The 144,179-nt window shown below is 46.1% G+C and overlaps 1 protein-coding gene across 1 annotated transcript; it reads right to left on the reverse strand.

The window, feature by feature from the left end:
- Positions 1–50,113: 50,113 nt before the first annotated feature.
- LOC125547019 lies at positions 50,114–118,081 on the reverse strand. Its single transcript, XM_048711069.1, has 6 exons — positions 117,518–118,081; positions 117,059–117,292; positions 115,132–115,311; positions 114,716–114,943; positions 51,891–52,718; positions 50,114–50,983 (listed from the first exon to the last, which is right to left on the reverse strand). Exons 1-6 carry the CDS (start codon positions 118,079–118,081, stop codon positions 50,552–50,554), a joined length of 2,466 nt encoding a protein of 821 aa, XP_048567026.1. The 3' UTR covers positions 50,114–50,551.
- Positions 118,082–144,179: the final 26,098 nt, after the last annotated feature.

A 144,179-nucleotide genomic window follows, 5' to 3' on the forward strand; every position in this document is an offset into this window, starting at 1 on the left:
TTCTTTTTGTTTTTTCTTTGTTCCTTTTTTATTCTTATATTTTTTCATTATTCTCTCTTTTTTTAATTTAAGAAAAATGGTCTCAATTTTCAAGAGTGGTTAAAATTTTCATAAATTTTTTCAGTTTTTTTGTTTAGATTTTTATTTATGATATAAAACTAAAAACAAAAGTAAACAAAGAAAATGAACTGAAAAAGGAAAACAAATGGTTAAACGCTACCTCGCGCCGCTCGGTAAAGACAATAGCGACAAAGCAAACTAGGCCGACGCCCATATATGGTTCATGTGTCACCATCCTCCTGCATAATGCACAAAGTGACATGGAATTCTTATTTGGTGCCTATAACGCTAGCAAATTCTATTTGACACAATTTGCATTAAATAGTCGGACTTTCGCACGGCAAAAGCGAAGCGGGCGCTTGAATGGGCGTCCCATTTAGCTAGCATACAAACTAGATGTTTCGGACCATGTAGACTTCCCTTCGCATCGGTTTTAGGAAGCTTCCAAACATATTTTCATATTTTTCTTTTCTTTTCCTCTTCTTTTATGTGTTTGTTTCCATTTTTCATATCCTATTTCTAAAGTTTCCTTCTTTCAGTCCCTTTTTCATTTTTTTGTTTAAAATTTCCAAATTCCTGAACATTTTTTTCAAAACCGTAAAGATTTTTCAAGTTTGTGAACTTTTTCAGATCTGTGGACCTTTTTCAAATCTATGAACATTTTATCAAATTCAATAAACTTTGTGTTAAATTCCTGAAAAAAAATCAGATTTGTGAACTTTTTTAAAATTCACGAACATTTTTTGAGTTCGTGATCATTTAAAAAAATACTCGAATAATTTTAGTATTCGCAAACTTTTTTTGATACCTTGTACATTTTTTAGACATTTGCAAATCAATTCTTGAACATGTTTCCATATTCACGAACATTTGTAAAATGTTTGAGAACAAACTGTAACCGACTGGTTTTGTACAAAGATAGCAGACCAACAAAAGCAAAAAACGAGCGTAAAAACACAGCGAGTGGGCGGGCGGGCGAGCGAGCGCATTCACAAAATAAAGCGAGCGGGTGAGCGAGCCTGACAAAGGGAGCCGTCGGGTAGATTACTAGGTTGGCCCCTTTCATCGGCGCGTGAGCATGATGATTTGCAAGTGCACGGAGCTATTGCAATCGTGATAAATAAGTGTCGAGCCTAAGAAACCAAATGTAAAGACACTACCAATTCTACAACTACGTTCACACCCAAAACATACTTTGAAAACTATTTGTTCCATCGGTTGCTAGGAAAGCAACAATAAAAATGAGTTTTGATGAGACTACAAACTAAGACGTAAAATAAACTAAACTAGAACAGAAATAAAGTAAAAGGGGTTGTAAGTGTATGATTGAATATAGCGAAAGACGGTGTCTAGGCTTTTAGTCTCCCTAAAACTAGTGGGGCAACTAAGTGGTGCCAACATACTAGTATTATAGACAGTATTCCTGAGATGACTAGACAATCTTCTTTGATTTTCATCCTTGAAGTGTCATTTTCTAAGTGTACTAGACATAACCTCACACCAAGGTCATATATGAGTGTCAATAATACACAACAGACCTAGGGATCACATAAATTTATCAATCCACTTGTGTGTATGTGCAAGTCCTCACAAGATCATATGTACAACACGAATAGAGTAATACTAGATGATGCCACAAAGACTAGTAGTGCGCACTAGATCATACCTCAACCTAGAACCAAATTGGTTACTCAAACATAAATGAATATAGACACACATATGAATGCTTAATTAATGTCATGAACATGTTCAAAGTTACAAATTACAGGAGCAAGTAGGGAGATGGAGACGATGGCCGACGCCGGTAACGGTGGTGGCGGCTACGCCTCCTTCTACTCTTGCGTGGCCTGTGTGGTGGTGGAGATGGAGATTAAGCTATGTAGGATAGGCTTCTGTCTGGATGAGAGGGAAAGCCTTCTGACAGCTGCCTGGAGTACTTCAAGATGAATCGCAACGACCAGGGTTGAAGGTGAATATATAGGAGGCCTCCTCGCGTCTTCTTCATAGATACCTATGTAACGCCCCGAGACCGATGTGCCAGTTGTCTTCCAGTTATTCGCCGTCGTTGCCATGTCTTTTGCTTGCGTGTTGCATCTTGTCATGTCATCATGTGCATTGCATCATCATGTTTTCGAAACTTGCATTAGTCCGGGTTCCCCCAGTTCCGTCCGTTGTCCGTTCTGAGCCCAGACACACTTGCACGCGCCCGCAGCATGTCTGAAATAGTATTTTATAAGTGGCCGGAAAATGTTCTCGGAATGGGTTGAAAGTTGGCATGTGGTGTAGTTATGTTGTAGGTAGGCCGCCTGCCAAGTTTCATCGCATTCGGAGTTCGTTTGATAGCCCAACGGATAACTATAGCGACATTATAGTCGGTCTAACGTCGGACGTTTTCGGTCTCCGGAAACAGTTGCCGGGATGCATCTCTCTTCTCTTCTCTCAACCCAAAGCTTTCTGCACAGTCCGCTGCCAACCGCCAGGCCAGCCTACCCTTCTTTGCACAGGGCATCGACCCCTCGCCCGCGTCCGAAAGTTGTCCCGAACCCGACCCGGACTGTCGCCACCGTTGTGTCCGGATCATCCCCAAACATCTACAAAACGTCTCCGTTTCTTATTTAGACTTTCCTAGCCTATATATTTTCGACCGGCGGATTTTGATCGGATGATCCAACTCCCTTCTTTTCCATATATATATAGTCCTACCCCTACCCAAATCAGACAAATCCCTAATTTCTAGGGATCCTCCCGAGCGCCGCCACTCTTCCTGTCTCCTCCTCATCGGGATCCTCCCCGATCCAAAATCCCTCCTCTGTTTCCGTGCCTGTCCAACCCCGCTCCTCCTCCCGATCCCCATGAATCCTTCTTCCTCGCCTTCGTGCTCCCGGAGACGGTCAGCACTCGCAGGCCCTCGCGTCCGCGCGGCCGCAAAGCAGCAGCAGCAGTCGAGCGCCCGTTCCCCTTCCTGCTCCTCGATCCAGAAAGCCGCCGGCGGCATCTACCACCACGACGCCGCCCTGGACCAGCAGGTCCCCTGCCTCGTTGTCCGGCCGACGCCGGCGATTGGAACCCCGCCGAAGATGAGCAGCAGCCGCCCTGTATCCTCTCCTCCCGCCTCTGTTTCTCCCTCTTCTTCCCCCCTCATGTTCTCTCTCTCTTCTGCAGGCTCCAGCCGCCGCCATGGGGCGTCGCCTCCCCGAGCTCCGTCCATCGCCGGGAATGGGATCCCCGGGGCCGGATCCGCCCAGCTCCAGCATGGATCCGTCGTCCCCTGACCTCCGCTCGCTCCGGTCGCCGTTCGTCCGAGTCCGGCGAGCTCCTGCCGCGTCGCCTTCATCTCTGCTTCGCCGCTGCAACCACCATGGCGCTCGTACTCGTGGAGCTTCAGGGCCAGCGCCGCCGCCTAGAGTTTCTCCGCCCGGAGTCCCCTTCGTCTCGTCCGCGTTGCTGGCGCCCCGCCAAGTCCTTCAAGCCGCCGTGCCATGCCCGAATCGAGCGCGAGCTCGAGGTCGAGCCGCTGAACGCGCCCATCCTGTAGCTGCATCCTCACTGTTTTCCGCACCCCCGCCGTTAGCCTGTGGTCGCGACGGTCGCCGTCTTGCTCGCCGGCATCGTCACCCAGTTCCTTGGTGAGAAGAAGGCCTAGTCTCTGGTTTTGTTCAAGTAGAGAGACGCCCTTGGTTTGCACAACTTGCAGCAGCAGCGCAGTGGTAAACACCCTGCTCCTCTATCCAGGAGGTCGTGGGATGAAGTCCCAGCCGGCCCCATTTTTTGCTCTGTTTTTCCTGTACTGTTTGCACGCACACATCCACTTCGGGCCAAATCTGCTACCGGGCTTGCACAGTGTGTTGAATCCGGCCCGTGCATATTTTTTTTTTCAGTATGTGCATTTTACCATTTCCCAATGCATTCTTATTTACAGTAATGCCATGTATTGTTTGCACGCACACATCCACTTCGGGCCAAATCTGCTACCGGGCTTGCACAGTGCGTTGAATCCGGCCCGTGCATATTTTTTTTTCAGTATGTGCATTTTACCATTTCCCAATGCATTCTTATTTACAGTAATGCCATCAGTTTAAAATGCTCATAACTAAATATCCATGCATCCAAATGATACATGTCATATATGCATCTTGCTCAGTTTTTCATGTTCTTTAACAATATGCAACTTTTATCCCCGTTAAAACTGATTAAAATTGTTGTTTGCATTGTTTTGCACAAATGACATGTTAAAATAGTTTATTTCATAACTTAATAACCGTAGCTCGGTTTCAAATAATCTTTATATGTAAATGGGGTAGCAAAGTGCCTAGTTTAACATGATGCACTCATCTAGCATGTTTAACAACTCTAAAATTATGTTTAGGGCAGAATAGTACCAAACCTTAATATATGCATATGAGGAGTTTTCGGACTTGTTGGTTGTTGTTCCGGCCTCATTTAAACTTGCCTAGGTAGTTAGTTTTCCTATGCTCCACCTCTTGCCATGTTTAACAATATTTAATATTGATGGGTACATAAACGAGATCGAACTAAATAACTTGTGTGGTGTTTCGTCAATATGCAACTCTTTGCATATTGAGCTCCACTTAATTTATAGGATTGTTTGTGCATTTTGCCATGCCATGCTTCATTAAACCGGACATGCATCATAATTGTTTGTACATCATGCCATGCTTATGTGGTGGTTGTTTACCATGATTGTTTGTGTTGCTTCTTCGGGTTGGTTCCGATAACGTCGTGTTTGTGAGGATCCGTTCGACTACGTCCGTTTGTCTTCTTCATGGACTCGTTCTTCTTCCTTGCGGGATTTCAGGCAAGATGGCCATACCCTCGAAATCACTTCTATCTTTGCTTGCTAGTTGCTCGCTCTTTTGCTATGCCTATGTTGCGATACCGACCACTTGCTTATCATGCCTCCCATATTGTTGAACCAAGCCTCTAACCCACCTTGTCCTAGCAAACCGTTGTTTGGCTATGTTACCGCTTTGCTCAGCCCCTCTTGTAGCGTTGTCAGTTGCAGGTGAAGATTGAAGTTTGTTCCTTGTTGGAACATGGAGATGTTGTTCCTTGTTGGAACATGTTTACTTGTTGGGATATCACAATATATCTTATTTAATTAATGCATCTATATACTTGGTAAAGGGTGGAAGGCTCGGCCTTATGCCTGGTGTTTTGTTCCACTCTTGCCGCCCTAGTTTCTGTCATATCGGTATTATGTTTCCGGATTTTGCGTTCCTTACGCGGTTGGGTTATAATGGGGACTCCTTGACAGTTCGCTTTGAATAAAACTCCTCCAGCAAGGCCCAACATTGTTTTTACCATTTGCCACCTAGCCTCTTTTTCCCTTGGGTTAGGCCAGCCCAAGGGTCATCTTTATTTTAAACCCCCGGGCCAGTGCTCCTCTGAGTGTTGGTCCAACCCAGAGCACCGTGCAGGGCCATCCCTTGGCAACTTGGGTTACGTCGGCTCCTGTATGCTTAGCTTATCCGGTGTGCACTGAGAACGAGATATGTGCAGCTCCTATCGGGATTTGTCGGCACAGCGGGTGGTCTTGCTGGACTTGTTTTACCATTGTCGAGGATGTCTTGTAGAACCGGGATACCGAGTCTGATCGGAATGTCTCGGGAGGAGGTCTATTCCTTCGTTGACCGTGAGAGCTTGTGATGGGCTAAGTTGGGACACCCCTGCAGGGATTTGAACTTTCGAAAGCCATGCCCGCAGTTATGGGCAGATGGGAATTTGTTAATGTCCGGTTGTAGAAAACCTGAAGTTGACCTTAATTAAAATACATCAACCGCGTGTGTTACCGTGATGGTCTCTTTCCGGCGGAGTCCGGGAAGTGAACACGGTGTTGGAATTATGCTTGACGTAGGTTGTTTTTGTAACACCCCGCATATAACTTTCCCTATTTGTACTCCAACTCTTGTCGTTTCCGGCGTTAAGTTATATTTATTTCCTCGGGTTCGGGTTTTGTCTCCGTGTGTTGTTATCGTTGTCATGCATCTCATATCATGTCATCATGTGCATTGCATTTGCATACGTGCTCGTCTCAGGCATTCGAGCATTTTTTCCCGTTGTCCGTTTTGCATTCCGGCGCTTCATTCTCCTCCGGTGGTCATTTCTAGCCTTCTTTCGTGTGTGGGGATTAAACATTTCCAGATTGGACCGAGACTTGCCAAGCGGCCTTAGTTTACTACCGGTAGACCGCCTGTCAAGTTTCGTATCATTTGGACTTCATTTGATACTCCAACGGTTAACCGAGGGACCAAAAAGGCCTCGTGTGTGTTGCAGCCCAACACCCCTCCAATTTGTCCCAAAACCCACCTAACTCTGCTCCATCATCTAGATCGTTCGATCACGATCGCGTGGCCGAAAACCGCACCTCATTTGGACTCTCCTAGCTCCCTCTATGCCTATATATAGACCCTCTCCTTCAAATTCGCAGTTCCACTCTTCCCCCTAACCCTAGATCCATTCACCGCCGCCGCCGGACATGTCCGGGACGGACCGGACACGTCCGCTCCGCCGCGCCCAGCCTCTCCCGCGCCGCCATGTGGCCACAGCCGCCGTCCCCGCCGCCGCGGCCCGCAAGGCCCAGGGAGGGCCCCCGCGGCCCGAGCCGCCGCGCCGCCACCTCCCGGCCCGCGCGCCGCCGCCTCCCGGCCGCCGCCTCGCGCCGCCGCCGCTGCCCCGCGCCGCCGCCTCGCGCCTCGCGTCGCCGCCTCGCCCGGCCGCCGCCTCCGGCCGCCACCGTCGGCCCCGGCCTGGCCTCTCCTCTCCACTCCGGCGACGTCGGCGACGAACTCCGGCGTGAACAGTGCGCGCCGGCCCCGCCTCGGATTCCGCAACGGTCAAACCCTAGATCTGGGGTTGTTTTTTACTAAGTCCATATGCACATGTTCGTAGCCCCGTAACTTTGCATCCGTAGCTCCAATTCATGCATATAGCATATCAAAATGTTCACCTCAGAGAGTATATCATTTCATTCATTGCATCATTTTCATTTGAGCTCATCTTGATGCCCGAAATGCTGTTAGAAGAGGGCTACTTGAGTTAATTGTCAGATCTGCTACTCCGTTTAGCACTTTTGTCATTTTTGCCATGATTAATGTGTGCATGCTATGCCCATGAGTTCTACATATATTTTGTTAAGGGTTTTGCCATCTTTCCAGAGGTGCAACCCATGTATTTTTGTGATGTGTGTAGTGACTTGTGCAAGCTTGCAAAGTGGTGCACTTGATAATTCTGTTTTCAGGGACTTAGTGATTTCACTAAGTCCTGGAGCTGTTTATCTCATGATGCCATATGTTCTTGTTGTTTCCTAGTGATCCGTGCCTCTTTTGAGGATGATCAGTAAGGATGTTTTGTTAATATTGTAGTGCTCTATCCATCCATGTCTTTGTTTGCATTTATGGAGCACCCTAGCTTGAGTCAATCGAGCTCTACTTTTGCTACTTCGTGAATCTGGGCAGATTGTCAACTTGTTTGGAATTTTGCCGATGTTGTTGTAGTTGATCCGTGCTTGCTATGCCATTTTTCTTGCCATGTCTAGCTTGAATTTTGTGCCTTCTTGATGGGTGTATGCTTGTCTTGCCATGACTTGCACTGTAGTGAGTGCATCGAGCTCGTAAACATGCCTACTTGGGTTATATTTCAGCATGTGCCAGTTTTCACTAAGTCTGAAAACTGATTAAGTTTTTGCTATGTTCACGTGCTTGCAATTTTATTTTCTGATCCCTTTTGGCTCAAGGTCACTAAGGGACTTTTGTTAAGCTCTTTGAGTAGCTCCATGCCATGCTTTACTTTGCCATGTTCAGGTCCTGTAGCATGTAGTTTTCATGCTCCAAAGAGGGCTACCTGATCTGAAATTCCAGACAAGTGTTAATTTCACCAAGTCTGAGATCTGTTTGTCATATGCATTTTTGCCATGCTTGTTTGAACCTGTTAATGGATGAATTGGCCATAGCTCAGTGCTAGACTTTTGTTAAGAATCTTAAGTGCATCCCTGCCATGTATTTTGTTGTCATGTTTGGGTGCTGTAGCATGTTCATCTCATTGCATTTAGATGCCTACTTGCTGTAAATCGCAGACCGGTGTCATTTTTGAATCGCTTGCCATTTCCAAACCGTAACTCCGATTCCGGCGTTCTTTATATAGTTTTCAAGCGATTTCATCTCATATTTCTAGTGGGTCACTTGGATTTCCAAGTTGAGGCCAGGTTCATGTATTTCCTGTCATATCTTGCATTTTGCATCCCGCATCGCATTCCGCATAGCATACCATCTTTGCATTGCGTTGTTTGAGTTTGCACGTGGTTGATTGTATCCTTGTTGCTTGTTTGTCTTGTTTGAGTAGAGCCGGGAGACGAGTTCGCTAATGAGGAGCCCGTTGAGTTTGCTTTTGAGGATCCAGTCAACTCTAACAACTGTGCAGGCAAGATGATCATACCCTCGAAATCACTACTATCTTTGCTATGATAGTTTGCTCGCTCTTTTGCTATGCCAATGCTACGATGCCTACCCCTTGCTTGCAAGCCTCCCATTTTGCCATGTCAAACCTCTAACCACCTTGTCCTAGCAAACCGTTGATTGGCTATGTTACCGCTTTGCTTAGCCCCTCTTATAGCGTTGCTAGTTGCAGGTGAAGATTGGAGGCTGTTCCTTGTTGGAACATCTTTTATTTACTTGTTGGGATATCATTATACTATATTGTTATCTTAATGCATCTATATACTTGGTAAATGGTGGAAGGCTCGGCCTCTCGCCTAGTGTTTTGTTCCACTCTTGCCGCCCTAGTTTCCGTCATATCGGTGTTATGTTCCCGGATTTTGCGTTCCTTACGCGGTTGGGTTATAATGGGAACCCCTTGATAGTTCGCCTTGATTAAAGCTTTTCCAGCAATGCCCAACCTTGGTTTTACCATTTGCCACCTAGCCTTTTCTTTCCCTTGGGTTCTGCAGACTCAAGGGTCATCATTATTTTAACCCCCCCGGGATAGTGCTCCTCTGAGTGCTGGTCCACCTGTCAGCTACCGGTGGCCACCAGGGGCAACTCTGGGCTGGCCTACCCGTACCTAGGACAATCTGAGTGTGCCCTGAGAAAGAGATATGTGCAGCTCCTATCGGGATTTGTCGGCACATTCGGGCGGTGTTGCTGGTCTTGTTTTAACCTGTCAAAGTGTCTTGAATTACCGAGATACCGAGTCTGATCGGAATGTCTTGGGAGGAGCTCTATTCCTTCGTTGACCGTGAGAGCTTGTCATGGGCTGAGTTGGGACTCCCCTGCAGGGATTTGAACTTTCGAAAGCCGTGCCCGTGGTTATGGGCACATGGGAATTTGTTAATGTCCGGTTGTAGATAACTTGAACCTTAACTTAATTAAAATGAATCAACTGAGTGTGTTACCGTGATGGCCTCTTCTCGGCGGAGTCCGGGAAGTGGACACGGTGTTGGAGTAATGTTTGCGCAGGTTGTTCTCTAGTTTCTCGCTTGCGCTTTGCCTCCTCTTCTCGCTCTCTTTTGCGAATAAGTTAGCCACCATATATGCTAGTCACTTGCTACAGCTCCACCTATATTTACCTTGCCTTACCTATAAGCTTAAATAGTCTTGATCGCGAGGGTGCGAGATTGCTGAGTCCCTGTGGCTCACAGATTACTATTACACCAGATGCAGGGCTTGATGATTCCGCTCCAGGAGACGCGTACGAGCTCAAGTGGGAGTTCGACGAAGACTCTCAATGTTACTATGTTTCCTTTCCCGATGATCAGTAGTGGTGCCCAGTTGGGGGTGAACGGGACCGTTGTTGCATGTTGGGTTATCTTTTATTTTGGCGCCGTAGTTGGGCCATGAGTGTTTGGATGATGTAATGTTATTTATGTCCTTGATTGATGTGGCGAGTGTAAGCCAACTATGTTATCTCCCCTTTATTATATATTACATGGGATGTTGTGAAGATTGCCTAACTTGCGACATATGCCTTCAATGCGATTATGTCTCTAAGTCGTGCCTCGACACGTGGGAGCTATAGTCGCATCGAGGGTGTTATAGTTTTAGGATCACTTTTGGATCATACTTATATCGACCGTGCTTTGCCTTCTCTTCTCGCTCTCATTTGCGTATGTTAGCCACCATATATGCTAGCCGCTTGCTGCAGCTCCACCTCATACCTTTACTTTACCCATAAGCTTAAATAGTCTTGATCGCGAGGGTGCGAGATTGCTGAGTCCCTGTGGCTCACAGATACTTCCAAAACCAGCTTGCAGGTGCCGATGATGCCATTCCAGGTGACGCAACCAAGCTCAGGAGCTCGATGGAGATCTTGTCCTTTGTGTTGTTTTCGTTCTAGTTGATCAGTAGTGGAGCCCAGTTGGGGTCGATCGGGGACTTTGTCGCATTTGGGGTTCTTCTTTTATTTTGGTTCCATAGTCGGACCTTGATTGTATTTGGATGTTGTAATGTTTTATTCATGTAATTGTGTGAAGTGGCGATTGTAAGCCAACTATGTATCTCTTTCCCTTATGTATTACATGGGTTGTGTGAAGATTACCTCACTTGCGAAATTGCTTTCAATGCGGCTATGCCTCTAAGTCGTGCTTCGACACGTGGGAGATATAGCCGCATCGAGGGCGTTACAAGTTGGTAATCAGAGCCTTCCCCGACCTTAGGAGCCCCCATTGCTTGATCGTTTTTAGCAGCCGTTGTTGAGTCTAGAAAAATGTTTTGAGTCATTTAGGAATTATATATCGGAGAGTTTAGGAATTCTTTTTACTTCCCAGTCTCCTCATCGCTCTGGTAAGGCATCCTGGCATAGAGTTTTGACTCTTCTCTTCTCAAATTTCACTAAATTTTTTTTAGGATCACGCGGGTATCTTGGAATCGTTCCGATGGCTTTGTGACGAGAACATTGTCTTGGTGCCTCCCGTCAGGGGTTTTGTGGCAGTGTCCCGGGGAGTTGAGCTCCAAGGTGTTGTCGTCATAATTTTATCGTTACAGTTCTGGAATACCTGAGTTTAGTTTCGCCGACATCGAAAATCTCTTTTATGCAGTTCGTTGGTGAGATAACCTCGACGCCACCCAGTACTGGGGCGGGAGTTCGGGAGTATCGCCATAACTTTTATAACGGATGCTTTTCGAAGGTTGAGGTAGATGATTTCCGAAGGTTTCTTGGTTATGTGTTGAAGGATGGATACAGCTGGATGTAGGATTTGCTAGTTTTGGGTGAGATATTATGCTTCCCCTGTATCCCCAACACCTGATTGCATAACTGGGAAAGTTTCGGGAGTTTTTAAGTGGGAAATAAAGTAGCTCTTAGGATATCTTTCCGACAGATGTATGATATGAAATTGGGGTTCGACGTCTAGTGGTCTGCCTACCCACGGTCGGTTTTACTGTGGTCTCGTTGTGTCTTAAAGAGTCCTTGGCTATGCCGACTCGGGGACACTTCGTATGTCATGTGCACTGCCTTGTACATGATGGTGCTGTACGATCGAGCCCGTGTAGGCCCCACCACGAAAACTTCGGACGAAATCTCTATCATATGTTTGTTCCGGCTTATTCCGCAAGCCAATCCTTTGTTTTTGTTTTGAGTTGTGGTATTCGAGTTGCTTCGAAGTCAAATGTTGATTCCATACCTTCCCCAAATGGTGTTCTCATATTCCTATGTGAATACTAATCCTTTTCGTTTATTGAGATTGTCATGTCAATTCTTCTCACCGGCGTGTCTCTCTTCAAGTGGATCCGTTCATTTTCAACATCCGCAAGATTCAATCTCAGTTTTCTCAACAGTGTTCATTTCTTCCGTCTCCAAGTTGCCTTTGTTTTTCCCACCCTCCCTCCCTTTGTTTTCTTCAAGGACTCAGATTTCTTAATCAAGTATCTTTTTATTCGTGTGAAGTCTCTCCATTCTTTTCGTCAATGTTCTTATCCGGTGATTCTCAAGAAGATACTAACGGAGCTTCAAGTTATCGTTATTCGTTCTTTTTCTTCTCCGGTGGAACCAATTCAAGCCTTGTTGATCATATCATTTCCTCGTTTCAATACCTTCTCTTGCCGGTGCACCTCATATCTAGTCATCTCTCGCTATTCAACTGTTCTGGAGTGCTCAAGATATCTCGAAGATTCATGTTTCCCACTTTACATTCGTTCAAGCTCTTTCGAGGATGTTATCTCATTCAAGTCATCTAATTCAACCGGTGCTTTCTCCTTTTCAAGACACCTTTTCAAAGGTGTTTCTTTTGAGTGGGCCCTAACCCACATGTCTTTTCCCAGGATCTTACCTGACTCTTCTTATTTTCCCGGAGCAATCCTCAAATTCTTTTCTAAAGTTTGACGTAAGAATGAATTATCATTAGTCTTATGTTTTTCTCCAAGATCTGTCGAATTCTTTTCATCATTGGCTCAACCTCTTTGTTTTGATTCTTCCGGAGTGTCTAAACAATTCATGGTGGTGTTTCTTGTTGTAATTCTCAGATTTTGAAGACCGAAGAAGAATTTTCTCTCAATCTTGCTCCATTCTCTTCAAGATTCGTGGTTCTAGTTAGAGGCCATCCTCTCATAATTGTTTTTCGATTGTCAAAATTCTTTTCACCTATCCGGGGCAATTCAAGATTCTTTTCAGTTTGTTTCTCCGGATTCGATCAGTTCATGTTTATTCATTCTCAGCTTTCAGTTATCATTCTCCAACCTTACCGGTGCATCATTCAAATATCCTCTAATCAGCTCGTGATCTCTTCGTTCTCATGTATCTAAATCCCCTCAAGTATCATCATTCGTTCTATAATTCTTCCCGGTGTTTCTTTTTCTTTTCTTCAATCGTTTTCAATTCTTACGGTGGTTCGTTCAAGATTTCTATTTCTTATTTATCATATCAATGCATTCGTTGTTTCTATCCTACCGGTGGTTCGTTGAAGATTTTCTTGAGTTTATGCGATATCTCTCTTAATCCTTTCTATGAGAATAATTAATATGCCAAATCCGTTGCTTGTCATCAATTTAAATTGGTGAAGGATAAGCATAATGTAATCCTTAATCTTATTTCATCGAAGTGCTTAATTTCCTATTCCGGAGGCTCATCAAAGTCCCGATTTCAATTGTTTCATCTTCTCTTTTTCCCGGAGCTCCAACAATTTTCAATTACATCTCCACGGAGATTCATTTAAATCATTGCAAGGCTTCAATCTTATTATTTTCATCATTCAATTATTTTGGATCATTCTTTTATTACCGGAGTTCTTCTTGAAGGTTCTACTTGATGGATTCATCAAGGATTTAATTCCTTCTCGAAGTGTTCATTGAAAGTCTTTGCTAAGAAGCTCAAGTTTTCTTCTTCTTGCAATCCGGAGTGCAATTCTTTCTACCGTATCTTTGGAGGTGGTATTATGTCATTCTTGATAATTTGAGTTCATGTTTCATGAATCACATGTTGTTAAGAATGAGGTATTTTAAATCCAGCTATCTCGTCATTGGAGTTATCTTGGGTTAAAATTTCACCTGAAGCCTTCCCTAAGGATTGTTGCTATTTATGGTACTCTTAAAGGACCCAAGTTCTTCTTTATCCTTCCGATGAACAAGTACCTCGTCTTCTTGTTCTTATCAATCTAATCTTGTTTTCGTTAGTGGCAGAATTTCACCTTAAGTTTTGAGATGTTCTCCATAAGCCCACTACAAGCTTATCTTTTCATTGTTGGTTTTCCAACAACTCCATTCGAACCTTCTCCTAAATATGCTTTTGCAAACTCATTTAAGGTAGAAGATATTGTTTTCTCCTCCGTTCTTTCCATTCCATTTCTCTCTTTTCTTCCGGTGGCATTGTGTTGTTGCTCTCTTCAACCCTTCTTCTTGTTCTCGTCAGGACCTTGTTCTTTTCATGCTTATCCTTTTAACCGGAGTGTCGTGTCCTCTTTTCAAGTATCCTCTCATCTTGTCAAGATCATGTTCAATTCCTTCCATTTCCAACCGGAGTGTTGTCGTATTTGATCTCTATCGTTCCGTGTGGTTCTTCTTTCAACCAGAATGCTTACATGTGCTTCTTGTTCATTGCAACCTTTATTCTTATGTCTTTCAACCTACAAGGTTCTAGTATTGATCCTTGTTTTCTCTTTTCTAATGGAGTGTTTTCAACTTCGTCATCTCCGTGGTATTCCTTTCTCAAAATTGGTTCACCTCTCAAGGTTCTTTGGTTTCACTCATTCGTCAAAGAAGCAACTTAGTTTTACCTCTTCTCTTTCTCTTCCGTTTTCCCTCCGGTGCCATTCTAGATCTCGGGACGAGATCCTCTCGTAGTGGTGGAGTGTTGTAACGCCCCGAGACCGATGTGCCAGTTGTCTCCCAGTTATTCGCCGTTGTTGCCATGTCTTTTGCTTGCGTGTTGCATCTTGTCATGTCATCATGTGCATTGCATCATCATGTTTTCGAAACTTGCATTAGTCCGGGTTCCCCCAGTTCCGTCCGTTGTCCGTTCTGAGCCCAGACACACTTGCACGCGCCCGCAGCATGTCCTAAATAGTATTTTATAAGTGGCCAGAAAATGTTCTCGGAATGGGTTGAAAGTTGGCATGTGGTGTTGTTATGTTGTAGGTAGGCCGCCTGCCAAGTTTCATCGCATTTGGAGTTCGTTTGATAGCCCAACGGATAACTATAGCGACATTATAGTCGGTCTAACGTCGCACGTTTTCGGTCTCCGGAAACAGTTGCCGGGATGCATCTCTCTTCTCTTCTCTCAACCCAAAGCTTTCTGTACAGTCCGCTGCCAACCGCCAGGCCAGCCTACCCCTCTTTGCACAGGGCATCGACCCCTCGCCCGTGCCCGAAAGTTGTCCCGAACCCGACCCGGACTGTCGCCACCGTTGTGTCCGGATCATCCCCAAACATCTACAAAACATCTCTGTTTCTTATTTAGACTTTCCTAGCCTATATATTTTCGCCCGTCGGATTTTGATTGGATGATCCAACTCCCTTCTTTTCCATATATATATAGTCCTACCCCTACCCAAATCAGACAAATCCCTAATTTCTGGGGATCCTCCCGAGCGCCGCCACTCTTCCTGTCTCCTCCTCATCGGGATCCTCCCCGATCCAAAATCCCTCCTCTGTTTCCGTGCCTGTCCAACCCCGCTCCTCCTCTCGATCCCTATGAATCCTTCTTCCTCGCCTTCGTGCTCCCGGAGACGGTCATCACTTGCAGGCCCTCGCGTCCGCGCGGCCGCAAAGCAGCAGCAGCAGTCGAGCGCCCCGTTCCCCTTCCTGCTCCTCGATCCAGAACGCCGCCGGCGGCATCTACCACCACGACGCCGCCGCTGGACCAGCAAGTCCCCTGCCTCGTTGTCCGGCTGACGCCGGCGATTGGAACCCCGCCGAAGATGAGCAGCAGCCGCCCTGTATCCTCTCCTCCCGCCTCTGTTTCTCCCTCTTCTTCCCCCCTCATGTTCTCTCTCTCTCTTCTGCAGGCTCCAGCCGCCGCCATGGGGCGTCGCCTCCCCGAGCTCCGTCCATCGCCGGGAATGGGATCCCCGGGGCCGGATCCGCCCAGCTCCAGCATGGATCCGTCGTCCCCTGACCTCCGCTCGCTCCGGTCGCCGTTCGTCCGAGTCCGGCGAGCTCCTGCCGCGTCGCCTTCATCTCTGCTTCGCCGTTGCAACCACCATGGCGCTCGTACTCGTGGAGCTTCGGGGCCAGCGCCGCCGCCTAGAGTTTCTCCGCTCGGAGTCCCCTTCGTCTCGTCCGCGTTGCTAGCGCCCCTCCAAGTCCTTCAAGCCGCCGTGCCATGCCCGAATCGAGCGCGAGCTCGAGGTCGAGCCGCTGAACGCGCCCATCCTGTAGCTGCATCCTCACTGTTTTCCGCCCCCCCGCCGTTAGCCTGTGGTCGCGACGGTCGCCATCTTGCTCGCCGGCATCGTCACCCAGTTCCTTGGTGATCGACAAAGAAGAAGACCTGGTCTCTGGGTTTGTTCAAGTAAAGAGACGCCCTTGGTTTGCACAACTTGCAGCAGCAGCGCAGTGGTAAACACCCTCCTCCTCTATCCAGGAGGTCGTGGGATCAAGTCCTAGCCGGCCCCATTTTTTGCTCTGTTTGCACGCACACATCCACTTCGGGCCAAATCTGCTACCGGGCTTGCACAGTGCGTTGAATCCGACTGTGCATATTTTTTTCAGTATGTGCATTTTACCATTTCCCAATGCATTCTTATTTACAGTAATGCCATCAGTTTAAAATGCTCATAACTAAATATCCATGCATCCAAATGATACATGCTTGCTCAGTTTTTCATGTTCTTTAACAATATGCAACTTTTATCCCTGTTAAAACTGATTAAAATTGTTGTTTGAATTGTTTTGCACAAATGACATGTTAAAATAGTTTATTTCATAACTTAATAACCGTAGCTTGGTTTTAAATAATCTTTATATGTAAATGAGGTAGAAAAATGCCTAGTTTAACATGATGCACTCATCTAGCATGTTTAACAACTCTAAAATTATGTTTAGGGCAGAACAGTACCAAACCTTAATATATGCATATGAGGAGTTTCCGGACTTGTTGGTTGTTGTTCCGGCCTCATTTAAACTTGCCTAGGTAGGTAGTTTTCCTATGCTCCACCTCTTGCCATGTTTAACAACATTTAATATTGATGGATACATAAACGAGATCGAACTAAATAACTTGTGTGGTGTTTCGTCAATATGCAACTCTTTGCATATTGAGCTCCACTTAATTTATAGGATTGTTTGTGCATTTTGCCATGCCATGCTTCATTAAACCGGACATGCATCATAATTGTTTGTGCATCATGCCATGCTTATGTGGTGGTTGTTTACCATGATTGTTTGTGTTGCTTCTTCGGGTTGGTTCCGATAACGTCGTGTTTGTGAGGATCCGTTCGACTACGTCCGTTTGTCTTCTTCATGGACTCGTTCTTCTTTCTTGCGGGATTTCAGGCAAGATGGCCATATCCTCGAAATCACTTCTATCTTTGCTTGCTAGTTGCTCGCTCTTTTGCTATGCCTATGCTGCGATACCGACCACTTGCTTATCATGCCTCCCATATTGTTGAACCAAACCTCTAACCCACCTTGTCCTAGCAAACCGTTGTTTGGCTATGTTACCGCTTTGCTCAGCCCCTCTTATAGCATTGTTAGTTGCAGGTGAATATTGAAGTTTGTTCCTTGTTGGAACATGGAGATGTTGTTCCTTGTTGGAACATGTTTACTTGTTGGGATATCACAATATATCTTATTTAATTAATGCATCTATATACTTGGTAAAGGGTGGAAGGCTCGGCCTTATTCCTGGTGTTTTGTTCCACTCTTGCCGCCCTAGTTTCCTCATATCGGTGTTATGTTCCCGGATTTTGCGTTCCTTACGCGGTTGGGTTATAATGGGAACCCCTTGATAGTTCGCTTTAAATAAAACTCCTCCAGCAAGGCCCAACATTGTTTTTACCATTTGCCACCTAGCCTCTTTTTCCCTTGGGTTAGGCCAGCCCAAGGGTCATCTTTATTTTAAACCCTCGGGCCAGTGCTCCTCTGAGTGTTGGTCCAACCCAGAGCACCGTGCAGGGCCATCCCTTGGCAACTTGGGTTACGTCGGCTCTTGTACGCTTAGCTTATCCGGTGTGCCCTGAAAACGAGATATGTGCAGCTCCTATCGGGATTTGTCGGCACAACGGGTGGTCTTGCTGGACTTGTTTTACCATTGTCGAGGATGTCTTGTAGAACCGGGATACCGAGTCTGATCGGAATGTCTCGGGAGGAGGTCTATTCCTTCGTTGACCGTGAGAGCTTGTGATGGGCTAAGTTGGGACACCCCTGCAGGGATTTGAACTTTCAAAAGCCGTGCCCGCGGTTATGGGCAGATGGGAATTTGTTAATGTTCGGTTGTAGAAAACCTGAAGTTAACCTTAATTAAAATACATCAACCGCGTGTGTTACCGTGATGGTCTCTTTCCGGCGGAGTCCGGGAAGTGAACACGGTGTTGGAATTATGCTTGACGTAGGTTGTTTTAGGATCACTTCTTGATCATACTTGTATCGACCGTGCTTTGCCTTCTCTTCTCGCTCTCATTTGCGTATGTTAGCCACCATATATGCTAGCCACTTGCTGCAGCTCCACCTCATACCTTTATTTACCCATAAGCTTAAATAGTCTTGATCGCGAGGGTGCGAGATTGCTGAGTCCCTGTGGCTCACAGATACTTCCAAAACCAGCTTGCAGGTGCCAATGATGCCATTTCAGGTGACGCAACCTAGCTCAGGAGGAGCTCGATGGAGATCTTGTCCTTTGTGTTGTTTTCGTTCTAGTTGATCAGTAGTGAAGCCCAGTTGGGGTTGATCGGGGACTTTGTCGCATTTGGGGTTCTTCTTTTATTTTGGTTCCGTAGTCGGACCTTGATTGTATTTGGATGTTGTAATGTTTTATTCATGTAATGGTGTGAAGTGGCGATTGTAAGCCAACTATGTATCTCTTTACCTTATGTATTACATGGGTTGTGTGAAGATTACCTCACTTGCGACATTGCTTTCAATGCGGCTATGTCTCTAAGTCGTGCTTCGACACGTGGGAGATATAGCCGCATCGAGGGCGTTACAACCTAACCCTTCATCTAAGGGCTTTAGGGGAGCCTTATCCTCTCTCAATACCCCCATTGGTCGCCAAGGATAGCATAGGAACAAGCCAACACAATAATCGGTGAAGAATCATGGAAGTTATGGCTGATTTCGCATCCTCTGAAGGCTAGTGCGAGTGCTGGTACAACCATCCATGGTCATACCACACGCCATCTTCTTCTCTGGAGTCTGTGTAGGTGTTTTGTATTTTGATCGCCATTGCTTCATACGGACTCCAATTTGGGTGTTCTTGGCCTCATAGATTTGTCTCAAAAAGTTCGATACATCCATGGTATAGGATCTTCAATTTGGGCACTTTGAAAAATGTCATAATATCGAACTCTCCATAGGGCCCGAATCTGGTGTCTGTAACTTCTCTGGTTTAGCCCCAATTTGGTCCTTCTTATGTGTCAAGCCCATGAACATGTCAATACACTACAGAAACCACAAAACAAAGGAAAACTAATAAAAAAAATAAAAATCTGATATATGCTTTTGATAGATCCAACTTGTATCAGAACGTTTCTTGTTCCTTATTACGTACGTTGCTCAATAGTATATGAAAGCACTCTAGTTCGGATGGATTTCCAGCATGTTTTTTTCAAAGAAATTAGGCCATCATGAAGGAACATGTGATTTTTGGAGTAAAGGAATTTTTCAAGACCGGAGTTATGCCAGTAGGGGTGAACGATACTACCACTGTCCTTATCCCCAAGGTAGATAACCCAGAGAAGCTTACCGAATTCAGACCCATCATCCTCTGTAATGTGATCTATAAGGTGGTTGCAAAGTGCTTAGTAAATCGGCTTCGCCCCGTACTTGATGAAATTATCTCACCAGCTCAGAGTGCCTTTGTCCCTGGGCGAATGATCACTGACAATGGTCTTTTGGCATTTGAGTGCATCCACCATATTCAACAGGAAAAAGATCCACAGAAGAGTTTTTGTGCATATAAACTAGATCTTTCGAAGGCGTACAATATGGTTGACTGGATCTTCTTGAAGCGAATGATGCAAAAGTTGGGTTTCGCTCGCCGATGGGTGGACTGGATAATAACATGTGTCACCTCGGTGAGATATACAGTGAAATTTAATGGAACCCTCTTGGATTCATCCGCACCACCGGGCGGGCTTCGGCAAGGTGATCCTCTCTCCCCATTTTTGTTCCTCCTCGTGGCTGATGGGCTCTTTGCTTTTTTGAAGGATGGTGAGGAAAAAGGTGACTTCACACCCCTCAAGATATGTCGTCGGGCTCCCGGAGTGTCTCATCTATTGTTCGCAGATGACACCATGTTGTTCCTTAAGGCGGAAGAAGGCCAAGCAAGGAAGGTCCGTGAGGTGCTTTTAAATTATGAGAAGGCCACTGGACAGTTTATAAATCCTCAAAAATGCAGCGTCATGTTTGGAAAGTCATGTCCAGAGAACAACCAAGAGGTTGTTGTACTGTGTTGCAAGTGAATCTGCTAACCTTTGAAGAAAAGTACTTAGGACTTCCCACACCGGAGGGTAGGATGTCAAAAGGTAAATTTCAGAGTCTCCAGGCAAGACTTTGGAAACGTATAATTGCATGGGGTGACACGCTATCTCAAGCTGGTAAAGAGCTGATGATCAAAGCCGTTGCGCAAGCGATCCAAACGTACATAATGGGTGTGTTCAAATTACCCAGGTCAGTATGTGACGATCTGAACAGAATGGTTCAGAATTTCTGGTGGGGCTCTAAGAAAGGAAAAAGGAAAACGCACTGGATGGCTTGGCCAAATATACTGATGCACAAGACGAAGGGTGGTCTAGGCTTCAAAGATTTCAGGGTGTTGAACCAAGTGCTGCTTGCTCGGCAGGCATGGCGTCTTTTAACTAATCCAAATAGTCTTTGTGCGCAGGTTCTGAAAGCTTGATATTATCTGGATGGCCGATTGGAGGATACAGTTTTCTCCGGAAATGCATCGGCGACTTGGCAGGGGATCCAACATGGCTTGGAGCTCTTGAAAAAGGGGCTTGTGTGGCGCGTGGGCAACGGACACAGTATCCGCATCTGGCGTGACCGATGGCTGCCGAGAGAGCCCTATGGTCAACCCATCACTACCCAGGGTACCTGCAGACTTCGTCGGGTTGCTGAGCTCCTGGACGACTCCGGGGCATGGCGGCTGGACCTCATCCGACAGCATTTTATCCCGATGGATACTAACACCATTGTACACATTCGCACGTCCCCCCGTGTGCCGGAGGACACACTTGCATGGGCACAGGAGAAATCTGGCATCTTCTTTGTACGTTCTGCATATAGCCTTGCCATGGATGAGTGCGAGCGTCCATCGGCGAGCGCTTCGAGCAGGGCACCGGATGGTCGTCGTGCCATCTAGAAGATCATATAGAGGTGCCCTGCTCCCCCAAAGGTACGCGTCTTTGCATGGTGGCTTGTGTCAAACTCCCTAGCTACATGGGCAAATAAATTCTCTCGTCATATTGAGCTCACAGATGTTTGCCCTATCTGTGGTGTGGAACGAGAGGACGGGTTCGACGCAATGTGCAGGTGCCCACTAGCGAAGAACCTCTGGCATGCAATGGCGAGGGATTGGCCACTTCCGAAGATCAAGAGGATCAGAAACACAGGGCCGGAATGGCTCTTTTCTCTGCTGGAACCACTCTCGGACATGATCCGCATGGTCGTCTTGATGACTATGTGGCGCGCTTGGCACGTCCGCAACGAGCTCACGCATGGAAAAGAAGCACCACCAACGGAAGTGTCACGACGTTTTCTCCATGGCTATATCAGCTCGCTGGTGTGCATCCAGCAACACCCGCATGGCAATCTTGAAAAAGGAAAGATGGTGCTGCACGTACCAGCTACAAAGTCTGAAGGGGTTGTTCCCAACAAAACAACAGGAACGTGAGGGGTTGAGCTGGGCACGGCCGCCTGCTGGCTGGGCAAAATTGAATACGGATGGAAGCTTTGTGATGGAGACAGGAGCAGCTGGGGGAGGAATGGTCCTTCGGGACGACACCGGCGCTATAATTTACACAGCATGCAGGGAGATTTTCGCATGTGATAATGGCTTGGAGGCAGAGCTCCTGGCATGCAGAGAAGGTGTCGAGCTCGCGTTGCACAGAACCCAGCTCCCCTTTGTTGTTGAGCTTGACTGTGTAGAGGCGGTAATGATAATCAAGAGTCCCATGCAGAATCGCTCGAAGTATACGGCACTGATACAAGATATCAAAGGAATGATTGCTGAGAGTATGAGGGAGATAGTGTTCGCTCACATTAGTCGCTCACAGAATAAGGTCGCTCATGGCCTTACTGCCTAGAGTGGTGTGGTTTGGGTCGGGGACAAATGAAATTGTACGCCTGAGTATGGCAGACTCTCCTCCTTAAGAAATAAAGTCTTCTTTTCCCTCGCCAAAAAAAGCACTCGAAAACATACCACTGACCGATGCCTACTCTATGTTTTTTTAGGAATGACGTCTACTCCTATCCTTTTCATCTCGGTGCATACGATTTTCCTCTTCAACTAATCTTAGATGTACATCATGCTGCTCCAAATGTGACGAACATCTTATGCAACCGTTGCAACCACGATCCGTCATTTTAGACTATCCACAGTGAGAGTAATATATGTAGTAACATCACACATATCTAGATTAAATAGGTGATGTGGCATGCAATAAATGAAGAAAGAGATGAAAGTAGTAACATAGCTAGTTACTATTAGTATGAGTAACATCACACATATCAAAGAAAAATGTGTCTATAGCCTAATAAATGAAGGGCTCCATGTTACCACAAATATATTACTCCCCACTATAGAGGTAGTAACATAGACTAATAACATGGACATGTTACTAGTCTATATTACTACCCATTGTGACTAGTCTTAGAAGCACACGCTTCTCGAAATGTGACATGGACGTAATTGGTCACGGAAAACTCGGACAAAATTACTGTTATGACCTAAAAGGCTAACAAAATCCTGATTTGACCTCGTTTCAAAAAAAATAATTCAATTTTGACCTCTTTGGGAGACGCCAACATCCCTGGCGTCTGGGTTGCGAACCAGACGCCAGGAACCCTGGCGTCTGGCCCCTGGCCCACACTGCCCGCCTGCCCGTTGACCTGCTGACGTGGCAAAGGGGCTAGACGCCAAGGACCCTGACGTCTGGCCCTGGTATGTGGATAACCCACGGGAGAGTGTGTGGGACCCACCCCACACACTTTCCCCAATCCACAACCCGAGCTTGAAGAACACTTGGAGCTCCCACACTCTCTCCCACCCCTCAAGCTCCCCCTCAAATCCTCTCCAAAAGGTGCATCCCTTAGGTGGATCTTTCCATCACTTTGTTGCTCTTGGTAATCTCCCCCAAATCATCCAATTATTTTTTGTTAAATCTTGTTATTTTGGTTGCATTTTATACATGTTGGTGGAACCCTAGTTTTTGTTTTCTCCCTTATGGTAGTGTGAATGGCTTGGTTAACTTTGATAATATAGTGATATGCATGGTGTGTAGTAGGAATATATGCTTGTTGAGTAGAAAGATTGGGATTAGGGTTAGTTAGTGATTAGGGTTAACTTTGCTTAGTGTGTGTTAATTAGTGATACTTTTGTGGACATCACCAATAATTTAGTGTTGATATGATTTGGATATAATGAGATGTATTTGGATAAACACCAATTCTCATTGAAGTCTTAAATGCATTCATGTTATTTTTAGATGGAGAGACTTGTTAATGTTCATTACATGGACAAGGAGGCATTCTTGAGTAACAATGCCGACACGGGTGAGGAACCATTGGTTTTTGATACAAGCCCTAGCTATGAGGATGTTGTTGCAAAAGTGAGACAAGTCTTAAAGTGGATGGACACCAATGTTGATGTTAAGTTAATAGGAAGGTATGATGTTGGAGTTGGAGCCAAATCTCGCTTGAAAAGTATGCCTATCACCTCAGATTTGCATTGGGATGTATACAAGGAAAAAGTTTCCCAATCGGAAGACAAGTCACTTGAATTGTTTGCCACCAAGGTTGAATCTCCTTGGTTTACCTTTGATTTGAACCGGCATGTCTCTTCCCCAATGGATGACATGAGCGAGAGGACAATGGTGCCACTTGTTGAGCATAGGGTTGTGGTTGATGCCCCCAATGCTTATCGCCAACCACGTCCCCGTGTACCATCTATTAAAGCAAATAAGGTTGAGTTGTATGCCCCCAATGCTTCTAGCCAACCACCAACTAGCCAAGCAAATGAAGTTGAGGTGATTGCTAGTGACGAAGTAATTCAAGAGGATGAAGATGCTTATGATGACGACGAAGAGCAAGAGGAAGGGTTTCATGGTAATGATGTTGGGTGACTTGGATGCGTACATAGCGCAAAAGGACATGGATCGTGACAAGGCGTCAATATGCTTATGACTCGGATGACGAGGGTCCAGTTGAACAGTTGGATGAGGATGGATTCACAAAGGAGGAAAACCAAATCCACTTTGAGCTAACGGGCTTAGAAAAAAGAACTCACTTATTTAAAGATCTCAGCCTTGCCCATAAAGCTGTTGTTGACGGTGGAATGAGAATGACGGTGATTGAACCAATGATACGTCCATTTTGCATCATGCTTTTATATCGATATTTATTGCATTATGGACTGTTATTTCACTTTATATCACAATACTTATGGCTATTCTCTCTTATTTTACAAGGTTTACATAAGGAGGGAGAATGCCGACAGCTGGGATTCTGGGCTGGAAAAGGAGCAAATATTAGAGACCTATTCTGCGCAACTCCAAAAGTCCTGAAACTCCACGGAACGTCTTAAAATAAATAAATAAAAATCATCGCCAAAGATGAAGGCCAGGGGGCCCACACCCTGCTCACGAGGGTGGGGGGCGCCCCCCTAGGGCGCGCCCCTACCTCGTGGGCCCCCTGGTGGCTCTCCGACGCCCATCTTCTCCTATATGAAGTCTTTCAATGAGAAAAAATAGAAAAAATAGGGAGGAACTTTTCGGACGAGACTCCGCCGCCACGAGGCGACCTTGGCGATCCAATCTAGAGCTCAGCAGCTGTTCTGCCGGGGATACTTCCCTCCCGGAGGGGGAAATCATCACCATCGTCATCACCAACGCTCCTCTCATCGGGAGAGGGCAATCTCCATCAACATATTCACCAGCACCATCTCATCTCCAAACCCTAGTTCATCTCTTGTATCCAATTCTTGTCTCAAAGTCCGGGATTGGTGCTAGTAGGTTGCTAGTAGTGTTGATTACTCCTTGTAGTTGATGCTAGTTGGTTTATTGGTGGAAGATCATATGTTCAGATCCTATATGCATATTATTACCCCTCTGATTATGAACATGAATATGCTTTGTGAGTAATTACGTTCGTTCCTGAGGACAAGGGAGAAGTCTTGCTATGAGTAGTCATGTGAATTTGGTATTCGTTTGATATTTTGATAAGATGTATGTTGTCTAGCCTTCTAGCCTCTAGTGGTGTTATGTGAACGTCGACTACATAACACTTCACCATTATTTGGGCCTAGAGGAAGGCATTGGGAAGTAATAAGTAGATGATGGGTTGCTAGAGTGGCAGAAGCTTAAACCCTAGTTTATGCGTTGCTTTGTAAGGGGCTGATTTGGATCCATATGTTTCATGCTATGGTTAGGTTTACCTTAATACTTTTGTTGTAGTTGCGGATGCTTGTAATAGAGGTTAATCATAAGTGGGATGCTTGTTCAAGTAAGAACAATACCCAAGCACCGGTCCACCCACATATCAAATTATCAAAGTATCGAACGCGAATCATATGAACGTGATGAAAACTAGCTTGACGATATTCCAATGTGTCCTCGGGAGCGCTTTTCCTATTATAAGAGTTTGTTCCGGCTTGTCCTTTGCTACAAAAAGGATTGTGCCACCTTGCTGCACTTTATTTACTTTTGTTACTTGTTTCTCGTTACAATTTATCCTATCACAAAACTATCTGTTACCACTTATTTCAGTACTTGCAGAGAATACCTTGCTGAAAACCGCTTATCATTTCCTTCTGCTCCTTGTTGGGTTCGACACTCTTACTTATCGAAAGGACTACGATAGATCCCCTATACTTGTGGGTCATCAAGACTCTTTTCTGGCGCCGTTGCTGGGGAGTGTAGCGCCTTTGGTAGGTGGAATTTGGTAAGGAAAAATTTATATAGTGTGCTGAAATTTACTGTCACTTGTTACTATGGAAAGTAATTCTCTGAGGGGCTTGTTCGGGGTATCTTCACCCCGTCCAGTAGAGCAAAGAGTTGCTCCTCAACCTACTGAACCTATTGAAAATGAAACTCCTTTTGAATTTCCTTCGAGTATGATGGAAAAACTGCTAGATAACCCTTTTACAGGAGATGGAACAAAGCATCCTGATGAGCACTTAATATATGTGGATGAAGTTTGTGGATTATTTAAGCTTGCAGGTATACCCGATGATGTTGCTAAGAAGAAGGTCTTCCCTTTATCTTTGAAGGGAGACGCATTGATATGGTATATGCTATGTGATGATATGAGATCATGGGACTATAAAAGATTGAGGCTGGAATTTCATCAAAAGTATTACCCTATGCATCTTGTTCATCGTGATCGCAATTATATATATAATTTCTGGCCTCGTGAAGGAGAAAGCATCGCTCAAGCTTGGGGGAGGCTTAAATCAATGTTATATTCATGCCCCAATCATGAGCTCCCGAGAGAAATAATTATGCAAAGTTTTTATGCTCGGCTTTCTCATAATAATCAAACCATGCTCGATACTTCTTGTGCTGGCTCTTTTATGATGAAGACTATTGAATTCAGATGGAATTTATTGGATAGAATTAAACGCAACTCTGAAGATTGTGACCTCGACGAAGGTAAGGAGTCAGGTATGACACCTAAGTTTGATTGTGTTAAATCTTTTATGGATATCGATATTTTCCGTAAGTTTAGCACTAAATATGGACTTGACTCTGAGATAGTAGCTTCTTTCTGTGAATCTTTTGCTACTTATGTTGATCTCCCTAAGGAGAAGTGGTTTAAATATCATCCTCCCATAGAAGTAAAAGTAGCTGCACCTATTAAAGTTGAAGAAAAGACTGTCACTTATAATGATCCTGTTGTTCCTACTTCTTATATTGAGAAACCACCTTTCCCTGTTAGAATAAAGGATCATGCTAAAGCTTCAACTGTTGTTCGTAAAAGCAATATTATAACTTATACACCTCCTGAGCAAGTTAAAGTAGAACCTAATATTGCTATTGTTAAAGATCTCTTGTGTGATAATATTGATGGACATGTTATTCAGTTCGAAGGTGAAACTGCTAGAATTGCTAAACCTTGTGATAAAGATAAACATAGACCTGTGGTAGGCGTGCCTGTTATTTCTGTTAAAATAGGAGATCATTGTTATCATGGCTTATGTGATATGGGTGCTGGTGCTAGTGTTATACCGCATACTTTATACGAAGAAATTAAGAATGAAATTGCACCTGCTGAGTTAGAAGGTATTGATGTCACAATTAAACTTGCCAATAGAGATACTATTTCACCAATTGGAATTGTTAGAGATGTTGAAGTCTTGTGTGGGAAAACTAAATATCCCGCTGATTTTCTTGTTCTTACTTCTCCGCAAGATAGCTTTTGTCCCATTATATTTGGTAGACCCTTCTTAAATACTGTCAATGCTACCATAGATTGCAAAAAGAATGTTGTTACTGTTGGCTTGGATGATATGGTTCATGAGTTTAATTTCTCTAAATTTAGTAAACAACATCGTGAGGAAGAATTACCTAGTAAGGATGAAATTATTGGTCTTGCTTCTATTGTCGTACCTCCTAATGATCCTTTAGAACACTATTTGCTAGACCATGAAAATGGTATGTTCATGAATGAAAGAAGGGAAATAGATGAAGTATTCTTTAAACAGGAACCTATTCTGCATCACAACTTGCCTGTTGAAATCTTAGGGGATCCTCCTCCACCCAAGGGTGATCCCGTGTTTGAGCTTAAACCTTTGCCTGATAATCTTAAATATGCTTATCTTGATGATAAGAAGATATATCCTGTTATTATTAGTGCTAACCTTTCAGAGCATGAAGAAGAAAGATTATTGAAAACTCTGAAGAAGCATCGTGCTGCTATTGGATATACTCTTGATGATCTTAAGGGCATTAGTCCCACTCTATGTCAACATAAAATAAATCTGGAAGCAGATGCCAAACCAGTTCGTGATCCTCAACAACGTCTGAATCCTAAAATGAAAGAAGTGGTAAGAAAAGAAATACTAAAGCTTCTGGAGGCAGGTATAATCTATCTCGTTGCTGATAGTGAGTGGGTAAGTCCTGTCCATTGTGTCCCTAAGAAGGGAGGTATTACTGTTGTCCCTAATGATAAAGATGAATTGATTTTATAAAGAATTATCACATGTTATAGGATGGTAATTGATTTCCGCAAATTAAATAAAGCTACTAAAAAGATCATTACCCCTTACCTTTTATTGATCAAATGCTAGAAAGATTATGCAAACATACACACTATTGCTTTCTACATGGTTATTCTGGTTTCTCTCAAATACCTGTGTTGGCTAGAGATCAATCAAATACTACTTTTACATGCCCTTTTGATACTTTTGCTTATAGACGTATGCCTTTTGGTTTATGTAATGCACCTGCTACCTTTCAAAGATGCATGATGGCTATATTCCCTGACTTTTGTGAAAAGATTTGTGAGGTTTTCATGGACGACTTTTCCATCTGTGGTTCCTCTTTTGATGATTGCTTGAGCAATCTTGATCGAGTTTTGCAGAGATGTGAAGAAACTAATCTTGTCTTGAATTGGGAAAAGTGCCACTTTATGGTTAATAAAGGTATTGTCTTGGGGCACAAAGTTTTTGAAAGAGGTATTGAACTTGATAAAGCCAAGGTTGATGCTATTGAAAAGATGCCATATCCCAATGATATCAAAGGTATAAGAAGTTTCCTTGGTCACGCTGGATTTTATAGGAGGTTCATTAAGGACTTCTCAAAAATTTCTCGGCCTCTCACTAATTTATTGCAAAAAGATATACCATTTTTCTTTGATGATGATTGTGTAGAAGCATTTGAAATACTTAAGAAAGCATTAGTCACTGCACCTATTGTTCAGCCACCTAATTGGAACCTACCCTTTGAATTATGTGTGATGCTAGTGATTATGTTGTAGGTGTTGTTCTAGGGCAAAGAGTTGATAAGAAATTTAATGTTATCCATTATGCTAGTAAGACTCTAGACAATGCTCAAAGAAATTATGCTACTACTGAAAAAGAACTCTTAGCAGTTGTATTTGCTTGTGATAAGTTCAGATCTTATATTGTTGATTCTAAAGTAACTATTCAAACTGATCATGCTGCTATTAAATATTTTATGGAAAAGAAAGATACTAAACCTAGACTTATTAGATGGGTTCTCTTGCTACAAGAATTTGATTTGCATATTGTTTATAGAAAGGGAGCTGAGAACCCCGTTGCAGACAACTTGTCTAGGTTAAAAAATATTCTTGATGACCCACTACCTATTAATGATAGTTTTCCTGATGAACAATTAAATGTTATAAGTCTTCTCATAGTACTCCATGGTATGCTGATTATGCTAATTATATTGTTGCTAAGTTTATACCACCTAGCTTCACATACCAACAAAAGAAAAAGTTCTTCTATGATTTGAGACATTACTTTTGGGATGACCCACATCTTTATAAAGAAGGAGTAGATGGTGTTATTAGACATTGTGTACCTGAGCATGAACAGGAACAGATCCTTCGCAAGTGTCATTCCGAGTCTTATGGAGGACACCACGCTGGAGATAGAACTGCACATAAGGTATTGCAATCTGGTTTTTATTGGCCTACTCTCTTTAAGGATGCCCGTAAGTTTGTCTTGTCTTGTGATGAATGTCAAAGAATTGGTAATATTAGTAGACGTCAAGAAATGCCTATGAATTATTCTCTTGTTATTGAACCGTTTGATGTTTGGGGCTTTGATTATATGGGACCTTTTCCTGCCTCTAATGGATACACACATATTCTAGTTGCTATTGATTACGTTACTAAGTGGGTAGAAGCTATTCCAACTAGTAGTGTTGATCATAACACTTCTATTAAAATGCTTAAAGAAGTTATTTTTCCGAGGTTTGGAGTCCCTAGATATTTAATGACTGATGGTGGTTCACACTTTATTCACGGTGCTTTCCGTAAAATGCTTGCTAAATATGATGTTAATCATAGAATTGCATCTCCTTATCACCCACAGTCTAGTGGTCAAGTAGAGTTGAGTAATAGAGAGATCAAATTAATTTTGCAAAAGATTGTTAATAGGTCTATAAAGAATTGGTTCAAGAAACTTGATGATGCATTATGGGCTTATAGAACTGCATATAAAAATCCTATGGGTATGTCTCCGTATAAAATGGTTTATGGAAAAGCATGTCACTTACCTCTCGAACTAGAACATAAGGCATATTGGGCTATTAAAGAGCTCAACTATGATTTTAAACTTGCCGGTGACAAGAGGTTATTTGATATTAGCTCACTTGATGAATGGAGAACCCAAGCTTATGAAAATGCCAAGTTGTTTAAAGAAAAAGTTAAAAGATGGCATGACAAAAGGATACAAAAGCATGAGTTTAATGTAGGTGATTATGTATTGCTATAAAACTCTCGTTTAAGATTTTTTCCAGGAAAACTTCTCTCTAAATGGGAGGGCCCCTATGTTATCGAAGAGGTCTATCATTCCGGTGCCATAAAGATCAACAACTTCGAGGGCGCAAATCCGAAGGTGGTAAATGGTCAAAGAATTAAACATTATATCTCAGGTAATCCCATAAATGTTGAAACCAATATTATTGAAACTGTAACCCCGGAGGAATACATAAGGGACACTTTCCGGAATGTTTCAGACTCCAAAAAGGAATAGGTATGTGGTACGGTAAGTAAACTGACTCCAAAACAATTTTAAGGCAATATTTCTTTGTTTTGAAATATTTAGAAAAATAGAAAAATAATTAGCAGTCTGGGAAGGACACGAGGGCCCCACGAGGGTGGTGGGCGCGCCCTACCCCCCTGGGCCCGCCCCCTACCTCGTGTGCCTTCCGGACTACGTTTTCTTGCACGTTACGTATTTTGGTCGGTAAAATTTCGTTATATAATCTCCCATGGGTTTTGACTCCCGTATCACGCAAATTTTCTTTTTTTTTTCGAGCTGTTGCTGCTGCAGATTAGAGCAAGATGTCTTCTCAAGAGTCAATCGGGGAGAGCTGGGTATCTAATCCGGCACCGGAACCAAGGGCAAACAGCGACGCTGACCACTTCGGGCCAGCAATGGAGGAGGAGATGGAGGCTAACTTGATGAGAGTAGATGCTATGGAGGATCAAGAAGTCACCTCTCGCCTCCGAGCTGGGTTCACGATGGGGGAACTACAGAGCTCAGCTATTCCAAACTCGGTTATCCCTTCTAATGTTAGATTTCTTACCTATGAAAATATGAAGAGGAGTGTCAATTGTTCTCCCGCAGCTATGCAACACCCTTGGGTGCAAGGAGCTTTAGATGTCATAGGAAAGCTTCGTAAGGAAATAATGGACCTCAAGCATCAAGTCAATAAGCTCGAGGAGGAGAACCGTATCCTGAGAGGAATAATCGCCAAGAATATTACACCAACAACAAAGAAGGAGACATGATCACTTGGGTATGGGCACTCCCCTTGGCAACTACCAAGCTTGGGGGAGGTGTCCCTGTATCGTATCACAATCACAACTCCTATCTTTACTGTTTTTCTTAGTTCGATCCTATTAGTAGTATCTTGATCTAGTAGAATAAAGTTTATGGCATGATCTAGTTTTGAGTTTTGCTTTATGATCTCTCTATGTAATCGAGTCAGTGAGCTATATATAATAAAGATTAGTGTTGAGTCAAGGGCTTGATTATTTTTCCATGATCTTGGGTGAATAAAAGAAAAGAGAAAAAGAATAAAAAGAAACAAAGAGTTAATATTGATCTTATTGAGAGTAATGACTTCACATAAAAAGAGTATGATGATTAAAAGTTGTTGGGAGTTGGCAAACATAGCTTTGGTCATTGTTGCAATTAATAGGAAGTAATAAGAAAATAGAGGTTTTCACATATAGATATATTATCATTGACATCTTTTATGATTGAGAGCACTCATTAAAATATGACATGCTAAAGAGTTGATGTTGGACAAGGAAGACAACGTAATGAGTTATGTCTTTCTTATATCTGAGATAAAGTATGTTGTCATGGATCCTCTAACTTGTTGAGCTTGCCTTTCCCCCTCATGCTAGCCAAATTCTCAGCACTAAGTAGAAATACTACTTGTGCTTCCAAAATCCCTAAACCAGTTTTGCCATGAGAGTCCACCATATCTACCTATGGATTGAGTAAGATTCTTCAAGTAAGTTGTCATCGGTGCAAAGCAATAAAAATTTCTCTAAATATGTATGATTGATTGGTGTGGGAGAAATAAGCTTTATACGATCTTGTGATGTGGAAGTAATAAAAGCGACAGACTGCATAATAAAGGTTCATATCACAAAGGGCAATATAAAGTGACGTTCTTTCGCATTGAGATTTTATGCATCCAACCATAAAAGCGCATGGCAACCTCTGCTTCCCTCTGCGAAGGGCCTATCCTTTATTATTATCTTCTACCTTATGCAAGAGTCATGGTGATCTTCACCTTTTCTTTTTCATTTTATCCTTTGACAAGCTCAGCATGTTGGAAAGAACATGATATATATATATATATAATTGGATGTAGGGGAGCATGAACCATTATTGTTGACATTACCCTTGAGGTAAAAAGTTGTGGGGCAAAACTATAAGTCCCTATCTTTCTCTGTGTCCGATTAAAACTCCGTAACCACAAGTATCGCGTGAGTGTTAGCAATTATGGAGGACTAAATGATAGTTGAGTATGTGGACTTGCTTTTTAGCTCTGACATAGACTCTTTCCGATGTTATAATAAATTGCAATTGCTTCAATGACTGAGATTATAGTTTGTCGGAGCCCAATAAGGTTTATGATTTATACTTTTGCATTGTGAATAGATCATCACTTGAACATAAGTAATCATATGACAAAAATCTATATATGTTGCTGTTATGAGAATAATCATGATGCCTTCATGTCCGTATTTTATTTTTATCGACGCCTCTACCTCTATACATGAGGGCATATTTATTGTTATCGGCTTTTCGCTTGAGGACAAGCGAGGCCTAAGCTTGGGGGAATTGATACGTCCATTTTGCATCATGCTTTTATATCGATATTTATTGCATTATGGACTATTATTTCACTTTATATCACAATACTTATGGCTATTCTCTCTTATTTTGCAAGGTTTACATAAGGAGGGAGAATGCCGGCAGCTGGGATTCTGGGTTAGAAAAGGAGCAAATATTAGAGACCTATTCTACGCAACTCCAAAAGTCATGAAACTCCACGGAACGTCTTAAAATAAACAAAGAAAAATCCTCGCCAAAGATGAAGGCCAGGGGGCCCACACCTTGCTCACGAGGGTGGGGGGCACGCCCCCTACCTCGTGGGCCCCCTGGTGGCTCTCCGACGCCCATCTTCTCCTATATGAAGTCTTTCGATGAGAAAAAAATAGGAAGGAACTTTTCGGGACGAGACTCCGCCGCCACGAGGCGGAACCTTGGCGGATCCAATCTAGAGCTCCGGCAGAGCTGTTCTACCGGGGATACTTTCCTCCGGGAGGGGGAAATCATCACCATCGTCATCACCAACGCTCCTCTCATTGGGAGAGGACAATCTCCATCAACATCTTCACCAGCACCATCTCATCTCCAAACCCTAGTTCATCTCTTGTATCCAATTCTTGTCTCAAAGTCCGGGATTGGTGCTAGTAGGTTGCTAGTAGTGTTGATTACTCCTTGTAGTTGATGCTAGTTGGTTTAATTGGTGGAAGATCATATGTTCAGATCCTATATGCATATTATTACCCCTCTGATTATGAACATGAATATGCTTTGTGAGTAATTACGTTCGTTCCTGAGGACAAGGGAGAAGTCTTGCTATGAGTAGTCATGTGAATTTGGTATTCGTTTGATATTTTGGTAAGATGTATGTTGTCTAGCCTCTAGTGGTGTTATGTGAACGTCGACTACATAACACTTCACCATTATTTGGGCCTAGAGGAAGGCATTGGGAAGTAATCTCGCTTGAAAAGTATGCCTATCACCTCAGATTTGCATTGGGATGTATACAAGGAAAAAGTTTCCCAATCGGAAGACAAGTCACTTGAATTGTTTGCCACCAAGGTTGAATCTCCTTGGTTTACCTTTGATTTGAACCGGCATGTCTCTTCCCCAATGGATGACATGAGCGAGAGGACAATGGTGCCACTTGTTGAGCATAGGGTTGTGGTTGATGCCCCCAATGCTTATCGCCAACCACGTCCCCGTGTACCATCTATTAAAGCAAATAAGGTTGAGTTGTATGCCCCCAATGCTTCTAGCCAACCACCAACTAGCCAAGCAAATGAAGTTGAGGTGATTGCTAGTGACGAAGTAATTCAAGAGGATGAAGATGCTTATGATGACGACGAAGAGCAAGAGGAAGGGTTTCATGGTAATGATGTTGGGTGACTTGGATGCGTACATAGCGCAAAAGGACATGGATCGTGACAAGGCGTCAATATGCTTATGACTCGGATGACGAGGGTCCAGTTGAACAGTTGGATGAGGATGGATTCACAAAGGAGGAAAACCAAATCCACTTTGAGCTAACGGGCTTAGAAAAAAGAACTCACTTATTTAAAGATCTCAGCCTTGCCCATAAAGCTGTTGTTGACGGTGGAATGAGAATGACGGTGATTGAACCAATGATACGTCCATTTTGCATCATGCTTTTATATCGATATTTATTGCATTATGGACTGTTATTTCACTTTATATCACAATACTTATGGCTATTCTCTCTTATTTTGCAAGGTTTACATAAGGAGGGAGAATGCCGACAGCTGGGATTCTGGGCTGGAAAAGGAGCAAATATTAGAGACCTATTCTGCGCAACTCCAAAAGTCCTGAAACTCCACGGAACGTCTTAAAATAAATAAATAAAAATCATCGCCAAAGATGAAGGCCAGGGGGCCCACACCCTGCTCACGAGGGTGGGGGGCGCCCCCCTAGGGCGCGCCCCTACCTCGTGGGCCCCCTGGTGGCTCTCCGACGCCCATCTTCTCCTATATGAAGTCTTTCAATGAGAAAAAATAGGGAGGAACTTTTCAGGACGAGACTCCGCCGCCACGAGGCGGAACCTTGGCGGATCCAATCTAGAGCTCCGGCAGAGCTGTTCTGCCGGGGATACTTCCCTCCGGGAGGGGGAAATCATCACCATCGTCATCACCAATGCTCCTCTCATCGGGAGAGGGCAATCTCCATCAACATCTTCACCAGCACCATCTCATCTCCAAACCCTAGTTCATCTCTTGTATCCAATTCTTGTCTCAAAGTCCGGGATTGGTGCTAGTAGGTTGCTAGTAGTGTTGATTACTCCTTGTAGTTGATGCTAGTTGGTTTAATTGGTGGAAGATCATATGTTCAGATCCTATATGCATATTATTACCCCTCTGATTATGAACATGAATATGCTTTGTGAGTAATTACGTTCGTTCCTGAGGACAAGGGAGAAGTCTTGCTATGAGTAGTCATGTGAATTTGGTATTCGTTTGATATTTTTGGTAAGATGTATGTTGTCTAGCCTCTAGTGGTGTTATGTGAACGTCGACTACATAACACTTCACCATTATTTGGGCCTAGAGGAAGGCATTGGGAAGTAATAAGTAGATGATGGGTTGCTAGAGTGGCAGAAGCTTAAACCCTAGTTTATGCGTTGCTTTGTAAGGGGCTGATTTGGATCCATATGTTTCATGCTATGGTTAGGTTTACCTTAATACTTTTGTTGTAGTTGCGGATGCTTGTAATAGAGGTTAATCATAAGTGGGATGCTTGTTCAAGTAAGAACAATACCCAAGCACCGGTCCACCCACATATCAAATTATCAAAGTATCGAACGCGAATCATATGAACGTGATGAAAACTAGCTTGACGATATTCCAATGTGTCCTCGGGAGCGCTTTTCCTATTATAAGAGTTTGTTCCGGCTTGTCCTTTGCTACAAAAAGGATTGGACCACCTTGCTGCACTTTATTTAGTTTTGTTACTTGTTGCTTGTTACAATTTATCCTATCACAAAACTATCTGTTACCACTTATTTCAGTACTTGCAGAGAATACCTTGCTGAAAACCGCTTATCATTTCCTTCTGCTCCTCATTGGATTCGACACTCTTACTTATCGAAAGGACTACGATAGATCCCCTATACTTGTGGGTCATCAGCCAACACCATGCCCGGATCCAGAAGAACCAAGGGTGGAGAATGAGGACGAGAATGCTTATTTGGAGAAAGGAGTGAAATTTCTGAGCTTGCCTATGCTGAAGTTTTGGTTGACTGACTATGCCATTCGGAACCATAGGCCAATTTATGTTAAGCACTCCGACATGAAGTTACGTTACACCGTGAAGTGTGAGCATGAAAGATGCCCATGGAAGGTTCGTGCAAGAAAGCTTAAAGAAACCGAAGAATGTGTGTTAACAAGTTGTGTTGCCACTTATAGATGCAAACCGTCATGGCCAGGGCCAGACGCCAGGGTCCACTTACCAGGGCCAGATGCCAGGGTCCTTGGCGTCTGGCCCCTTTGCCACGTCAGCAGGTCAACGGGCAGGCGGGCAGTGCGGGCCAGGGGCCAGACGCCAGGGTTCCTGGCGTCTGGTTCGCAACCCAGACGCCAGGGATGTTGGCGTCACCCAAAGAGGTCAAAATCAATTTTTTTTAAACGTGGTCAAATCGGGATTTTGTTAGCCTTTTAGGTTATAACAGCAATTTTGTCCGGAAAACTCAACCATCCAGACTTAATCTGATTTTTTCTATCAATCATGTATTAAAAATCTTATTAATTCTTATACTAGTTGGATTTCATTGAAACACATCTAATTTTAACATCTTCTTTGTCCATACGGCAATCTAAAGCTAGAATTTGGGTCGACCCGAAATATTCATTGGACCAACACTGCCCCTGACTATTCTTTATACGTGTCGACCGGTGGCCTCTCAAATTGGTCTTGGGGCCAAAGGGGCCGGCTCCAAGGCCGGGCCTAGGTCGGTCCATTCTCATCTGGAATTCCCTAATGTTAAGGTCTCACAATTAATTGAGGTCTTTAATTTAAAATTGGGTCGTCCGATTTTGATCAGGTCAACTATATTCTTCTTCTCACGGAGCAAGTTCTTTTAATCCACTATGCTCCCTAATTTTGAAGCCCCCGATTAGATTGAGTTATCAAATTTTGGATTTGGTTCATGATTTTGACTGGGTTAACAACTTTTTGAATCAATCGACAACCTAAAACATCGGCATCTACAACACTAAATAAATAAAATTATGAAAACCCAATAGCAAAAACGGTGCAGCAAAGTGCGTCCAACCTTCTAGTAGGTGACTAATCCTCCCATCTCTTGGAACATGATTACGTTGTTGTTGGATTGATAGCTCGTACTGAGATGCGGCGTCTCGACTGTCTGAACACAAAATAATAATTGCAACGCAGGCACGAATAGCTAGCTAGCCAAGTGGTCTTCAAGATTACGTTCTCCGGATTGCACTGATCACATCCATCATTTTCTTCTCTCATCTCCATGCGGTAGCTGTGTTCTGCGTCACAGCCAAATTAGAGGTCAAGCCGACACGCTTTACTACCATTGTCTGGGATTTTGGATAAAATCAACAACATAACAGTCTTTCTAATGGTCTTTTATGCCCATGAGCCCAAACAGAATAGTAAAATAAACCCGATCGAGCGCCCGATTGGTCACTGATGCATGATAATCCAGCGATCTGCATGACGTGACGGTTCCACATAATCTAATGCGGAGTCATTTGCTGATTTACACTGCCCGGCCTTTCCTTTCCTTGCAGGTAACGCAAATGACTCACGTCCGTGTCGCGAATCATAGTTCGGTCAAGATAATGTTTTATGTTGGAATATTGTATTGCGAAGGAGAGAACGTACTCTCGTTCACTTCCGGTCGGTGAGTCTCTTGACCGGCTGCGATAATATCTTTTGCTGGATTTGTGACTTGAGTGAGGCTGATCGAACAGGACTATGAAGGTTTCATTTAGTAACACAAACCTGCACGTTCTAAAAGCGATCCTCCTGCCGTGTTGATATAGCACCTGTACCCACCGTACACGTGAAATCTGATGGCGCACTGAAGAATGCAACTCGGTTGACGCTCCACGATTACTAAGAACTTTTTTCTAACACGTTGTGCAGACGCATATACGTCCTATCCTTATAAGCATTTTTTTTCGAGAAACTTTCAATCTAGTCATCTTCAATTACGGCAGTACAAAGAACGACAAAGATAATAAAAATTACAACCATGTTCGTAAACCACCTACCGATGACTACAAGCACTGGAGCGAGACGAAAGCGCGCCGCCGTCATCGCCCCTCCTTTATCGGAGCCGGGCAAACCTTGTTGACAGTCGGGAAGTTGTTGTGCTAAGACCCCATAGGACCAGCGCACTAGAGTAGCAACCATCACCGATGAAGAAAGTCGTAGATCAGAAAAATCAAACATGTAAACACCTAAACAAAGACGAACGAAGACTGGATCCAAATAGATTCATCGAAGACCAGCACCGACCGCATCCCGCAAGATCCGACGAAGACAAACCTCCACACGCCCTCCGACGATGCTAGATGCACCATCGGGACGGGGATTGAACGTGGGAGACACTATTCCTACTAAAGGACATCGCCGCCGCCACATAGCCTCAACCAAGACGCTGACTCTAACAGAAATGAGAACGAAGTCCATCCCCCACGGGGGGGGGGGGGGGGGGGGGGGGGAGGATCCTCCGCACCTCCATGGCCTAGAGACCATCAAAGATGGGACCGACCAGCGGCGGCGCCGACATGAGGAGATAAGCTTTTCTTGTGGAGGATGAAAGAGATCTGATGGAAGATATAAATGAGGAGACTTCCCCTGTGAGCACCTCCGATAGACGGAGACTACAAATTTCAATTAACTTCTCCACCGATTGCCAAGAAATCAGTGTTAACTTAGGGTAACCGTTCTCTGTTCTGCCCTAAGTTCGAGTACTCTGATCAGACTGGTAGAGACAGAGAGTTAAGAGCTGGACAGGCAGGATGACGACGCATGCATGGCTACAGAGGGCATAAGTAGCAGACAAACGTGAAACGTACAGATGCTAGGCCGCTAGCGTTAAGACATGCTTGTTCATGGAGACTATACTGAAGAAGATGTGAATGTGATGTGTATACTTTACCCTAGCTGCATCGTGTGAACAACCAACCAGTGCACCTGCTGGCTGCTCGATGGTCGTACGCGGTACGCCGTTGCTGACGTTAACTTAGCCCGAGCTATCCCGGAAGGGAAGGGGCCACGGTGCGAATGCACCCATCCGCAGACGCGCGCACGGTCCGTCGTTCCTACCGCCCGCCGCCCGTGCCCTGCCAGTGCCCGGGCGCGCCTGGTGCCGATCGTGCCGTGTGCCTTTCCTGTCGTAACGCATGCGCATGATTCCTATAGCTCGGGAGAATGGCTGCTCGCGAGTTCTGACAAAACGACAGGCCGCCATGCATGGTGGGCTTCGCGGCATTTTGTTCCCCACGTTTGCACGTACGGTATATACGGGCCCGGCCTGACTGACACCACGCCGCCTGCCGGGCCGGTCATCTTCGTCTCGATGGTGTGCGAGCGCGCCGCCGCCTTTGCTGACATTCCTCGACCCGTCCACGCGTCGGCTTGATCACTAGCCACTCGTACACACGGCATACGTGCTTAACACTATGCAGTGTCCACATCGAAGACGACCTCCTACGATTCATGCAAGAGTGCAAGACCCAAGCACACCGGGTACACACGTAGGACCAGTGCACTAGAGTAGCAACGATAAAGAAAGTCGTAGATAAAAAATATCAAACATGTAAACACCTAAATAAAGAACGAACGAAAACCGGATCCAAATAGATCCACCGAAGACCAGCACCGACCACATCCCACAAGATCCGATGAAGACAAACCTTCACACGCATGGTCTCTGTATAACAAGCAGAGGCCTTAAGGTGTAGGCAGTGGTCCCATGCATGCAATCACACTGGAGCATAGATGGGTTCTTCAAGAACTTCCGAAGAGCGAGTTGTACACCCTAATATATGTATACCCTAAAACCCCACACAACATGTGTTGGAAATATTAGCACTTTCTCGATTAATCTAATCCACGAGTAGACAATAAACATGGCAAATACGGTATGCATCTTATACTGATATCTAAGCATGTGAGCACGTATAGTACATAGAACCGAACCATCTATGAACATCATATATACGGCTAGCACATGAACAAGCAAATAGGGGATGAACGAGTCATACCCTCCAATTGGCCAGGCCAACGCGGCGGCGGTAGCAGCAACGTCGGCATCAACCAAGGCCTTCTTCTTGGCGACTTCGTCATCAGCCATGGAGTCGATATAGAGAAAGTAGTGGAAGCAGAGGCGGATGAAGACGGGGACGGATCGGGAGCAGTCGCGTCGAGACGCTCCCCAAAAACCTTATTGCCGTTCTTCCGGGCAGGATCTCAAACGACAGGGCTCCGGAGGCACCTGCTCTCCCGACCAACCGTGCACGCGGTCGTCGGGATGGGATCGCCGGAGCCAGCACAGTGAGAGAAACAGTAGATGACGGCTAGGGTTGTACGAGAGGGAGTGAGTGAACTGAGTTAGAGTTCACTCCACTGGCCAGTGCCTTCTTATATAGGCTGTCAGGTAGATGGGCCTGGGCCAGGCCCACGACCGAGTCCACGAACAGCCCACAGTCCAACGTCTCGGACAGTGGCGCTTCCGTAAGCGACTCGTTAATTAATTAACAATTAATTAACCATTCCTGGGCGGCAAAAATAAGCTTCGGCGCGGCTCATTCCCGCAACCCGCGGTGCGCGCGCGCGTCGTGACGAGGCGGGCGGCGAAGGAGCGCGCATGTATAGCTCCTATTCCCAAGCTCCCAATAGCAATCGTGCTGATGGGGAACGGGTCACATGCCATCGTTCGAGGTGTTGGTATGGTCGATCTGAAGTTTACTTCGGGGAAGACTGTGCGTCTGAAGAACGTTCATCATGTGCCGTCCATCAATAAAAATCTCGTTAGCGGTTCCCGTTTATGTCGAGATGGTTTTAAGTTGGTTTTCGAATCCAATAAAGTTGTAATTTCTAAGTGTGAACAATTTGTTGGAAAAGGCTATGAGTGCGGAGGCTTGTTCCGCCTATCTTTGTCAGATATTTGCACTAAAGTTATTAATAATGTTTGCCACAATAATGAGTCTGATATTTGGCATTCACGACTCTGTCATATTAACTTTGGTTGCATGACGCGGTTAGCCAATATGAATTTAATTCCGAAAATCTCTACTGTCAAAGGCTCCAAGTGCCAAGTATGTGTGCAAGCTAAGCAACCTCGCAAGTCCCATAAGACTGCAGAGGCAAGAGACTTGACGCCACTAGAGCTTATACATTCTGATCTTTGTGAGATGAATGGCGTGTTGACAAAAGGTGGAAAGAGATACTTCATGACGTTGATTGATGACTCCACTAGATATTGTTATGTGTATCTTCTGAAATCAAAAGATGAGGCTTTGACTTTCTTTAAAAACAATAAAGCTGAGGCAGAGAACCAACTTGATCGAAAAATTAAACGGCTTAGGTCCGATCGTGGTGGAGAGTATTTTTCCAATGAATTTGATCTGTTTTGTGCGGAACATGGTATAATCCATGAGAGGACGCCTCCCTACTCACTCCAGTCAAATGGGGTAGCCGAAAGAAAGAACCGAACTCTAACTGATATGGTTAACATCATGTTAGACACTTCGGGTCTATCCAAGGAATGGTGGGGGGAGGCGCTAATGACTGCGTGTCATGTCCTAAACCGAGTTCTCACAAAGCATAAGACCATGACTCCATTTGAGGAATGAGAAAGGAAAAGGTTGAAACTCTCTTACCTACGTACTTGGGGTTGTTTGGCGAAAGTCAATATACCAATTTCCAAGAAGCGCAAACTTGGACCAAAAACCGTGGATTGTGTTCTTCTGGGCTATGCTTTTCATAGCATCGGCTATAGATTTTTGATAATAAAATCTGAGGTATCCGACATGCATGTTGGTACGATTATGGAATCAAATGATGCAACTTTCTTTGAGGATATATTTCCTATGAAGGATATGTCGAGTTCATCAAATCAGGAGATACCTACTCCATCTAGTGATGAATTCACTGTAATTCCTGAACCCACCATTGCGATGAAACACATTGAGAATCCTGTTGAGGGTAACAATGGAACTCCTGTGAGAAGTAAGAGACAGAGGACTGCAAAGTCTTTTGGTGATGATTTCATTGTGTACCTCGTGGATGACACACCCAGGACTATTTCAGAAGCCTATGCATCTCCTGATGCTGACTACTGGAAGGAAGCTGTACGTAGCGAGATGGATTCCATCTTAGCTAACGGCACCTGGGAGATCACTGACCGTCCTTATGGGTGCAAACCTGTAGGATGTAAGTGGGTGTTCAAGAAGAAGCATAGACCTAATGGTAGGATTGAAAAGTACAAGGCACGACTTGTGCCCAAGGGTTATACCCAGAAAGAAGGTGAAGACTTCTTTGATACTTACTCACCCCTGGCTAGACTGACCACAATTCGGGTGCTATTATCACTGGCTGCCTCACATGGTCTTCTCGTTCATCAAATGGACGTTAAGATGGCTTTCCTCAATGGAGATTTGAAGGAGGAAATTTACATGGATCAGCCAGATGGTTTTGTAATACCTGGTCAGGAAGGAAAGGTGTGCAAGTTATTAAAGTCTTTATATGGCCTTAAACAAGCTCCTAAGGAGTGGCATGAGAAGTTCGAAAGAACATTAACTGCTGCCGGCTTTGTAGTAAACGATGGTGACAAGTGCGTGTACTATCGCTATGGTGGGGGCGAAGGAGTTATTCTTTGTCTGTATGTCGACGACATATTGATCTTTGGAACCAAACTTGATTTAATCAAGGAGGTTAAGGATTTATTATATCGCTGTTTTGAGATGAAGGATCTAGGAGTAGCTGATGTTATCTTAAACATCAAGCTGTTGAGAGATGAGAATGGTGGGATCACACTGCTTCAGTCTCATTATGTGGAAAAGGTCTTGAGTCGTTTTGGGTATAGCGACTGCACGCCTTCTCCAACTCCATATGATGCTAGTGTGTTGCTTCGAAAGAATCGACGGATTGCTAGAGATCAACTGAGGTATTCTCAGATTATTGGCTCGCTTATGTATTTAGCGAGTGCCACGAGGCCTGACATCTCTTTTGCTGTGAGCAAGCTGAGTCGGTTTGTGTCAAAACCAGGAGATGATCATTGGCATGCGCTTGAGAGAGTTATGCGCTATTTGAAAGGCACCGCGAGCTATGGGATTCACTACACCGGGTATCCAAGGGTACTGGAGGGTTATAGTGACTCAAACTGGATATCTGATGCTGATGAGATTAAGGCCACAAGTGGTTATGTTTTTACACTTGGTGGTAGCGCTGTTTCCTGGAAGTCTTGCAAGCAGACCATCTTAACGAGGTCAACTATGGAAGCAGAACTCACAGCATTAGACACTGCCACTGTTGAAGCAGAGTGGCTTCGTGAACTCTTGATGGACTTACCTATGGTTGAAAAACCAATACCCCCTATCCTGATGAACTGTGATAATCAAACTGTGATCGTCAAGATAAACAGTTTTAAGGACAATATGAAGTCCTCAAGGCATGTGAAGAGGAGACTAAAATCTGTTAGAAAATTGAGGAACTCCGGAGTTATTACGTTGGATTATATCCAAACGTCGAAAAACTTGGCAGATCCCTTCACAAAGGGTCTATCACGTAATGTGATAGATAATGCATCGATGGAGATGGGTTTGAGACCCACCGCATGAGTTGTCCATAGTGGTAACCCACTCTATGTGATCGGAGATCCCGTGAAGTAGAAGTGGGAGACAAGCTGTTGGTCAGCTGGGAGGAGAGTATCCCTATATTAATTATCCCACTCCGTGAAGATGCAATACTCTCCTGATCTGCATGGCAAGTTGATACTTATCTTAATGTGTTCCAAGTGGCTTATTCGGGTAAGCAGAGATGTTGTCCTGCAGAACATCTTCTGAGGAACACACCTATATGAATTTGACTGTTAACATCGCAGTCTGTGAGAATTGAGTGTTCTCTAATAAATTCATGAAAGGCCCTCGAGTATGACGTATACGCTCCACCCGCGGGAAGGCCTTGCGGCAGCCCAGTATCAGTCAAGAATTTGTGTGAAACTAGTTTCACAGAAAACTTGTAGTTCAAGGCATAGTCCACTATTCAAGTTGTGATCTAGTGTAGCATAAATTTCTAAGTGGAAGTTCAACTTCACAGTCTCCACTAAGCACCGATATATAAAACAATGTTTTGAAACTAAATGATGAGATGTGCCAATGAGACTTTGTGGGAGATTGTTGGAATTTTGCTAGTAGGTCTTTGGCCCAAAGCCCAACTAAAATTCTGAAATTCTCTTGACCCATTCATGCACACATGTGAGTGGAGTGAGTGAGGCTAAAGTTTAGTGCCACCCCGGAAGTTGAGAGAGAGTTGCACCTCTTTATAAGGTGAGCTCTTCTACCACTTGTATGAGCATGAGAAGAGGAGACCTATACGCGCGCTCCTCCTCCTCGCTCACCACGCCACGCCACGCCTCGCCACGCCGCAGGTTGCGGGATTGAGTCGAGCCGAGGACAGAGCTATGCACGTTGTCGTTTCCGATTTTTTTGGATCGTGACGACTCGGGCATGGGGTTTACTCCCACAACCTACCCGGCCCGCACTATATAGTCAGGCAGACGTCTACCCTAGCCGCCGCCGCTTCGTATGGTTTCTCACCACTGTTCCAGATCATTGCGCCGCCAAGCAAGTCTTCTACATCCCTCCTTCCGGCGTGCACCACGAGAAGGGACACCAGGCCTCCAGAACCCCGCCTCTCGTGATCCTGTACGGAAGAGGGGCGATCAGGTTTTTGGGGAGCGCACTCGCGCGACTGCTGGCAGCGACGACTTCGCGAACGACGACTTCTTCCCCGACCTCGGCAACCTCGTCCTCGACGACATGGGCGACAACGTCAACGCCGGCGGTGCTGCACCCGCTGCACCGTATGTGATTCTATCCTTCCTGTTCGAGATCGTGGTAGAATTCATGCTTCTAGTATGTGCCCTAGATGTGATATATTCATCTGCTATGCTAGTTCGCATGATTAGTTTAATCTGTACTGCTGTGGTCATGATTTATCTTCTGTTTATTCGGATTAAATCTCGTAGTAATTTGCTCATATTTCCAACACATGGTAGAGGGCTACGTCAAGAAGATCAGCTCTCACAGCTCCTTTTCGTCTTTGCTATGGATCCCCTCAATCATGTCCCTGCTATAGCAACTACCTAAGGTACAAGTATAACTCCACTAATCATGGAAGTGTATTCCAAATATTGTTACATCATTATAAGCAGACATGCGACCGTCTTTGTCGCCCCCATTAAAGAGGATATTTAGATATTTTTTCTTGCATTTTAGGGTAGTTCAACGATGCCATGAGAATTTCTATCAACTCTAGGAAACATTTGGTGGTGCCTATTAGGGAATATTAGTCGGCGTTTAATGGTGCATATTAGATGTGATGGCCTTGGCCTCTTCACCTCAATGACCTTCTCAACCCCTTTTGGATTAATGCCTTCCTCATGTTTTCCCTTGCGGCACCCCAGACTCTCTCTTTCAACCACAAGTCCCGGTCATTTTTTGTTTCCAAAGCATGCATGCAAATTGGTTTCTGGCACCTTCAAGACAATGTGGCAAACAAACACAAGCTTACTACTGCGAGTATGGAGGGCGTCACTTCCATGGCCTTAGCTTACAAGATTCAATTCCTTCGTCTCATGAAGTCCACTGCAATCCATCCATCGTAGGGAAGGCTACCTTCAGAGTTAAGTTTTTCATGCAACCGGTACTCAAAATAGGATTTGGATGGTTGACCATCCCACACGATGGATGGGCCAAACCGTGGTCTTACTTGGTTTTGCAAGCCAGAGTTGGAGTCGGCGGTGGTTCAATATTTCCAAATGTTGCTCACGATTCTCTCGGAAAAATATCGCTTATATATATCATAATACGGAAAACAATTAAAGCCTGACTTGGCCTCCACGATCTCTATTCTAATTCTTGTAGTAATTCCCGTCAAAAAAATTCTTGTAGTAATTAATGATTCCTTGGTCATGGATTGGTGGACTTGGATGATGCACAAAATGTTCAATTGAAGGTGCTCACATCTTTAGCGATGCAACTTTTGTGGGAGATTTGGAAGAAGTAGGTTTCTAGTCATACTCATACCTAGCTAGACCCCTTCAATGAGGCGATGATTATTGTTGCTCGAGTCAAGGAAGAAGTACCCTTGGATCCATGCAAGTTGCAAAGTACTCCCTCTGTTCGATAATATAAGAATATTTTTCAAGCTAACGCCGGAAGAAACTCTTGTTGTTGTTATAAATGGTTTGTTTTCCCCAACATAGGTTTTTATTCACAGTAAAATGCTTCTTATTAATAATTGACGAAAAGGGAAAGCTTATCTATTTGGACCAAGGCCGTCATCCAAGTCCTTCTGAAAATCTAGTCCGCGAGAAATGCAAAATGCTTTTAAAGACTTCGACGAGCATGCCTCTATTTCAATTAAAAACTATATTAACGACTTACCTCTCTACATAAATCTATCGGTTTAAACAACTCGAAAAAAACTATTGGTTTAAAGAAGTTGATTGTAAGGTTCACGCTACGTCCCGGTGTGATTACCATTCCTCGCGGTTAACCGCACCACGAACCTTGCATTTTGAGTTATGGTATATTAGAAAAAGGTAAAACTTTTGCCCCTTTTCGACAGGCCCATGTATATTTACTTATTTAGTGCGTATATGCGACGACTTGATCGCTGATCGATCGAGTAAACCACGCACACACCGACTAGCTACTTCGTTAAAAGTTAACTCCGCACCATTTTCTCCTGGTCAAGCTAGCGCACTAACACACACACTGACACACTTCCACGTACCTTTACCTGCGCGATCAACACATCACCTTTCCTGCTTATACCAAAGCACTCACCAGGAGCAAGTGAAGGCTGGAGACGGGAGGGGTTGTTTAACCCAGACCCAGTAGTGTGGCCCGGGTTGCGGTCCAGGGGCGCCACAAAGTTGGACTCGGTCGGAAAAGCCGGAAATGTGCTTTGGAAATGTGGCCAAGGAAAGCACATACCGACCCCTGGAAAAAGCCAGTCCGCTCCATCATAATTTTCTCCAGGTGGTGCCTACACTTCATTTCATCTGGCCAATCTGGCCAGCATGCCTAGGGCGCGATCGTTGTCGAAGCTACTCCAGCTTAACTTTGCTTTCTGTTCGTGTGTCTGGTGACGTACGTACGCCGATCATCGGTCGCTAGGCGCGCGCGTGCGTCGTCGGTCGTTTTCGCGGTTTGCTGACTCCGCCTGCGTGTTCATCCGCGAAGAATGTTGAAGTTTTTGGTCGCTACTGCCCTGGAATGCGTGCACCACTTAACGAGGGAGGACCATTTTGCGCCTGCATGCTCCATGCTCATGCTCCACGTATAGATGCATGTATTCTTGATTTGACTGTACTACTAGCTACTACTCCTTGTGTAAACTAATATAAGATGTTTTAGATCACTGCTATTGCTAGGAGCACTTTCGCAGGGTCATCAAAAGTCATATGAAGAGTGTTCTATAATTTTTTTAGAGACGGAGGAACCTATGCGCACGAAACCGCACACTCCATTTGCGTTTGTTGAAATGCCTTGTTTTAATTTTAGCCATTCAAACAGTGAACCAAAGTAAATCAAACACTGAACCTTGATTCGAAATTGTTTGTTCTTATAATACGGGCCAAAATTCATTGCATTTGCATATAATCCATGACTAAAAATATCATTAAACATCATTGGCAAAATACTAAACTTGGACAATGTCGCTATTCAACACTGCTAGCTACTCCCTTCGAAACATCTTATATTATGTTACGGAGGGAGTATCTACTATTTGATGTTGTCTAGTCCTCGTCATCGAGATGGTCGAGCATCAAACGAAGAGCTAAACGGTGGTCGATCTCGCGCTTGCACTTGGCCTCTTCAAAGGAGCAACAAGCTCAATCTGTTGTTTCTCCTCTAGCTCAGTTGGTGGCTGCGGTGTTCCTCCGCTTCACGGGTGGAGAGCTCGAGCAGGACCCCGAGTGGGTCCTTGGACCCGGGCTCATCGTGGATGGGAGGACAGGGGCAAGGCGGAGTCCTATAGTGGCGCGATGCAAGTGGGGGACCATCGCGACGGGAACAGGCTCATCCACACGGGAGATGGTACGCGATCCAACGCGACCGCCATGGGATCCGCCAACGCCACAAGAACGGTAGCTGGAGGAGGATGCTCCGGTGGACACGACTAGTGCAGCGCTGGGAGAGATAATGTCGCTTGCGTGCGGCATCAGGGACAACACATTGTTATCATCAAGCAGGTTCGACCAATAGGTCATGGGGCGACATTGTGGTGGTGGGATTGTGGCGGAGAGGGGAGGAGATGATGGTGACGTTAGGGTTGGGTGGGTGTGAGGTGTGCCTTGCATTTATAGTTGGGAACGGCGGGCGGCACGACAGGAGACGATGCCACATGGTGGACTTCAGAGGGCTCGCCAGCGAAAATCCGTGGGCTTGGGTGCGCTAATGATGGGTAGTTCATCGTCGATGGTTTACTATACCCGTGTAAACTGTGTGGGCGCCTGTGCCACCGAGAGCAGAGAGGAGGGGATGGGTGGAAGAAGGTGAAGTTGGCTACGGTGCTCATATTTAGAGCGAGCTTCATAAATTATAACGATCCAAATGCATATGACGACTCTACTAGAGTACCATTTTGTGTGCTGTTCATCATAATAGCAGTTTTTATAATGATCGGTCACATATGGTGCATTTGATTGAGTTGCTCTAACTAACCTTTCATTCTGAAGTGCATTCCTACATATGTTGCCTCTTCTAAAACATCTCCCCTATGTCTTCATATAGGACTTCCCTACAAAGATTATTTCCCTGATTGTTCAAGTCCAGCAATACCCCCCCCCCCCCCCCCCCCCCCCCCCACACACACACACACAAAGACACTCCCTAAATCTCCCCTGAAATAGGAAAATATATGGATGTCGTTCCTATCTTTCAGACACAAGGAAAGATATAAATGGGATTTGGAGTGCCACAAATATAACAGAACATGAGCAAGATATAAGGTTGCTCCCAAAATGGTTGAGACGATCATTTTTTCTCATTTTCTCTCCTACTTTATCTATGGGATGTGATAGAGGTGGGGGCTATTGGAAGGAAGAATGTTGTCTTCCCTATCTAGATGAATATATGTTCTTTTTGTTCTCTATGATACTAGGCATCATCCCTTGGTCACATGCTTAATAATTTAATTCATCATTTACTTTTATTAGAACAAACATTAAATACTAGAGATAACAATAAGACATAACCTGTTGTATACGTAAAATTGTCATTTTTTTGCGTAGAATGCGCCAGATAAAGCTGCCACCTCAGCAAATGGAGATGTCGTAACTACGATTAAGCAAATTGAGATGACAACAAATAGCATAAATATGCCAAAATACATGGCACATTTATTTTTCCATCACGAAATAGATAAAACTTGTGGTGGAGGGAATGTGCAATCCACAGCGCCGTTTCAAAGGTCACTTACAATTATAAACAATGTTTGCTATATCTATAGAAGTATCGAAATGAAGCCATTTCTCTTGAAACACACTCGTTCAATTCAAAATATATAATAGGTATTTTGACCATCTTTGATCTATTAATTGCTTGATAATATGCGGGTTATGTGACATAAAAATGATACTGTATGTTTTTATTCAAATCCACTTTCTTATGCTGTCATTTTGTTACTCTGAACCAAATACTGACAAAGCTTGAACTCCGGAATCAATAAAATTAGAAGAATAATTTCACAGTGGTCTTGTTAGTATGTTATGATGTAGGAACACATGATCGAAGTCTTTCATCGGATATCGCAAATCTCGGCTTATATTTGGACGCTAGATTTACCTGTTAACTCTATTAGGATTTAGGATATATTTATTGTTATAGTTATTGCTTGCACAAATGTTATACCAATCAAAACAAATGCAATACATTTGAAGACAATAGAAACAGACAGGGGTTTGGCAGTAATGAGAATTCAAAAACTTCAAAGATTACAACAGACAAGTAAACGTTATGTACGTACTCATAAATTGCTATCTCTCATGTTCAAAATGCTATGTATACAGTACTAGGTCCAAATAACCAGTTTAGTTAGCCTGTGAAGCTGATAAATTTTCTCCATTACAAAGCTGCATTGACAGCCTAGCTAATAGCACTGCCTGCAGCTCCCACAGTCCGGCTGAAGAAAATTCAGCTACTTCACAGCTTTTAGCAACTGGTCGAGAACCCCCCTTATTGCGCTATCACTTACCTCGTTGCTCCTCTTGCATTTGCACGCATTGCATGTATGATGAAATCAAGCATGCATGCATGATGCATGCGTATATACGAGCGTGAATATGATCTACTACTATGTAGTACGATCGGCTAGACGTACGGCCCGGTCGACGATCTCACCGTTGGAAGCGTATGATGCGGCGGTCCTCGGCGGGGGCGGGGGCGGTGGCGCCGTCGAGGGCGACGGGGAGGTGGTCGCCGCCGAAGGAGCGGACGTGGTCGTTGAGGGAGCGCTTGTGCTTGAAGTCGGAGCCGCAGGCGCAGAACCAGCGCTTGCCGCAGTTCTTCTCGTGCGTGCGCCAGTCGCCCTTGACGGCGAAGGGCTTGGCGCAGCGGCGGCAGCGGAAGGGCCTGGCGCCGTGCTTGCGCTTGTAGTGCGTCTGCAGAGTGCGGAAGTCCTTGAGCGGCCGCGCGCGCGGGTGGGCCACGCTGTTCCGGCACCCGGCGGCGCAGCAGTAGCACGGCAGCTTCAGCAGCGCCAGCGTCTGCGTGCCCTTGAGCGACTCCGGGCCCTTGCGGTACTCCCGCCCGTGGCCCCACATGTGCATCTGCGTCCATCAACACATGTTATGCATGCACACACTGGATTGGTACTTAACAAAGTAAGTACGTATAACATTAGAAATTCAAGCCACTTGATAGGCGTTTTCATGATCGTTAGCGTGAATTTTCGTTGTTCGTAATGATTGTTTGCATGAAATGCACTCAAAGAGATCTTGAATATCAAGCTTTCGGGGCTCCACCGGGCGGGCATATATACATGTTTGGGTTTCAGAGTTGTTCTTTGCGGAAAGGTGGCTACTACCGCGACGGCGTACTGGTGATCGCGATCAGACCTTCTCTTTGGAATAAATTGACACTTGATTAGCTTTGGAGCTCCTAGGAGACGAGCCCTGGGTCCCATTCAGACACCAAACGCCTGCAATGCCATTGGGAAAGTGGCGGGTGTTGGATAGGTCAGGCTCAACTTCGACGGGGCCATTCGGCGGTGTGGGGATGGGAGATAGATCTTCACTGCGCTGCATGCAAGGTGTTCACAGTGATCTACCGGCCGGGTTTTTTGACCTAGTTATCCGAGAAACCTAGAGTTTCCTTGATGGTGTGTGGCCTTTGTAGAACGATGCGAGGATGAAGCTTCGGCTGCTCCTCGTTTGTAACCAAGTGTGTGGAGAGTTGGTTAAGATTTGGGGCAGGAGATCAAAACACTGTGGTATGGTGAATTGATGATTCATGGCGAATTATGCTAGCGAGCTTAGATAATCTCGGTTCTCTCAACTTAATTTTTGTACGTACGTACCAGCTAATTAAACAACAATTCTAGATCATCTCTTGCTTTTGCGTGTCAAGATTATCACAAAATCAATCGAATCATGGCTTAAGTGAAAACAGAACTAACAATAACTAAGGCGAGTGGTAATCTAAAAGAGCATGCAAAATAGACATCATTTAGTTTACCTGCATGTTATTGTATCTGTTGAAGCTCTTGTTACAGACATGGCAGACAAACTGCACCGGGCCGACGAGGATCTGCGCCGGCGTCGGGATCCAGTACTCGCAGCCCATGGGCACGCCGCCCTCTGCTCCGACCACGCCGAATTCCGGCATGCTGACGCTGTTTGTTCCTTCCACCGAGACCACCGGCTCGCCGTGCTCCTCTTTCTCCTCTGCCTCCACCTTGCAAGCTCCATGGGTAGGTTTCAACTCATCCATCTCTTCCTCCTCCTCTTCGTCACAGTCGTGGTCATCATCTTCCTCCTGGCCCTCCTCCTCCTCCATGATGTCATCATCGCAAGATCCACCAACCGGCAAGCCGATATTCAGATCCACGCCAGGCCCCAGCACCCCGGCCGCGCCGCTGCCCATGATCTCTTCCTTGACCGCAGGCGCAGGGTGCTCATGGTCACCACCAGCCCCCTTCCCCTCCTCGAGCATGCGGAGCAGGGGCAAGCATGCCACGCTGCTGCGATCCTCTTGGTGCCCAGACGCCATAGACGACGACGAGGACGAGAAAGTGGACGACGATCTCGACGAGGACGGCGACGCCGGCGGCGGCTTCAACCACTCGAAGAAAGGCGAGGCGACAACGTGCTCACCTTCCATGGCGCCGCAGGTCCGCAGCCCCATCCTGATTTCGGCGGGTATATCAGTAAGTAATAGAGGCCTCGCTTTGCAGGGCCGGGAGAATATGCAGTATATATAGCTCGCGTGATCTCGGGGGTTTGGTGGCGTGGGTGGAGAAGACTGGGATGTGGAAGGAGGGGAAAGACGAATGGCAGCAGCTGCCTAATGTCAATGTGCGCCCATGTCACCTTCTTGAAGAAAACGGAGCGGCCACCACCTGGGGCCGCTTATATACAAGCTCGATCGGAGGCCTTTACGTTTGTGTGTGCTGCACCTGCACCCCTGGGTGTAGGCGTTGAAACTCTCGCCGGTGCTTTCACACTCGATCCATGGGCAGATCAGGCAAAGCCGATCGACGAGATAGCGCGTGGAGTGGGGGCGTGTGAATGTGCATGAGGAGCCCGGACCGTCGTCGACGTCTGCTGCTGCTATATGATCGTGTGCGTGTACAGGGGAAGTGCGGCGGGGGGCGGCGTACCTAGCTCCGGTTTGGAGCCATGGATGGTCCCTGCCGCCGTGAGCTGCACAGTGGCGGTCCATGCGCGACATGGCGCCGCCGGTGGTGACTGCGGATCACATGCCGGGAATGTGCGCGGTCTGTGGGAGTTTAATTGGGGGGTCAAGCGCAGTACACGCGTGTACACCGGGGATGGGGAAGCAGAGGACGGGACTGTGCCCTGTTCTCACCTGGTATGTGCGCGACAGGACAGCCCTAGCCTATGTTTTCGATTTTTGTTTCCTGTTCTCACCTGGTATGTGCGCGACAGGACAGCCCTAGCCTATGTTTTCGATTTTTGTTTCCTGTTCTCACCTGGTATGTGCGCGACAGGACAGCCCTAGCCTATGTTTTCGATTTTTGTTTCCTGTTCTCACCTGGTATGTGCGCGACAGGACAGCCCTAGCCTATGTTTTCGATTTTTGTTTCCTGTTCTCACCTGGTATGTGCGCGACAGGACAGCCCTAGCCTATGTTTTCGATTTTTGTTTCCTGTTCTCACCTGGTATGTGCGCGACAGGACAGCCCTAGCCTATGTTTTCGATTTTTGTTTCCTGTTCTCACCTGGTATGTGCGCGACAGGACAGCCCTAGCCTATGTTTTCGATTTTTGTTTGGGGCTTTTTCATACACATGCATAGTGAGAGACTGAGAGTAGATGGTGGATGTGGATGTACCGGGACTTGGTGCACCCATCGTCTCCGATCTCACTCACTCTGTCTGAAAGTGTTGCGGTGTAAAAAAAAACTGAGGCCGTAGAAACATGTGCCCATCGTACTCCCTCCGGTCCTTTTTACTCTGCATATTAGAATTCTCTGAAGTCAAACTTCATAAAGTTTAACCGTATCTATATGAAAAAATATCAATATCTGCCATGCTAAAATTATACAATATGAAACTTTAAGTCATGACACATTTATTGATATTGATTTCAGATTATGAATGTTGGCACTTTTTTCTATAAAGTTGGTCAAACTTTACGAGGCTTGACTTCAGTCAAATCTTATATGCGAACTAAAAAGGACCGGAGGGAGTACTATGGTGAAATCTCAAATCCAGATTTGGAACGCAACACAAGAAACCGAAAAGGCAAACCCTGACATTGCAGTCCAACTTGGGTTGGCTACTTTTTTTTTCTCTTTTTTTGCGAGTGAGGGTTGGCTACTATATATTCGCAAAGAGATTTTTTACTTTTATCTCTCAACCTGCTTATTTAAAATTTTGATTAGAAAATTTGTAGCATGTTACATGTATGTTGCTTCTACTTGTTCTATATGGAAACTTTTAACAGATATAGTGATATATCAGATAGGTTGTCTGTTGCGGCTACAAGGCTCACCCATGGCGTAGCCAGCGGCGGACCAAGGAATCCCATATAAGGGGAGCTAGTGAAAGATATAAAATGTTGGAGGGGGGCAAACACAAGAACTATGAACATTTCGTTTTGATAGTATAGGCAATATAGGGGTGGCTTTCCTCCCCTAAAAAAAAGATCAGGGCTTCTCTGCCTCCCGTCAGCGCCACCGTCGGTTCGCCTCGTCTCCAGTGGATTTAGGGCTATAGCGGCGTGGTGGATCTCGACCCTTACCGGCAGGAGGGCTTCTTTTTTAGATATTCCTTTAAGTTTTGTTATGGTTTGTGTCCTATTCAGAAAGACAACACGATGGCGGCTCCCTGAAGATGGAATAAGATTCTCTTCGTCTAGCCCCCGCCCCGGTGGTGCGTCTAGCATCATCGGTGGGCATGTGGAGGTGTGTAACTGGCGGATCTGTTTTCGATGGATTTGCTCGGATATGCTTGTAGTTAGTCTACGTTCATGTGTCTTTAGGTTGGATCCTTCTGATCTACGCTACTCTTCAACGGCGACTGTTGCAGTTCTGGTGCGCTGGTCCTATGGGGCCTTAGCAAGACGACTTTCCAACTGTGTACTACAATAAGTTTTGCCCGGCTCTGGTGAGAGAGAGGCGATGACGGCGGCGCGCCTTCGGCTCGCTTCAGTTCTTGTAGTCGTTGCTAGGTGGTCTACGAATCTAGATGTAATTTTGTTTATTTTTTATGTTTGTTGTACCAACATGATTGAAATGAATAGATCGGATGTTTTCTGCCAAAAAAGCAATTTAGGGGTGGTTTTAGAAAGCATTGGGGATCCATGGCCCCCCCATCACCACCCCAATGGCCCCGCCACTGGCGTAGCCATGGGGTGGCTAGGATGATCCACTCTGAGATTTACCATTGGCTCATATACCCCATGTACTCAGCAAAAAACACAAAATACACTATGAAAAAATATAGTCCAGACGTCCAGTGCCCAAGCTTAAATATCTAGATCGGTATGCATGAGCTCTGACATCCACCTCCGGTTGGCATAGTCGTCCCAAGTCTAAATCTCTAGATCGGCGTGCATGAGCCCCTGACCTCCTCCTCCGAGTGACTTAGTTATTTCCTCGTATAATTCTTGATTGCACCCTTTTTTACTCGAGCACAAATGTTTTGACATTCTCCGGTACTAAACCTTAGCTAGTAAAGAGCTCGACAAGGCAGCACGCAGTGATGCAAGAAGTCAGCGGTGTTGTAACACCCCAGATATGATTTACCCAATATGTACTCCAACTCTTGCCGTTTCCGGCCTTAAGTTATTTTATTTTCTCGGGTTCGGGTTTTTGTCTCCGTGTGTTGTTATCATTGTCATGCATCTCATATCATGTCATCATGTGCATTGCATTTGCATACATGTTCGTCTCATGCATTCGAGCATTTTCCCCGTTGTCCGTTTTTCATTCCGGCGCTCCGTTCTCCTCCGGTGGTCATTTCTACCTTTCTTTCCTGTGTGGGGGTTAAACATTTCTGGATTGGACCGAGACTTGCCAAACGGCATTGGTTTACTACCGGTAGACCGCCTGTCAAGTTTCGTACCATTTGGACTTCGTTTGATGCTCCAACGGTTAACCGAGGGACCGAAAAGGCCTCGTGTGTTGCAGCCCAACACCCCTCCAAGTTGGCCCAAAACCCACCAAAACCCTCTCCATCATCTAGAGCGTTCGATCACGATCGCGTGGCCGAAAACCACACCTCATTTGGACACTCCTAGCCCCCTCTATGCCTATAAATAGACCCTTCCTCGAAATTTCGGATCTCCCCCGTCGAAACCCTAAAAAAATCATCTCCGCCGCCTCCGGACACATCCAGACGGAGCAGGACGCGTCCGCCGCCTCCGCCGACCAACCCGGTGCCGCCACGTGGCCCGGGCACGCCCACTTCACCGCCCCGCGCCGCCGGCCTGGGCAGGCGCATCGCTGGCCCCCGCGGCCCGCTTCCCGCCGCCTCCTCGTGCCCGCGAGCCGCCGCCGCCCTCCTCGTGTCCGGCCGCCCGAGGCGACCGGCGCCGCCGCCCGCCATCGACGCCGGCCGGCCGCGAGCTCGCCGGACCGACCCCGCCGCCTCCCGACCGGCGCCGCGCCGCCCGGAACCCCCGCCGGCGACCTCTCCTCCGACCCCGCCGGTTCCTCCTCGCGGCAAGTCCGACTCCATCCACTCCGGCGGCCGACTTCATCTCTGGCGAGCTCAGGACGATCCTCGGGAAGCGTGCAAATCTCAGATCTAAACGTCCCGGTTGACTTTTGCCCCGAAACCCTAATTATTTTGCTATGTTCGGCATGCCGTAACTCCGCATCCGTAGCTCCGTTTTGGGCATATAGCATATCAAAATGTTCGTCTCAAAGAGCACATCATTTCATCTCATTGCATCATTTTCATTTAAGTTCATTTTGGTGCCCGAAATGCTGTTGGAAGAGTGCTATTTGAGATAATTGTCAGATCTGCTGCTCCAATTAGATATTTGTCATTTTTGCCATGATTATTGTGTGCGTGATATGCCCCTGAGCTCTACATGAGTTTTGTTGTATGTTTTACCATCTTTCCATAGGTGCAACCCATGTATTTTTATGATGTGTGTGGTGACTAGCACAAGCTTGTAAAGTGGTGCATTCGTTAATGCTGATTTCAGGGACTTAGCAATTCCACTAAGTCCTTGGACTGTTTATCTCATTATGCCATATGTTCATGTTGTTTCCTAGTGATCCGTGCCTCTTTTGAGGATGATTAGTAATGATGTTTTGTTAATCTTGTAGTTCTCTATCCATCCATGTCTTTGTTTGCAATTATGGAGTACCCTAGCTTGAGTCAATCGAGCTCTACTTTCGCTATTTCGTGAATCTGGGAAGATTGTCTACTTGTTAGCGATTTTGCCGAGGATGTTGTAGTTGATCCGTGCATGCTATGTTATTGTTCTTGCCATGTCTAGCTTGTATAATGTGTATTCTTGATGGGTGTATGCTTAGATTGTCATGACTTGCTCTGTAGTGAGTGCATCGAACTCGTAAACATGCCTACTTGATATCTGTTTTGCATGCTCCAGTTTTTCACTAAGTTTGTGATCTGATTATGTTTTTGCCATGTTCACATGCTTGCAAATGTATTTTCTGATCCCTTTTGACTCAAGGTCACTAAGGGACTTTTGTTAAGCTCTTTGAGTAGCTCCATGCCATGCTTTACTTTGCCATGTTTAGGTCCTGTAGCATATAGTTTTCATGCTCCAAATTGTGCTACTTGATTTGAAATTCCAGACAAGTGTTAATTTCACTAAGTCTGAAATCTGTTTACCAAATGCATATTTGCCATGCTTGTTTGAACCTGTTAATGGATGAATTGGCCGTAGCTCAGTGTTCATCTTTTGGTAAGCATCATGAATGAATCCCTGCCATGTATTTTGTTGCCATGTTTGGGTGCTGTAGCATGTTCATCTTGTTGCATTTAGATGGCTACTTGCTGTATATCGCAGACCGGTGCCATATTTGAATTGCTTGCCATTTTCAAACCGTAACTCCGATTCCGGTGATCTTTATATCGTTTTCAAGCGTTTTCATCTCACCTTTCCAGTGGCACACTTGGATTACCATATTGAGGCCAGGTTCATTCATTCCTTGTCAAATCTTGCATGTGCATCACATATTGCATCCCGCATAGCATACCATCTTTGCATCATATTGTTTGAGCCTTGCACGTGGTTGATTGTGTCCTTGTTGCTTGTTTGTCTTGTTTGGGTAGAGCCGGGAGACGAGTTCGCTAACGAGGAGCCCGTTGAGTTTGCTTTCGAGGATCCAGTCAACTCTGACAACTTTGCAGGCAAGATGATCATACCCTCGAAATCACTACTATCTTTGCTTTGATAGATGCTCGCTCTTTTGCTATGCCTATGCTACGATGCCTACCACTTGCTTATCATGCCTCCCATATTGCCATGTCAAACCTCTAACCCACCATGTCCTAGCAAACCGTTGATTGGCTATGTTATCGCTTTGCTCAACCCCTCTTATAGCGTTGCTAGTTGCAGGTGAAGATTGGAGACCGTTCCTTGTTGGAACATTATTTACTTGTTGGGATATCATCATATTATCTTGTTATCTTAATGCATCTATACACTTGGTAAAGGGTGGAAGGCTCGGCCTCTCGCCTAGTGTTTTGTTCCACTCTTGCCGCCCTAGTTTCCGTCATATCAGTGTTATGTTCCCGGATTTTGAATTCCTTACGCGGTTGGGTTATAATGGGAACCCCTTGATAGTTCGCCTTGATTAAAGCTTTTCCAGCAATGCCCAACCTTGGTTTTACCATTTGCCACCTAGCCTCTTTTCCCTTGGGTTTCCGGAGCCCGAAGGTCATCTTATTTTAAACCCTCCCGGGCCAGTGCTCCTCTGAGTGTTGGTCCAAAACAGAGCCACTTGCAGCGCCACCTCGGGGTAACTTGAGGGTTGGTTTTAGTTGTACGTAGTGTTCATCTGAGTGTGCCCTGAGAACGAGATATGTGCAGCTCCTATCGGGATTTGTCGGCACATTCGGGCGGTGTTGCTGGATTTGTTTTAACTTGCCAAAGTGTCTTGTAGAACCGGAATACCGAGTCTGATCAGAATGTCTCGGGAGGAGGTCTATTCCTTCGTTGACCGTGAGAGCTTGTCATGGGCTAAATTGGGACTCCCCTGCAGGGATTTGAACTTTTGAAAGCCGTGCCCGCGGTTATGGGCAGATGGAAATTTGTTAATGTCCGGTTGTAGATAACTTGAACCTTAACTTAATTAAAATGAATCAACAGTGTGAGTTACCGTGATGGTCTCTTCTCGGCGGAGTCCGGGAAGTGAACATGGTGTTGGAGTAATGCTTGCCGCAGGTTGCCCTCTAGATACTCGTTCGCGCTTTGCCCTCTCTTCTCGCTCTCTTTTGCGAACAGGTTAGCCACCATATATGCTAGTCGCCTGCTGCAGCTCCTCATACTTTACCTTGCCTTACCTATTAAGCTTAAATAGTCTTGATCGCGAGGGTGGGAGATTGCTGAGTCCCTGTGGCTCACAGATTACTTCCAAACCAGATGCAGGGCCTGATGACTCCGTTCCAGATGATGCGCTTGAGCTCAAGTGGGAGTTCGACGAGGACTCACGCCGATACTACGTGTCTTTCCCTGATGATCAGTAGTGGTGCCCAGTTGGGGCGATCGGGACCGTGTCGCATGTTGGGTTTATCTTTTTTTTGGCGCCGTAGTCGGGCCATGAGTGTCTGAATGCTGTAATGCTATTTATGTATTTTGATTGACGTGGCGAGTGTAAGCCAACTATATTTCTTCTCTTTTATTATCTATATTACATGGGATGTTGTGAAGATTGCCTAACTTGCGATATTGCTTTCAATGCGGTTATGCATCTAAGTCGTGCCTCGACACGTAGGAGCTATAGCCGCATCGAGGGCGTTACAGGTGTGCACTGGGCAGGGCACCCTGTGGTGTGCGACAAGCGAAGGCAGTCATGGAAGGGGGGGGGTGCCGTGCGCCAGGCCAAGGCAAGAGCACCCAAACGTGCAAGTGTAACTGCAAAGTTTTCCACTTTGAAGTTTGTGTTAATCGCACCACCCTGGCTTAAAATCCTGGATACGCCACCGAAGCTCAGTAGAGGCCATCTAGGAAAATATTAAACGTTTTCATAGAAATCTAAAATTAAAACAATACATGCAAGTGAGTATGACATGCGGTTTTTAAGTTTCATGCAAAATTTTAGATTCGGTTGCATATGCAAAATAACAATAAAAAGAGAAGATATAGGTGATTTTTTGCCTCCTCTTGTTTGGCTTTTAGCGTAGGCTAAAATGAACCTATTTGTACGTGGAAGTCTTGCAATTCATGCGTAGGAGTGGGGTTGGAAATTTTGAAACTTCGATCTCACATGCATTCCAAAAGGTTCAAAATTAAGAGATCACGTGAGCTGAGTGTACGAAATCAATAACCACCTGGGACCTTTGAGTACTGGCTCACTAAGCTATATTTTAAAAAAGAAAAAATTTAATCCCTCCAATTCAAATTAATTGTAGCAAAGGCTGCCGTCATTTACTGGCAAAAAAATGGCTGCCGTCATTAGTAGAAAAGAAAAGTAAAGTAATGCTTTCCTTGGTAGGATACACGCCTCGGAACTTTTTTTTTAAGCATCAGTACAGACACAAGCGCTTATATACACGCGCATACACTCACCCTACCCCTATGAGCACCTCCGAGAGACTGAGGCGCCATCGTCGACGGAAACGTCTCCTCCCATTGAAAACGTATCGCCGGAAATCCTAAAATAAATCCAGAAATAATGCGAGCATCAGGATTTGAAACCTAATGGGTTGGGGATACCACTGTCCACCTAACCAACTCAACCACAGGTTGATTCGCTCACACCTAAGAACTTCTGACCTGTCCTTCGCCAGGGAGTACAACAACCTACACAAGTTATCTATCTAGCATGTCGAAGTGCCTCATCACCAACGCTCACGACCGCTTCCGAAAACAACTGGCCGTGGTAGTGATCTTTCTTTCCTAATCGTCTGGGAGGATCGATCGATCAGTCCAAATCACTCTCGCTCCCCGTAATCATCTTGCTTCCCCTCGTGGTCTGCAAGATCGGCCGAAGTTCAGAGAAAACCACTTGAGCCGACATCGGGGGAGTGCAACTTTACCGTACCTCGTGAGTAGGACGCGCTCAGGTGGCCGGACTCCGTCAAAAAGGCGGCGATGGGTCGAGCCAGCACGACCAGACCGCCGCCGTCCCCAAAGGAAAATTTTGTTTGTTTGTTACGACACCACGTACCGACGTGCGCCGCGCGCCGGGGAGCCGTTCGTCAGAGGCGTACGCGTCGAGGGAAAGGAAAACTTTTGGCGCGCCGCGAGGCATGGCTCGGGATATTCGTCTTCCATCGGCGCGCGTACGTGACATGAGCCATCATTGTAACCTGGACCGATGATCGGCGAGGGGAGCCCGTTCAAAAGCAGCGTGCGTGCGGGGTTGGCCGTGTTGGACTCGGTCGCCCGCGACGCGTGGAGGGAGCCGGGTGAAGAGGAAGCACGCACAACGTTCTGTGACTTGAGCTGTGCCGCACCGGCGCTGGGAGTGGTAGTGGTCTAGTGGAGGAGGCTGCGAGGTTTGCCTGCCGATGGATGGAAGGGACGTCGGATTTGTCACGGACCGTTTATTTTTCTGGGAATCGTCATGGACCGCTTTGAGGCGGGCAGATACTTGAAGGCCTTGTGGGCTGGGTTATGGAAAAGAAGGCCTTCCTTCTGGAACAAAGAAACGGCCCCACTCTGGCCAGGGAGAAAAAAAAAATCAGAACTCAAGACCTGGAGAAAAAAAATCAGAACACAAGACCTATCTCTCGCTTATTGCAACGGGGAGAAAAAATGTCGCACTTCCCTAGTTGAATAAGTATCAATTTTTTTCCTAAGAGTTAATTATACTATTGGTACATAAACTTGCAGCGCGGGTACAATCTCATACAAAAACTTACAAAATGACTCAAATTAGCCCCTAAACTTGCTTTACGGGAACAAGCTGATACAAATTAGTCGAAACCTGCCACGTCGGCTCTAGGAACTTGGCCCACGTCCAGGTTAATTTACAGGACCCCCCCAGGTTGTATGATGTAAATAGATCCCCGAGTAGCCTAGCCACCTCTCTATGCGCCACGCACCAGCCAAATCCCTAGTCGTTCTTCTCCGTTCTTCCCACAAATTCACACTCGACCGAGGCAGCCTACCCTAAAGCCAAATCCCTAACCCTTGACAGTGGCAACGACCACTGTCGGTGTCAAAATCAGCGGATCTCGGATAGGGGGTCCCGAACTGTGCGTCTAAGGCGGATGATAACAGGAGGCAGGAGACACGATGTTTACCTAGGTTCGGGCCCTCTCGATGGAGGTAATACCCTACGTCCTTCTTGATGATCTTGATGATATGAGTATTACAAGAGTTGATCTACTACGAGATCGTAGAGGCTAAACCCTAGAAGCTAGCCTATGATTATGATTGTTTGTATCTATATCGACTAGCCTGGCCCTGGTTTATATAATGCACCAGAGGCCTAGGATAACAAGAGTCCTAGCCGAATACGCCGGTGGGGGAGGAGTCCTTGTCTTGACCACCAAGTCTTGTGGAATCTTCCTTGTATGCGGCAGCTGTCCGAACTGGCCCATGAGTATACGGCCATGGGGGTCCTCAGCCCAATCTAACTGACCGGGAGACGACGTGGTGAGTACCCCCCTAGTCCAGGACACCGTCAGTAGCCCCCTGAACCGGTCTTCAAGTTGGGGACGCTCCTCGATTCTTCTGAACTGTTCTTCATCTTTGGTCGTCGGTCTTGAAAACTGGTTCAACAAATCTTCTCCGATCTTGAGAATCACCAACGTGCATCCGAAGAGTTTATACGTCGGGTATCCGAGGAGCCCCTTTAAGTTTTTGGCCTTTATCAATGCCTTGTTATTTTTATGCCACGCATCAGGTTTGAAGTTGTTCCCGGGCGGCAGTGCCCTCTTACGTCCGAGGTCCAACGCCGGACTGCATTCGAGGTATCTTTTGCAGACGAGCACCAACGCTGGACCGCTTCCGAGCTCCAACGCCGGAATGTATCCGAGCTCCAACGCCGGACAATGTCCAAGCTCCAACGCTAGACTGTATCCGAGCTCCAACGCCGGATTATATCCGAGGTGTCATAAATCACCTTGGTTCAAAAAAGTTGAAGGAGTTTAGCCGAGCTTAATGCCGGGAATGCCCTCTATGGAGCCAGCCACTAGCGCCCGAGCTTTATGCTGGACTGCTTCCGAGGTGGTGCACCACCCCGACTGTGGGCCGATTTTTTGTCAATATTTTTTATTGATGCAATTTATTCTCTGCCGAGATATATAGCCAATAGCCCTCAAGGTATGTATCGGTCTAAAACCCGAGATGCACCTGAAGGATGACATACGACCGCTAATCCCAATAGCCGCTGAGACTCAGGTTGATTTGCAAAATCGGTCTGAGGATCAACTCCTAGCTCGGCAGAATACTTCGGGACAAAAAAAACTGTGTGCGGAGTCCTCGAGATTCAGGTTGGGTGCGGCCGACCAACTTGAGGATCATAATCTTCTCGAAAACTATATTGCACTTAAATTTTCTGCACTGGATTGCCAATGCAGTAGCCCCTGAGACACTGGTCGGGTGGCAACACCAGATCAGAGGATCGATATGCCCCTTTAATATTAGTAAATGATAAGCCCGAAGCCCAGTAGCCCCCGAGCCTTAATGCGAGAACGGGTGGCCGAATTAAGGATCGATATCCATAGTAAAATCACAGATTATGTGTAATGACTCTATGTATCCAAGTACTTTACGTTATTAATGCTCGGATCCGCATTGTACAAAACTTCGTTGACCGACCATCGGCTTCCACCTCCTCGGCCAGTAGCCGAGGAGTGTTTGTCCTACTTTATAAAGCCTTTATGAGGGCAAAGATTTACGACAAACAAGGCAATCTGGCCATACGGTTTTATAAACAAAGGTACGCAGACAAATATGTTATATTACTGTTTAACATAAGAAATGTCTTCCAAAGAAAATAGTCCCGCTATCGGTTCCTTTCTTTGGGTTGTCATGCTAAGCATGATCATGAAACCTCAGCTCTAATGTAAGAGCAAAATATTGAGGATTTAGTTTGGGAGGCCAGTTACTAGCCCCCGGTAGTGTTCGGCGACAGTCGAGGTCAAGCCGTAAACACTTCGGCCAATGTTACGAATGACCCATCATTTAACACAGTCATCGGATCGTTGACCAGTTTATGCTTATTGTGATAGTCAGTTTTTGGCTTTCTCCACTGAGGTGCTTAACCATGTGAGCTGGAAGTACAATCGCAGTGGTTCTCCCTTTGCACACCTAGCCGAACAAAGCGGAACGTAGGAGGCAAGCGCAGGAGCCGGGCAACCCAACTATTGACCGAAGGCACAATTCGAAACCGATGCATATATAGCAATATCCGAGAATGTTTTTGCCGAATCTCTAAAGGTGTCCGGCGTTGCACTGCGAGACTTGTGCTGAAAACACACAAATAGTTTGAAAGTGCCACAAGCTTGGAAAACCAAAAAACGTCAGTAAAAACTTGACGTCCGAACAAGATCAAGTGTCCGGTGCCAATCCAAAAATAGGAAAAAAATTGTGCTTATGTCATGCTTTAACATGACACATCCGATCTCAAGACTTCACGCGGGTCAGCCTACGGCTTCAAGCTCCTTATCCCAAAGGCGGAGTACTTCTCCGAGGTCAGTTTAGCAAACTAAACTCAAGAGGCTTTCAGAGAGAAGACATGCTATCCGGCTATTGACCATAAACTCGAGTCGAAAAAGAAGCGGTAGAAAAAGACTTTGCAACGACCAAGAAGAAAACACATTTACTATAAAACAGCTCATATAAATTTTAAGAGCCCCCAAGTGACTTGGGTAAAAGAATTTTATGTATAATGATTGTATGTACCGAAGTACTTATATCATATCTGTGTTCACCCGAACTTTAAACGCGTCTTAACCGACCGCCGGCTCTCCCTCTTCAGCCAAGGGCCGAAAAGTGTCATGTACTCCACCTGTCGAGAGTATCGACGGTGTTTCTGATGACCAGGCAATCAGGCCATAAGGCTGTAACAGACAAAGCGCACTCAGGGAACTTATGTTATATTACTGACGAAGTGTAAGAAGCATCTTCGAAGAAAATAGTACCCCCACCGATACCTTTCTCCGGTGCTCATTATTACTATGAGACTTGTGCAATAGATTTTTTGTACTCATGAGTTCCGTTGTGTGCCGACCATGATTGAAAACAATAAGAGCGCTAGCTTTCGGCTTCACCCAGTCTGAGGTCAGAGCTCGGATGACTCGGTCGTGACAATCGCAGAGGTGCTCCCTTTACTCCCTAGCCGAATAATCGGGGACGTAGGGGTAAGCACAGGAGCCAGGCAACCCAGCTTGCAAATCGCTTAGGTCAATATGGTGCATATTGTGGCATAATACACGAATAAGGAACGAAGCCATACAAGTATAATCATATGCAAGAGGAAAAGCTCCATCAAGGGAGCCCCCAAATAAACGGGGTATTTGAATTTGTGTGTCACAAACAAAGTTTTGACAAGGAAATTTTTTACAAGCAATTTGTTTCCAAAAAAGTATAATGCTTGGTCGAACCGAACACAAGTTAAGAATTTAGAACTTTGAGCATGAAGGCAACTTAGCTGGTTAATGTGTTTGGTATGGATGACGCGGTCCGAGCTTGATGCGGGACAAGGTTCCATCCTCCAAGCCGGTCCCGAGGTGGCGGAGCAAAGAGCTCGGCACTCCGAAGTGGTGACATAGCACGATCAATGCAGGCCGGTAGAGTGATGCTGAAGTCCCCGGCATGGGGTAATGAAGTGTTGATGAAGCCCCCCGTCCAGCCGAGGTGACGTGGTATGTCAGTACGCCGAGTTGACGATACTTCCCAACCCGGATCATTTTCCTGTGCACAAAAAATAGTGCAAACCGGAGATAATAGTAATAATAATAATTAAAAAATCATTGCATAATAAATAATTTATGCAAAGTGAGTAATAAAAGAAATATGGCCTGGCGCCGAAGTCAATGTCGATGCAGGGCGTCGGTGTGATGCGGTAAAGGCGTGGCAAAGCCTGAATTCACAGGTCGGTCCAAGTTCCGGATGCGGTGTTCGCAGGACTATGTACGGAAACTGACCGAACCACCATGCGACTGTCGTTAATGCGGCCACCATTTGATAGACCTGTGTACATATGATGGACAAACCAGAGTAATAATTCCTTGGGAAAAATGAACCCAAACAAGCAAAAAATACTAGGATTAATAGCACCTGGTTTATTTGTTGTAGCAATTCTAAGAAAGGTGATTCCCAAAATTGGGACTCGATCTGCACACCCATTGCCTGATGGGCGATAAAGCGACGGCATGGCGATGCTGGCAAAGGTTGGCTCGCCGAGGCAAAGCCCTCGGTCCAGCTAACGTGACGGAGCTGGTCGGCTAGTGACGCCAAAGTCCCTGGAGTAGGTTGATGAAGAGATGGCGAAGCCCCCGGTCCAGCCGAGATGTCGAAGCCTTGATGTCAGCCGACGAGTCGAAGTAAGTCGGCGTGATGGACATCGGCTTGAAGAAGCAACAGTGCGGCCTTGCCGATGCCGGTCGTGACGTGGTCAATGCCGGCTTGATGAAGTGACCGTGCGGCGATGCCGGTGTGCCCGCTCTGTGTAATCTGTGGGGCGGCGATGTTGGTGATGATTTATCCTTTGCGATGCCGAACTCTTGTTCGGCTTGCCGAGATGATGATCCGAAGAAGTTGAGCTTGGCTCAATAAAGTGACAACGTGTCTAGCGCAGGTCGACAGCCGTAGAACAACGTTATCGGGCTGGTTTGACACTAGCGCGATGGTGAAGATCATATTGGAAAAGATTTCAAAATTAGCGGGATGTGTTTGGGAACAAAAGACAATACCCCATACAAAACCTCCTTCAAAAAGGATGTCCGAAATCCCGTTCATAAAAAAGATGAATTTGGGTCGGATTCGTTCTCGCGCAGAAAACAGATCCGAAAAGTGATGCACTAATCGGAAGGTTTCCGGAGTTTGGACGGTCGGATCGAGATGAAAGTTTGAGGGGCGGTAGGTATAGGAATTACGCAGACGATCAATGGTTGGATCTTCCAAAGGACGTCCGAGCTAGAAGCTGGACACCACGCCCTAAACTCGTCCAGATTCCCGTCCAGATTTGACAGGGCTCTGGTATATCGTAGATTGTCAGAGATTCCTCCATCAGAACTCGACAAAATTTTGCATGGCTGTTGTAGACGTAATTCCGCATTATTCCACTGAAGCAATCGTCAAAACGACGCTCGAGGAGGCGGTGATGGCGGGTACAAGTTCGCTGTCCAGAAAAACAGCACGGCCGCCCGAGGGCAATGTTGACGTTGAGCCCTCGAGCTCCATGGATGATTCCTCTATGATCATGATAGAGATCGGAGTTGATGTTGATTAAGTCCCCCGTCCGAACATGACGATCGCAGATGGAGCACGGTTGTTGGTGTCAAAACCGGCGGATCTCGGGTAGGGGGTCCCGAACTATACGTCTAGGCTGGATGGTAACAGGAGGCAGGGAACACGATGTTTTACCCAGGTTCGGGCCCTCTTGATGGAGGTAAAACCCTACGTCCTGCTTGATTAATATTGATGATATGGGTAGTACAAGAGTAGATCTACCACGAGATCAAGGAGGCTAAACCCTAGAAGCTAGCCTATGGTATGATTGTTGTGTATGGAGTTGATTGCCTACGGACTACAACCCTCTGGTTTATATAGACACCGGATAGGGTTAGGGTTACACAAAGTCGGTTACAATGGTAGAAGATCTTGAATATCCGCATCGCCAAGCTTGCCTTCCACGCCAGGGAAAGTCCCATCCGGACACGGGACGAAGTCTTCAATCTTGTATCTTCATAGTCCTGGAGTCCGGCTGAAGGTATAATCCGGCTACCCGAGCACCCCCTAATCCAGGACTCCCTCAGTAGCCCCCGAACCAGGCTTCAATGACGACGAGTCCGACGCGCAGATTGTTCGGCATTGCAAGGCGGGTTCTTCTCCAAATCTTGTGTACCTGTAGGAATAATGTTCGAATTTTGTAATGTAGTCCTCCTCGGCTTCCACGCCCAATAATGGCCGTCTTCCACGTGTCAAACGAATGCGAAAAGCCGGGGCGTTTTTACATCCGCACCCCTAGCCGTATAAACGAGCCGCCTATTTAACGGGATGGGGATTTAGGTCCAAACCACATCTTCTCCTCTCCGCGAGTTATCATCAGAGCGCTCCCAGCAAAGGTCCATTCCAACATGACCAGTCATCGCAGCTCCTCCCCTCGCCCCTCCAGTCCCAAACCCGGGGACTGGGAGAGTTGCACCATCCCGCATAGCGAGTTAGTGTCGCTTCAGGCCAAGGGATTTCTCCCTCAAGCATACATGGTCCCGGTCCGAGCCGGTCTCGCCACCTACAATGGCGGAAAACAAGCGGAGAGCACCCCCAATCCTTCTAAAGGAGAGCGGGTGTGCCTCGTCCCCTATCTAATAAGGGGACTGGGATTTCCAATTCATCCATTTCTCCACGGGCTTCTGGAGTTCTACGGCCTCCAGCTGCACAATCTCACGCCCGCATCCGTATTGCATATTGCGGGTTTCGTCGCTCTTTGCGAGCTATTTTTAGGCGTTGATGCTCATTTCGCGCTGTGGAAGAGGTTATTCTGCCTAGTGCCCCGTTCTCAAGAGGGGTCTATATACCAAGTGGGCGGAGCCGAAGTATGGCGCATCGCCGGGACCGGATACCTAACCGGAACCCCAAAGAAGGCGTCCGAGGACTGGTCTTCGGAATGGTTTTACATAGATGACGTCCCGCTGTCGGACCCTATTCGGGTCGGTCTCCCTGAGTTCAACAGTGCTCCATTGAAGAAACGCTTGAGCTGGCGTCCACGGAGCTCTCAGAGAGAAAGCGACAGAGACGTCCTTTACCTGATGGGCCAGATAAGAATGTTGGCTCATTCCGGACTAACCATGATTGGAGTCATGGCCGCATGCATTTTGCGGGGGGTGCAACCGCTTCAATATAGAGGCCACCCCATGTGGGATTTCAACGGGGAGGATGACGCCACCCGTTACGGTCGTAAGGGGCCGGCCTCAGCTGCCGCTCTAGTAAAGATCTTATCCTCTCTGTACAAAGGAGAAAAGGAGGAATTCCTCCGCGTCAACCTGCAGGCCGGATTTACTATGTACGATCCTCCAAGTTGGGTAAGTGAACAATTGCGCTTGCCCGTTTGTTTTATACTCCCACGGTTAGATATGTAGTCTAACGACTTCAGTGCAGGAACTGCGACAGGAGGTAAAGGATATAAACAGCCGCCCTCCACAGCCCGAGGACCCAGAACGGTCCCTCGATCCGGACTCCGAAGAGGACCCGGACATATCGGTGGAGCTTATCGACGGGGTGTTCCATCAGCTAAGCAAGGACAATACCTTGGTAGCCATCATGGCTGATTACCCAGGGTTAATCCCGGCCTCCCAGGTGACAGAAACCGGAGTCTCATTCCCTTGAGAGAGATTCCACTCTCACGTATTCCGGTGTTTCTGACGACAACCGTGTTTTGCAGGGGAGATTTCCGAGGTAGGAGGCCGAACCTGCGGCGGCTAGCCAACGAGGGGCCACAGGGCCCCGTGGGACAAAAAGGAATGTAGTCCGGACTGAGATGCCGACGCAAAGGTATAGCGCACCCTTTGTTTCCCTGGTGTTATTCTGTCAGGGCATATTAATGTTCGTGCTATCTTCAGAACGAAGAGACCTCGCCGGACTTCATCTGGAGAGGTTGCCAATCGCGCCTCCACCAGCCAGGCTCCAACGTCTGGCCAGGAAGCGAAGGCGAGCACAAGGCGCGCATCGGACGCTCCTCCGACAGAGGATGCGGACAGGCTGTCTGCCACAAATTCTGAAGTGGAGAGTGCCATGAACCACAGGCGTCGCCGGACAGTTCTACGCGACGCTTTTTTCTCCCAAGAGGCTTTAGATGCCTTTAATTCGGGAGATGCGTACCTCCGTGCCGCTCAAAATGGTTTAGCCAGAGCCACGGAGTAGTATGTAAAAGACATACGGGTAAGAAAATTTTGGTTAAACATATATATGCCAGTAGCCCCTGAGACTTGAAGCAGTTAGAGCAACTGATTTAAGGATCATTTAATATGCAGGTTCTTACAGAGAAGAATACCGTACTGTCCCGGGAGCTGCAAAAGTGGAAGGCCCAACTAGAGGCCGCACTAGCCGCAGCAGGGGAGCCCAAAGAGACCCCCTCAGGTAAGATATACTTCGAAAGATTAGTATTGTGCGGTGTGGGTGCAAATCTGACAAATCATATTGCAGATGGCGCCGGACTCGATCCGGACAAGCAACAACTCTTACGCTGGCTAAAGGCCGGTGAGAGTACGTTGACAAAGGTGAGGCGAGAGAAGAATGATCTTCAGGATGCCAACACCAAGCTGGACGTCGAACTTAAAGATGTTCATGGCCAGCTGTCGGACTCCACGAAGGAGAATCAGCGGCTTCGACGCGACATTTTTAGTAAGTGCTTGAACGAACTTCAAAAAAAAGTTTAGCGAGGAAGTCGACTAACAGAGTAATGTCTGTAGGTATGCTCATAGGTCGTCCTGCAGAGGAGATGCCCGGTTCTACGGGTGACCTTCTTCCCGAACTCTTGCAACTGCACGAGCGAATTCGGCAGGCGATGCGGGGTATTGCCCAAGCCTTATGGCCTGCCCACTCCGTGCCCGAGGGCCTTGGAGAGCTTGCAGAGAAGCTGAAGGGAGCTCGGCGGCGCTTCCGGTTGTGGAAGATATCGGCCTGCCGACAAGGCGCTAGGGAGGCCTGGGCCATGGTGAAGACCCGTTTTACGAAGTCTGACCCAAACCACATGGCCGAGGTCGGACCAGTGGGGCCTGACGGGAAGGAGATCCCTGTGAGCTTAGTATACGGCCAAGTAGAGTTGGCCGCGAAGTATTCCCAGCAGGACTGTAAATTAGACAGCCTGTTAGATGGTATAGAAGAGGAATACAATCAGTCAGAATGACTATGTAATTTTGAATTGACATATGTAATGCCTTCTAGCCGGATTGTAGATCGTTTGTCGTTGCCGACCTTTTCGCTTCATCCTCAGGACCTGACGGTCCGGAGTGTGTCCGAATACCATAGCGGTTATATAAGAACCGGGGTATGCGTGGAGACCAGGCGTAGGGGTCATTAGTGCTTTATCAGACAAGTGCCCAACTAGTTATGTTATATTACATGGTTAGTAAGAAACATCTTCTAGAGAGAATAGTTCCGCTAGGGGTTCCTTTCGCTGGGAGGCATGCCCTAAAGTGCATGTCCGGACTGCATGAAAAGACGCAGAAAAAAAGCATCTGGGGGCACATAAAATGAGTAAAAAGATCATCTTTTATTTCACCGACCGAATATTCCCTTAAGAACGCTAGCTTTCGGCTTCACCCAGTCTGAGGTACACATCCGGCTGACCCGGCAGTAACAATCGCAGAGGTGCTCCCTTTACCGCCTAGCCGAACAATCGGGAACGTAGGGGTAAGCATAGGAGCCAGGCAACCCAGCTTGGCCAAAACTTAAGTCATATCGATGCATATAATGGTGAAGAAAAAGGTACATGCGGAAGTTTGACGCATGTGTTGGGCGTGAAGCCCGTATAAATAAGCTTCTGTTAAAGAAGCCCCCAGGTTTAATGAGCGTGAGTGGCGCGTCACTAGATGAGACTTTAAGGGCTATAAAAGAAAAGAGGGGAAGGAGAGAAATGTAAGACAAAAAAATGCAAAAAATGGACAGAGGAAGGAGACGAACACAGAGTCCGGCGCTAGGCGTAGAATCTTCGGAGACGGGTGGCGTTCCACGGGTTCGGCTCGAGTCGGTTATCCGACGCATCTCGCAGGCGGTACGCCCCACCAGTCAGGACTTGGTCGATTATGAATGGACCTTCCCACTTGGGCTTGAGTTTGTCCTTTTTCTTATCCGGCAGGCGTAGAACTAGTTCGCCAACATTGTAATTTTTGGCCCGTACTTCTCTGCTTTGATATCTTCGGGCCTGCTGTTGATAAACGCGGAACGGGCTTTTGCCACGTCACGCTCCTCCTACAAGGCATCCAAGTTGCCCTGCCGATCGAGCTCGGCTTCTCTTTCTTCGTACATGCGTACTCTAGGTGAGTCATGAATTATGTCGCAGGGTAGAACTTGATGGGTTTCGTAGTAATTTCAAAAATTTTGCTACGCACACGCAAGATCATGGTGATGCACAGCAATGAGAGGGGAGAGTGTTGTCTACGTACCCACGCAGACCGACTGCGGAAGCGTTGACACAACGTAGAGGAAGTAGTCGTACGTCGACCGATCCAAGCACCGTTACTCCGGCACCTCCGAGTTCTTAGCACACGTACAGCTCGATGACGATCCCCGGGCTCCGATCCAGCAAAGCGTCGGGGAGGAGTTCCGTCAGCACGAGGGCGTGGTGACGATCTTGATGTTCTACCGACGCAGGGCTTCGCCTAAGCACTACAACGATATGACCGAGGTGGAATATGGTGGCAGGGGGCACTGCACACGGCTAAGGAACGATCACGTGGATCAACTTGTGTGTCTAGAGGTGCCCCCTGCCTCCGTATATAAAGGAGCCAAGGGGGAGGGGGCCGCCGGCCAGGAGGAGGGCGCAGGAGGAGTCCTACTCCTACCGGGAGTAGGACTCCCCCCCAATCCTAGTTGGACTAGGATTCCCCGAGGGGGAAAGAGAGAGAGGGGGGCCGGCCACCTCTCCTAGTCCTAATAGGACTAGGGGAGGGGGGAGGCGCGCGGCCATCTTGGGCTGCCCCTTTCTCCTTTCCATTAAAGCCCATTAAGGCCCATATGGCTCCTAGGGGGTTCCGGTAACCTCCCGGTACTCCGGTAAAATCCCGATTTCACCCGGAACACTTCCGATGTCCAAATATAGGCTTCCAATATATCAATCTTTATGTCTCGACCATTTCGAGACTCCTTGTCATGTCCGTGATCACATCCGGGACTTCAAACTAACTTCGGTACATCAAAATGCATAAACTCACAATAACTATCATCGTAACGTTAAGCGTGCGGACCCTACGGTTCGAGAATAATGTAGACATGACTGAGACACATCTCCGGTCAATAACCAACAGCGGGACCTGGATGCCCATATTGGCTCCTACATATTCAACGAAGATCTTTATCGGTTAGACCGCATAACAACATACGTTGTTCCCTTTGTCATCGGTATGTTACTTGCCCGAGATTCGATCGTCGGTATCCAATACCTAGTTCAATCTCGTTACCGGCAAGTCTCTTTACTCGTTCCGTAATACATCATCCCGCAACTAACTCATTAGTTGCAATGCTTGCAAGGCTTATGTGATGTGCATTACCGAGAGGGCCCAGAGATACCTCTCCGACAATCGGAGTGACAAATCCTATTCTCGAAATACGCCAACCCAACATCTACCATTGGAGACACCTGTAGAGCTCCTTTATAATCACCCAGTTACGTTGTGACGTTTGGTAGCACACAAAGTGTTCCTCCGGCAAACGGGAGTTGCATAATCTCATAGTCATAGGAACATGTATAAGTCATGAAGAAAGCAATAGCAACATACTAAACGATCGGGTGCTAAGCTAATGGAATGGGTCATGTCGATCAGATCATTCAACTAATGATGTGACCTCGTTAATCAAATAACAACACTTTGTTCATGGTTAGGAAACATAACCATCTTTGATTAACGAGCTAGTCAAGTAGAGGCATACTAGTGACACTAAGTTTGTCTATGTATTCACACATGTATTACGTTTCCGGTTAATACAATTCTAGCATGAATAATAAACATTTATCATGATATAAGGAAATAAATAATAACTTTATTATTGCCTCTAGGGCATATTTCCTTCAGAACTGCCTCTGCGCCGTACACCATAAAAAATGGTGTGTATCCGGTGGTGCGATTTGGCGTGGTCCGCAGCCCCCATAGCACGCAGTCGAGCTCCTCTACCCAGTGCGTGTTAGATTCCTTGAGGGACCGCACCAGTCTGGGTTTAATGCCGCTCATGATAAGACCATTTGCACATTCGACCTAGCCATTGGTTTGTGGGTGATAGACGGAAGCATAATCGAGCTTGATGCCCATGTTTTTGCACCAAAGTTTTACCTCGTCGGCGGTAAAGTTTGTACCGTTATCGGTTATGATGCTGTGGGGGACGCCATAATGGTGTACAACCCCGGATATGAAGTCTATCACAGGTCCGGATTCGGCCATTTTAACAGGCTTGGCTTCTATCCATTTGGTGAATTTATCCACCATGACCAGTAAGTATTTTTTCCTATCGGTCCGACCTTTAAGGGGTCCGACCATGTCAAGCCCCCAGACCGCAAAAGGCCAGGTGATGGGTATAGTTTGGAGTGCGGTGGGTGGCATATGGCTTTGGTTGGCAAAAAGTTGGCAACCAGTGCATCGTTGGACTAGGCCTGAGCGTCTGCCCGGGCCGTCGGCCAATAAAAGCCTGTACGGAAAGCCTTGCTAACAAGGGACCGAGCAGCGGCGTGGTGACCACCGAGTCCGGCATGAATTTCAGCCAGAAGGTTCCGCCCTTCCTCTTCGGAGATGCACCTTTGAAGGACTCCGGTAGTGCTTTTCTTATAAAGCTCTCCCTCATGGACTCTATAGGCTTTAGATCGCCGCACTATGCAGCGGGCCTCGTTTTGGTCCTCCGGGAGTTCCTGCCTAGTAAGGTAGGCTAGGAATGGTTCTATGCACGGGGCGATAACCGCCATTATTACGTGGGCTGAAGGTGTAATTTCATTGGCAGAGCCTCCAATTGTGTCAGATTGTTCGGCGTCGAGTGGTGCGGCTGGGTCCAGGCTATTATTTGCGGGTTCCCCCTCCCATGCTACGGATGGTTTGAAAAATCTTTCCAAAAAGATGTTGGGGGGGGACTGCATCGCGTTTTGCTCCGATGCGTGCCAGGACGTCCGCTGCTTGATTGTTTTCCCGGGCTATATGGTGAAACTCCAGCCCTTCGAACCGAGCTGACATTTTTAGGACGGTGTTGCGGTAAGCTGCCATTTTTGGGTCCTTGGCGTCGAAGTCTCCATTTATTTGGGATATCGCGAGGTTTGAATCCCCGCGTACCTCTAGGCGTTGGATACCCATGGATACTGCTATCCGGAGACCATGTAGGAGGGCCTCATATTCGGCTGCATTGTTGGAATCCGTGTACATGATCTGGAGCACATATTGGACTGTGTCTCCTGTGGGGACGTCAGGACGACGCCAGCCCCCAGTCCGGCCAACATTTTGGAGCCGTTGAAATGCATAATCCAGTTTGAATATGTGCCGTACTCTTTAGGGAGCTCGACCTCCGTCCATTCTGCGACGAAGTCGGCCAAAACTTGCGATTTAATAGCTCGCCGTGGCTTATAGGTTATATCAAACGGGAGAAGCTCGATGGCCCATTTTGCAATCCGGCCCGGTGCATCGCGGTTGTTGATAATATCGTTGAGTGGTACTTCCGAGGCTACTGTTATGGAACACTCTTGAAAGTAGTGTCGTAGCTTCCGAGATGCCATGAATACCGCGATGCAATCTTTTGATAATGCGGGTACCGTGATTTGCATGGAGTGAGGATAGTGGATACGTAGTAGACCGGCCTTTGAAGGGGGAATTTGTGTCCGTCCGTTTCCCGCTCGACAACGAGCACTGCGCTGACAACTTGGTGTGTTGCTGCAATGTACAATAACATTGGTTCGCCGGTGATTGGCGCGGCCAGGACTGGGTTTGTTGCCAATGTGGCTTTTATTTCATCAAGTCCGGCCGTGGCGGCATCCGTCCACTCGAAGTGTTTGGTGCGCCGAAGGAGGCGATAAAGGGGTAGTGCCTTTTCTCCCAAGCGGGAGATGAAGCGGCTTAAAGCCGCCACACATTTGGTTAATTTTTGTATTTGTTTAAGGTCCTTTGGGACATCCAATTGTGACAAAGCTCAGATCTTGGCTGGATTTGCTTCAATTCCTCTACCGGATACAACGAAGCCCAAGAGCTTTCCGGCTGGAACGCCGAAGACGCATTTTTTCGGGTTGAGCTTGATGTCATATTTTCGGAGGTTATCGAATGCAAGCCTCAAGTCGTCTACTAGAGATTCGACATGTCTTGATTTGACGACCACATCATCCACATACGCCTCCACTGTTTTGCCGATCTAGTTTGCCAGACATGTCTGGATCATGCGCTGATATGTTGCGCCGGCGTTTTTCAGCCCGAAGGGCATTGTGTTGAAGCAGAATGGGCCGTATGGTGTGATGAATGCTGTTGCGGCTTGGTCTAATTCTGCCATCTTGATTTGATGGTAATCGGAGTATGCGTCGAGGAAACACAACGAGTCGTGTCCTGCGGTGGCATCGATAATTTGATCGATACGGGGGAGGGGGAAGGGATCCTTTGGGCAAGCCTTGTTAAGGTCTTTAAAATCGACACACAGGCGCCAGGATTTGTCCTTCTTTGGTACCATCACCAGGTTTGCTAGCCAGTCCGGATGTTTTATGTCTCTAATGAATCCGGCCTCCAATAGCTTGGCTAGCTCCTCTCCCATAGCCTATCTCTTGGGTTCGGAAAAATGCTGAAGGGCTTGTTTGACAGGTTTGAATCCTTTTAGGATATTTAAGCTGTGTTCGGCCAGCCTGCGTGGGATCCCTGACATGTCTGAAGGGTGCCAGGCGAAAATGTCCCAGTTCTCTCGTAGGAACTCTCGCAGTGCGGCGTCTACATCAGGGTTCAGTCGTGCCCTGATGGAAGCTGTTTTATTGGGGTCCGTTGGATGGACCTGGAATTTGACTATTTCGTCAGCTGGCTTGAAGGATGTGGATTTGGATCTCTTGTTGAGTATCACATCACCCCTGTTAACCATGGAGCGCAGCGCAGTCAGTTCCTCGGCCGCTAAGGCTTCGGATAGTGCCTCAAGGGCTAATGCGGCCGTCTTGTTTTCGGCGCGGAGTGCTATGTCCGGATCACTAGCTAGAGTGATAATTCCGTTCGGCCCGGGCATCTTAAGCTTCATGTACCCGTAATGGGGTATTGCTCGGAAGATTGTGAATGCTTCCCGCCCTAGTAAAGCGTGATATCCTCTTTTGAACGGAGCCACCTGAAACGTGACTTCTTCGGACCTGTAATTATCCGGCGTGCCGAACACCACATCTAGTGTGATTTTTCCTATGCAGCGCGCTTCCCGACCGGGGATTATTCCTCTAAAGGTTGTGCTGCTTCGCTCGACGCGGTTCCAGTCTATTTCCATTTTTTGAAGGGTTTCCTCATAAATGAGGTTCAGTCCGCTGCCTCCATCCATGAGCACCTTGGTGAGGAGAAAGCCATCCACTATGGGACTGAGGACCAATGCGGCTGGTGCTCGGGCTGTTCGGAATCTAGGTTCATCACTTGCATTGAAGGTAATGGCAGTGTCGCTCCATGGATTTATTGTTGCAACTTGATAGACTTCGGCGAGGCTGCGGAGTGTTCTTTTTCGCACATTGTTTGATGCGAAAGTCTCGAAGACTGTGAGAACGGTACTGGTGTCCTTGGGCTGGCTTTCTGCGGCCTCCAGAATTAAGAGGTCCTCGCCGATTTTGGCCACCTGCCGGAGTATCCAACATGCTCTAAGGTTGTGAGTTGGTGTGGTGTCCTCTGTACTGTGAATTCTACAGGGTCCATCAAGCCATCTTTCCAGTACGGTTCCATGCCCTGCAGAGGGTTTTGGCTTTTTGGTGTTTATCCCGGGTGTCCTGTGATAATGCACCCTCTTAGTTCGGACGGGATTACTATTCAAGGCCGGATTATCCCAAAAAATTATTTCGGTTTTCCAGGCGCTTTCCATCGCACAGTATTTTTGTACTATGGACGCCAAGTCAGCGAAGCGTGTGATATCACGACGACTTACGGTGTTAAGGATTCCCTTGTCCGTGCAATTACTGCAGAAAATTGAGATTGTGTCTTCCTCGCGGCAATCCTTTATCCTGTTCATAACCAGGAGGAATCTGGCCCAGTAATGATGTACTGTTTCCTCGGGCCTCTGCCTGATTTGGGAGAGATCGCTTATGATCGGGTGGGTGGGTGTCGTTGAATCTGAAACCTCACCCAATCCAAGATTCGGAGGCCGAAGAGTTTCCGAACTCTGAAGTTCGGATTCTTGGATGTTGTCCAGTGAATCTGGCCCGTTGCCTGATCCTAAGCTCAGGTCTTGAGTTACATCTCCCCCTCCACGGGTATCCGGCTTGGAGGGGTCGGGAATTCGGGCGTAGCTAGTCCTTAAAATAGATGAAGGATCGCCGCACTGCGTCTCTACCACGGCAACATGGTGGGTGACTTGGGGAGAGTTAATTTCTCTTAGATCGAGTTTAAGCCCAACCTGGTCGTAATCCGTAGCGACCCCCAGGGCGGCGATGCGATCCAAGAGCTCGTATACGGAAGAGAGCTCCATTGGATCTAGCTGCTCGACGAGCTCCGAGCTGACGTGTAGGTTGCTTTTGATGACCCGAGAGGTCACCGTCGGCGCAATAGCCGAACACGCGGTCATAAGAAAACCACCTAGCTGGAGGGTTTGGCCGACAGCCAAGGCTCCCTTAGCAACGGCGCCGTCTTTAAAGACGGGAGGAGGCATCCTTCCTGATTGTGATGGCACAGAGGAACTCTCAATGAAAGCACCAATGTCGGTGTCAAAACCGGCGAATCTCGGGTAGGGGGTCCCGAACTGTGCGTCTAGGCCGGATGGTAACAGGAGGCAGGGAACATGATGTTTTACCCAGGTTCGGGCCCTCTTGGTGGAGGTAAAACCCTACGTCCTGCTTGATTAATATTGATGATATGGGTAGTACAAGAGTAGATCTACCACGAGATCAAGGAGGCTAAACCCTAGAAGCTAGCCTATGGTATGATTGTTGTGTATGGAGTTGATTGCCTACGGACTACAACCCTCCGGTTTATATAGACACCGGATAGGGTTAGGGTTACACAAAGTCGGTTACAATGGTAGGAGATCTTGAATATCCACATCGCCAAGCTTGCCTTCCATGCCAGGGAAAGTCCCATCCGGACACGGGACGAAGTCTTCAATCTTGTATCTTCATAGTCCTGGAGTCCGGCTGAAGGTATAGTCCGGCTACCCGAACACCCCCTAATCCAGGACTCCCTCAACGGTCCTCGGTCGAGCCAAGGTGACCAGTCGAGCCGGTGACGAAGATGTCGACGTCGCAGTTAATCTGCAGACAAGCCATCGATCCTTTTGCCGATCACACAGCGGAACTCTCAATGAAAGCACCAATGTCGGTGTCAAAACCGATGGATCTCGGGTAGGGGGTCCCGAACTGTGCGTCTAAGGCGGATGATAACAGGAGGCAGGGGACACGATGTTTACCCAGGTTCGAGCCCTCTCGATGGAGGTAATACCTACGTCCTTCTTGATTCATCTTGATATATGAGTATTACAAGAGTTGATCTACCATGAGATTGTAGAGGCTAAACCCTAGAAGCTAGCCTATGATTATGATTGTTTGTATTTATATCGACTAGCCTGGCCCTAGTTTATATAATGCACCAGAGGCCTAGGATAACAAGAGTCCTAACCGAATACGCTGGTGGGGGAGGAGTCCTTGTATTGACCACCAAGTCTTGTGGAATCTTCCTTGTATGCGGCAGCTATCCGAACTGGCCCATGAGTATACGGCCATGGGGGTCCTCAGCCCAATCTAACTGACAGGGAGACGACATGGTGAGTACCCCCTAGTCCAGGACACCGTCAACCGCGGCAAGGACCAAAGAACGTGGCTCCCCATGATGCAGTTGTCCTTGTCGGGGGATAGTCAGCCCCTCCTCATGGGCGCATGGCCCATGGGCAGCGGCAGTGGCAATGTCGGTCCCGACGGCGGCCTTGGCGACGGTTGTACTGAAGAATGGTGGGTGACATCTTTGCTTCATTCTGGCCCAAAAAAATCCGGAGGTGCTTTTCTATTCGTAATTTCTTGTGTCCTATAGTATGAGACTTTGAGCAGAACTCAACATTTTTTTGTAGAGTCAAATGCAAATGGCCACCGAGTATGATTTTGATGGGTTTATTCCACCATTTGAGTATTGCCTGACTTTTGTGACATTGAGAAGAAGGAGAATTGCGGGCATTTTCATAGCCCTCTTCTTAGAGTTTGTACAGAAGAATTTGACGCAGGGCGTAGGTTTCTAGCCTGTTCATCTGAGGTATGTAAAATAGTGGTAGTGAAAAGATTTTAACGACACTTGTTTTGGTCACAAAACTATGAAAGTAACCACATCACAAGATTATGAGCACACAACAACAACTCCACTGTAGCAGAACACTACATTCTGCAACTCTGAACATCACACCCAACACCGGTGTCAGTACACAATGCCAAGTGGGTGGAAATACCACAAAACAACGCCTTTCATCTATCGACGCCTGATTATCAACCATACGGACCACGAAAAAACCACATGCAGGCGAATATACCACCGACTAAACCGGATGAAAACCATAGCGATAAGAGATGCCAATACAGGGGACAATCCAATATAGAAGAAGGAAGGTGATTTTTCATACCGTAGTCCGGCGGAAACTCGCCAATGCCGCGAGGACGCGGCTCCATCCAACGTCAATCTCATCCCCATCGACCATCGCACCGTCGACGGCGAGAAACAGAAAGGCGAAAGGGCCGATGAGAAATGAAAAACAAAGTGACCGGTGCGTGCCTCTCATCCAACGGGCAGGTTTTAGACTAATTTGTATCAGCTTGTTCTGGCAAAGTAAGTTTAGGGGCTTATTTGAGTCAGTTTGCAAGTTTTTGTATGAAACTGTACCCGCGCTGCAAGTTTATGTACTAATAGTGTAATTAACTCTTTTTCTAACATAAAAATGAATTGTGCTTTTAGCTAAATCATTTTTGCAAAACCGCTAAGAGCATCTCTAGCAGACCACTCATTGCGCGGACCTTTAAAGTGAGTATAAGGGCCACAGAAATGTGTTTTGAGGGCTGGCGCGGGCTGCGGCCGAACGGTCTGTTCGGCCACAACCCGCGCCAGCCCTCAAAACACGTGTTTTTTCTAATTTGACACATATGTGTCATATTATATAGAAATATGAAATAAATATAAATATTACAATACAACAAACATCCAAATTACAATACTTATTCAAATCTAAGAATTCAACTTATAATTCGATACAAGAATTGTTTCGAATACAACAATGATACAAAATCACAAATGAATTAAATTAAATGAATGTAAAAATGGCAGGTTTTATTACTGCCCATGCCTTTGCCAATTGTGCTCAATGAGATCGTGCTGAAGCTGGTGGTGGGTGTTTTGAGTCTTCAATTTCCAGGTATGACTGAAGGAATGCTTGTATGCGGTCAGGGTCTCTAGATGGCTTCACACGGTTACCGACATTGTCGTAGAAGAACTCCAAGTTCATGTCCCTCTCATCTTCAATGATCATTTTGTGAAGATTCATACAACATGTTCAGGGTTCGCTTGTCCCCAAAACGAGCAAGACCACTAACAATGACAAACCTAGCTTGCAAAACCCCAAAGGCTCTTTCAATATTTGTTCGGGCAACCTCTTGTGCCTTTGCAAATTCAGCTTGCTTCCTATTTTCGGGTTTTCTAATGGTCTTGACAAATGTAGACCAAGAAGGGTAAATACCATCAGCAAGATAGTAACCCTTTGTGTACCGATGCCACCGTGTAGTTGCAAGCAAGAGCATCACCACTAGCAAGTCTAGCAAACAAATGAGACCGACGCAACACATTGATGTCATTGAGAGTACCCGGCAAACAAAAGAAGCAATGCCAAATCCATAAATCCTCGGATGCAACGGACCTCTAGCACAATTGTTGCATCATGAGACTTGCCACAATACTGCCCGTGCTATGCCTTCGGGCAGTTTTTCCAAGTCCAATGCATGTAATCAACGCTTCCTAGTATGCCCGACCAACCTTGCTTCTTATTTGTTACCATCAACATTTTCGTGTCTTCCTCGTTGGGTGCCCGAAGATAGACAGGAACAAAGACACAGATGATCACTTTGGCGAACCTACACACTGACTCAGTTGTAGCCAATGCGAAGATATTCGTCGACATAGTGAGCCGGAATGCCATATGCAATCACCCGCGTATCTGCCGAGATTTTTTAATATGCGCTAAAACCCTTGAAGCCCGCGACATTTCTCCTTTGGGTAAAAAATCGTGAATTGGCCTTGCAAGCTTCTACTATTTTTACGAAAAGGGATCGACGCATCCGATACCTTCTCTGGAAGAGGTGCGGCGGATACGCAGGTGACGCCGTGAAGTAGTCTTGCATTAGCATCATGTTACCGAGATGGTGGTTGTGAGGGATGCAAAGATGACCGATGGTTGATCCCTGTCGTCTCTTTCTGTTCCTATCCTTGAGCTCCTTCATGGCAATGGCCACCACCACAATCTGCTGCCGGTTGTTCTCGAGCAGCGTCTCTATGTCCGAGTCATCAAATGAGGACGAATACTCGAGCAAAATTCCTTGCAAGGACTCAAATCCATCTACAAATCGCAATGGAGCACGCAAGAAGGGAAATCGTTCGCTAAATCTAACTTGAAGGGGAAGAAAAAGACTCACTGGCAGAGCAGGGGTGGGTGGCAACTCGGCGTCAGTCGATTCGGGGCTGCGGTGAACCGGGGGCGCTAGGGCGCGGCGGATTCGGGGCGCCGGCGAATCGGCGCGGTGGAGCCAGGTCTGCAAGGGCGTGGCGGTGTCTTTTCGTCGGTGGATATGGCCGAAATCAAAGGTGGCGGGCGGGCGGTGACGGCGGCGGGTGGCTGTGGTATGGAGGAGGGGAACGCTCGCGGGCTGAAATGTCCCTCCTGCCAAGTGCTTTTCAAATTTTAATGGTCGGCGGTGTTTAAGGTTCTGTTCGGGCCGCTTTTTTTGCGCAAAACTGTAAACTAGCAGTTATTTTGCAGTTCGGCGCGATATAAGGGGTCTGCTAGGGATTCTCAAGGAATGTATGGATTGTTTGGTTTGCAACTTTTTTATTTTATTTCGACCTCCACTATTTCATGTGCTATCCATTGACAATGGTGTACTAGTTTTTTGTGGTTAATGCAAGATATATGTAGTGTGAGAGATAGAAGGACCTGTGATATTGAGTTAACTATTATAGCTGGTTCATTAACCGAAAACCAGAAACACGAATAATTATATTTTCTAAACCTGGGACTATTTTCTCATGGAAAATCTTCTCGGAAAGCTCTATTAAATTGCATAATTAATTGTTGTGTTGCATTATGAGTTATCCCATGTGCGTGCATGATATTGTTTTTTGCGAATAATGTGGCATGCATTATATACTTGTACATAAGACAAAAGATCTTGTTATGAGACATGAATACCGGAAAAATATGCATATAGAAGCACTCATATATGATGGGTGCTCGCATGATGCATATATACAATAAAAAAATATGCATATAGAAACACTTATATATGATGGGTGCTCGCGTGATGCATATATACAACAAATGAGAGTGAGTGCTTGCATATTAATAATTCTTTCCTAAATAATAGGGAGCGCCTTGTTAGTACAATTTGTTTTGAATATACCGGGAGAGAAAATATGGAGCTGATTGATGCATGCCTACACTTGTCATCATGCGCTTGCTTTCTAGCACTAGTGTAGAACCGGGTTTTAGCACCGGTTCGTAAGGGACTTTAGTGTCGGTTCTGTAACCGGCACTAAAGGGTGGGGACTAAAGGTCCCCCCCTTTAGTACCAGTTCAGCACAAACCGTCACTAAAGGGCCATCATGTGGCACGAGCCAGGGCCGGGGGCGTGGAGACCTTTAGTAACGGTTGGTAAAACCAACCGGTACTAAAGGTTTGGGAGTTTTGGTTTTATTTTTTATTTTTCCTTTAATTTTGTGTTTTCTATTTAATTTAGAGATTGTTTTTACATTATAATGAGTTGTTAAATCACTAGGTGAAAGTACCGCGAATTAGTTTGAAGTGGATATGGATCGTCCTATAAGTGATCAAGTAATATATATGGATCGTCCTATAAGTGGTCAAGCAATATATTGGATGATCCATATCCACTTCAAACTAATCCGCGGTTTGTTTCATAAATGATATAATAGCTCATCATCATATTAATATAAAAACTCTTGCATCATATCATCACCAACAACATTAGCTAGCTAATAATCATGAGTCGTCATTACCACTATTTAATCATCATAGTCATTACCGTTATCTAATCACCACCAACACCAGCTTAAAGAAGAAACATTCACTTGTACCAGAAGCAAAGATATCATCGAGTTCAACATGGTCATGAGATTATAAGCATTTATAAGACCGGCCACAAAAGCAAATCACTTTGAGATTAAGTTCAGGACGAAGAACACGGACATGAGAGGACAAGTACTAAGAGCATGAACTAGCTAATCACTCCTGCTGCTCTCTCTCAGGTAAAATAGTATAGAACATGTGTAGAAATCCTGATTCATCATATTGGAGCATGCAGATAAACCTGTCTCCTAATCGTGGGCTGTGCTTCGTCTAATTCTTGCTGCCCCCTAGTACTTCTTTGTGATCCTTCACAATTTTGCTTCAGTCTTTCACTATTAAGCATTCCTCGGTTTTAGAAATCCTGAATGCACTCATGTGTGCTGTAGGATGTCTTGGCCGTAATCTAACCATTGACATGCGACCTTTAGTCTCGATCCACTGAGGCACAACTATCACCGGGAGTCCCTGTTGAAGAACATCAAATAGTAACATACTTAGCAATGAAGTTTAGCTTAAAAAATAATGTATGCAAAAGATGCACTGAGGACAAATAGTAAAAATCTCACCATCTTGCCTAAATAGATGTGACCATAGTTCAATACGAACACTATTGGTCGCACGTTTTGAGTACTAAGATTTTCAAATTCAGGAAAATAATTTCTCTTGACAGCATCAAGATCCTCAAGCCATGAAACATAATGACATATCTCCTCGCAGTTTAGTTCAGCACCGGGACAGTGGACGATCCTTTCTACCAAGCGCCGAACATGTTTGCTTGAATGGAAATAAGCTGTCAATAGAAATTAGTTGTCAACTATTTTTGAATAAACAATATCGAAGACATAAATATGGTTGAGAAACTCACATAACAGTAGAACAGGAGACGTCTGCACATCCACCCAAATGTCTCTATTACCTTCAATATCATCTTCCGGATGAATATCAAAAGTGATAACCACATCAGGCTCAAATGCATAATCCTTGCATAGTGCTTGCTAAGTTTTGCATTCAAAATGAGTGTAGGTGTCTGCATTGTATAACTTGACGTTGAAGGTATAACCATGCTCGGTCTTCAAGTAAACTCTCTCTACCTCCATAGTTTTGTTAGGACTGAAACCTATCTTATCCAAGACAAAAATTCTTTCATGGCAGGGGATAGACTAGTAGAATAGTGAAAATTTAAAATTATATGTTGAAGCAAATGAAGCATAAGTCATGCTTAATTATGAAAAAAGACTTGTTGTTGTGACTTACCGTATCCACTTCGAAGGTCTCATCCAGCTTGATGCTGAAGCGACTATCATCAACTAGGAAATTTCTGTCACACATGCCGCGCTCGTCTTTGCAGTATTCGCACATAACGAAATCATTTTCATCGTCAGACGACATTTCCTATGTTCATAATTGAAACATTAATTGATAAACACTTACTAGTTCTATTAATTCAACTAATTCAACTAGCTAGTTCTATTAATTCAACTAATTCAACTAGCTAGTTCTATTAATTCAACTAATTCAACTAGCTAGTTCTATTAATTCAACTAGTTCTATTAATTCAATTAATTCAACTAAGCACTTATTAAAAATAAACTAGTTCTATTAATTTTCTTATTAAAAATAAAGTAGGTTGTTCTATATATAGTAAAAATTTAATTAGATGATAAAATCTCATATACCTAAATTTAAAATATCTAAATCATCTAACATTTGACATTAATATATCTAATTCATCTATAACTAAAAGTATAAAAAAACTAAATCATCATCTAACATTAATATGTAGCTAATTCATCTAATATTTGACATTAATATCTAACATATGTTTCTATCTAATTATCTAACATTTGACTTTAATATCTAACATTTCTATATATATAATCATCTAGCAATTGACATTAATCTAACATTAATTTATATAAATTAAAAGTATAAAAAACTAAAAAATAGAAAACAGAAAAAATCATTAAGAAAAATATGTCTCTTTGTGTGTGTACTATGTGTATGTGAGGCCGGCGCCGGCCATGGCGCGCGGCAGGGGGCCAGGGCGGTCTCGATCTTACAGCGGGGTGACGCGACCGGCGATGCGACGAAGACGGGCTGGGGCGGAGATGGAGACAGGCCGGGGGCGACGAGGCAGGGACAGGCGACGCGCGTGACCGACGACGTATGACGGGGACGGGCGTGCGCGGCGATGAGGGCGGGGACGGGCGGGGGCGGCGACAGCGATGGGGACGGGCGCGCGACGACGAAGAAGAAGAAAATAATTGAAATTTTCATAAGTGTTGTATATATAGGAGCAGCCTTTAGTACCGATTGGAGCCACCAAGCGGTACTAAAGGTTAACTTTGGCCAGGCCAAGCGGCGGGAAGCGACCCCCTTTAGTACCGGTTGGTGGCTCCAACCGGTACTAAAGACCATCCTTTAGTACCGGTTGGAGCCACGAACCGGTACCGGTTGGAGCCACGAACCGGTACTAAAGTAGTGCGCTCTCATCCCGCGGTGCATAAAGTTTAGTCCCACCTCGCCGAGCCAAGGGCAGCCGCACTGGTTTATAAACCTAGCCGCGGCTGCTCCTTCGAGCTCCTCTCTAAAGCAGGTTTCAGGGCCTAACTTTGCCGCGCTGCCCTGTGAGCTTGCTGGGCCTTATGGGCATGCATATGCATGCCCAAGGCCAAGCAGGCCCACTGGGCAGCGCACAAAAATATTTTTTATATAATTTTTTCTTCTATTTATTTCTGAGTAGTTTTTTGCTGTATTTAGAGTTTCTTTGTGAATATTTTTGCTTTAGGTACAAAAAATTACAAACTTTCTATTAGTGCCAGTAGTTTTCAAATTTGAATTATTTGAAATTTGTGTGAATCACTAGTTTGTGAATGACTTAACTTCATGGTCATTTTAGCTCAAAACAAATCAGTAAATGCATGAAAAATAGCAAATGAAGGCACAAAGGGTTGAAATTTGACGACGTGGCTTTAAATGGTGCATAATGAACGCACAAAAAGTCTGGAGTTGTAATAAGTTAAAAAAAATGAAGTGCCTTTGTAAAAGATGAGTTTTCGTCCGAAACCCTAATACTTCGAAAGAAAGTGTCCAGTTTGTACACGAAGTGCATTCAGTTTTTGCCGTAACCCTCTCTACTTTTTTGCACATGCTATATGGTGAAATGATGATACCAAGCCAAGTTTCAACCTTTTCAAAGTTCATTTGTAGTGCTTTTCAATTTCAGGGTCATTTAGCTGAAAACAAATCAGTAAATGCATGAAAAATAGCAAATGAAGGCACAAAGGGTTGAAAGTTGACGACATGGCTTTGAATGGTGCATAATGAATGCAAAAAAGTCTGGAGTTGTAATAATTTTAAAAAAATGAAGTGCCTTTGTAACAGATGAGTTTTCGTCCGAAACCCTGATACTACGAAAGAGAGTGTCCAGTTTGTACATGAAGTGCATCCAATTTTTGCCGTAACCCTCTCTAATTTTTTGCACATCCTATGTGGGTGAAATGATGATACCATGCCAAGTTCCAACCTTTTCAGAGTTCATTTGTAGTGCTTTTTAAATTTCAGGGTCATTTAGCTCAAAACAAATCAGTAAATGCATGAAAATAGAAAATGAAGGCAGAAAGGGTTGAAAGTTGATGACGTGGCTTTGAATGATGCATACTGAACGCAAAAAAGTCTGGAGTTTTAAAAACATGTAAAAATATACATGAAAAATACAGTGATCATCAATGATCTTTTTGTGTAGAATCTGAATTGCCAATAGGGCCATAGATCATACACATAGAGTTCTATGAAGACCAAGTGGTTGTGATAGTTTGAGCAGTAACATATTTAAGGTGGTAAAAACCCTCTTAGGGGAGCGAGGTGGGACTAAAAAACCACTGCATGGCGAAACTTTAGTACCAGTTTGTGGCATGAACCGGTACTAAAGGGGCTGGTGGGGCCATAGCCTGCCACAGACTCTTTATATTAGTACTGGTTCGTGGCACGAACCGGTACTAAAGGTTCTCCATGAACCGATACTAATAAGCGCCGCCCGCCTAGCCGTTTGAACCGACACTAATGGTCACATTAGTGCCGGTTCAGCTAGAAACCAAGACTAATGTGCTGAACATTAGGCCCTTTTTCTACTAGTGTAGCCATTGATCCATGCAGGCAATAGACCTTTTCTCGCTCTATAATTTTGTTTCTTTCCTTTTTTGCGATGAAATTCCTTTCCTTCTTAAGTGCATAGCAAATTTCAATCTTTCCCTTCCCTCTCTATCCTCCACCCAACAAGCATGCATGCATCTTCTCTTTATTGAGTCTTTCTCTTGTTGTTTCTTCACACTACTAGTGCATGTATTTAAATTGGCAAGATTTTATCTAAAGAAGCAAGGTGACTAATTGGTACCATTAGATATATAGAAGCAACGTGGACTATTTTAACTACTCTTTTAGGGGGGCTATTTTAATTACTAAAAAATCAAACATTCTCATATACTAATAGTTAGCTTAGCTGGTTGTGTTCCTTACTACTTCCATGCTGCTTTATTGGTCCCCTTCGTACTTTATGTCAAATTTGTCAGATGTGGGGTTCTGGCAAACTCTTAAGGTTCGAACACTGGGGTGCGCGTGAAGTCTTTCCTTCCCAGCAATCTACGCCCTAGCTCACTAAGATCTCTCAGACGAACTCGACGAATTCGCAACCATAAAGACACAAGATTTATACTGGTTCGGCCACCGTTGTGGTGTAGTACCCTACTCCAGTGTGGTGGTGGTGGATTGCCTCTAGGGCTGGTGATGAACAGTACAAGGGAAGAACGACCTCCTGAGGTTGAGGTGTTCTTGTGAGTATGCTCTCGGTCGGGTTGGATCAAGCTAGGATCCGATGCCTCTACTATGGTGGCTAGCTCTACTTATATAGGCCCTGGTCCTCTTCCAAAATATCGAGCGGGAAGGGAGCCAACAATGGCGGGCTAATTCGAAGGGGGACAACTAGTACAAGCTATCCTGACAAAGGCTCTGGTGGTGACGCCGTCTTGGGCTCTACGATGACCTCCGTCTTGCCGTCCTCCTGGTCTTGGTCTCGTTGCACCAATATAGAAACCTTTGCCTGATGCCTCGGTAATCCTCGCCTGCGCTGGCCTCCTTAGCACCAAAGAGGAAACAAGGACGTTGCGCGCGCTGGCGCCCGCCTGGTGCCGTGCGTCATGGCTCACGTCACGAGTGTCTCGTGAGGTTTGCCCCACCTTGATATCTCTGCTCCTCGTGAGCCTGCCTGGCTAGGCCACTCCCGAGGAGGCCTTGCATCGTCTGCCTCGTGAGGGTCTTGGATGCTTTGCTGGTGAAGATGGGCCGTACGGCCTACAGGCTCAGCCACGCCCCGGGCCGCTGGCAGGCAAGTCTGGGGACCCCCATTCCCATAACGCCGATAGTAGCCCCCGGGCCCAAGGTGGGCTCGGGCTTGGCTTTGCGACGAAGCCAAGGGCCAAGTTCGGAGCACCGCTGGCCCCCAAAAGCCTGCGGCCTTGATTGACGCGTGGCAGTTGATTGGACGTGGGCGTCTCCGCTTCCCCATGTTGTCTTGGCAACTGCTCGACTTGTCAGGTCCCCACAACATGCAAGGAAAACAATCATTACCTGCGATCGTGGGAGATGCCGGTTGGCCTTAGATACGTCTCCAACGTATCTATAATTTTTGATTGCTCCATGCTATATTATCTTCTGTTTTGGATGTTTATGGGCTTTATTATACACTTTTATATCATTTTTGGGACTAACCTATTAACCCGGAGCCCAGTGCCAATTTAGGTTTTTTCCTTGTTTTAGAGTATCGTAGAAAAGGAAAATCAAACGGAGTCCAATTGACCTGAAACTTCACGGAACTTATTTTTGAAAGGAAAGCAACCCGGGAGACTTGGAGTCCACGTAAGGGAAGCAACAAGGAAGCCACGAGGCAGGGGGGCGCGCCCACCCCCTGGGCGCGCCCTCCACCCTCGTGGGCCCCTTGTGGCTCCCCTGACGTACTTCTTCCTCCTATATATACCCATATACCCTAAAACGATCGGGGAGCACAATAGATCGGGAGTTCCGCCGCCAGAAGCCTCCGTAGCCACCGAAAGCCAATCTAGACCCGTTTCGGCACCCTGCCCGAGGGGGCAATCCCTCTCCGGTGGTCATCTTCATCATCCCGGTGCTCTCCATGACGAGGAGGGAGTAGTTCTCCCTCGGGGCTGAGGGTATGTACCAGTAGCTATGTGTTTGATTTCTCTCTCTCTCTCTCTCTCTCTCCCTCTCTCGTGTTCTTGATTTGGCACGATATTGATGTATCACGAGCTTTGCTATTATAGTTGGATCTTATGATGTTTTCTCCCCCCTCTACTCTCTTGTAATGGACTGAGTTTCCCCTTTGAAGTTATCTTATCGGATTGAGTCTTTAAAGATTTGAGAACACTAGATGTATGTCTTGCCGTGCGTATCTGTGGTGACAATGGGATACCACGTGATTCACTTGATGTATGTTTTGGTGATCAACTTGCGGGTTCCGCCCATGAACCTATGCATAGGGGTTGGCACACGTTTTCGTCGTGATTCTCCGGTAGAAACTTTGGGGTACTCTTTGAGGTTCTATGTGTTGGTTGAATAGATGAACCTGAGATTGTGTGATGCATATCGTATAATCATACCCACAGATACTTGAGGTGACATTGGAGTATCTAGGTGACATTAGGGTTTTGGTTGATTTGTGTCTTAAGGTATTATTCTAGTACGAAGTCTAGGGCTGTTTGTGACACCTATAGGAATAGCCCAACGGATTGATTGGAAAGAATAACTTTGAGGTGGTTTCTTACCCTACCATAATCTCTTCGTTTGTTCTCCGTTATTAGTGACTTTGGAGTGACTCTTTGTTGCATGTTGAGGGATAGTTATGTGATCCAATTATGTTATTATTGTTGAGAGGACTTGCACTAGTGAAAGTAAGAACCCTAGGCCTTGTTTCAACGCATTGCAATACCGTTTACGCTCACTTTTATCATTAGTTACCTTGCTGTTTTTATATTTTCAGATTACAAAAACAATTATCTACTATCCATACACCACTTGTATCACCATCTCTTCGCCGAACTAGTGCACCTATACAATTTACCATTGTATGGGGTGTGTTGGGGACACAAGAAACTCTTTGTTATTTGGTTGGAGGGTTGCTTGAGAGAGACCATCTTCATCCTACGCCTGGTACGGATTGATAAACCTTAGATCATCCACTTGAGGGAAAATTGCTACTGTCCTACAAACCTCTGCACTTGAAGGCCCAACAACGTCTACAAGAATAAGGTTGTGTAGTAGACATCAAGCTCTTTTCTGGCGCCGTTGCCGGGGAGGTTAGCGCTTGAAGGTATATCTTTAGATCTTGCAATCGAGTCTTTTAGTTTCTTGTTTTATCACTAGTTTAGTTTATAAAATAAAATTACAAAAAATGGAATTAAGTTTGCCTCATACGCTTCATCTTTTTAATATCTTTCGTGAGTATGATGGAAAGGAAAATTGTGCTCAAATGCTAGAAGAAGAATGCATTAAAATGTTTGGCACTAAATCTTTGAATGATGAGCATGATTGCAATGTTGTTAGTATGAACTCCTTGAATATCCATAGTACTAATGATGGTTGCACTAGTTATGATGAAAATGTCTCCTATAAACATGTCAATTTTTGTGGAGTGCATTGGGTTTGTAAGTACACACCAAATAGGGAAGATAGATATTGCATGAGGCATAAGTACTTAGAAACTAAATTGTTGCAAGAAAGGCTAGATGATTGTGCTGAAAATTTAATTTTTCTTGGCCATACTTGTGGACTTTGCAATGAAAGTGGTCATTTAGCTATCCGATGCAAATTGTTTCATGATCTAATCGTGTCCAAACATTGTGATGACTTGATTTCCCTTGCACATTATAATGAACTTAGTTTTCTTATGGGCTATGAAGAAATGAAACGTATAACTAACTATCTTCCGGAATTTGCCCGTTATAAACTTCTTGGTTTTGATCTAGAAGAAATTTATATGTATTGTGCGGTGAATTGCATTGAAAATCCTTATATTAACAACTACATAAAGAAAAGAAAACAAATCGAAGATGAAGAGAATACTAATGAAAGGGAAGAGACTTCCCAATACCTTCCTATTATTTCTTATGATGAATCAGGTAACGACGAGGAGCCTCCTATTCAACCAATCTCATTAATAAGGAGCTCCAAAAAGAGGATTGAACCCACACATGTGATGTGGTGAAGAAGAAGAAAAGAAAAAGGAAGAGAGGTAAAAAGATATCTCCCCCAAATAATGCTGCTCCTATTAGTATTGTGCCTCATGAAAATATAATTGTGGAAGATAATGATACTTCTTATGATCTTGAAAATCTTTTTGGCACTTGCTTGGAAGAATATGATAATTGCTATACTATTGGTGCTATCCATACTATTAATGATGAGAGTGATTATGCTTACGATATGAAAAGGCCCAAGCTTGGGGATGCTATGTTTGATGAAGATGATGTTTTTGAGAATATATTTGCTGCAATTAATGTTTGTCCCAAGCTTGGGGATGCTACGTTTAATGAAGATTATATTTTTAGTCTCCCAAGTTTTGATATGCAAATTTATAATGATGATAGCATGCCTCCTACTTATGATGATTATTGAGATGATACTTATGCTATAAAAAGTAGTGATTATATTTATAAAACTTGTCATGATTATGGTTACCCCTTTTCTGAACATTACTCTTTTAATGTGGAAACAATTTATAGTATTCAAGTCTCTTATGATACTCCCACTATTCCGAATGAGAAGAATTTTGCTTATGTGGAGAGTAGTTAAATTTTCTATGCTTGTAGCTCGGGGTAGTGCTAGGTGCCTGTCCTCGCGGATCGCTGCAACGCTACTTTTGTTTTGCTCTTTTCCTGCATCAAGAATGAAACCAGCATGGGCCCAGAAGGGGCATGTATCGAACTATGGTTCCTTGGTTATATAAGTATGCGTGCTGTTCTCGTGCTGTGTCGTTATTTTGCGCAAAGATAACTTAACTTGGTATGCTTAGGACGTCCTCTTCCTCGCGAAGCGTTTATTTCCTCGCATTCATCTTGCCTCGGTGGCCTGCATTCGCTTGGGAACTGTGAAAAACTCGTTAGGAAGTGCGTTAAAAGATTTACCGTTCATCTTGGCCCTGACCTGGTGCTTTGTGTCACGGTACCCGAGGGGCACGAACTAGGAGAGGCGCGCCAGCCTTTGGGCTCGAATTAGGGTGGATCGCGAGAAGGCATAAAGGAGAAAAAAATGCTCGCGAGGGCGCGCGCCAGCCTTTGGGCTCGAACGAGGGTGGCTCGCGAGAAGGCAGAAAGGAGAAAAAAATGCTCGCGAGGGCACCTGCCTAGCCCCCTCGCGAGGCATGTGATACGTCCATTTTGCATCATGCTTTTATATCGATATTTATTGCATTATGGACTGTTATTTCACTTTATGTCACAATACTTATGGCTATTCTCTCTTATTTTACAAGGTTTACATAAGGAGGGAGAATGCCAGCAGCTGGAATTCTGGGCTGGAAAAGGAGCAAATATTAGAGACCTATTCTGCGCAACTCCAAAAGTCCTGAAACTCCACGGAACGTCTTAAAATAAATAAAGAAAACTCCTCGCCAAAGATGAAGGCCAGGGGGCCCACACCCTGCTCACGAGGGTGGGGGGCGCCCCCCCTAGGGCGCGCCCCCTACCTCGTGGGCCCCCTGGTGGCTCTCCGACGCCCATCTTCTCCTATATGAAGTCTTTCGATGAGAAAAAAATAAGAAGGAACTTTTCAGGACGAGACTCTACCACCACGAGGCGGAACCTTGGTGGATCCAATCTAGAGCTCTGGCAGAGCTGTTCTGCCGGGGAAACTTCCCTCTGGGAGGGGGAAATCATCACCATCGTCATCACCAACGCTCCTCTCACCGGGAGAGGGCAATTGTCGGATTTCGGGTTCCGGCAGACCCTTGAGGTTCGAACACTGCGGTGCGCGCGGAGATCTCTCCCCTACCGATCTACGTCTGATCCTCTCGTGCGATCTAAGATGAGAATGATGAACAACACAAGAGACACGGGGTTTATACTGGTTCGGGCCACCGTTGTGGTGTAATACCCTACTCCAGTGTGTGGTATGGTGGATTGCCTCTGGGGCTGATGATGGACAGTACAAGGGAAGAACAGCCTCGCGAGGGGTGTTCTTGAGGTGGTGCGGTGTGTTCTGCTTAAGTCTCTACTGGGTTCTCCTCCTTCTCCCCTTTTCCTTTGTGGAGGCTAGCTCTATTTATAGAGGCCCTGGGCCTCTCCCCAAATAATGAGCGGGAAGGGCGCCAACACTTGGCCATTTTGAAGGGGAACATATGGTACAAGTTAACCTGACCAAAGGTGGTCTTCGGCTGCCAAAAGCACTGGTGATGACGCTGTCTTGGGCTCCATGGTGACCTCCGTCCGGCCGTCCGGCTGGTCTTGGTCTCGTTGCACCGGAATGGCAACCTTTGCCTGATAGCTTGGCCTGTGCTTGCTCCCTTTGAACCAAAGGGGAAACAAGGACACTGCACAGGCCGGCGCCCGCCTCGCCCGCCTGGTCTCGATCGTCATGGCTTGCGTCATGGGATCCTCGCGAGGTACCCCCGCATTGATCTCTCCGCCTCCTTGCGAGCCTGCCTGATGAGGCTGCCTCTGAGGAAGCTTCCTGTTGTCCGCCCCGCGAGGCTTGGCCCCTCGCGAGGGTCTTGAGCTTGGGCTGATGAAGATGGGCCGCGCTGGGCCCCTGCCTCAGCCATGCCGCAGGCCGCAGGCAGGCAAGTTTGGGGACCCCCGTTCCCAGAACGCCGACAGTAGCCCCCGGGCCCAAGGCGCGCGCGGTCTTGGCTTAGCAGAGAAGAGAAGGGGCAAGCATGAAGCGCCGCAGGCCCAAACAGCCTGTGGCCTTGGGCGCCGCGTGGCGATTGATTGGACGTGGGCGACTGCGCTTCCCCATGACGCCTCGGCGACCGCACGACTTGATAAGTCCCTGCATGCAGAGAAACCGGTCATGATTACCTGCGATCGTGGTGCTCGGCGGTTGGCCGTCTCCGGCTGTAAGTACGGGGCTGGGCGACCCCCTTCGGCCCGTCCCTTCTTGCTGCTCCTTTCCTTCTTCTCGATTACTCGCCGCTCCCATGGCTCCAAAGAGATTCTCGGCCACGAAGAAAGGAAAAGCCCCTCGCGCTGGGCCTGACTCCCCCCGGCCAAGCGTGGCCGAGGCTGCCCTCGCAAGTACACTACGGTCCCCGTGGTGGCCTCCCGCGGCCATGGAGGCGCTTCCCGACGCGATGGTGAGCGCCCGGTTGCCGACGGGGGGCACACCGTGGGTGTGCTCCCCCCTAGACCACTCCTCCGCTCTGCGGAGGTGCTGCCGGAGTTCGTTGTGTGGTCGGTGGACCCATCCAGCACCCGGCTCCAACTCCCACGCTTCTTCGTAGATGAACTGCCGGCCAGCGCTCGGTGCGGCTTCTGGCTCCAGGCAGACGGCTGCTGCAGCAGGGCCTCCTGGGCTTCGCTGGAGGTCTCCGTCTCTGGGAACGGGGCCCTGACGCGCGGCTGGCAAACATTTGCCCACGCGCACGGCCTGGGCCGGTGGTGTACCATGTACTTCAAGTTCGATGGTGACGCCACCCTCTACGTGAGGGTGTTTGGGGAAGATGGTCGCCGTGCCAGGTGCTGCCCTGAAGACGACGACCGTGGCCGCCTGCCCAGCCCCGGCACTGACCAGGATTCGCCAAGTTTCGGTGACTCTCCCTCAGGCAGCAGCTCCTCCAGCGGTGGCCGCGACCAGCCCCCGCGCTGTCGCGCCCGCCTGGGTGAAGGCAGCGGGTCCACCCGCCGCCGCGCCCTGGTACAGCGGGAGGAGGTGTCCGCCTGAACCCCAGGAGCAGCTCGAGCTTTTGCTATAGGTTGGTGTTGGACAGGTCGTGTCCATTTTGTTTCCTTCCTTTCCTGCGTAAGAAGAAGGTAGTACAGGGCCCCGTGGGGGCGTGTTAGAACTGTTGCTGTCAAGTGTCGCGTTGCTTTTGCCATTTTTGCGCTATGTTTCCGTGCTGCGTGTCCATGTGCGGGAGTCATTTGAGCTTGGTGGAGCTTGACGCGGCCCTCGCCTCCGGAGGCCGAGGTATCGCTGTGCGCTCCATGCCCTGCAAGGATTAGTTAGAGGTGTAGCTTACGGTCTTGGTTGTGGGGGTGATCAGCCTAGGTCCTGCACTCGTGTCGCGATACCCGTGGGGCACAGACTGGGAGGGGTGCTCCCGCAGAGGACTCGGGCAGGAAAGCTCCAGACGATCGGGGCAGGAAACACTCGCGAGGGCGCCTGCGACTCCCTCACGAGACTTGTGCGAGAGAAAACGAGGCAAGCAAGTGAGAAAGACAAAGAGTCACAAGCCAGGAACGTTAGCAACTCCAATAAAACTTCAAATGGGAATAAACAAGCCAACTGCAGAAAGCAAATGGGAAAGCCACGTCCGGCACCTATTCTAGTCTTCGACGTCTTCTCACCAGCGCGGAGCTAAGTGCTGCCACTGGGCGTGGGTGGGAGCCCCCGAGGCCCGAGGGCGGCCCTCCGGAGACTCCGGGGCGTGTACAGCCCCACTCATTATTACGTGAGAGTGTCACGGGCGGCGAGCTTCATAGGCGTTTGCCTTCTTCACAGGCACCGGGCCTTTTCCAAAATGCGATAGCTTCACAGGCATTGGTCTTCTTCACACGCACCAGGCCTTTCCCAAAACGCGATAGCTTCACAGGCATTGGCCTTCTTCACAGGCACTGGGCCTTTTCCAAAACGCAGCGGCTTCACAGGCATTCGCCTTCTTCACAGGCACCGTGGCCTTTTCCAAAACGCAGCGGCTTCACAGGCATTCGCCTTCTTCACAGGCACCGGGCCTTTCCCAGGCGCTAGGCCTCGCTCAGGGGTAGAACCTCCGGAGATGTTGAATGTTCCATGTGTTCTGGATGGGTACTCCCTCCGGAGTCTCCAAGCGCGCGGAGCCAGGCCTGGAAACATGAACAACCTTGAACGGGCCCTCCCACATGGAAGAGAGCTTGTGCAGCCCCTCCCTGGAGAGAACCCTTCTGAGAACGAGATCCCCTACCTCAAGGGTCCTGGGGCGGATGTTGCGGCTGTGGTATCGTCGTAGCACCTGTTGATACCTTGCCGCTCACAGTGCGGCTTCCCGACGGCGTTCCTCCCCCAGCACGAGGTCCGTCCCTCGCATGGCATCCTGTTGAGCCTCGTCGAATGCCAGGACCCGTGCAGAGGGACGTCTGACCTCGTGAGGGAGCACAGCCTCCGCTCCGTAGATGAGGAAGAACGGGGTCTCGCCAGTCGGCTTGGTCGCCATCGTGCGGATTGACCATGGCACGTACTGGAGCTCGTCGTGCCAGCCCCTGCCACAGGCCTCCAGCTTCTTCTTGAAGGTCCTGGCCTTGAGGCCCCTCAGGACCTCCGCGTTGGCCCGTTCAGCCTGGCCATTGCTCCGGGGGTGTGCTACCGAAGTGTAGCATATCTGTGTTCCAAGGTTAGCACAGTATGTTTTGAAGAGATACTGGTGAATTGCGAACCGTTGTCAGTGATGACGCGGTTAGGCACCCCAAACCGGCTCACGAGGCCCTTGATGAACTTGACTGCTGAGCCTGCTGGGATTGTGCGGACAGCTTCCACCTCAGCCCACTTGGTGAACTTGTCCATAGCGATGTAGAGGTAGCGATAGCCCCCTGGCACCCGAGGGAACGGGCCCAGAATGTCCAACCCCCAAACTGCGAACGGCCATGAGAGGGGTATGGTCTACAGACCCCCCGTAGGCTGATGGATTTGTTTAGCATGAAACTGGCAGGCCCCGCAAGCCTTCACCAGCTCAACGGCGTCGTTGAGTGCTGTGGGCCAGTAGAACCCGCTGCGGAACGCCTTGCCAACGAGGGTTCGTGACGACGAGTGGTGCCCGCAGTCTCCGCTGTGTATGTCCGCCAGCAGTTCCTTTCCTTGCTCCCTGGAAATGCAACATAGGGACACATCATTTGGCCGCTTCCTGTAGAGCTCGCCATCCTAGATGCAATAAGCCGTGGCCTGCTGTGCCACACGCTCCGCCTCCTCCTCGTTCTCCGGCAGAATCCCTTGCATCAGGTAGTCCTTGAGCTCTGGGATCCAACATCCCTCCTGAGGCTCCAACGCCAGGAGCAGGCGTGCCCCTGAGGTCGGGCCGCAGACCGGAGCTCCTGAGGCAGGCGGCTGAGGAGGCTCCTCCCTTGGTTGCGCCGTGCCCGACAGCGACGGCGCCGCCAAGGGCTTGAAGAGCCGCTCCTCGAAGACGCCAGGTTCCTGCGGCAGCCGCCTAGACGCCCTCTTGGCAATGTCGTCAGCCTCCTGATTGGTGCCGCGAGGCACATGCTGCAGCTCCAGCCCCCAGAATTGTTTCTCCATCCTGCGGACTTCAGCGAGGTAAGCTTCCATGTGCTCGTCCTTCGGCTCGTATATCTTGTTGGAGAAGTTGACGAGGAGCTGTGAATTGCCCTTGATGGTGAGGCGCTTTACCCCTAAGGCGATCGCGGCTTTCAAGCCTGCTATCAGGCCTTCGTACTCTGCTATGTTGTTGGAGACCTTCTCTCCGTGCTGGAAGCAGAGTTGCACGGCGTAATAGAGTTTGTCCTGGGTAGGGGACACAAGCACTGCGCCAGCTCCTGCACCGTGTCGGGAGAACTCCCCATCGAAGTGCATGACCCAGTCGTCCGGTGCTTCACTTCCCGGGGAAAGTGATCGGTCTTCGCCTGCCTTGAGGCCCGGTGCTTCTGCCCATTCTGCCACGAAATCTGCAAGTGTGGCTCCCTTGATAACTCTGGTCGTGCTGAATTCTAGCTGAAATGCCTGTAGCTCAATGTTCCATTCGGCGACTCTTCCAGCCGAGTTGGGGCTCCTGAGCACTCTTTCCAAGGGGTATGCTGAGACGACCTTGATGGGATGTCCTTGGAAGTAGTGGCGCAGCTTGCGCGAGGCCACTAGTAGCGCGAGGAGGAGCTTTTGAGGCATGGGGTACCGCGCCCTCACGTCTCGTAGCACTGTGCTGACGAAATACACGGGGTGCTCGACGAGGTTGAGGGTGCTGGCACTACTTATGCCCTCCAGAGGCCGAGGCGTATCTTGAGACGACGGAGCTCCCAGTGCTTGGTCGCCTGAAGGGGCCTCTCCTGCTCCGGGTGCGTTCTCCTGCTGTGGCTATTCCTTCCCGGCTGTGGTTGCGGCCTTCGCGAGGCCCTCCTGGCTCTGCTTTGCTTCAGTTCAGACGGTCAATGCGGCCTTGGCACAACGCTCCTCCCTGACCGCCACCAGGGCTATGCTGGCGGAGTAGGGGGTGGCCGCAAGGTAGAGCACCAGGGGCTCCCGAGGACGCGGAGCTACCATCACTGGCGGACTGGTAAGGTACCTCTTGAGGTCTTGGAACGCCTTGTCGGCCTCTTTAGTCCATTCGAAGGGGCCCTTTTTCTTCATTAGCTTGAAGAAGGGCAGGGCTCGTTCCCCCAGCTTGGAGATGAAGCGCCCCAACACAGTCACACGCTCGGTGAGCTTCTGCATTTCTCTGAGAGTCCTCGGCGGGCTCATATCTTCGACTGCCTTGACCTTCTCCGGGTTGGCCTCGATGCCCCTGTGGGATATGAGGAAACCCAGGAGCTTGCCCGAGGGGACTCCAAATACGCACTTCTCCGGGTTGAACCATAGGTCCACTTCATTGAGGCTGGCAAAGGTTTCTCCCAGGTCCTGTATCAAGGTTCTTGCCTCACGAGACTTCACCACAATGTCATTGACGTAAGCTTCAGCGTTCCTCCCGACCTGCCGGCCTAAGGCGATGTGCATCAGCCGCTGATAGGTCGCGCTCGCGTTGCGCAGCCCAAACGGCATGCACGTATAGCAGTACTGAACATGCAACTATCCCTGGGTGGTTTTGGTAATTCCTAACAACATAAAGCTCATTGAGCTAACATTATTCGAAGATTAATATTTCAGGAAAAGCTCAATGAATGGCATGGCATGGATGAGGAAAGTGGATCCCTCAAAATTCGAAGGACAAAAAGTTTGGCTCAAGCTTGAAGCTTAAGACTCTACATTTTATATTTTAGTGATCCAAGATCACATTGAGTCTATAGGAAAAGCCAATACTATCAAGGAGGGATGAGGTGTTGCTTAATGGCTTGCTTGCTCAAAATGCTTAGTGATATGCTCCAAAATCCTCAACTACCTTCCCACATCCACATATGACCTAAACCAAAAGTCAAACTCGGCCCCACCGATTCTTTCTATCCGGCGCCACCGAGTTTCAAATGTCATAGCCACTGCCACAAACCCTAGGCAAATCGGTCTCACCGATAGGGATCTCGGTCTCACTGAGATGGGATTGTAATCTCTCTGTTTCCCTTCGTAACATTTCGGTCTTACCGAGATGAGCGATCGGTCCCACCGAGATTGCAATGTAAACTCTCTGTTTCCATTTTGTAACATTTCGGTCTCACCGAGATGAGCGAATCGGTCCCACCGAGTTTACCTGACCAACTCTCTGGTTAGCTTATTACCAAAATCGGTCCCACCGAGTTTGTGTAATCGGTCACACCGAGATTACATTATGCCCTAACCCTAACCATATCGGTCCTACCGAGTTGCATCTCAGTCCCACCGAAAATCCTAACGGTCACTAGGTTTGCTGAATCAGTTCGACCGAGTTTAACCATTCGGTCCCACCGAGTTTGGCAAATTGTGTGTAATGGTTAGATTTTGTGTGGAGGCTATATATACCCCTCCACCCACTCTTCATTCGTGGGGAGAGCCATCAGAACATACCTACACTTCCAATACACATTTTCTGAGAGAGAACCATCTACACTTGTGTTGAGGTCAAGATATTCCATTCCAACCATATGAATCTTGATCTCTAGGCTTCCCCAAGTTGCTTTCCACTCAAATCTTCTTTCCACCAAATCCAAATCCTGTGAGAGAGAGTTGAGTGTTGGGGAGACTATCATTTGAAGCACAAGAGCAAGGAGTTCATCATCAACACACCATTTGTTACTTCTTGGAGAGTGGTGTCTCCTAGATTGTCTAGGTGTCACTTGGGAGCCTTCGACAAGATTGTGGAGTTGAACCAAGGAGTTTGTAAGGGCAAGGAGACCGCCTACTTCGTGAAGATCTACCGCTAGTGAGGCAAGTCCTTCGTGGGCGACGGCCGTGATGGAATAGACAAGGTTGCTTCTTCGTGGACCCTTCATGGGTGGAGCCCTCCGTGGACCCGCGCAACCGTTACCCTCCGTGGGTTGAAGTCTCCATCAACGTGGATGTATGATAGCACCACCTATCGGAACCACGACAAAAACATCCGTGTCTCCAATTGCGTTTGAATCCTCCAAACCCTTCCCTTTATATTTTTGCAAGTTGCATGCTTTACTTTCCGCTGCTCATATACTCTTTTGCATGCTTGCTTGAATTGTGTGGAGATTTCTTGACTTGTGCTAAGATAGCTAAAATCCGCCAAGAACTAAAATTGGGAAAAGGCTAGATTTTTATTTAGTCAAGTTGTCTAATCACCCCCCTCTAGACATACTTTCGATCCTACAAGCAGAGCATCGGGAGCGCGCCCGAACCAATGGGGTTGAAGGGGTGGTCCTCCAAGTCGAAGGTTAGATTGGCCTCGGGCGCCACCCAGCCCGGGGGGCTTCTTGGCGCTTGGAGGCGGTGCTGATCCGGCGGGCGAACGACTTGAAGTGATGACTTGAGGGTGGTTCTTGGGAGCCACCCAGGAGAGCTGCGACGACGGGCGGCGCTGGCGCAGCGAAACGGGCGAGGAAGAGGTCGCGCAGCTCCTCCTAGGAGGTGACAGAGGCCGTCGGCAGGTGGAGGAGCCACGCGCGCGGGATGCCGGTGAGGGCCATGGGTAACCAGTTGGCCATCACCCAATCGTCGCCCCGGCTCCGAGGACGGCCTCCTCGTACGCCAGCAGGAAAATCATCGGGTCTGTCGAGCCATCGTAGCGCGGTGGCATCTCGGACCTGAACTTGCGCGGCCACTGCACTTGCCGCAAGGCGGGGGCCAAGGCCCGGAGCCCCCTAGCCCCAGTATCGGCATCCGTTGCTGGAGCGGGCGGCGCGTTGTCCGCCATGAGGGCGGGATGTGATGTCGGGGGAGAGCGGGTCGTCAGGAGGGAGGACTCCGGTGCACCCCTACCTGGCGCGCCAAATGTTGGATTCCGGGTTCCGGCAGACCTTGAGGTTCGAACACTGGGGTGCGCGCGGAGATCTCTCCCCTATCGATCTGCGTCTGATCCTCTCGTGCGAACTAAGATGAAAATGATGAACAACACAAAAGACACGGGGTTTATACTGGTTCGGGCCACCGTTGTGGTGTAATACCCTACTCCAGTGTGTGGTATGGTGGACAGTACAAGGGAAGAACGGCCTCGCGAGGGGTGTTCTTGAGCTGGTGCGGTGTGTTCTGCTTAGTCTCTACTCGGTTCTCCTCCTTCTCCCCTTTTCCTTTGTGGAGGCTAGCTCTATTTATAGAGGCCCTGGGCCTCTCCCCAAATAATGAGCGGGAAGGGCGCCAACACTTGGCCATTTTGAAGGGGAACATATGGTACAAGTTATCCTGACCAAAGGTGGTCTTCGGCTGCCAAAAGCACTGGTGATGATGCCGTCTTGGGCTCCATGGTGACCTCCGTCCGGCCGTCTGGCTGGTCTTGGTCTCGTTGCACCGGAATGGCAACCTTTGCCTGATACCTTGGCCTGTGCTTGCTCCCTTTGCACAAAAGGGGAAACAAGGACACTACACAGGCCGACGCCCGCCTGGCGCCCGCCTGGTCTCGATCGTCATGGCTTGCGTCATGGGATCCTCGCGAGGTACCCCCGCATTGATCTCTCCGCCTCCTCGTGAGCCTGCCTAATGAGGCTGCCTCTAAGGAAGCTTCATGTCGTCCGCCCCACGAGGCTTGGCCCCTCGCGAGGGTTTGGAGCTTGGGCTGATGAAGATGGGCCGCGCTGGGCCCCTGCCTAATCCATGCCGCAGGCAGGCAAGTCTGGGGACCCCCGTTCCCAGAACGCCGACAGGCAATCTCCATCAACATCTTCACCAGCACCATCTCATCTCCAAACCCTAGTTCATCTCTTGTATCCAATTCTTGTCTCAAAGTCTGGGATTGGTGCTAGTAGGTTGCTAGTAGTGTTGATTACTCCTTGTAGTTGATGCTAGTTGGTTTAATTGGTGGAAGATCATATGTTCAGATCCTATATGCATATTATTACCCCTCTGATTATGAACATGAATATGCTTTGTGAGTAAGTACGTTCGTTCCTGAGGACAAGGGAGAAGTCTTGCTATGAGTAGTCATGTGAATTTGGTATTCGTTTGATATTTTTGGTAAGATGTATGTTGTCTAGCCTCTAGTGGTGTTATGTGAACGTCGACTACATAACACTTCACCATTATTTGGGCCTAGAGGAAGGCATTGGGAAGTAATAAGTAGATGATGGGTTGCTAGAGTGGCAGAAGCTTAAACCCTAGTTTATGCGTTGCTTTGTAAGGGGCTGATTTGGATCCATATGTTTCATGCTATGGTTAGGTTTACCTTAATACTTTTGTTGTAGTTGCGGATGCTTGTAATAGAGGTTAATCATAAGTGGGATGCTTGTTCAAGTAAGAACAATACCCAAGCACCGGTCCACCCACATATCAAATTATCAAAGTATCGAACGCGAATCATATGAACGTGATGAAAACTAGCTTGACGATATTCCAATGTGTCCTCGGGAGCGCTTTTCCTATTATAAGAGTTTGTTCCGGCTTGTCCTTTGCTACAAAAAGGATTGTGCCACCTTGCTGCACTTTATTTACTTTTGTTACTTGTTGCTCGTTACAATTTATCCTATCACAAAACTACCTGTACCACTTATTTCAGTACTTGCAGAGAATACCTTGCTGAAAACCGCTTATCATTTCCTTCTGCTCCTTGTTGGGTTCGACACTCTTACTTATCGAAAGGACTACGATAGATCCCCTATACTTGTGGGTCATCAAGACTCTTTTCTGGCGCCGTTGCTGGGGAGTGTAGCGCCTTTGGTAGGTGGAATTTGGTAAGGAAAAATTTATATAGTGTGCTGAAATTTACTGTCACTTGTTACTATGGAAAGTAATTCTCTGAGGGGCTTGTTCGGGGTATCTTCACCCCGTCCAGTAGAGCAAAGAGTTGCTCCTCAACCTACTGAACCTATTGAAAATGAAACTCCTTTTGAATTTCCTTCGAGTATGATGGAAAAACTGCTAGATAACCCTTTTACAGGAGATGGAACAAAGCATCCTGATGAGCACTTAATATATGTGGATGAAGTTTGTGGATTATTTAAGCTTGCAGGTATACCCGATGATGTTGCTAAGAAGAAGGTCTTCCCTTTATCTTTGAAGGGAGACGCATTGATATGGTATATGCTATGTGATGATATGAGATCATGGGACTATAAAAGATTGAGGCTGGAATTTCATCAAAAGTATTACCCTATGCATCTTGTTCATCGTGATCGCAATTATATATATAATTTCTGGCCTCGTGAAGGAGAAAGCATCGCTCAAGCTTGGGGGAGGCTTAAATCAATGTTATATTCATGCCCCAATCATGAGCTCCCGAGAGAAATAATTATGCAAAGTTTTTATGCTCGGCTTTCTCATAATAATCAAACCATGCTCGATACTTCTTGTGCTGGCTCTTTTATGATGAAGACTATTGAATTCAGATGGAATTTATTGGATAGAATTAAACGCAACTCTGAAGATTGTGACCTCGACGAAGGTAAGGAGTCAGGTATGACACCTAAGTTTGATTGTGTTAAATCTTTTATGGATATCGATATTTTCCGTAAGTTTAGCACTAAATATGGACTTGACTCTGAGATAGTAGCTTCTTTCTGTGAATCTTTTGCTACTTATGTTGATCTCCCTAAGGAGAAGTGGTTTAAATATCATCCTCCCATAGAAGTAAAAGTAGCTGCACCTATTAAAGTTGAAGAAAAGACTGTCACTTATAATGATCCTGTTGTTCCTACTTCTTATATTGAGAAACCACCTTTCCCTGTTAGAATAAAGGATCATGCTAAAGCTTCAACTGTTGTTCGTAAAAGCAATATTATAACTTATACACCTCCTGAGCAAGTTAAAGTAGAACCTAATATTGCTATTGTTAAAGATCTCTTGTGTGATAATATTGATGGACATGTTATTCAGTTCGAAGGTGAAACTGCTAGAATTGCTAAACCTTGTGATAAAGATAAACATAGACCTGTGGTAGGCGTGCCTGTTATTTCTGTTAAAATAGGAGATCATTGTTATCATGGCTTATGTGATATGGGTGCTGGTGCTAGTGTTATACCGCATACTTTATACGAAGAAATTAAGAATGAAATTGCACCTGCTGAGTTAGAAGGTATTGATGTCACAATTAAACTTGCCAATAGAGATACTATTTCACCAATTGGAATTGTTAGAGATGTTGAAGTCTTGTGTGGGAAAACTAAATATCCCGCTGATTTTCTTGTTCTTACTTCTCCGCAAGATAGCTTTTGTCCCATTATATTTGGTAGACCCTTCTTAAATACTGTCAATGCTACCATAGATTGCAAAAAGAATGTTGTTACTGTTGGCTTGGATGATATGGTTCATGAGTTTAATTTCTCTAAATTTAGTAAACAACATCGTGAGGAAGAATTACCTAGTAAGGATGAAATTATTGGTCTTGCTTCTATTGTCGTACCTCCTAATGATCCTTTAGAACACTATTTGCTAGACCATGAAAATGGTATGTTCATGAATGAAAGAAGGGAAATAGATGAAGTATTCTTTAAACAGGAACCTATTCTGCATCACAACTTGCCTGTTGAAATCTTAGGGGATCCTCCTCCACCCAAGGGTGATCCCGTGTTTGAGCTTAAACCTTTGCCTGATAATCTTAAATATGCTTATCTTGATGATAAGAAGATATATCCTGTTATTATTAGTGCTAACCTTTCAGAGCATGAAGAAGAAAGATTATTGAAAACTCTGAAGAAGCATCGTGCTGCTATTGGATATACTCTTGATGATCTTAAGGGCATTAGTCCCACTCTATGTCAACATAAAATAAATCTGGAAGCAGATGCCAAACCAGTTCGTGATCCTCAACAACGTCTGAATCCTAAAATGAAAGAAGTGGTAAGAAAAGAAATACTAAAGCTTCTGGAGGCAGGTATAATCTATCTCGTTGCTGATAGTGAGTGGGTAAGTCCTGTCCATTGTGTCCCTAAGAAGGGAGGTATTACTGTTGTCCCTAATGATAAAGATGAATTGATTTTATAAAGAATTATCACATGTTATAGGATGGTAATTGATTTCCGCAAATTAAATAAAGCTACTAAAAAGATCATTACCCCTTACCTTTTATTGATCAAATGCTAGAAAGATTATGCAAACATACACACTATTGCTTTCTACATGGTTATTCTGGTTTCTCTCAAATACCTGTGTTGGCTAGAGATCAATCAAATACTACTTTTACATGCCCTTTTGATACTTTTGCTTATAGACGTATGCCTTTTGGTTTATGTAATGCACCTGCTACCTTTCAAAGATGCATGATGGCTATATTCCCTGACTTTTGTGAAAAGATTTGTGAGGTTTTCATGGACGACTTTTCCATCTGTGGTTCCTCTTTTGATGATTGCTTGAGCAATCTTGATCGAGTTTTGCAGAGATGTGAAGAAACTAATCTTGTCTTGAATTGGGAAAAGTGCCACTTTATGGTTAATAAAGGTATTGTCTTGGGGCACAAAGTTTTTGAAAGAGGTATTGAACTTGATAAAGCCAAGGTTGATGCTATTGAAAAGATGCCATATCCCAATGATATCAAAGGTATAAGAAGTTTCCTTGGTCACGCTGGATTTTATAGGAGGTTCATTAAGGACTTCTCAAAAATTTCTCGGCCTCTCACTAATTTATTGCAAAAAGATATACCATTTTTCTTTGATGATGATTGTGTAGAAGCATTTGAAATACTTAAGAAAGCATTAGTCACTGCACCTATTGTTCAGCCACCTAATTGGAACCTACCCTTTGAATTATGTGTGATGCTAGTGATTATGTTGTAGGTGTTGTTCTAGGGCAAAGAGTTGATAAGAAATTTAATGTTATCCATTATGCTAGTAAGACTCTAGACAATGCTCAAAGAAATTATGCTACTACTGAAAAAGAACTCTTAGCAGTTGTATTTGCTTGTGATAAGTTCAGATCTTATATTGTTGATTCTAAAGTAACTATTCAAACTGATCATGCTGCTATTAAATATTTTATGGAAAAGAAAGATACTAAACCTAGACTTATTAGATGGGTTCTCTTGCTACAAGAATTTGATTTGCATATTGTTTATAGAAAGGGAGCTGAGAACCCCGTTGCAGACAACTTGTCTAGGTTAAAAAATATTCTTGATGACCCACTACCTATTAATGATAGTTTTCCTGATGAACAATTAAATGTTATAAGTCTTCTCATAGTACTCCATGGTATGCTGATTATGCTAATTATATTGTTGCTAAGTTTATACCACCTAGCTTCACATACCAACAAAAGAAAAAGTTCTTCTATGATTTGAGACATTACTTTTGGGATGACCCACATCTTTATAAAGAAGGAGTAGATGGTGTTATTAGACATTGTGTACCTGAGCATGAACAGGAACAGATCCTTCGCAAGTGTCATTCCGAGTCTTATGGAGGACACCACGCTGGAGATAGAACTGCACATAAGGTATTGCAATCTGGTTTTTATTGGCCTACTCTCTTTAAGGATGCCCGTAAGTTTGTCTTGTCTTGTGATGAATGTCAAAGAATTGGTAATATTAGTAGACGTCAAGAAATGCCTATGAATTATTCTCTTGTTATTGAACCGTTTGATGTTTGGGGCTTTGATTATATGGGACCTTTTCCTGCCTCTAATGGATACACACATATTCTAGTTGCTATTGATTACGTTACTAAGTGGGTAGAAGCTATTCCAACTAGTAGTGTTGATCATAACACTTCTATTAAAATGCTTAAAGAAGTTATTTTTCCGAGGTTTGGAGTCCCTAGATATTTAATGACTGATGGTGGTTCACACTTTATTCACGGTGCTTTCCGTAAAATGCTTGCTAAATATGATGTTAATCATAGAATTGCATCTCCTTATCACCCACAGTCTAGTGGTCAAGTAGAGTTGAGTAATAGAGAGATCAAATTAATTTTGCAAAAGATTGTTAATAGGTCTATAAAGAATTGGTTCAAGAAACTTGATGATGCATTATGGGCTTATAGAACTGCATATAAAAATCCTATGGGTATGTCTCCGTATAAAATGGTTTATGGAAAAGCATGTCACTTACCTCTCGAACTAGAACATAAGGCATATTGGGCTATTAAAGAGCTCAACTATGATTTTAAACTTGCCGGTGACAAGAGGTTATTTGATATTAGCTCACTTGATGAATGGAGAACCCAAGCTTATGAAAATGCCAAGTTGTTTAAAGAAAAAGTTAAAAGATGGCATGACAAAAGGATACAAAAGCATGAGTTTAATGTAGGTGATTATGTATTGCTATAAAACTCTCGTTTAAGATTTTTTCCAGGAAAACTTCTCTCTAAATGGGAGGGCCCCTATGTTATCGAAGAGGTCTATCATTCCGGTGCCATAAAGATCAACAACTTCGAGGGCGCAAATCCGAAGGTGGTAAATGGTCAAAGAATTAAACATTATATCTCAGGTAATCCCATAAATGTTGAAACCAATATTATTGAAACTGTAACCCCGGAGGAATACATAAGGGACACTTTCCGGAATGTTTCAGACTCCAAAAAGGAATAGGTATGTGGTACGGTAAGTAAACTGACTCCAAAACAATTTTAAGGCAATATTTCTTTGTTTTGAAATATTTAGAAAAATAGAAAAATAATTAGCAGTCTGGGAAGGACACGAGGGCCCCACGAGGGTGGTGGGCGCGCCCTACCCCCCTGGGCCCGCCCCCTACCTCGTGTGCCTTCCGGACTACGTTTTCTTGCACGTTACGTATTTTGGTCGGTAAAATTTCGTTATATAATCTCCCATGGGTTTTGACTCCCGTATCACGCAAATTTTCTTTTTTTTTTCGAGCTGTTGCTGCTGCAGATTAGAGCAAGATGTCTTCTCAAGAGTCAATCGGGGAGAGCTGGGTATCTAATCCGGCACCGGAACCAAGGGCAAACAGCGACGCTGACCACTTCGGGCCAGCAATGGAGGAGGAGATGGAGGCTAACTTGATGAGAGTAGATGCTATGGAGGATCAAGAAGTCACCTCTCGCCTCCGAGCTGGGTTCACGATGGGGGAACTACAGAGCTCAGCTATTCCAAACTCGGTTATCCCTTCTAATGTTAGATTTCTTACCTATGAAAATATGAAGAGGAGTGTCAATTGTTCTCCCGCAGCTATGCAACACCCTTGGGTGCAAGGAGCTTTAGATGTCATAGGAAAGCTTCGTAAGGAAATAATGGACCTCAAGCATCAAGTCAATAAGCTCGAGGAGGAGAACCGTATCCTGAGAGGAATAATCGCCAAGAATATTACACCAACAACAAAGAAGGAGACATGATCACTTGGGTATGGGCACTCCCCTTGGCAACTACCAAGCTTGGGGGAGGTGTCCCTGTATCGTATCACAATCACAACTCCTATCTTTACTGTTTTTCTTAGTTCGATCCTATTAGTAGTATCTTGATCTAGTAGAATAAAGTTTATGGCATGATCTAGTTTTGAGTTTTGCTTTATGATCTCTCTATGTAATCGAGTCAGTGAGCTATATATAATAAAGATTAGTGTTGAGTCAAGGGCTTGATTATTTTTCCATGATCTTGGGTGAATAAAAGAAAAGAGAAAAAGAATAAAAAGAAACAAAGAGTTAATATTGATCTTATTGAGAGTAATGACTTCACATAAAAAGAGTATGATGATTAAAAGTTGTTGGGAGTTGGCAAACATAGCTTTGGTCATTGTTGCAATTAATAGGAAGTAATAAGAAAATAGAGGTTTTCACATATAGATATATTATCATTGACATCTTTTATGATTGAGAGCACTCATTAAAATATGACATGCTAAAGAGTTGATGTTGGACAAGGAAGACAACGTAATGAGTTATGTCTTTCTTATATCTGAGATAAAGTATGTTGTCATGGATCCTCTAACTTGTTGAGCTTGCCTTTCCCCCTCATGCTAGCCAAATTCTCAGCACTAAGTAGAAATACTACTTGTGCTTCCAAAATCCCTAAACCAGTTTTGCCATGAGAGTCCACCATATCTACCTATGGATTGAGTAAGATTCTTCAAGTAAGTTGTCATCGGTGCAAAGCAATAAAAATTTCTCTAAATATGTATGATTGATTGGTGTGGGAGAAATAAGCTTTATACGATCTTGTGATGTGGAAGTAATAAAAGCGACAGACTGCATAATAAAGGTTCATATCACAAAGGGCAATATAAAGTGACGTTCTTTCGCATTGAGATTTTATGCATCCAACCATAAAAGCGCATGGCAACCTCTGCTTCCCTCTGCGAAGGGCCTATCCTTTATTATTATCTTCTACCTTATGCAAGAGTCATGGTGATCTTCACCTTTTCTTTTTCATTTTATCCTTTGACAAGCTCAGCATGTTGGAAAGAACATGATATATATATATATATAATTGGATGTAGGGGAGCATGAACCATTATTGTTGACATTACCCTTGAGGTAAAAAGTTGTGGGGCAAAACTATAAGTCCCTATCTTTCTCTGTGTCCGATTAAAACTCCGTAACCACAAGTATCGCGTGAGTGTTAGCAATTATGGAGGACTAAATGATAGTTGAGTATGTGGACTTGCTTTTTAGCTCTGACATAGACTCTTTCCGATGTTATAATAAATTGCAATTGCTTCAATGACTGAGATTATAGTTTGTCGGAGCCCAATAAGGTTTATGATTTATACTTTTGCATTGTGAATAGATCATCACTTGAACATAAGTAATCATATGACAAAAATCTATATATGTTGCTGTTATGAGAATAATCATGATGCCTTCATGTCCGTATTTTATTTTTATCGACGCCTCTACCTCTATACATGAGGGCATATTTATTGTTATCGGCTTTTCGCTTGAGGACAAGCGAGGCCTAAGCTTGGGGGAATTGATACGTCCATTTTGCATCATGCTTTTATATCGATATTTATTGCATTATGGACTATTATTTCACTTTATATCACAATACTTATGGCTATTCTCTCTTATTTTGCAAGGTTTACATAAGGAGGGAGAATGCCGGCAGCTGGGATTCTGGGTTAGAAAAGGAGCAAATATTAGAGACCTATTCTACGCAACTCCAAAAGTCATGAAACTCCACGGAACGTCTTAAAATAAACAAAGAAAAATCCTCGCCAAAGATGAAGGCCAGGGGGCCCACACCTTGCTCACGAGGGTGGGGGGCACGCCCCCTACCTCGTGGGCCCCCTGGTGGCTCTCCGACGCCCATCTTCTCCTATATGAAGTCTTTCGATGAGAAAAAAATAGGAAGGAACTTTTCGGGACGAGACTCCGCCGCCACGAGGCGGAACCTTGGCGGATCCAATCTAGAGCTCCGGCAGAGCTGTTCTACCGGGGATACTTTCCTCCGGGAGGGGGAAATCATCACCATCGTCATCACCAACGCTCCTCTCATTGGGAGAGGACAATCTCCATCAACATCTTCACCAGCACCATCTCATCTCCAAACCCTAGTTCATCTCTTGTATCCAATTCTTGTCTCAAAGTCCGGGATTGGTGCTAGTAGGTTGCTAGTAGTGTTGATTACTCCTTGTAGTTGATGCTAGTTGGTTTAATTGGTGGAAGATCATATGTTCAGATCCTATATGCATATTATTACCCCTCTGATTATGAACATGAATATGCTTTGTGAGTAATTACGTTCGTTCCTGAGGACAAGGGAGAAGTCTTGCTATGAGTAGTCATGTGAATTTGGTATTCGTTTGATATTTTTGGTAAGATGTATGTTGTCTAGCCTCTAGTGGTGTTATGTGAACGTCGACTACATAACACTTCACCATTATTTGGGCCTAGAGGAAGGCATTGGGAAGTAATAAGTACATGATGGGTTGCTAGAGTGACAGAAGCTTAAACCCTAGTTTATGCGTTGCTTCGTAAGGGGCTGATTTGGATCCATATGTTTCATGCTATGGTTAGGTTTACCTTAATACTTTTGTTGTAGTTGCGGATGCTTGCAATAGAGGTTAATCATAAGTGGGATGCTTGTTCAAGTAAGAACAACACCCAAGCACCGGTCCACCCACATATCAAATTATCAAAGTATCGAACGCGAATCATATGAACGTGATGAAAACTAGCTTGACGATATTCCCATGTGTCCTCGGGAGCGCTTTTCCTATTATAAGAGTTTGTTCCGGCTTGTCCTTTTCTACAAAAGGATTGGTCCACTTTGCTGCACTTTATTTACTTTTGTTACTTGTTTCTCGTTACAATCTATCTTATCACAAGACTATCTGTTACCACTTATTTCAGTACTTGCAGAGAATACCTTGCTGAAAACCACTTATCATTTCCTTATGCTCCTCGTTGGGTTCGACACTCTTACTTATCAAAAGGACTACGATAGATCCCCTATACTTGTGGGTCATCAGCATGCGAGAGAGAGAACATGAGCAAATTTGAGGCGAAAAAGTGTAGTGAGAGGCGAGGGAATGAAATCGGTAAGGAATGCCAAAGGCAAACTTCGATTGAGGAAAAACGAGTCAACTACGGAAAGCAAATGAAAAGCCGTGTCCAGCACCTAATCTAGTCTTCAAGTCTTCTCACCAGCGCGGAGCTAAGTGCTAGCCACTAGGCGTGGGAGGGAGCCCCAGGGCCTGAGGCCGGCACTCTTGAGACTCCGGGGCATGTACAACCCCACTCATTATTACGTGAGAGTGTCACGGGTGGCGATTCTTCATAGGCACCGGGCCTTCTTCACAGGTTCTGGGCCTTTCTTCTCAGTCTCTGGGCCTTGCTTCTCAGGCTCTAGGCCTTGCTTCTCAGGCTCTGGGCCTTGCTTCTCAGGCTCTGGGCCTTGCTTCTTAGGCTCTGGGCCTTGCTTCATGGATAGAACTTCTAGAGGTGCTGGATGTTCTAGGCATTCTGGATAGGTACCCCGTCCTGTGTCTCCAGGCGCGCTGCACCCGGCATGGAGACATGGACGACCCTGAACGGGCCCTCCCACATGGGCGAGAGCTTGTGCAGCCCTTCCCTGGAGAGGACCTGCCTCAGGACGAGGTCGCCCACTTCGAGCGTCCTGGAGCGGATGTTGCGGCAGTGGTATCGCCGCAGCGCTTGTTGGTACGTTGCTGCCCTCAACGTGGCTTCGCGACGGCGTTCCTCCCCCAGCACGAGATCCATCCCCCGCATGACGTCCTTCTGCGTTTTGTCGAACGCTAGGACCCGTGCGGAGTGATGCTTGACCTCGTGAGAGAGGACTGCTTCAGCTCCGTAGACGAGGAAGAATGGAGTCACGCCCGTTGGCATGGTGGCGGTGGTTCGGATGGACCACAACACGGAGTGGAGCTCGTCGTGCCAGCCCCTGCCGCAGGCCTCCAGCTTCTTCTTGAAGGTCCTGGTCTTGAGGCCCCTCAGGACCTCCGCGTTAGCGCGCTCGGCCTGACCGTTACTCCTGGGGTGGGCCACCGAAGCGTAGGAGATCTGCCTTCCAAGGTCAGCACAATAGGTTTTGAAGAGGTTGCTAGTAAACTGCGAACCGTTATCTGTGATGATGCGGTTGGGGACCCCGAAACGGCTCACGAGGCCCTTGATGATCTTGACAGCAGAGCCGGCTAGAATGGTACGGACGGCTTCCACTTCCGCCCACATGGTGAACTTGTCGATGGCGATGTAGAGATAGCGGTAGCCCCCTGGAGCCCGGGAAAACGGGCCTAGGATGTCTAGCCCCCAGACCGCAAATAGCCATGTGAGCGAGATGGTTTGGAGGCCCTGAGCAGGCTGATGGCTTTGCTTGGCGTGGAATTGGCAAGCTTCATAGGACTTCACCAGCTCGGCCGCGTCGTTGAGTGCTGTAGGCCAATAGAACCCACTGCGGAACACCTTGCCGACGAGGGTCCGTGACGACGAGTGGTGCCCGCAATAACCGCCGTGTATGTCAATCAGCAACTCCCTTCCTTGATCGCTGGAGATGCAGCGCAGTGTGACATCGTTCAATCGTCTCCTGTATAACTCGCCGTCTTGGATACAGTATGCCGTGGCCTGCCGGGCCACGCGCCCTGCATCCTCTTCCTTCTCCGGTAGCGTCCCGTGCATCAGGTACTCCTTGAATTCCTTGATCCAGCACTCCTCCCGGGGCTTGAGCGCCAAGAGCAGCCGAGCTCCTGAGGTGGGGCCACAGGCTGGGGCTCCCGTGGCCGGGGGCTGCGGGAGTTCCTGACGAGGTTGGGTCATGCTTGAAAGAGGTGGCGAAGCTGATGGTTTGAAGAGCCGCTCTTCGAAGACGTTGGGTTCTTGCGGGTGCTGCTTGGATGCTCTCCTGGCGATGTCATCGGCTTCCTTGTTGGTGACCCAGGGCACGTGCTGCAGCTCCAGGCTCGAGAACTATTTTCCATCTTGCACACCTCTGTGAGGTAGGCCTCCATGTGCTCGTCCTTCGGCTCATACACCTCGTTGGAATAGTTGACGAGGAGCTGCGAGTCACCTTTGACGATGAGGCGCTTCACCCCTAGAGCCGCCGCGGCCCTCAGGCCAACTATGAGGCCTTCGTATTCTACGATGTTGTTGGAGACCTTCTCGTCGTGCTGAAAACAGAGTTGCACAGCGTAGTAGAGCTTGTCTTGAGTGGGCGAGATGAGCACTGCTCCAGCCCCCGCTCCCTGATGCGCGAAGGCGCCATCGAAATACATGACCCAGCCATCTGGTGCCTCGCTTCCTGGGGAAGTGGACCGGTCTTCTCCTTCCTTGAGAGCCGGGGCATCCATCCATTCTGCCACAAAATCGGCGAGCGCGGCTCCCTTGATGACCCTGGTAGTGCTGAACTCCAACTGGAATGCTTGCAACTCGATGTTCCACTCAGCGACCCTTCCTGCTGTGTTAGGGCTATTGAGCACCCTCTCCAATGGGTAGGCTAAGACGACCTTGATGGGGTGGCCCTGGAAGTAGTGCCGCAGCTTGCGCGAGGCCACCAAGAGTGTGAGGAGGAGCTTTTGCGGCATGGGGTAGCGCGCCCTCGCATCCCGCAATACGGTGCTGACGAAGTACACCGAGTGCTCGACGAGGGCTGACACACTATCGAGGCTCGCGTCCCACGGAGATCATGGCATATCCTGAGGTGGTGGGTTTCCCGAGACCTGGCCATCCTCTAGAGCTTCTATGATGTTGTCCTGTTGAGCTTGGTCTTCCACCGCTGATGGCTTTGCCGCGCCTTCCTGACCCCGCGCTGCATCAGCTCTGGCTTGGCGCGACACACCTTTGCCTTGGCGCTCCTCCTGAACTGCCTCTAGCACCGTGCTGGCGGAGTACGGGGTGGCGGCAAGGTAGAGCACTAGAGGCTCGAGAGGCCGCGGTGCCACCATCACTAGGGGCTGGTGATGTATTTCTTGAGGTCTTGGAAGGCCCGGTCGGCCTCCGGGGTCCACTCGAATGGCCCTTCTTCTTCATGAGCTTAAATAAGGGTAAGGTGCACTCGCCTAGCTTGGAGATGAAATGCCCTAACGCAGTCACCCGCCCTGCTAGCTTTTGTATTTCCTTGAGGGTCTATGGTGGGCTCATGTCTTCGATGGCCTTGATCTTCTTCGGGTTCGCCTCGATCCCTCTGTGGGATACAAGGAACCTTAGTAGCTTGCCGGAGGGGACGCCAAACACGCACTTCTCCGGGTTAAGCCTCAAGTTCACTTGGCGCAAGCTCTCGAAGGTCTCCTCCAAGTCTTGAATCAATGTCCTTGCCTCGCGAGATTTGACCACTATGTCATCAACGTAGGCCTCTGTGTTTCTGCCGAGCTGCCGCCCCAAGGCGATTTGCATCAACCATTGAAAGGCCACGCCCACGTTGCGCAGCCCGAAGGGCATGCAGGTGTATCAGTACATCCCGCATGGTGTCAGGAAGGCTTTCTTCTCCACATCCTCCACTGCCATCTTGATTTGATGGTATCCTGAGAATGCATCCAGGAAAAATAGCAAGTTGCACTCGACGGTGAAGTCGACGATTTGGTCGATGCGTGGAAGCGGGAATGGATCCTGGGGGCACGCTTTGTTAAGGTTTGTGAAGTCGACGCACATCTGCTCCTTCCCGCCCTTCTTCGGTACTACGACGGGGTTCGCCAGCCATCCGGGGTATCTAACTTCTCGGATGGTACCCGCCGCCTCCAGCTTGCGTGTCTCTTGGACGATGAAGGCCTACTTCTCTGTGGACTGCCGTCTTGCTCGCTGCTTCACGGGGCGTACATTGGGGCACACCCTCAGATGATGCTGGATTACCTCTCTCGGGACCCCTACCAGCTGATTGGGCCCCCACGCGAATATCTCCTTGTTCACGCGCAAAAACCTCACCAAAGCTTCTTCTTGTCCTGGATCAAGGCCGGTTCCTATGGTGAAGGTGGCTCTTGAAGACCCGTCCTCGTTGACCGGCACCTGCTTGGTCTCTACCTTTTCTTGACTGAATAGTTGCTTTTTCTTGGTGGGCGCGGTTTCCTTGGCCTCAGGTGTAACGACGCCGGCTAGCTGTGTTGCTGCCGCGGTCTTGAAGGCGAGCCTGAGCGCCGCCACGGCCTCCTTGGCGTCCCCCTTGATGGTGAGGACGCCCTTGCTCCCTGGCATCTTCATGAGGTTATAGGCCGGGTGAGTCATCGCCATGAACTGAGCGAGAGCCGGGTACCCGAGGATGGCATTGTACGGGAGACCGATGCGGGCGATGTCAAAGTCCACCAGCTCGGTGCGATAGTTATCTCGTGTGCCAAAGGTGACAGGGAGGCGGATCTGCCCCAGAGGGTGAGCAGCTCCACCACCCACTCCTGTGAAGGGCTTGCTGAGGCCGAGCCGTTCGAGCGGCACATGAAGAAGGTTGAAGGCTTCCACGGGGAGCAGGTTGCGGCCGGTGCCGCCGTCGACGAGGGTCTTGATGACGGCCACGTTGCAGATGGTGGGTGTGCAGAGCATCGGGAGCATCCGGGAGCCCGCGATGGAGCCGGGGTGGTCTTGCGAGTCGAAGGTGAGGTCGGCCTCCGGCGTAGCCCAACCCGGTGGAGCCCCCGGGCGCTTGCAGGCTGCCCCAATCTGACAGAAGAAAGGCTTGACGTGACGATCTGAAGGAGGTTCTTGGGAGCCGCCCAGCAGTGCCGCGACTGCGTGGTGTGCCGGCGCCGCGTAGCGCACAGCGAAGAGGTCGTGGAGTTCCCCCCAGGACGCCAGCGTGGATCCCGGGAGGTTGAGCAGCCAGTCACGCGGCTCGCCGGTGAGGGCCAGGGGGAACAAGTTTGCCATGATCTTGTCGTCCCCTCCGGCTTCGAGGACGGCCTCCTCGTACGCTAGCAGGAACGGCGCTGAGTCTGCCGCGCCATCGTAACGTGGTGGCATCTCCGGCCTAAACTTGGCCGGCCACTGCACTCGCCGCAGAGCGGGGGCCAGGGCTTGGTACCCAGACTCCTAGCTGCTGGTGTTGGCTGCAAAGGTTGGTGGTGGGGCACCTGCCATGGGAGCAGTACAAGGGAAGACAAGATCATGGCCACCTCACTAAGATCTCGCGGACGAACTCGACGAACTCGCAACACAGAAAGACACAAGATTTATACTGGTTCGGGCCACTATTGTGGTGTAATACCCTACTCCAGTGTGGTGGTGGATTGCCTCTAGGGCTGGTGATGAACAGTACAAGGGAAGAACGGCCTCCTGAGGTTGAGGTGTTCTAGTGAGTAGGCTCTCGGTCGGGTTGGATCAAGCTAGGATCCGATGCCTCTACTATGGTGGCTAGCTCTACATATATAGGCCCTGGTCCTCTTCCAAAATATCGAGCGGGAAGGGAGCTGATACGTCTCCAACATATCTACTTTTTCCAACACTTTTGCCCTTGTTTTGGACTCTAACTTGCATGATTTGAATGGAACTAACCCGGACCGACGCTGTTTTCAGCAGAATTACCATGGTGTTATTTATGTGCAGAAACAAACGTTCTCGGAATGACCTGAAACTTCACAGAGCAACTTTTTGTAAAATATAAAAAATACCTGCAAAAGATGAAGGCCAGGGGGCCCACCACCTCTCCACGAGGGTGGGGGCGCGCCTGCCCCCCTAGGGCGCCCCCTACCTCATGGGCCCCCTGGTGCCTCTCCGACTCCAACTCCAACTCTATATATTGTGTTTCAGGAGAGAAAAATCAGAGAGAAGAATTCATCGCGTTTTATGATACGGAGCCGCCGCCAAGCCCTAAAACCTCTCGGGAGGGCTGATCTGGAGTCCGTTCAGGGCTCCGGAGAGGGGAATCCGTCGCCATCGTCATCATCAACCATCCTCCATCACCAATTTCATGATGCTCACCGCCGTGCGTGAGTAATTCCATCATAGGCTTGCTGGACGGTGATGGGTTGGATGGGATCTATCATGTAATCGAGTTAGTTTTGTTAGGGTTTGATCCCTAGTGTCCACTATGTTCGGAGATTGCTGTTGCTATGACTTTGCTATGCTTAATGCTTGTCACTAGGGCCCGAGTGCCATGATTTCAGATCTGAACCTATTATGTTTTCATCAATATATGAGTGTTCTTGATCCTATCTTGCAAGTCTATAGTCACCTATTATGTGTTATGGTCCGTTAACCCTGAAGTGACAATAATCGGGATACTTACCGGTGATGACCGTAGTTTGAGGAGGTCATGTATTCACTATGTGCTAATGCTTTGTTCCGGTACTCTATTAAAAAGGAGGCCTTAATATCCCTTAGTTTCCGTAAGGACCCCGCTGCCACGGGAGGGTAAGACAAAAGATGTCATGCAAGTTCTTTTCCATAAGCACGTATGACTATATTCAGAATACATGCCTACATTATATCAATGAACTGGAGCTAGCTCTGTGTCACCCTAGGTTATGACTGTTACATGATGAACCGCATACGACATAATTCTCTATCACTGATCCATTGCCTACGAGCTTTCCATATATATTGTTCTTCGCTTATTTACTTTCCCGTTGCTACTGCTATCATCACTACAAAATACCAAAAACATTACTTTTACTACTGTTATGTTTTGCTACCGTTACCACTACTGTCATATTACTTTGCTACTAAATATTTTGCTGCAGATATTAAGTTTCTAGGTGTGGTTGAATTGATAACTCAGCTGCTAATACTTGAGAGTATTCTTTGGCTCCCCTTGTGTCTAATCAATAAATTTGGGTTGAATACTTTACCCTCGAAAACTGTTGCGATCCCTTATACTTGTGGGTTATCAAGACTATTTTCTGGCGCCATTGCCGGGGAGCATAGCTCTATTCTTTGTGTCACTTGGGATTTATATCTGCTTATCATTATGAAGAACTTGAAAGATCCAAGAACCAAGATTTATCCCTCAACTACGAGGGGAGGTAAAGAACTGCCATCTAGCTCTGCACTTGATTCACCTTCTGTTTTGAGAAAGCTTGCGACACCTACACCTGCTTCTGCTATTCGTTCTGATATGTCGCGTGTTATTGATGATGCCACTTTTGCTATTTATGATACTTATGATGAAACTACTTCTATGCCTGATACTACTGTGCCACTTGGTAAATTTCTTGATGAACAACTTGCTAGGGCTAGAGAGATTCAAAATATCGAATCTGATAATACTGATGAAAGTGATGATGAAGAATCACTTGTTATTCCTGAGGGTTATGTCTTTGATCAAGAAGCTTCTTTAGCTATTTTAGCTTGCAAAGATAGAAACGAACTTAAGAGGTTATTAGCTAAATGGAATAAGCAATCTCTAAATGCTAGAATGAAACCTGACCCTGCTTTTGCTACTTCACCTATCTGTGTTACTGATAAGGATTATGAATTCTCTGTTGATCCTGATATAATTACTTTGGTTGAGTCTGATCCTTTTCGTGGCTATGAATCTGAAACTGTTGTGGCACATCTTACTAAATTAAATGATATAGCTACCCTGTTTACTAAAGATGAGAGAGCTTGCTACTTTTATATCCTTAAAATATTCCCGTTCTCATTAAAGGGTGATGCTAAGACATGGTTTAATTCTCTTGATCCTGGTTGTGTGCGTAGTCCCCAGGATATGATTTATTACTTCTCTGCTAAATATTTCTCTGCTCATAAGAAACAAGCTGCTTTAAGGGATATATATAATTTTGTGCAAATTGAAGAAGAGAGTCTCCCACAAGCTTGGGGTAGGCTTCTCCAATTACTTAATGCTTTGCCTGATCATCCTCTTAAGAAAAATGAAATACTTGATATCTTTTATAATGGACTAACGGATGCTTCCAGAGATTACCTGGATAGTTGTGCTGGTTCTGTTTTTAGGGAAAGAACACCGGAGGAAGCTGGAATTCTATTGAATAATATGTTGACAAATGAAAATAATTGGACACCTCCGGAGCCAATTCCTGAGCCTATTCCTAAACCAACTCCGAAGAAGAGGGGTATTCTATTTCTCAGTCTTGAAGATATGCAAGAGGCAAAGAAATCTATGAAAGAAAAAGGTATTAAAGCTGAAGATGTTAAGAATTTACCTCCTATTGAAGAAATACATGGTCTTAATTTACCGCATGTTGAAGAAACATGTGATCTTAATCCCTTACCTAATGAAGAAAATCATGGTCTTGATAACCCGACACAGGTAGAAAAGGTAAATCCTCTCTATAGATATGATAAAGCTGAAATCCCATTTACTAAGTTTGCTAGCCCATGCTTAGATGAGTTTGATAAATTTATGGCTAAGCAAGAAGACTTTAATGCTTATTTTGGTAGACAATTGAAATACAATTCAAATATGCTTGAACACTTGGGTGATTATATGGCTAATGTCAAAGGTGAACTTAAATTTATTAGCAAACATGCTTCCATGGTTACCACTCAAGTAGAACAAGTACTTAAAGCTCAAAATGATTTGCTCAATGAATTGAATAGTAAGAATAATGATAATGCTGTTAGAGTGGCTACTAGAACTGGTAAAATGACTCAGGAACCTTTGTATCCTGAAGGCCACCGTAAGAGAATTGAGCAAGATTCTCAGAGAAATAATATAGATGCACCTAGTCCTTCTAGAAGGAAGAAAAAGAAAAATGATAGGACTTTACATGCTTCTAGTGAACCTATTACTGAAACACCTGAGAATCCAAATGATATTTCTATTTCTGATGTTGAAACACAATCTGGTAATGAACCTGAAACTAGTAATAATGTTACTGATAATGTTCATGATGATGCTCAACCTAGTAATGATAATGATGTAGAAATTGAACCTGCTGTTGATCTTGATAACCCACAATCAAAGAATCAACGTTATGATAAGAAAGACTTTGTTGCTAGGAAACATGGTAAAGAAAGAGAGCCTTGGGTTCAGAAACCCATGCCTTTTCCTCCCAAACCATCCAAGAAAAAGGATGATGAGGATTTTGAGCGCTTTGCTGAAATGATTAGACCTATCTTTTTGCGTATGTGATTAAGTGATATGCTCAAAATGAATCCTTATGCTAAGTATATGAAAGATATTGTTACAAATAAGAGAAAGATACCGAAAGCTAAAATTTCCACCATGCTTGCTAATTATACTTTTAAGGGTGGAATACCAAAGAAACTTGGAGATCTAGGAGTGCCCACTATACCATGCTCCATTAAAAGGAACTATGTTAAAACTGCTTTATGTGATCTTGGAACCGGTGTTAGTGTTATGCCTCTCTCTTTATATCGTAGACTTGATTTGAATAAGTTGACACCTACTGAAATATCTTTACAAATGGCTGATAAATCAACTGCTATACCTGTCGGTATTTGTGAGGATGTGCCTGTTGTAGTTGCAAACGTTACTATTTTAACGGACTTTGTTATTCTTGATATTCCCGAGGATGATAGTATGTCTATTATTCTTGGAAGACCCTTTTTGAATATAGCATGGGCTGTTATTGATTGCACTAAAGGCAATGTCACTTTTCATGTTAATGTTAATGAGCATACGGTACACTTTCCGAGGAAACAACCTCAAGTCCACAATATCAATTCTATTGAAAAAATTCCATCGATTATATTTGGAGGTTTTGAATTTCCTCTTCCTACTTTCCATAAGAAATATGATATTGTTATTATTGGGGATGTGCATATCCCCGTTGAGGTAACATAGTGTTATTTGAAATTTCTCCGATTCAATGTTATTCGGAATGAGTTCTTTAACAAGACTTGATCAACCTTGTTAGTGGATTCCTTTTGATGATCATGAGATGGATGAAATTAGAAGGCACAACCTTCTGTACCTGTTATTTATATTAAATAAAATAAAAATAAATATTTTCTATCTGTTATCTGATTATCCGTGCAATATAAAAATACCCCAAAAATAAAAGTTCTTCAAATGCCCTGAAATTTAAATATGATTTTTTCTAGAATATTTGAGAATATTTGGCACTGAGAACACAGCAGGGGGGTCAGCCACCTGCCCATGAGGGTGGAGGGCGCGCCCTACCCCTTGGGTGCGCCCCCTGCCTCGTGGGCCCACGGTGGCCCTCCTCCACTTATCCTTTCACCCACACACTCCTTCCTCCTCCCACAAACACGAATATCCAGCTCAAGCACGAGTTCTAGCTCATTTTGCTGCCATTTTCGATCTCCTTGCTCAAAGCACCTCCCACAAAATTGCTTGGGGAGATTGTTCCTTGGTATGTGACTCCTCCATTGGTCTAATTAGTTTTTGTTCTAGTGCTTTATTCATTGAAAAATTTTGCTGCTTAGGTGACCCTGTTCTTGAGCTTGCATGTCAAATTTATATGGTTCCAAGTAGTTTTGATGCATGATATAGGCCCTAGGCACTTGTAGGAGTAGTTGCTATCAATATTATTGAGTTTGGTTTACTTTTATTTTGAAGTTACTAAAAATTTCAGAATTTTTCATAAAATGATGAGGAGACTTTTGAGGGGCTCATCGAGCCAAAGCTCGAAGGAAAAGGCACCAAAGCCTAAGTATAATCTGCCTCGCACCGCAGAGGTCCGGGCGTGTGAATGGCCTTCCGATGATTTCTTGAGAGCAGCCAGTATTTATGAAGATTTTCATGAATTGGCTAAGAATGCAGGCCTCACCACTTTCCTCCATGACCAATGCGATCAGTATCTCTTACTCACAAATACCTTTGTGCAAAACTTTCATTTACATTCTAGGAGCTCACCACCTACGGTGGAGTTTCATTTATATGATGAGCATAAGGAGATGTCACTTTATGATTTTTGTCGGGTTTGTTTAGTCCCTTTTGAGGGCAAGACAGAAGAACCACATCGCGATGATGTGGAGGGGTTTATTGATACTATCACTGTAGGGGAAACAAGGAATGTTTCCGATGCATGAATCACTAGCATACATTTTCCTGTTTTACGTTACTTTGCATTATTTGCCAGTCGTTGTTTAGTTGGTCGCAGAAACTGTGGAAACCTTAGTATCCCTGATATTATTATTTGGCTCCACGGTTTATACGGTGATAACTCTGTTAGTATGGGCGGTATTATTGCCAAACGGTTAAGTCTGAACCGTACCAAGGGCCCCATCTTTGGAGGCATCTATGCTTCACGCCTAGCTGCACATTTTAACATACCTATTAGGCATTATGAGAAGGAAGAAAAGGCGCTGCCTCGTGTTTATCTAGATTATAAAAGTATGGTGGCACATGATTTTATTGTTAAGAATAGGGAAGGAGAGCTTAAATACCAATTGTTCTTTAATAAACATAATCCTGAGACTATTACCCTGCCTGCTCCTTCTTTGTTTGATTTATCTGTAGGCCAGTACCTTGTTTCGTTAAAGGCTATTCACGCCTATCGGAACCCTGCACCAGCCATGGAGCCAGAGCCGGAACCACAAGTTGATCCTCCACGACAGTCTAATTATCAGTGGGATCCGGAGATGATTGTCAGCCAGTGGCAATCAGAGTCTTCCTCTTCTTCATCTCAGTACGACCCCAACTACTATTATGGATATACGCCAGGCCAGCCGTGGCCATAGGCCAATTAGGCCAAAAGCCTAAGCTTGGGGGAGTACGTATTTCCCACCGACATTACATTTATGTTCACACACTCATTGCTAGATGTTAGTGCTCATACTTTTTCATTGTATCATCCATGCTAGTTTATATTCCTTTTTATGCTTTCTTCTTATGTGTTTAATAAACCTTAAGAAAAACCGAAAATTTAGTTGTAGCTTTTAATTAGTTTACTTTCCATGCTTGTAGTAGTAACTAAAAAGAAAACCCAAAAATATTTCTTGTTCTTCTTTTGCTTGTTGGGAGCTTTCCCGTGTAAATAGTTTTATTTCTTTTCTTTTCTTTGGGGTCGATAGGAGAAGACCATAGTTAAATTGTTGGAGTGGCTCTTATATACATTATTGTTGACCTGACAAAAGAGCCCATATTGCCTTGTCTTCTCCTGTTTATTGAATGATCGCAGATTCCAGCTTAGTCCAATGCACGCGCACTATTATTATTATTCACATCGTTCGGTCGTGCAAGTGAAGGGCAATAATGACGATATATGATGAACTTATTGAGATGAGAAAAGCTGGTATGAACTCGACCTCTTTTGTTTTTGTAAATATGATTAGTTCATCGTTCCTGATTCAGCCTATTATGAATAAACATGTTTGCAATGACAACTAGAGATCATATAGTTTCTTGTGCCATGCTTGATTAGCTACGAGTTATAATGGTTTACCTTGCGTGCCAACATGCTATTGAAATGGTTATGATGTGGTATGATAGGATGGTATCCTCCTCTGAATGATTTAAGTGACTTGACTTCGCACATGTTCACGCATGTAGTTGAAACAAAATCAACATAGCCTTCACGATATTTATGTTCATGGTGGATTATATCTTACTCATGCTTGCATTCGGTGTTGATTAATTTTAATGCATGTTCATGACTGTTGTCGCTCTCTAGCTGGTCGCTTCCCAGTCTTTTGCTAGCCTTCACCTGTACTAACCGGGAATACTGCTTGTGCATCCAATCCCTTAAACCCCAAAGTTATTCCACATGAGTCCACTATACCTACCTATATACGGTATCTACTTGCCGTTCCAACTAAATTTGTATGTGCCAAACTCTAAACCTTCAAATAAATATCCTGTTTTGTATGCTCGAATAGCTCATGTATCAACTAGGGTTATCTGTATCTTCCATGTTAGGCGGGTTATCTCAAGAGGAGTGGACTCCGCTCCTCACTCACGAGATAAATGGCTGGTCACCGGGATGCCCAGTCCCATGCTTTATGCAAACTAAATCAAAATAATTGCAAACAAAACTCCCCCTAGGACTCTTGTTAGTTGGAGGCACTCGTTGTTTCGAGCAAGCCATGGATTAATGCTTGTTGGTGGAAGGGGGAGTATAAACCTTACCATTCTGTTTGGGAACCGCCTATAATGTGTGTAGCATGGAAGATATCGCCATCTTTTGGTTGTTATGTTGACAATGAAAGTATACCGCTCAAAATATTATTCACCTCTGTTTCAAAACCGAGCTCTGGCACCTCTAGAAATCCCTTCTTCCCTCTGCGAAGGGCCTATCTATTTACTTTTATGCTGAGTCATCATCCTCTTATTAAAAAGCACCAGTTGGAGAGCACCGCTGTCATTTGCATTCATTACTATTAGTTTACATTGAATATGACTTGACTGGATATCTTTTACCATGAATTACAATGTCTAGTCAGTCCTTGGTCTTTAAAGGTGCTCTGCATTTATGTTTTGCGGTCTCAGAAAGGGCTAGCGAGATACCATCTTGTTATATCATATTATGATTGTCTTGAGAAAGTGTTGTCATCCGAGATTTATTATTATTGCTCGCTAGTTGATTATGCCATTGATATGAGTAAACTTGAGACCTAAGCGTTATTGCGAATGTGGTTAGTTATAATCTTTGTTGAAAACATGAATGCTGGCTTTACATATTTACAACAACAAGAGCAAACAGAGTTTGTAAAAGTTTTTGTTTATCACTTTCAGTTCGTAAACTGAATTGCTTGAGGACAAGCAAAGGTTTAAGCTTGGGGGAGTTGATACGTCTCCAACGTATCTACTTTTCCAAACACTTTTGCCCTTGTTTTGGACTCTAACTTGCATGATTTGAATGGAACTAACCCGGACTGACGCTTTTTTCAGCAGAACTACCGTGGTGTTATTTATGTGCAGAAACAAACGTTCTCGGAATGACCTGAAACTTCACGGAGCAACTTTTTGGAAAATATAAAAAACGCCTGCAAAAGATGAAGGCCAGGGGGCCCACCACCTCTCCACGAGGGTGGGGGGCGCGCCTGCCCCCCTACATCGTGGGCCCCCTGGTGCCTCTCCGACTCCAATAACAACTCTATATATTGTGTTTCGGGGAGAAAAAAATCAGAGAGAAGAATTCATCGCGTTTTATGATACGGAGCCGCCGCCAAGCCCTAAAACCTCTCGGGAGGGCTGATCTGGAGTCCGTTCAGGGCTCCGGAGAGGGGAATCCGTCGCCATCGTCATCATCAACCATACTCGATCACCAATTTCATGATGCTCACCGCCATGCGTGAGTAATTCCATTGTAGGCTTGCTGGACGGTGATGGGTTGGATGGGATCTATCATGTAATCGAGTTAGTTTTGTTAGGGTTTGATCCCTAGTGTCCACTATGTTTGGAGATTGATGTTGCTATGACTTTGCTATGCTTAATGCTTGTCACTAGGGCCCGAGTGCCATGATTTCAGATCTAAACCTATTATGTTTTCATCAATATATGAGTGTTCTTGATCCTATCTTGCAAGTCTATAGTCACCTATTATGTGTTATGATCCGTTAACCCCGAAGTGACAATAATCGGGATACTTACCGGTGATGACCGTAGTTTGAGGAGTTCATGTATTCACTATGTGCTAATGCTTTGTTCCGGTACTCTATTAAAAAGGAGGCCTTAATATCCCTTAGTTTCCGTAAGGACCCTGCTGCCACGGGAGGGTAAGACAAAAGATGTCATGCAAGTTCTTTTCCATAAGCACGTATGACTATATTCGGAATACATGCCTACATTATATCAATGAACTAGAGCCAGTTCTGTGTCACCCTAGGTTATGACTGTTGCATGATGAACCGCATCTGGCATAATTCTCTATCACCGATCCATTGCCTACGAGCTTTCCATATATATTGTTCTTCGCTTATTTACTTTCCCGTTGCTACTGCTATCATCACTACAAAATACCAAAAACATTACTTTTACTATTGTTACCTTTTGCTACCGTGGTATATCATATTACTTTGCTACTAAATACTTTGCTACAGATATTAAGTTTCCAGGTGTGGTTGAATTAACAACTCAGCTGCTAATACCTGAGAGTATTCTTTGGCTCCCCTTGTGTCGAATCAATAAATTTGGGTTGAATACTTTACCCTTGAAAACTGTTGCGATCCCCTATACTTGTGGGTTATCAGAAGCCAACAATGGCGGGCTAATTTGAAGGGGGGCAGCTAGTACAAGCTATCCTGACAAAGGTGGTCTTTGCCTGCCAAAGGCTCTGGTGGTGACGCCGGCTTGGGCTCCACGATGACCTCCGTCTTGCCATCCTCCTGGTCTTGGTCTCGTTGCACCAATATAGCAACTTTTGCCTGATGCCTCAGTACTCCTCGCCTGTGCTGGCCTCCTTAGCACCAAAGAGGAAACAAGGACGCTGCGCGCGCTGGCGCCCGCCTGGTGCCGTGCGTCATGGCTCACGTCACGAGTGTCTCGTGAGGTTTGCCCTGCCTTGATATCTCCACTCCTCGTGAGCCTGCCTGGCTAGGCCACTCCCGAGGAGGCCTTGCGTCGTCCGCCTCGCGAGGCTTGGACCCTCGCGAGGGTCTTGGATGCTTTGCTGGTGAAGATGGGTCGTACGGCCTACAAGCTCAGCCACGCCGCGGGCCGCAGGCAGGAAAATCTGGGGACCCCCGTTCCCAGAATGCCGACAAAATTTTGACCATAAATTGAACTAACAAAATATCAATGCATGTCATCAAAAATTATATCATTGGATTCATATTTGAACATACTTTCCAATGGTATAACTTTTGCTATGTATAACGTATATTTTATTAGTTAAAATCATGGTCAAAATATGACCATAAATACAAGGGTGGACTAAGAAACCAGGATGAAGGTAGTAGATGGCAGACTGTTGGGCCAGAGTTCGAGCCTCCACCACAACTTCATATTTTATGTTTTTCTGTGAGGCCCAACACCAGCACGACCGGGAAATAATTGGGCCCATTATCAGCACAACAAGATTTTTTTTTGAGTTTCTCTAAGGCCCAACATTGGCCGCCAAAATTACATACCAGAAAATTAATATAAAAGATAATCTAGCTTACCTTTCTAAAACTATAGGTTAGCTAGGTGGTCTGGTTCATGCGTGCGCACTCAAATTATGCGGGCCGAGTTCGAGTCCTCGTGATGCAGTTTTGTTTCATTATTACGTACGACACAAAAATGACGGATGAAAAAAGAAGATGAGGTACCAAAAACGCTTGATGGACAAAAATATATATATATGGAGAAACGATCCTTCATTTAGTAGTAGGTATAGATATAGACTGGGCCGACTCATTTTTGTTCCTTTTTTTGTTCAGTGACATTTCATTCGATCGAGACGCAAGATGGTGGCTGTCGGTGTCAAAACCGGCGGATCTCGGGTAGGGGGTCCCGAACTGTGCGTCTAGGCCGGATGGTAACAGGAGGCAAGGAACACGATGTTTTACCCAGGTTCGGGCCCTCTTGATGGAGGTAAAACCCTACGTCCTGCTTGATTAATATTGATGATATGAGTAGTACAAGAGTAGATCTACCACGAGATCAAGGAGGATAAACCCTAGAAGCTAGCCTATGGTATGATTGTTGTATGATGAAGTTGTCCTACGGACTAAAACCCTCTGGTTTATATAGACACCGGAGAGGGTTAGGGTTACACAAAGTCGGTTACAATGGCAGGAGATCTTGAATATCCGCATCGCCAAGCTTGCCTTCCACGCCAAGGAAAGTCCCATCCGGACACGGGATGAGGTCTTCAATCTTGTATCTTCATAGTCCTGGAGTCTGGCTGAAGGTATAGTTCGGCTATCCGGACACCCCCTAATCCAGGACTCCCTCAGTGGCTGTAGTCGCTCTGATTTTCTTTGGTTTTTTCTTTTCTAATTTTTTCTTCGGTTTTCTGTTGTTTCTTCAATTGTTTTTGTGGTATTTTTTTACCTTGTTCCATTCGTTTCTTACTCAGTTTATTGGTATTTTCTTTTTTTCTTGGTTATCATTCTCTTCTTTTCTTTTCTTTTTTGCAATGGTTCTCTCTAGTTCTTTGCTTTCTTTTTCTTTCCCTTATATTTTATTTGTTTCTTCCTCGGGTTTTTTGCACTGTTTTTCTCCGGTTTTCTTATTTCTTATTTCTCTTTGATTTTCTTTGTTCCTTTATTTGGTTTTCTTTGTTTTTTTTCTATTTCCTCCTTTTCTCAACACATGTCTACTTTTTACACCCTGCACCTTTTTTCACATATGTCAAGTTAATGCACGTTCAACATTTTTTCAAATACACGACTAACATTTTATTCAAAGAAAAAGAATTGTTTCCATGTCTATTGTATTCGTACACATTATATATTTTCCGTATACATCTAAAATAATAATATAGGTTTAACATTTTTCATATACATGATTAACATTTTTTTTCAAATATATGTTTTGGTGTCTACTTTTCTTCGTACACATCATACATTTTTCTTCTATATCTGATACATTTTTTATACATGCCTATCATTTTTCACATACACATTTAAGACCATAAAAATACATGATTAACATTTTCATTAACATATATTTTTGGATGTCTATATTCCCATATATATTGCATATTTTTTGTATACATCACGAATATTTTTTATATACACGTTAACATTTTTCAAATACATGATTAACATTTTTGAACTCTTATATTTTTTATGTATATTTTTCCATACATGTATTACATTTTTATTATACATAGGAAACATATTTCCACATACATTTAACATTTTTTAAAATGCACGATTAACATTTGTCAAAAACTTCATCTCTCCCCAATGCCTTCGTCTTCACAACCTCTCTGTCCAGTGAGGACACCCCTGCTCAACACCTCCTCAGCGCCTGATCCACCACCTCTCTGCGCCCCCGCACACGCCACCCCACCGGAACTCCAGTGCCTCCTAGATCCTCCCCTTTCTCCTTCTTCCTCTCTTCCTTCCCCTGCCTCTCAGTTCTTCTTTTTTCACTTGGCCATGCGCAGGAGCACGCATGCAGGGAGCCATGCCGCGTCGTCGTCACGCCGCCGCCACCCTCCGCCTCGCTTCGCTCGTGTGGGTCATGGTGCGGGCGGGAGTGCCGGTGCCGCGAGTCCCTGCTTCCCAAATTGGGCCCAATCAGCTGACAGAAGCGGGATGAAACGGGTGCCGCCCCTCACACGAGCATGCGCGCCGGCAATGCGGCCTCCATCCTACTTCCCCTCTTCCGCCACCCTACTTCTCCTCCCCGGCTCACTGCCGCCCCCTTCACGACACGGGAGCAGCACCTCTGCCGCAACTAGATTGAGGCACATGCTCTAGCCGACCGGTGCGGGCCCCGAGCGTGGCGGCTTGGGCCTCGCTGTCGGCGAACCGTGCGCGGAGGACTCTGTCGTCGCGAGAAGGAGGGCACGGAGGAGGGGAGGCAGCCCCGCATGCGGGGAGGATGGCACGGCGGAGGATCTGGGGCGGCGGTGCGGAGGCGGCGGATCGACAGGTCGGGGTGTGAGGCACGGGCGATCGACGCCGGGGTGTTTTTTTGTCAAATGTGTCCACGGGTGGGGCAGAATTATGAAGTGTTTTTTCCACTTATTTAATGGACTGTGGGTTAATTACTTAATACCATAGGAGGCTTTTTGCAAAACATGCACAACGCTGAACCCGACAGACTCAACCCATGTTTTATTTTTATTAGGAATATATATAGTGATATTATTCATCACGCAGGTTGCAGAATAAGTTATTCTTCACCCGAGATAATCTTACGATCATTTCATAATTAAATTATGTTCAGAATTCAAATTGTTACATTCCAATTGATTCACTACGTAAAATTTGGCATAAGAAAATAAAAATATAGGTCATAAGACAAGAAAATTTGCAGTTTATGTGTATTTTACACTATGTTTTTACGTTTGTAATTTTACATAACATAAAATATTTTTACGATGTTTATATATTTCCTTATAGTCTCTTTTTACGTCGAAAATAAGACAAAATTTACGGAACGTAAAATTACGGTGCATTGATGGTAAAATAGAGGGGGTGTAGAATAATTATTCCTCACCCAGTATGACGAATAGTCAATTCCTAGCCGGTCTATTCTGCTAATTTTAACAGAATAACTATTTTGATAACACTTCTGCACTGCACGCTCAACGCAAGTGCGCGTCATTGTTTGAACCAAGTGTGCTGCAGTACTTACATGAGTGAACTCCCCGTCGCAAAAAATTGCACGGTATGTTTTTTCGGTACCTTTTCTGCTCTAGTTTTTTAATTGTTAGTCAGAACGAGACGTGTAATATACAGCTGAAAAGCTATAGATTAGGCGCTACTTCGACATGTTGAACACTTTTCAAGATTCCTCACGGTTTAAGAGCAGTTTTGAAAATGGTTCAGCCCTCGATGAGTGGCAGCGAACATTTTTTCGCGTTTTTTTCTAAACCACTTGTCGGAATGAAATATATCATCGAGACGCATCTTTTTCATATCTATTGTTTTCTCTAATTCGTTACGGTTTAAGAGCAATTTCAAATTTACTAAATTGCGGAATTCCGTTTTTCTATTTTTTCAAATTTTTGGTACTGTTTTTTCTCGAGTTTTCTAACCGTTTGTCGAAACGAGGCGTGTAATATACCTTTCAAAAGCTATGGACGAGGCGCAACTTTCATATGTTCAAATGTTTTTGGGGTTCCTTACGGTTTTAAGTTAATTTTGAAAATGTAAGGCGGACGATGAGTGGCTGCGACCGTTTTTTCTTGAATTTTTACAAACCTCCAGCCGGAATGATTCGAATGATACACCGTTGGAAACATATCGACAAGACGCCACTTTTTCACGTAGAACGCTCTCTCTTATTCCTAACGGTTGAAGAGCAGTTTTAAAATTATCGAAATGCACACACTGTTTTTCCCGACACCAAAATCGACGTATGTACTGGATCAGACAGAAGAACGCACTGCGTCAGACAAAAAACCGCACTACATCAGATGGGCAAGTGCACTGCATGGTTTCTTTTTGTTTAGACGTAATTTTTCTCGAACGGGGAAAGAAGAATGCACTGCTTCAGACGAAATACCGCACTGCATCAGATGGGCAAGTGCACTGCATGGTTTCTTTTTGTTTAGACGTATTTTTTTCTCGGGCGGGGAAAGAAGAACACACTGCTTCAAACGAAATACCGCACTGCATCAGATGGGCAAGTGCGCTGCATGGTTTCTTTTTGTTTAGACGTATTTTTTCTGGGACGGGAAAGTGAAGTGCGCTTCACACCGAGCGCAAGTGAACCGCAAACACCATCAGAAAATGAACCGCATTGTTTTTCTTGGATGTTTCCATAATATCTTTTTTGCACTTCATATTTGAAATAAGTGAACCGCGACACTATGAAAAGTGAACCGCAATACTCGTTTCTCTAATATGCTTTTTGCGCTTCACATTGGGCCCAAGTGGACCGCATCATTACCGAAAATGAACCTAACACTCTAAAAAGTGGACCACATTTATTATTTTGCTAGTGAACTTCGAAATATTTTTTTCAATCGTTCGACATAACAAAACAAAGTGCATTAGAAAAAGAAGTGAACCTCTTGCGGGATTTTCTTTTCCTCTTTTTTTACAAAGCTAACCATTACCCACCACCAAATGGATCAAATCATATTGTTTCTTGAAGTATACAATATGAAAAATAACTGCATAGTAGAGTGAAGCGAACCTCTCTCTGATTTCTTTTGCAGTTAAATTTTTGCACAATAAAAAAGGAAAATGAAAAAGCTTTGAATTGCAATGCTCTAAACTGTACTTTCAACAAGCATTTATTGTTTACAAAAATGTTGAGGCGACAAAAAATTGAACTGAAAAAGCACTGAACTCCGTGTGAGATGCACTGCACTGCACCACCATGTGCATTTGTCAAAAAAGCAGGCAGTCCTGTGCATAAGCAAAATTTGAAGAAAAAAAATCTCAAGATGCAGTAGAGCATCAGTGGCACCGCACCACCATCCACGAGTCGTAGGATAGGTTGCACGGATGCACTCCTAACCATGTGACACATCGCCTCCCCTAACCTCCCATCGAAAGAGAGAGAGAACTACTTGCCGACAAACCGGATACTACACTGTAGCACTAGACCAACCACACCCAATCGATGGACCGCACATCGCCCACCAATGGACTGCATCCCATGCTGGACGACGATAAGTTTTTCTTGTCGGGGCCCCTTGCTTGTGAAGAGGCGCTCGTCTCCATGGTTGAACTAGCCAAACTGCAATGGAGAGGCAGCCCAGCTACAACCGAGGGGCAGGTGAACTGCAGGGCCGGCTGAATTTCGCCGGTGTCCTTGGCGGAGGAGGAGTTCATTCTACCCAGAGAGGAGGAAAGGTGGATGAAGGGGAAGAGGAGGAGGATGTGGCATAGGAGGAGAAGAGATTCACCGTCCCCGGGAGGAACTGCTCGGGGATGAAGAACACGACAGTGACGCATGGCTGAAAAAGCTGCTTGCACGCTCTTTGCGAACTGCACATGCGGGAGCAGCTATAGAGTGAGTGAATTTTCTCCCTGACGTGGAGCAAAGGAGTCAATGAGATCTCACCATCCACGAATGGGGAGGACGCCATGGGGGGGGGCTAAGCCCGTACCAGAGTGGAGTTGGTTGCTCCCCGGGACTGCAGCTCGTGGTGGCGGTGCTTGCTAAGTCCCCAGGCCTTGCATGGGAGGCGATGAATCGGACCTCCACCGCCACGCCTGCGAATGGCCGGACGGATCTGTGCACGACCTTCACTAGAGAGAGAGAGAGACAGAGACAGAGATAGAGACAGAGAGAGGGAGGGAGAGGGAGGAGAGAGGGAGAGAGATACGTCTTAGGATTAACCATATTCAACACATGTTTTTGTTGTTTTGTGTGAACACCGAGGCCATCGCCGACGAGGGTGAGAAGGAGGATAAGCGACAACACAAATATGATGCCTCGCAAAAATAAAGGAGATGGACCTATTGTGGTCTTGAGTGATGGTTGTTGAGTTAAGAGCGTGTGTTATGTTTTCTCTCCCGTTGCAACACATGGGCTCTTTTGCTAGTTATTAAAAAACATGTTAACAATTGCATGCTGATGTCGCTTAAAACTGCGTCGGTATCTCTCCAAAAAGGAAGGGATGATGCAGTACAACTACGGTAGGTATTTCCCTCAGTTGTGAAGCCAATGTATCAATCCAGTAGGAGAAACAAGCAACATTATGTAAACGGTACCTGCACACAAAGAACAAATACTTGCAACCCGACGCGTATGAGGGGTTGTCAATCCCTCTTCGGGTAACGGCGCCAGAAATTGTCAAGTTGACGGGATAAAATTTGTGTAGATTGGATAAATAGATCTCGATAAAACGCAAAATAAAACAAGTAATAAAAATGTACAACAAGGTATTTTTGGGTTTTTAGAATAATAGATCTGAAAACAAAAGTAAATAAAAATAGATCTCAAAGCAAATATGATAAAGAATAGACCCGGGGCCCCAGATTTCACCAGTGGCTTCTCTCGAGAAATAGCACACGATGGGTAAACAAATTACTATTGGGAAATTGATAGAAGATCGAATAATTATGATGATATCTGAGGCAATGATCAATATATAGGCATCACGTCTAAGATTAGTAGCCCGACTCCTGCCTGCATCTACTACTATTACTCCACACATCGACCGCTGTTCTCCATGCATCTAGTGTATAAGTTCATGGAAAAACATAGTAATGCAATAAGAACAATGACATGATGTAGACGAGATCTATTCATGTAGGGATAGCCCCCATCTTGTTATCCTTAATAGCAACGATATATGCGTGTCTTGTTGCCTCTTCTGTCACTAGGAAAGAACACCGCAAGATCGAACCCATCACAAAGCACCTCTTCCTATGGCAAGAAAAATCGATGAGTTGGCCTAACTAAACCAAATATTCAAAGAAGAAATACGAGGCTATAAATAATCATGCATATAAGAGATCAAAGAAGACTCAAATAATATTCATGGATATAGATCTGACCATAAACTCAAAGTTCATTGGATCCCAACAAACACACCGCAAAAAGAGTTACATCAAATAGATCTCCAAGAGACCATTGTATTGAGAATCAAGAGAGAGAGAGAGAAAGAGAGAGAGAGAGAGGGAGGGAGGGAGAGAGAGAGAGAGGAAGCCATCTAGCTACTGCCTAAGGACCCGTAGGTCTATGGTGAACTACTCACGCATCATCGGATATGCACTAATGAGGATGATGAACCCCTCTATGATGGTGTCTAGATTGGATCTCGTGGTTCTGGAAATTGTGATGGCTGTAATATTGCTTAGTCGACTCCCCTAGGGTTTCTGGAATATTTGGGGATTTATAGGGTGAAGAGGCAGTGTTGGAGGCCACCGAGGGGGGCACAACCCCCCTGGGCGCGCCTGGGTCTCATGGCGCGCCCTGGTGGGTTGTGCCCACCTCAGGCCTCCCCTCTGGTACTTTTTGCCCCACTGGGTGTCTTTTTGTCCAAAAAAATTCTCCAAAAAGATTCGCTGCGTTTGGACTCCGTTTGGTACTGATATTCTGCGAAGTAAAAAACAAGCAGAAAACAGCAACTGGCACTGGGCACTATGTCAATAGGTTAGTGTTGGGAACACAGTATTTCAAATTTTTTGGTACGATCACGCAAGATCTATCTAGGTGATGCATAGTAACGAGAGGGGAGAGTGTGTCCATGTACCCTCGTAGACCGAAAGCGGAAGCGTTTAGTAACGTGGTTGATGTAGTCGAACGTCTTCGTGGTTCAACCGATCCAAGCACCGAACGCATGACACCTCCGTGTTCAGCACACATTCAGCCCGATGACGTCCCTCAAGCTCTTGATCCAGTTGAGGACGAGGGAGAGTTTTGTTAGCACGACGGCCTGTTGACGGTGATGATGAAGTTACTGGCGCAGGGCTTCGCCTAAGCACTACAACGATATGACCGTGGTGTGTAACCGTGGAGGGGGGCACCGCACATGGCTAAGAGAAGACTTGGTGTGTCTTTGGGGTGCCTTCCTGAGGGAGTCCAGGATTATGGGCTCCTTGGGTGTCCGGGCTACGTGGCGTGGGCCGGACAGATGGGCCATGAAGATAGAAGATAGAAGGCCTTCCCTCATGTCCGGATGGGACTCTCCTTGGCATGGGAGGCAAGCTTAGCATGTGGATATGAAGATTCCTTTCTCTGTAAACCGACTCTGTACAAACCCTAGCCCCCTCCGGTGTCTATATAAACCGGAGGGTTTAGTCCGTAGAGGCAACCATAATCATGTAGGCTAGACATCTAGGGTTTAGCCATTACGATCTCGTGGTAGATCAACTCTTGTAACCTCTATACTCATCAAAGTCAATCAAGCAGGAAGTAGGGTATTACCTCCATCGAGAAGGCCTGAACCTGGGTAAACATCGTGTCCCCTGTCTCCTGTTACCATTGATCCTTAGATGCACAGTTCGGGAACCCCTACCCGAGATCTGCCAGTTTTGACACAGACATTGGTGCTTTCAATGAGAGTTCCACTGTGCCGTTGTCGAAAGGCTCGATGGCTCCATCAATCATCTACAACAATACTTCCGCGAAGGAGTTTTTTCTTCCTGTCCAAATCTTTGTATTCGGTGGCTTTGCACTGCGTGCCAACTCGGTTGGCCACCTGGAGCAGATCGACAGCTACTCCCCTGGTCACCAAACCAGTTTTGAAAATCTGAACTATGTCGCTATGAAGGAAATATACCCTAGAGGCAATAATAAAGTTATTATTTATTTCCTTATATCATGATAAATGTTTATTATTCATGCTAGAATTGTATTAACCAGAAACATAATACATGTGTGAATACATAGACAAACAATATGTCACTAGTATGCCTCTACTTGACTAGCTCATTTAATCGAAGATGGTTATGTTTCCTAACCATAGACATGAGTTGTCATTTGATTAACGGGATCACATCATTAGGAGAATGATGTGATTGACATGACCCATTCCATTAGCTTAGCACTCGATCATTTAGTATGTTGCTATTGCTTTCTTCATGACTTATACATGTTCCTATGACTATGACATTATGCAACTCCTGTTTACCGGAGGAACACTTTGTGTGCTACCAAACGTCACAACGTAACTGGGTGATTATAAAGGTGCTCTACAGGTGTCTCCAAAGGTACATGTTGGGTTGGCGTATTTCGAGATTAGAATTTGTCACTCCGATTGTCGGAGAGGTATCTCTGGGCCCTCTCGGTAATGCACATCACTTAAGCCTTGCAAGCAATGCAACTAATGAGTTAGTTGCGAGATGATGTATTACGGAACGAGTAAAGAGACTTGCCGGTAACGAGATTGAACTAGGTATTAAGATACCGACGATCGAATCTCGGGCAAGTAACATACCGATGACAAAGGGAACAAACGTATGTTGTTATGCGGTATGACCGATAAGGATCTTCGTAGAATATGTAGGAGCCCATATGAGCATCCAGGTTCCGCTATTGGTTATTGACTGGAGACGTGTCTCGGTCATGTATACATTGTTCTCGAACCCGTAGGGTCCGCATGCTTAACTTTACGATGACAGTTTCATTATGAGTTTATATATTTTGATGTACCGAAGGTTGTTCGGAGTCCCAGATGTAATCACGGACTTGACGAGGAGTCTCGAAATGGTCGAGACATAAAGATGGATATATTGGACGACTATATTTGGACACCGGAAAGGTTCCGGGTGAGATTGGGACAATACCGGATCACCGGGAGGTTATCGGAACTCCCCGGGAGGTATATGGGCCTTAGTGGAAAGGAGGGGAAAGGAGCAAGGTAGGGGGCGTGCCCCCCCAATCCCAATCCGAATTAGGAGGGGGGCCGCCCCCCTTTCCTTCCTCCCTCCTTCCTCTTCCTTCCCTCTCCCACTCCTAATAGGAAAAAGGGGAGTCCTACTCCCGGTGGGAGTTGGACTCCCCCCTAGGGCGCGCCACCCTCCTTGGCCGGCCCCCTCCTCCACTCCTTTATATACGGGGGCAGGGGGCACCCCAGAGACACAACAGTTGATCATTGATCTCTTAGCCATGTGCGGTGCCCCCCTCCACCATAGTCCTTGATAATATTGTAGCGGTGCTTAGGCGAAGCCCTGCGACGGTAAAACATCAAGATCGTCACCACGCCGTCGTGCTGACGGAACTCATCCCCAACACTTTGCTGGATCGGAGTCCGCGGATCGTCATCGAGCTGAACATGTGCTAGAACTCGGAGGTGCCGTAGTTTCGGTGCTTGATCGGTCGGGCCGTGAAGACGTACGACTACATCAACCGCGTTGTGCTAATGCTTCCGCTTCCGGTCTACGAGGGTACGTAGACAACACTCTCCCCTCTTGTTGCTATGCATCACCATGATCTTGCGTGTGCGTAGGAATTTTTTTGAAATTACTACGTTCCCCAACATGCTGATATCCGAGGAGACTTGATCTTCCAAGGGTTCGTGGCCTCAACCACCGCTCCGGCCTTAGATCCGGAGCACGTCATCAGGTCTAAAGACGGGAATCTAGAGCCCGCCGGACTCTCTGCGTCCTTAGAGCTCAACACTGAGAGAATAGAGTTTCTGGCAATCATTGCAAGGCTTGACTCTTCTCCGGACACTAATTTCGAACCCCGGGGGCCCGCGTCATGCGAGCTCGGCCTAGAAACTTCTGACCCCGTCCAAACCCCGGGCTTAAACGAGGCTGTGGACTTAATGCAATCCCTCTTCATCACAGAGGAGCCGCTCCTGAATCACGCCTAGCCTTGACTAGGGGCTAGAAATATGGAATTTTACTTCCCACCCACCACCCACTTCATAGCCACTGTCGAGGACTTAACCGACATGCTTGATTACGCCTACGAAGACATCGATGGTATGGACGACGATGCCAGTGAGGAGCAGGCCCAAAACCCGCCGGTCACCGGACGTTGGATGGCCACCTCCTCGTATGACGTATACATGGAGGATACACCTAAAAACGGCGACGACGATGATGAGAAAAACTCAGTCGAGGACGAACCTCCTGAGGTACCGCCAAAACGTCGATGTCAGCGGCGCCACTCTAAATTGCATTGCGGTAAGAACAGCAATACCGGCACTGAAGACACTGATACTCCGGAGAACGCCGAAGACCAAGAAGACCCCATCGAACCAACATCCGAATAGGATGATCGGGGCGGCGGGCAAATTGATCCCGACGAGCAAATAGGGAACGAAGACTCGGAGGACAACAACTATCTGCCACTCTCCGAGGACGACGTGAGCCTCAGCGACGAAGATTTTATCATGCCAAAGGAACCCCTCGAACAAGAGCGCTTCAAGCGCCGCCGGCTAATAGCTATGGCTAGAAGCCTAAAAAAGAAACCGCAACAGCTTCATGCTGACTAAGATCTGCTCAAGGACAGATGGACTAATGTCCTGGCGGCCGAAGAGCACGGACTTGAACGCCCAACAAAGAGTTACCGAAGTGTAATATGTTACCCCAATTCGACGACGAGGCGCTGGAGCCCATATCGCCCGCACGCAATGCGGCTCCCGGACCCAACCGACCACCACATGGCCAGGGCATTACGGCAACTCAAGACGAACACCAGCCCACTCCACCTCGCCATAAAAACAGAGAAGCAACAGCTCAAGGATACACATATGACCTACGACAAGACCTAGAGAATAGAGCAGATCAGACCAGATCAATCTATGGATCGCGGGGGCACGCCCCGGCACGAGAGGATGGTTCCCAATCCCGGCACGACAAGTACAACCACGCCCCGGCCGAAAACCGCATACGGACCTCATCCGAACTACGCCGTGACACGGCCCAATTTAGGGGTGCCGCACACCCCCTATGCTTCACCGATGAAGTAATGGAGCACCAATTCCCAGAAGGGTTCAAACCCATGAACATCGAATCATACGATGACACATCAGATCCTGTAGTATGGATTGAAGACTTTCTTCTCCACATTCACATGGCTCGCGGTGACGATCTACACGCCATCTAATACCTTCCCCTCAAACTTAAGGGACCAGCACGACATTGGCTGAACAGTCTACCAGAAAATTCTATTGGTAGCTGGGAGAACCTAGAGGATGCATTCAGAGACAACTCCCAAGGTACCTATGTTCGGCGCCTAGATGCCGATGACCTTAGCCACATAATCCAGCAACCAGGGAATCGGCCCGACACCTTTGGGTAAGGTTCCTAATAAAAAAGAACCAGATTGTGGATTATCCGGACGCAGAAGTCCTCGCGTCCTTCAAACATAGCGTCTGAGACAAGTGGCTTGCCTGACACCTCGGCCAAGAAAAGCCGAAGTCCATGGAAGCCCTCACCGAACTTATGACATGTTTCTGCGCGAGAGAAGACAGCTGGCTTGCTCGTAGAAGCAATAGCACTAGGGACCCGGGTACCTCCGAAACCAGGGACAACAATGGCAAGCCATGACGCGCCAAGCATAAGTGAAAGCACAAGTGCTCCCTAGGTGGTTTTGATAATTGATGACAACATATCTCTTGTTGGACTAACATCTCAATCTAGCATGTTTCAGATAAGTTCAACAATGGAGTGGCATGGCATGGATGTGAAAGTGGAATCCTCAAAGGGAATCCTCAAGATGCTAAGGACAAAGGATTGGCTAAAGCTCAAGTCAAGACTCTTCATTTTATATTTTAGTGATCCAAGATCACATTGAGTCTTTAGGAAAAGCCAATACTATTAAGGAGGGATGAGGTGTTGCTTAATGAGCCTCTTGCTTCATGTGCTTAGTGATATGCTCCAAAACCCTCAGCTACTTTCCCACTTCCACAATATGACCTAAACCCTAAGCCAACTCGGTCCTACCGATTTTCCTATCCGGCGCCACCGAGTTCCACTTGTCATAAGCCACTGCCAAACCCTAATCATTTCGTCTCACGATGGGATCTCGTCTCACCGAGATGGGCTTGCAAACTCTCTGTTACCCATTGCAATATTCTCGGTCCCACCGAGATATGAATCGGTTCCACCGTTTGCTGCAAATCTCAGTTTCACTTCTCAGTTTCACTTATTACCCAAATCGGTCCCACCGAGTTTGAGTGATCGGTCAAACCGAGTTTTGGATTTACCCTAACCCCAGCACATCGGTCCCACCGAGTTGATCCAGTCGGTCCCACCGAAATCTCTAACGGTCACTAGGTTTAAATTTTCGGTCCGACCGAGTTTATTGATTCGGTCCCACCGAGATTGGAAAACTGTGTAACGGTTGGATTTTGTGTGGAGGCTATATATACCCCTCCACCTTATTCTCATTCGAGGGGAGAGCCATCAGAACACACACACCATTCCAACTCATATGTTCTGAGAGAGAACCACCTACTCATGTGTTGAGACCAAGACATTCCATTCCTACCATATGAATCTTGATCTCTAGCCTTCCCAAGTTGCTTTCCACTCAAATACTCTTTCAACCAAATCCAAATCCTATGAGAGAGAGTTGAGTGTTGGGGAGACTATCATTTGAAGCACAAGAGCAAGGAGTTCATTACCTACACACCATTTGTTACTTCTTGGAGAGTGGTGTCTCCTAGATTGGCTAGGTGTCACTTGGGAGCCTCCGACAAGATTGTGGAGTTGAACCAAGGAGTTTGTAAGGGAAAGGAGATCGCCTACTTCGTGAAGATCTACCGCTAGTGAGACAAGTCCTGTGTGGGCGATGGCCATGGTGGGATAGACAAGGTTGCTTCTTCGTGGACCCTTTGTGGGTGGTTGCTTCTTCGTGGACCCTTCGTGGGTGGAGCCCTGTGTGGACTCGCGCAACCGTTACCCTTGGGTGGAGCCCTGTGTGAACTCGCGCAACCGTTACCCTTCGTGGGTTGAAGTCTCCATCAACGTGGATGTAGGATAGCACCACCTATCTGAACCACGGGAAAAACATCCGTGTCTCCAATTGCGTTTGAATTCTCCAAACCCTTCTCTTTACATTCTCGCAAGTTGCATGCTTTACATTCCGCTGCTCATATACTCTTTGCATGCTTGCTTGATATGTATTGTGTGTATTGAAATTGTGCCTAAACTCCACTTAAACCGAAAAAGCTTAAAAATTGCAACTTGAGCATTATGTGTCTAATCACCTCCCTCTAGACACATCTACTTCTAGATCCCACAAGTGGTATCAGAGCCTTGGTCTCCATTGCCTTGGTTTAATCACCATTGGAGGAAGATGGATGTGTCTACTCTAGGGAGTCTTAGGCATAGAGTGCCTATTCATGATGGAGAGTACTTTCATGAGTGGAAAAATGAGATGCTTGTAATCTTCAATCAATATCATTTGAACAAGTACATTGCTAGCCCTTGTGCACCTCATATTGATCCCTTGCATCCTACCCTAGATGAAGATATTGACATGATTCGCAATCTTAGAACTATTGAGCTCATCATTAGAGGATTGCCCAAAAATTTGATTGCTAGTTTGCCTACTCAAAATTGCGCCTATACTATATGGAAATTTCTTGAGGAACGGTTTCCCAATCATTCCTTGAAAACTTTGGATGAAATTCTCCATAAATCTATTGCCTTGAGTAAGATGAACTCTAGTAATCCTAGTTTTGGTAAATGTCTTCTTGAACTTGCCAATCTTAAGCATGCTAAAGGAGAGGTTGGAATCATTAATGATATCATACTCAAAGCTATAAGAATTCATAAAAGTGACCACTTTGATGATCATTTATCTGATGAATTACCCTCTCTAGGAAATGATGAATCACAAGATCATGATGAACATGAATATTACGATGAGGATGATAGTGACTTCGATCTTGATGATGCAATGAGACATTTTGGTCTTATGGCAAATCATCGGGGATATGAATCAGGAGGAAAGGAATGGGTTTTTGATAGTGGATGTACTGATCATATGACCGGAGATGAAGAGATGTTTCGTGAGCTTGCTGAAAATGACGGCCCTCGAAAATATGTCACCTTTGGTGATAATTCAAAGGGTAAAGTGGTTGGCCTTGGTAAGGTGGCCATATCACATGATAGTTCCATCCAAAATGTCATGCTCGTTGAATCTCTTGGCTACAACTTACTTTCAGTATCTAGACTTGCTGATTTCGGTTTGAATGTCTTATTTACTGAGGTAGATTGCCAAGTATTTCGTCGAGACAATCATAAAATGGTCTTT

This window comes from Triticum urartu, chromosome 3, assembly GCF_003073215.2.
Source record: "Triticum urartu cultivar G1812 chromosome 3, Tu2.1, whole genome shotgun sequence".
Taxonomy (NCBI): domain Eukaryota; kingdom Viridiplantae; phylum Streptophyta; class Magnoliopsida; order Poales; family Poaceae; genus Triticum; species Triticum urartu.

Coding starts and splice junctions, on each gene's coding strand:
- LOC125547019 (XM_048711069.1), bottom strand. CDS start 118,081: ATGCCACCACGTTACGATGGCGCGGCAGACTCAGCGCCGTTCCTGCTA. Junction 117,293..117,517: donor TCAGCAAGCCCTTCACAGGA/GTGGGTGGTGGA, acceptor CTCACCATCAAG/GGGGACGCCAAGGAGGCCGT. Junction 52,719..114,715: donor ACAGGAGACGATTGAACGAT/GTCACACTGCGC, acceptor CATTGACATTAG/GCAGCTGCTGCCATTCGTCT.